The 143,695-nt window shown below is 45.2% G+C and overlaps 4 protein-coding genes across 5 annotated transcripts; 2 read left to right on the top strand and 2 right to left on the bottom strand.

The window, feature by feature from the left end:
• The first annotated feature begins 49,790 nt into the window (after positions 1-49,790).
• MEIOB (meiosis specific with OB-fold) lies at positions 49,791-77,058 on the top strand. The gene is made up of 13 exons (XM_035131666.2): positions 49,791-49,859; positions 55,473-55,530; positions 56,558-56,689; positions 57,153-57,225; positions 58,545-58,740; positions 63,495-63,595; positions 65,315-65,367; positions 65,478-65,573; positions 67,109-67,210; positions 67,955-68,108; positions 75,622-75,811; positions 76,307-76,393; positions 76,918-77,058. Exons 1-13 carry the CDS (start codon positions 49,791-49,793, stop codon positions 77,056-77,058), a joined length of 1,452 nt encoding a protein of 483 aa, XP_034987557.2.
• A 1,017-nt stretch (positions 77,059-78,075) lies between these two features.
• Positions 78,076-80,547, bottom strand: FAHD1 (fumarylacetoacetate hydrolase domain containing 1). Its single transcript, XM_035132334.2, has 2 exons — positions 80,353-80,547; positions 78,076-79,201 (listed from the first exon to the last, which is right to left on the bottom strand). The coding sequence occupies exon 2, from the start codon at positions 79,094-79,096 to the stop codon at positions 78,425-78,427; it is 672 nt and encodes a 223-aa protein (XP_034988225.1). The 5' UTR covers positions 79,097-79,201; positions 80,353-80,547; the 3' UTR covers positions 78,076-78,424.
• Positions 80,548-80,562: 15 nt separating this feature from the next.
• LOC118093306 (hydroxyacylglutathione hydrolase, mitochondrial) lies at positions 80,563-103,859 on the top strand. Of its 2 annotated transcripts, none has more exons than XM_035132330.2 (9): positions 80,563-80,711; positions 88,609-88,790; positions 90,527-90,591; positions 92,425-92,542; positions 94,497-94,605; positions 96,485-96,588; positions 98,122-98,223; positions 99,796-99,875; positions 101,402-103,859. In XM_035132330.2, the coding sequence occupies exons 1-9, from the start codon at positions 80,639-80,641 to the stop codon at positions 101,499-101,501; spliced, it is 933 nt and encodes a 310-aa protein (XP_034988221.1). In that variant the 5' UTR covers positions 80,563-80,638; the 3' UTR covers positions 101,502-103,859. The 2 variants fall into 2 exon arrangements, with proteins under 2 accessions (XP_034988221.1, XP_060138942.1); XM_060282959.1 differs by lacking the exon at positions 80,563-80,711 and adding an exon at positions 87,959-88,099.
• Positions 103,860-104,371: 512 nt separating this feature from the next.
• CIAO3 (cytosolic iron-sulfur assembly component 3) lies at positions 104,372-115,157 on the bottom strand. The gene is made up of 11 exons (XM_035131971.2): positions 115,068-115,157; positions 114,279-114,374; positions 113,548-113,691; positions 111,139-111,271; positions 110,270-110,404; positions 109,486-109,604; positions 108,683-108,812; positions 108,157-108,229; positions 107,850-107,990; positions 107,299-107,456; positions 104,372-106,157 (listed from the first exon to the last, which is right to left on the bottom strand). Exons 1-11 carry the CDS (start codon positions 115,140-115,142, stop codon positions 105,919-105,921), a joined length of 1,443 nt encoding a protein of 480 aa, XP_034987862.1. The 5' UTR covers positions 115,143-115,157; the 3' UTR covers positions 104,372-105,918.
• Positions 115,158-143,695: the final 28,538 nt, after the last annotated feature.

The raw sequence follows: 143,695 nt of genomic DNA, 5'->3' as shown, positions 1-143,695 counted from the left end.
TCATGCTCCTTTTAGACTAAGGCCACTTCCAGGCTCATTATTTTGTGATAATGATTCGGGAGAAAGATTTTTCTCCTGTCTATAACTTCCTCCGAATGCTATTTCCATATTTCTGCAGTCTTTTAATCTTCTGTCAACAAGATCCGTAGCTCACTTCCGACAGTTGCATTCCTCTCACCACTTAACATTTGTTTACAATCTGATAAACCTTAAGAATGCAGGGAGCTGCCATAAGAATGTCAGGAGAACCTGCTGGATCAGACCAATGGCCACCCTTTCCTCACACTGGCTGACCAGATGCCTGTGGGAAACCCGCAAGTAGAACCTGAGCAGAAGAGCCCTCTTCTCTCCTATGGCTTCCAGCAGCTGGTAGTCAGAAGCATTTCTGCCTCCAACTGCGGAGGTAGAGCAGGCATCCCCAAACTTCGGCCCTCCAGATGTTTTGGACTACTATTCCCACCATCCCTGACCATTGGTTCTGTTAGCTAGGGATCATGGGAGTTGTAGGCCAAAACATCTGGAGGGCCACAGTTTGGGGATGCCTGAGGTAGAGCATAGCCTTCACAGCCAGTAGCCATTGATAGCCTCCTCCTCCTCCTCCTCCTCCTCCTCCTCCTCCTCCTCCAAGAATTCGTCTAATCATATTTTAAAGACTTCTAGGTTGATTGCCTTCACTGCCTCCTGTGGGAGTGAGTTCCAGAGTTTAACTCAGTGCTGTGTGAAGAAGTACTTTCTTTTATCTTTCCAGAAGTGGTAGGTCAGCTGGCAGCGCATGAGATTCTTAATCTCCGGACTGTGGCTCCGAGACCCACATTACGCAAAAGATTTCTGAATTGCAGGAGCTTGGACTAGATGACCCTCGAGGTCCCTTCCAACTCTACGATTCTATGAAAAATCTTCCAACATTCAGCTTCTTTGGATGCCCATGAGTTTAGTGGCATGAGAGAGGGAGAAAACATTTCTCCATCTACTTTCTCCATGCTATGTATAATTTTATAAACATCTATCATGTCACCTTTATTCATAGGGGAGTTGCCCCCACACCCTTGATCATATTGCTTGCCCTTTTCTGAAACTTTTCCAATATCTTTTTTGAGGCAGCATGACCACAACTGTGCGCAGTGCTCCAAATGCAGTCACAACATAGATGTGCAACTGGTGATGTGCACTGGGAGGCATCTGGCTCTGACAACTCAAGGGAAGATGCCTGTGAGAGTTTGGGCTCTGGCACTACAGGCTCTGGTGGGAGGTTCCCCTGAGGACTCCTGCCCAATGGTCTCCCTGCCTTCGGTGGCCAGCTCTGAGCTCTGAACCTGTTCCCACTCCCCATCTGGTGCTTCTGCAGCCTCCCACTTGCTGTCCCCATTACTGCTAGATTCAGGGGTCATGAGAGCTAGGGCATCAGAGCACTTGAATCCGCTTCAATTGCACATGCCTGAGGTCCCAGTATGCGACTGAATCCCTCCTGCAAAATACAGATGGCCTGGAATCGTCCATAGCCATTCCATTTTCCTGCCTGATACAAAGAAGCTGGTTTAGTAAACACACACTCACTCACTCACCAAATTGGCAGCTGGATCTCCCACACAGGTGACAGGACAGCACCCCTCACTGCAGCTGAAGGCCATAGGCTAGCTCAGGGGGTTCAGAGCTTGGAAATCCAGGACACATAGCATTATCTTTCAAACACCTCGCTGCGACTCCCTCACCTTCCAGCACCTGCTGTTTGGGGAAAGCCCCTAGCTCAGTGGCAGGGCATTTTCCTTGCATGCAGCAGTTTCCAGGTTCAATATCCAGCAGCCCCAAGTTGGGCTGGGGAGGAACACCCCCCACCCTGGAGAGCCCCTGCCAGTCAGCATAGGCAATACTGATCTTGATAGTCCAATCGTCTGACTTAAGAGAAGGCAGCTTTCTAAGCTCCTACATAATGAGGCCTTACAAATAGCGGAGGAGAGGAGGCAAGCAAAATGCAAGGGAGATAGGGAAAGATACAGGAAACTGAATGCAGATTTCCAAAAAAACAGCAAGGAGAGACAAGAGGGTCTTCTTAAATGAGCAATGCAAAGAAATAGAGGAAAACAATAGAATGGGGAAAACCAGAGATCTGTTCAAGAAAATTGGAGATATGAAAGGAACATTTCGTACAAAGATTACCATAATCAAGGACAAAAGTGGTAAGGACCTAACAGAAGCAGAAGACATCAAGAAGAGGTGACAAGAATACACAGAGGAATTATACCAGAAAGATATGGAGGTCTCGTACACCCCAGGTAGTGTGGTTGCTGACCTTGAGCCAGACATTTTGGAGAGTGAAGTCAAATGGGCCTTAGAAAGCACTGCTAATAACAAGGCCAGTGGAAGTGATGATATTCCAGCTGAACTATTTAAAATTTTAAAAGATGATGCTGTTAAGGTGCTACACCCAATATGCCAGCAAGTTTGGAAAACTCAGCAATGGCCAGAGGATTGGAGAAGATCAGTCTACATCCCAATTCCAAAGAAGGGCAGTGCCAAAGAATGCTCCAACTACCGCACAATTGCACTCATTTCACACGCTAGCAAGGTTATGCTTAAAATTCTACAAGGCAGGCTTAGGCAGTATGTGGACCGAGAACTCCCAGAAGTGCAAGCTGGATTTCGAAAGGGCAGAGGAACCAGAGACCAAATAGCAAACATGCGCTGGATTATGGAGAAAGCTAGAGAGTTCCAGAAAAACGTCTACTTCTGCTTCATTGACTATGCAAAAGCCTTTGACTGTGTCGACCACAGCAAACTATGGCAAGTTCTTAAAGAAATGGGAGTGCCTGATCACCTCATCTGTCTCCTGAGAAATCTCTATGTGGGACAAGAAGCTACAGTTAGAACTGGATATGGAACAACTGATTGGTTCAAAATTGGGAAAGGAGTACGACAAGGTTGTATATTGTCTCCCTGCTTATTTAACTTATATGCAGAATTCATCATGCGGAAGGCTGGACTAGATGAATCCCAAGCCGGAATTAAGATTGCCGGAAGAAATATCAACAACCTCAGATATGCAGATGACACAACCTTGATGGCAGAAAGCGAGGAGGAATTAAATAACCTTTTAATGAGGGTGAAAGAGGAGAGCGCAAAATATGGTCTGAAGCTCAACATCAAAAAAACCAAGATCATGGCCACTGGTCCCATCACCTCCTGGCAAATAGAAGGGGAAGAAATGGAGGCAGTGAGAGATTTTACTTTCTTGGGCTCCTTGATCACTGCAGATGGTGACAGCAGTCACGAAATTAAAAGACGCCTGCTTCTTGGGAGAAAAGCAATGACAAACCTAGACAGCATCTTAAAAAGCAGAGACATCACCTTGCCGACAAAGGTCCGTGTAGTTAAAGCTATGGTTTTCCCAGTAGTGATGTATGGAAGTGAGAGCTGGACCATAAAGAAGGCTGATCGCCGAAGAATTGATGCTTTTGAATTATGGTGCTGGAGGAGACTCTTGAGAGTCCCATGGACTGCAAGAAGATCAAATCTATCCATTCTTAAGGAAATCAGCCCTGAGTGCTCCCTGGAAGGACAGATCGTGAAGCTGAGGCTCCAATACTTTGGCCACCTCATGAGAAGAGAAGAATCCTTGGAAAAGACCCTGATGTTGGGAAAGATTGAGGGCACTAGGAGAAGGGGACGACAGAGGACAAGATGGTTGGACAGTGTTCTCGAAGCTACGAACATGAGTTTGACCAAACTGCGGGAGGCAGTGCAAGACAGGAGTGCCTGGCGTGCTATGGTCCATGGGGTCACGAAGAGTTGGACACGACTAAACGACTAAACAACAACAACATAATATTGCCCTTATTGTGAACTATAAGGACTAGAATCTTACTTAATGTTTAGGGAAAGGGACATAGTAGTAGAGCTTTTGCCTTGTGTGAAGAAGGTCCTAGGTTCAGTCCCCAGCATCACCAACTGGGGCTGGGGGTGTCCCCTGCCAGAAACCCTAGAGAGCTGCTGCCAGTCAGTGTAGACAGTACTGAGCAAGTTGGATCAGTCATCTGACTCTGTACAAGTCAGCCTCCTAAGTTCCTATTACAATACTTGTGAATGTTTTCAGCTTGATCACCAGGAAGAAGCTGCAAATCACCCCTCTGTCTGCGGCAACACCCTCTGCTTGAGACTAAAAAAGGCACAGAGGCATTGTCAAGAAATAAACAATGAAGGAAGGAAGGGTCACTCACTCTCCATGGCTGCCCCAGCTTCTTTTCCCCAAAGCTCATGGAGTTTTCTGTTGGGATTCCCACTATTTAAACATTTGGGGCTAAAGTGTCAGCTATATTCACCCTTTCTGGCAGGGTCAGCAAGCGATCATGTGACCTTGTCACTCACCCATCGTTGATTCCATCTCGCAGGCTTTCTCGTCATGTGACCCTGTCAAGTGTTTGGACAGAGGGCAGCGTTCGCTGTCAAGAGAGATTAACTTGCACAGAGAAAGTTGCCCATATGGAGATGAGTGTTTGGAATATACGGTCGCTGGGCTTCTTGACTTCTGCTCAAGCCAGTTTCCTTCAGTGGCGACAGAGGTGGGTGGGAGAATTGCAAGGGAAATGCATTCATTTTCTTAGATGGGTAGCCTACCCTACACCCAAGACAGGAGGTGGGCAGCAATATTTAGATCTGGTTCCTCTCTTTATCTCTTAAACATAGAATGGTGTGGAAAGAAGCCTCCTTGCGGTTGTAGTGATTGCCAGTCCCTCAAGCAGCTACAGGAAGCATGGCCTTGATATTTTGGGCAAGGAAAGAGTGCCTAGCAGCAATCTACTGTATAGCCTTATCCTTCCTTCATTTGTCCAGTCCTCTCTTGAAACTTTATGAGGAATGGTTGAGGGAATTGGAGGTGTTTAACCTGGAGAAGACTGAGAGGTCATATGATAGCAATCTTCAAATATCTGAAGGGCTGTCACATGGAAAAGGGATCAAGCTTGTTTTAAGCTGCTTCAGAGGATATGACCTAAAGCAATGGATTCAAATGACAAGAATGGATATTCTGACCAAAACATTAGGAATAACTTTATGAGGGTAACAGCTGTTCAGCAGTGGAACAGACTTTTCTATAGAGACTTCCTGTAGAGGCGGTGGACTCTTCATCATTGGAAGTTCTTAAACTGAGTTTGGATGGCCATCTATCAGGGATTCTTTAGCTGTGATTCCTGCATTGCAGGGGGCTGGACTAGATGACCCTTTGAGTCCCTTACAACTCTACAATTCTATGATTCTAACTTGGTGGTCCTCATTATACCTTCAGGGAGCCCCTTTGACTCAGAGGACTCCATCACAGAAGCCTCTGAACATCTTAGTTCATCTGGGTCCTGGATATGCAGGCACATGGAGACCAAGATTAGTTTTCAGAACATCATTTGAGGAACATAAGTGTTTGGCTGCTGAATCACACCAGAGGCCCAACTAGCCAAGCATCCGTTTCCCAGTGTGGTCAACTATGGGAAGCCCACAAGCAGGATGTGAGCACAACAGCACTTCCTGCCCCAGTGATGATTCCCAGCAGCTTACCAAGCAATGCCATTTTCCGTTCAGTTAAACATGGATTTACTTTCCTGCTACTGTTCTGGTCCAAGTTGCTTCTCATCAGGGTTTGTTTCTTTATTGACACAGGGAGAATGGGCACATTCTTGTGTTCTTGTGATGATTATGTAATGAGGATTACACCTCATTAGAGCCCATTTTCCTTCTCTTGCCTACCTTCAACTCTGTAATCCCAACCCCGCACCTGAGACTGCTCACATTGAATCAATTCGACTTTATTCAAGCCAGTCCTCTCCAACCTGGTGCCCTCCAGATGTTTTGGATGGAAACAGCTGATCAGCCCCATTCAACACCCACCTGGGGTTGGTGGAGGTCATAATCCAACATTTATAGTGGGCATCAAGTTGGGGGAGGCTGATTTTGGCAATCGTGGCCTCCCCACTTTGCTGCAAATTTGAGTTTACTCTGACTCGCCTTTGTTGTTGTTGTTTAGTCATTTAGTCGTGTCCGACTCTTCGTGACCCCATGGACCATAGCACACGAGGCACTCCTGTCTTCCACTGCCTCCCGCAGTTATTCTGATTCTTCCTTGTATTCTTGGCTACTTGTCAAACCAGTCACCAATCTGCCCCCAGACATCCAGACTGGAAGGGCAATGTCCAGAAATGTTGTGATGTGTGGTCTAATGCAGCAGTGGGAAGAAGTTAGATTGAGATCACTTGGGAAACCTCCAACTGATTTGCAGTAGATCAGAAAGAGTTCTCACTCTCAATTGTTTAATGGCAACAAGGCCTTCTAAATTAGCCTGCTGGAATGAGGAAAGATTGGAGGAAGGGAATTAAGTGGGGGGTGGGGTGGGGTGGGGGGAGACAGTTATCTGGTGCTGGAAAAGATTCCAGACCCTCAATCCTTCATTTTAAGAGCATGCTGTGTCTGCTCCACTACTACAGGTATTTTGGTCCTGGTTCTAGTTAGTGGATTTTGGGATATGGGGGTTAAAAATAAATAAAGCAGACCGCCGCAAGCATAATAACTGCCCATCCATGGTCTAATGGGTCAACCATTGCTCAGGAAGCTACTATTCATTCATTCATTCATTCAATTTATACCCCACCCTTCATCTTTAAATAACACATTAACAACAACAACAACAACAACAAATCATTCAAGAAACAGTTGAAAACATTATCTTAATCAGTGATTTCACTGTTACCAGGGACAGTTTCTTTTAGCCATCACATGCCTGGGTAAGCAAGAATGTTTTCAAATTCCTCCTGAAAGTTCATATTGATGGAGGCAGACACACCTCACTAAGAAGGGCATTCCACATGTGGGGAACCACCATGGAAAAGGCCCTAGTAGTGACAAAGCCACTTTCCATATTCAGAGTAAGGCAGTGTTAGGGGAGTGAATCTTGGTTTAAGAGCAGACTTTTACCTGTTGCAATTGCACACAGATGCTTGTAGGTAAGACAATAATAACATTGTTTATTGTTTACACCAACCTGGTGCCTTCCGACTGTTTTGGACCAGAACAGCCATGCTCGAATTAGTTCCATCATCATTTGCCTGTGCTGTCTTGGACTGATGGGAATTGTAGTCCAAAACATCTAGAGGGTACCAGATTGGCAAAGGCTATGTCTCTATGGCCACGCTAGCTGGGGCAGTTGGGAGTTGTGGTCTAAAACATCTGGAGGGTACCATGTTGGTGAAGTCTGGGCCATACCTGCCAAGTTGCTGTCAGAGAAATAAGGGACCGGGCTGGAAGTAGTGCTGCCGCCATTTTGGAACTGGGCGGAGCATGCCCAGAAGTGACTTTTGATGCTGCTTTGCCCAGTTCCAAAATGGCCACGGGGCCAGAAGTCACACTGCAGCCATTTTGGAACTGGGCAGAGCAGCATCAAAAGTCGCTTCTGAGCATGCTCCACCCAGTTCCAAAATAGCCACCGCGCCAGAATAAACCGGGGGGAAACAAAAAAAATCTGTTTTTTCAGCTAGGAACAGCTGGAAAAACGGGGATTTCCCGGGGAAAACGGGAGACTTGGCAGCTATGGTCTGGGCTAGGCACATCCTTGGGTCTCAGATGAGCTGAGTGAGGGCTCTTGGAGTGCCTTTTTCATACCTGTTTATTAATGATTCAGGTAGAAGTTGGCATAATAAGAGTATACAATCTGTACATTCCCAAAAGGAGGAGGAGGAAAAATGGTTTCAATTTTGGCACTGGGGCTTCTTCCCATCCATCAAAAATATTCAAGGAATTTATGGCAGACCTCAAGCCGGAGAGAACCAGGATGGGGAGGGGACAGAAAGGGAGGAGAGAGAGAGAGAGAGAGAGAGAGAGAGAGAGAGAGAGAGAGAGAGAGGAGCAGTTACAAATCCGCCAAGTTCAGCAGCTTGTCTGCTGGTTTGAATTGCTGTGTAATCCTCTGACATAGAATAAACTCGTGCCATATTAAAAAAAAAAATGCCCAGGCCTCGGGAGAAGAGAGTAACTATAGCCACATGTCTGTGGGCTGTTTCCAAACCTTGTCAAGTTGAAATATGTGAAGTAAGTCCATTTAACCACTATCAAATGGTGCCATCTTAGATGAGTGTATAAAGAAGAGAACTGAACTGGAAAACGAAAACCAACTGCGCATTCTGGGGCTCAAATAAGTTCAGGCACTTTGCCTTAATGTCTGCCTAATTACTACACAAGCTGGTGTGTGTGTGTGTGTGTGTGTGTGTGTGTGTGTGTGTGTGTGTGTGTGATGGAAATCCAGCTTTCTAATGGAGCCAAGATCATGTTTTGGTAATTTGACTTCCTCCCCCCACCTCCTGCATTTCCATTCTCATTCTTCGAATGCATTGATGATTTGACATTATTTGCCCAGCAAAACAATGGTGGCTAATATATTCCTCTGTAGTCCACCCATAGACCATCTGCTCCAAAGATCTGAAATTTCACTGAGGCTGCGGGGGGCTTGGTGGGATGGGAAGGGCTCTGTCCTGGTCAGGCACACAGAGCTTGGCATTGTTCTGCTCCCTCTTTTCTGCTTGATGGGAAGTTCAAAGCTGCCTCCCTGAAAGCTTTGCCCCTTTCCTGTCATTATTACAGAAGGCCTGTCGTGTCTTTGTCAAAAATCTGTTTATCGACAATTTTTAAAAATTTTGTCTCTTCCTTGAAAGGCTCGAGGAACAACAGCAACAAAACAAAAAACCTTATAACATGAAGGAAATGTTTGAATGGGTGGGTGGGTGGCGAGTGGAGGGCCAGATGCATTTCTGCCTCTGCTGTTAAATGGTCACCTCACCTCAAAAAGGATGTTATAGAGCTGGGGGGGGGGAGGGAATCCCCCCTCTCATGGGCATCCTCAGGCGTGGTGCTAGGGCTTTTTTCGCCCTAAGCAAAACACCTTCTGGCGCCCCCCGGGCGCGCATGCGTCATGACACACGCACACACACCGCTGATGCCCCTGCGTCCCCTCCATTGGCGGGAGGAGCGCGGGCCAAGAGGGGAGCTCGGCGCCCTCCCGCCTGTGGAGGGGACGCTTTGAGCTCCTCAGCAGCGGCAGCTGTATCGAGCGAGCAGTGGCGGCAGCAGCAGCGCCCATAGCTGAAGGCTTCAGCTGCAGGCGCTGCCGCCGCTTGCTCACTACAGCCACTGGGGAGCTCACAGCGTCCCCTCCGTGGGCGGGAGGGCGCCGAGCTCCCCTCTTGGCCCGCGCTCCTCCCGCCTGTGGAGGGGACGCTGGGGGCTCCTTGGCGAGCAGGCGGGCGGGCGGGCGGGCGGCAGCGGCAGCACCCATAGCTGAAGGCTTCGGCTGCAGGCGCTTGCCGCCACTACCGCCGCCGCTCGCTGGCTGCGGCCGCTGCTGCTGGGGAGCTCTTGGCATCCCCTCCATAGGCGGGAGGAACACGAGCGCGCGCCTTGGGAGGGCAGCGGTTGCATGACGGGGGTTTTGCGGGGCAGGCTCGGCAACGCCCCCTCCATTTTCGTGCCCTAGGCAATGGCCTAGTCCGCCTAAATGGACGCACCGGGCCTGGGCATCCTATGAAGCTGAATGTTGGAAGGTTCAGGACAGATAAAAGAAAGGGCTTTACACATATCTTTTGAAGGTGACTTGAAAACTACAACTAATCCAGAATGCGGCAGCCAGATTGGTGACTGGGGAGTGGCCGCCGAGACCATATTACACCGGTTCTTAAAGACCTACATTGGCTCTCAGTACGTTTCCGAACACAATTCAAAGTGTTGGTGCTGATCTTTAAAGCCCTAAACAGCCTCGGCACAGTATACCTAAAGGAACCTCTCCAGCCCCATCGTTCTGCCTGGACACTGATGTCCAGCTCTGAGGGCCTTCTAGTGGTTCCCTCACTGTGAGAAGTGAGGTTGCAGTGAACCAGGCAAAGGGCCTTCTTGGTTGGAATGCACTCCCATCAGATGTCAAGGAAATAAACAACTATCTGACTCTTAGAAGAAATCTGAAGGCAGCCCTGTTTAGGGAAGTTTTTGGAAGCCACAGGAGGAGAGAGTGCTCTTGTACTCTACTCAGGTCCTGCTCGGAGGTTTCTCATTGGGACATCTGGTTGGCCACTGTGAAAACAGGAAGCTGAGCAAGATGGGCCACTGACCTGATCCAGCTACTGGGAATCACATGTTGCTGGGAATCACATGTGGGGAGATTAGCATTGCACAGCCAGCTCCTGCTTATGGTCTTCTGATTGGTTAGCTTATGTGCAAACAGAATGGCTCAGCAAGATGGCCTGATTCAACAACCAGGTTCTTATTGCGTTCTTATCTTTCCCAAAGGTATAATGTGTCTGAACCTTGAGGTTGCACATAACTACAGTGGTGCCTCGACTTACAAATTTAATCCATTCCGAAGGCACCTTCGTAAGTCGAAAAATTCGTAAGTCGAAAAACGCAATTGGAAGCACGATTTCCCATAGGAATGCACTGGAAACGGAAAAATTCCTAAGTCGAAGCAACCCTATCTAAAAAATCGTAAGTCGAAAAATCCCTATCTAAAACTGCTGCGTTCCCCCCCCCCCGATGTCGAGACATTCGTAAGCGTGTGGCCATGACCCCCATTCGTAAGTCAAAAAATTCGGCTGTCGAGTCATTCGTCAGTTGAGGTACCACTGTAAATGATACCTAAATAAAAAAATTCCTTCCAGTAGCACCTTAGAGACTAACTAAGTTTGTCATTGGTATGAGCTTTTGTGTGCATGCACACTTCTTCAGATACCTAGTTAATCAGTTGCTGGGAATCACAAATGGGAAGAGCACTGCTGCTGCTCTCAGGTCCTGCTTGGAGGCATCTGGTTGGCCACTGTGAGAACAGGAAACTGAGCTAGATGGCCTTCGATCTGATCCCACAGGGCTCTTCTTATGATGCTCCCAGCCCTACCTGGAGAGATGCCAGGGATAGTACTTGCAACCCTTGCTTGCATATCAGATGTTCTCTCATTGAACTGAAAGTAAAGGGAGCTTCCAGAAATGAAATGGAATTAAAGGTGAGAAAATGGAGAAGGGGAAGTATGACATGAGTTGGGAAACAATAAGAAAACTTTCACATGGTGCCTACTCAGGCAAATTCTATTTTCATGGACCTAACTCCTGCCATAACTGGCTGCCCACCATGGTCCAAGGTGGATCTGGAATGTAAAAAGCTGAAGACAACAAGCTCATCACCAAATGTGGCTTTATGTAAACCTAAAGAGCAGCCCATTCATCACACTTGGGAGGAAGGAACACAAAGCCAGCATCTTACTGTGTACAGTTGTCATGCTGCATGAACTGAGCATGTCTGTCCAATTAACAAAGCGGCCTTGGAATTCCTTCTTTGATTAGATACAGAGACATGTGGCTGAGCAGAACGTGCCAATTTATCTTGACTTTTTAAAAAGAAACAGGCCCCGTCTATCGAAAGAGTGTGATGGAAGAGACGCAAGCAGGGGCTTGAGTCCTCTTCCCGAAACACAGCTTTGTGCAAAAGGAGTTCAGCCTCTGTTCATTTTTCGCCTTGCAATCGCAGAACAAAAGGTTGAAACTGGATAGGGAGAACCTAAAACTCTTAACTTACATTTCCCACAGAGTAGAAAAGCAACCAGTAGCGGTTGGAAAAAAAATGTTTCCCCGTTTCCATCTCTTTAATTTTTCTAATTGCTGTGTTTTGCCTCAGTAATGTAAACACTTAGCCGAACCTGATTGGTTGCATAGCATGCTATCTTATTCACTGTGTGATCCCTGACTGGCTGGATCATCTGACCAGCTTTCTTGTTCCTGAATTAAAAGAGCAATAACCAAGGAGGGCAGGGCAGATTAGGGATGCCTGAGTGTCTGGATTACAAAGTGGATTTAGCTGATCCCTGCATCCATATGGATCAGGTTGTGGCCTGCGTTTCCATCAGCAGTATTGTCTAATTCTATGAGGTGGTCTGAGGGCTGACTTTGACACAGACACAGAGGTGGGCTCAGTTGCCCTCTATATATAACCATTCACACATGCTCTCATGTCAGGAAATGTGGGTCACTGAGCACAAGGCGTGTGCTCTGCCACTGAGCTGCAGCCCTTCATAGAAGCTGCCTTATAGACAGCAGCTCTCCAAGGTTTCAAATGGGGGACATTTCCAGTCCTACCTGGAGATGTCAAGGATTGAAGCTGGGACCTCCTGCATGCAAAGCAGATGCTCTACCAATGAATTATGGCCCTTCCCCAACCTCATTGCTGAACACTGAATCAATCTGTCAGTCAATAGTAGTTGGGGACAAGGTTCCATAGAAGACAGCTGAGGTTACATCACCCACTTGCTCTTCTAAGGTGCAGCTGCTGGACAGTGTTGCTGGACATTATTCTATGTGCATAGCATGGAGAGAGTGGACAGAGGAAAGTTTTTCTCCCTCTCTCCTAACATGAAAATGTCTGGACTTGAAGATTCAGGGCAGATAAAACGAATGCTTCACGCAGCACATAAATGACAGAACTTGCTCCCACTTGGCCACCCACTTGAAAGGTTTAGAAAGAGGACGAGACAAATTCATGGAGGAGAAGGCTATTAAAGGCTGCTAGCAAGGATGGCTATATTCTGTTTCCATGGTTGGAGGCAGCAATGCTTCTGAATTCCAGTTGCTGGAAACCACAGGAGGTGAGGCTGCTGTTGTGCTCAGCTCCTGCATGTGGGCTCTTCATTAGGGCATCTGGTTGGCCACTATGCAAACAGGATACTGAACTAGTGGGTCATTGTTCTGATCCATCAAGACTCTTCTGATGTTCTTGGAATCTGTCCTGAATTAACTCTCAGAGGAGGATAGGGAGGAAAGGAGACAAGCGGTGTCAGCAACTTGAACTTTGTGTGGATGGTTCAGATTTGAAACCCTCTTCCAGGAGTCGAGGAGTCCCACTCCTGCAACAGAGCCACTCCCTAAGACTTCTAAAGCCACCAGGCGCACACACATCGCCGTGGGAGAGATAGAGAGAGAACAGCCGGTGTGCTCTGCGAAGGAACTACGCTTGAAAATCAAGGAGGAGGAAACCATTTGTCTCACTCTTTTTCTGCCGTGAATGGAAAAAATTCTGGGACCACAAAACCTCAACAGTGCTGCCTTTTCTGTGCTTCCCGACATACTGGGGACAGATGCTGAGGAGGAAGAAAGGCCCAGGAACAAAGCAGAGGGATTTGCAATGATGTTCTGGTTAAGAGGGTGGAAATAAAAAAAAAGGATTGGGGGGGGGGGGAAGGAGGCCTCCAGAACAGGCGGCCTTTAATTAAGGACCTTGGAATCCATTCCCAGCTGGTTAACATTGCTGCCCCCATATTGCAATGGTTTAGGAGTAATGCTTTGCTGAAGTAATTCTTCTTCGCTTTCATCATGTGCTCTCTCCCCCCCCCCCCTCTCTCTCTCTCACACACACACCGATCTTTCTGCCCTGGGGTACCAGGGAGGCCTGCATCCAAGTTCCTCATGATATCTGGTTTATCTCCAGGTTGCAATAACACTTACAAATGGTGCTCTTCTGGGAATTCAGGTCAAGAGCTCTGCCACCCTTGCCGGGATAGTCAGAGGATGCTTCTTGAGCCAGACACTGCCCCTCATGTCTTAGCATATCAGGGTTTAGTGAACAACAGTAAAATGGCATTGGAAATAATACCAGCAGTAATTCAACGGACTGCATGAGTAATTTAAACAGATGCAAAGAGCTGCTGGCTTAATAAAGGCCTGGAAATCCATAGGGAGGATGTCTCTGCTGAGGCACTCAGTGCCTAAATCCTAATGGGGGCCAATAAGGCCTTTGTAACATGAGGGACAGTGTGGTGTAATGGTTAGAGAGTCAGACTAGGACCTGGGAGACCAGGATTCAAATCCCTATTCAGTCAGTCATTGCCTCTCAGCTTAACCTACCTCACAGGGTGGCTGTAGTGATTAAATGAGAAGGGACAGTACCATGTATGCCACCTCGAACCCCTTGGAGAAAAAGGTGGGATATAGATATAGATAAAACATGAGGGACAGCTAGCAGTTCTCTTCCGGCATATGTGTGTTTGTGTTTGATATATGGATATCTCTCTCTCTCTCTCTCTCTCTCTCACACACACACACACATTTTCTTATAGCTTACTCTAGACACAAAGGTTTTCAAAGTTGCTTGCAAAATAGTTGCATAATACTGTTCAAAAAATAATACTATTTAAAAACACTTTGTACAAATAATCACAACTAACCACATGACACCCAGTTTGTTTTGTTTCCCATTGATTCCTTCTCTCACGCCTTTGTAATTTGGTGAGCATATTGAGTGGGGTGGTTGAACAAACCATGGCTAAGGAAGGGTGATGGCTTTGTGTTACATAGTTAAAAGAAGCCAAGGTTCATCAGTCAATAACAAACTGTTACACTATGCCCCTGCTGGCCAGGGTGAGAACTTCAATACATAACACAAACCATGATTTCAGACAGTGGGCTCTTGATAGTAAAGAAACCCAAGTTAAGCTGCTGGGCCGGTTTCACACATAATGCTAAGCCATGGTTTAATGAATCATAGTTTAATGAGCCACAGTTTAGTGTTATGTGTGAACCAGGGCATTGAATTCAATGAACTCAACAGAGGAATAAAAACCCCAAAGACAGCGAACATGTAGAAGAATCATAACAGTCCTTGCAAGTGTTATATGTATTCTTCTCCAAAAAGTGGTCTCCACTATTAAAAGTGATTGGGTGATTTGCCATTGTTGAGGAATTGCCCCCTCCAAACTTGACTCTGTCTCCGTTCCCCCACCCCTTCCACTCTTACCCTTGAAGTACAAAGCCCAAATACTGCTTCTGGCCAAATATGCAACCCAGACCCAGATTGGAGAACAACTAGTGGATTTTACTAGATTAAAACCAACACGTTTTCTTAATTGCTACCAGGCGCTCAAAGGGCAACTTATTTGCTCTGCACTGGAAGCAAGGGAAGCTTCCTTTCTTCTTCATACAGAGGGAGCTGATGTGATTTGTTTATAGCTAATCGGCCATCTTGTAAGGATTTGCTACATTTGCTGTTAGGGGCAGGGAGCAGTATCAATGATACTACCGATAGGTCTGTAGCAAGGATTGGGGGTGAGGGAGGCTTCATGTTAGGGGGATAAAACTTCAGTTAGATCAGTGTTTCTCAACCAGTGTGCCTCCAGATGTTTTGGGACTACAACTCCCATCATTCCTGACCACTGGTCTTGCTAGCTAGGGATGATGGGAGTTGTAGTCCTAAAACATCTGGAGGCACACTGGTTGAGAAACACTGAGTTAGATGAGTATTTTTATTGATACAGTATATGATTTGGGGGGGGGGCAGCTGCCTCCCCCCGTCCCTCCTTGGCTACGCCCATGATACTACCCACCCCTTAACACCTTGAAACATGGCTAGGTCCCCTCTTACCAACCTGCAAGAAGGGAAGCTGAAAAGGGCTGAGAAATTGGACCAAGGCAAACCCAGGAGACAGCATCTCATTGGCAAGGAGTGAAACTACTAAATTCTTTGTTTGGTTCCAGTTTCTATTCAAGCTGTGACCAAGAATTGCTCTGGTTCAGCAAGGGTTCGGCAAGCAATGCAACACAGTCTGGAATTTTTTTGGTTTGGGTTCCCACCAGAGAGGAGCAATTAGAGTAGTAATTTGTTACAACAAAGCATCAAGCATAACCCCAAACGAATATGGTGAAGTATGCATGAAATAAAATGTAAAAATAATTGAAAAGCTGAAGAATGTGGAGACTTGGAAGCGGCAAGCTTGTTTTTGATTTGTGCTGTTTAATTAGCATTTGGTTGTACCCTCCACCCTTAAAGCAGCGAGTTCCCTGTGTGCTCGCTGATGCTTCCCATTTCCCGTGGCAGGGATGAGGAATGTCAGCGGCCCTCTAGCACTGGACTTATGGCTGCATCTGCAAAATCCCATACCCTCCAACATTTATCCGATGAAAATAGGGACGTCCCATTCCATAATGATGACTTTACTATTTATACCCCACACATCTTCCTGGGCAGCTTCCAACATATATAAAAACATAATAAAACATTAAACATTTTTTTAAAAAAACTTCCCTATACAGAATTGCCTTCAGATGGCTCAGGGGCTGGATAACTCCATACCCTCCAGCATTTCTCCAATGAAAATAAGAACATCCAAATGAAAAGTGGGACATTCTGGGATCAAATCAAAAACTGGGACGGCTTCTCTGAAAAATAGGGACACTTGGAGGGTCTGCTATCCATTTAAGGCATTATCATACAGTCGTGGCTTACCCAAAAAGAATCCTGGGGGCTGTAGTTTGTGTTGTGTATTGAGTCAAAGGATTTTATCTCTGTATTATTATTGTCTGTATTTGCATTAGGATAAAGTAACTGCCTTTTGGTTCCAGAGGGTACAGCTACTATTGGTTCATTTAAGCTGCTGTATTTGGATCCTCTGTCTTATTGGTTTCCTCCAAAAGGCAGCACTGTGATTGCCTGATATTGTTCCCTCCAAAATGTATCCCTTTCTAGCTAGTTCCCTGTCCCTATAAATGTAGCCTTCCTGCCCTCAGAGTCAGTCTTGTTCACTTTAATAAAGAACTGTTACTAGAGAACTGTCTCCAGCATGTTATGTCAAGAGAGCTGAAATCACAAACCCCACGTCACAACAGTTTGCTAAGGGTGCTGAGAGTACCCTATTCCCTTCTCTGAACTGCAATTCCCAGAGTGGTTTAACAATCAAGCCCAGGGAACGCTGCAAGTTGCAGTTCTCTGAGAGGAACAGGTGTCTCCTTATGGGGGCCAGCCCACCCGTGAGGCAAACTGAGGCAGATGCCTGAGGGGGCAGAATCCAAGGGGCGTCTCTGCAGGCACATCCCTCCTGCTGCCACCAGAGAGGTGAGGAAAGCAAGATAATGCAACAGCCCTGCGAGATCATGCAGAGGTCTCCAGGGGGCTCTGCACAATATTATTTGGGGGGGGGGGTCCCCCGTGAGATCTCACCAGAAGCCAGAAACCAGAGCCATGTGACCCTGGTAAGTGAGGATTCGGCAGCAGCAACGAGGGAGGCAGCAAGGGAGGCAAGTGGCACACAGCGCTTGTGCAGGGCAGTACCTTCCCATTTTGCCTCAGGTGGCGAAACAGGACAGGCCACTCCTCCTCTTAACCGCTATCTCAGCACCCATAACAAAGCACAGTTCCCAGAATTCTTGGGGGGGGGGGGAACCACGACTGTTTAAAATGGTATGATACTGGTTTAAATGTATAATGCAGACAGAACCCAAATTCCTGACTAGTGACTATCCTGGCCAGGGCCAATGGAAAAAGGAGTCTAACCCCTCCCTGCCTTATAAAGACTGATGAAGGAAACTGAAATATACTCGGAGTCGAGAGTGAATTTCATGCTCTTTATTCAGCTCATATTCATCAAGGAGAAGAAGAGAAGACGAATGGCTCTTTTCCCAAAACCATCTGCTTATATACATTATTTACACAATGGGCCTTGCGTGATTGGCTACTTCAGGGCTACACCTGTGGGCCAATTATATTGTGGATTGACTTCTGCCTGCAGCCTGATTGGCTGCTCCTACAGGCCAATCAGGTAGCAGATTCACTTCTGCCAGCCGCCTGATTGGCTGCTCCAGCAGGCCAATCAGGTTGCGGATTCACTTCCACCTGGAGTTGGATTGGGTAGCTCCCGCTGATTCTGAATCCTATTGTTCTAGGATTCAGCTCAGTACATAACACCCCTCCCCTCTACGTTCCAGTCCTGCCCGGGAAGTTGCATTCGTAGTCCCCAAGGTCTGCTGGCCGCCTCCATGTGCGTTGTGGCCTGGGGTGTTCCTTGGTCAGGGGTTCTGGTTCTGGCTCGTGTTCCGAGGCTGCTGGCTGTGCCGGGGCTGTCTGGTCTGGTGCCACTGAACCACTAGGTTGTGACTCTGGTTCCGGTGTCCTTCCAGCCTCGGGGCGCCCCTCTGTGCCTACTGCTTCTGCTTCCCCTGCCCACCCCTCTCGCTCTACAGGCCTCACTGCCCTGCTGTCCCCTTGGGACCCCTCTGTCCCGCTCTCCTCCCGGGTTCCTTCTGGGAATCGTCGCCGTAGCTGGTCGCAGTGGCGGCGCCAACATTGCCCCCCTTCCGTTAGTACCTCGCACGACACGGGACCGGTCACCTTGGTGACTGTGGCGGGTACCCATGCTGGGCCTGCCCCAAAATTCTTTGCATACACTGGGTCCTGGGCCACAAATGTCCGGGGGTTCCTGCCTTTCCCCACCACTACCTCATCCTGAGCTCTGTCGGGGTGAAGTCGGTCCAGTCTAGTTGCAAGGCGCCGGCCCATGAGTAGTTCAGCTGGGCTCCGGCCCGTCGTTGTGCTTGGGGTGCTGTGCTGTGCTAGAAGAAATGCGGCAAGGCGGTATTCCCAGTCCCCTTGTGTTATGCGGCGGAGGCTGTCCTTGGTGGTCCGCACCATGCGCTCCGCTTGGCCATTGGTGGCAGGGTGGAATGGTGCTGAGCGGATGTGGCGGATGGCGTTCTGCGCTGTGAAGGTCTGGAACTCCTCTGACGTGAATGCGGTTCCATTGTCCGAGACGAGGGTGTCAGGGAGCCCGTGGGTTGCAAACAGCTTACGTAGTACCCGGATGGCTGCCGCCGTAGAAGTGGACGGTACCAGTGCGACCTCCAGCCATTTGGTGTAGGAATCCACCACTATGAAGAATGTTTTTCCCTGGAAGGGGCCAGCGAAGTCCACGTGCAAGCGTGACCATGGATGTCGGGCGGACTCCCAGGGCTGGACTGGGGCCCTTGGGGGATCCGGGCGGGATTCTTGGCAGGTCTGGCAGTGTTGGACCCAGGCCTCTATTTCTCTGTCAATCCCCGGCCACCACACATAACTCCTGGCAAGGGCCTTCATCCTCACTACCCCTGGGTGTGTCTCGTGTAGGGCTGTGAGGACCCTTTTGCGGAGGGGCTGGGGAACAACAACCCTGCTTCCCCATAACAGGCACCCCTTGTGGGCCGACAGTTCATGTTTGCGGTTTGTGTAGCCAGCGAATTCTGGCCCGGGGCTGCTGCTGGGCCATCCTCGCCACACCCAGTCCAGGACCCGGGAGATGACCCTATCTTTTGTGGAATGGTGCGCAACTTCTTGTGCCTGAATGGGTCGGTCGGGAAGCAGCTCCAGGGTCATAACCTCTTGCGCAGGCGCTGGGTCGGGGCCTGTTTCTGGTAGTGGTAGCCTGCTGAGTGCGTCTGCGTGGCCCATCGCCTTCCCAGGGCGGTGGATTAGTGCATACTGGTAGCCGGCAAGGAAAATTGACCACCTGAGGACACGTGGAGACAACACTTGGGGGGTCTGCTTCTCGGGGGCAAACAGGCCAAGCAACGGCTTGTGGTCAGTCACTATGGTAAAGGGCCGCCCGTACAAGAAATCATGGAATTTTTTTACGCCCTTCACGATTGCCAGACCCTCCTTGTCAATCTGTGAGTAGTTTCGTTCGGCTGCAGCAAGCGTCTGGGAGAAGTATGCCACCGGCACCTCTCTTCCATCCGGGAGTTGGTGTCCCAGGACAGCGCCGATGCCATAGGGAGAGGCGTCGCATGCCAGCACCACTGGCAGCCTCTCGTCGAAGTGTGCCAAGACCGAGTTCGAGACGAGCAAGTCCTTGACTGCCTGGAATGCGGCCCTTTGTCGCTGGCCCCACACCCAAGGGGCCCTTTTATCTAGGAGTCTGTGTAGGGGCTCCGCTACCGCTGCCTTATGGGGAAGGAAGGCATGGTAAAAGTTCAATAGTCCCAAGAATGACTGAAGTTCGGGCTTGCTCTTGGGCGCTGGGGCCTCACAAATGGCCCGTACCTTGTCACCGGTTGGATGGACCCCTTCTGCGTCCACCTTAAATCCCAGAAAGTCCACCTGCGGCACTCCCAGTAAACACTTTTCCCGCTTCACCTTGAGGCCCGCCGTCTGGAAACGGTGCAGGACGGAGCGGAGGCGGTCCTCAAATTCCTCTGGTATGGGCCCGGCGATCAGTACATCATCGAAGAAGGGGGTGACGCCAGGAATCCCTTTAAGGAGAGAGTCCATTAGATTCTGGAATATGCCTGGTGCCACGCTAACGCCAAATTGCAGCCGCTTTACTCTGAATGCCCCTCTGTGCGTCACAATCGTCTGAGCCTCTGCTGTGGCTTCGTCCACAGGCAACTGTTGATACGCTTGGGCCAAGTCCAGTTTGCCAAAGATTTTTGACCCAGCCAGGGTGGCGAGGACATGGCTGACCACTGGCACTGGGTATGCATGGGCCGTGAGAGCCTTGTTTATGGTGCATTTGTAGTCTGCACAGATGCGGACCGAACCGTTAGGCTTGACGGGTGTGACAATTGGAGTTTCCCAGGGGGCGTTGGGCACCGGCTCCAGCACTCCTTGCTCCACGAGCCGGTCCAATTCCTCGTCTATGCGGGGTTTCAGGGCGAATGGGACCCGGCGGGCCTTGTGCCTGATGGGTCGTACAGCGGGGTCTAGCTGTAGGGCAATGGGGGGTCCTGTATATCGTCCCAATGCCCCATCGAAAACCCCTGGAAACTCTTTGCATATGGCGTCCACGTCCACTTGTAAGCTAGTGCGGTTCACCCCGGTAACGGCTAGCCCCAGAGGTCCAAACCATGCCAGTCCCAGTAAGCTAACGTAGGGGCCCTTAACTACCAGCAAGTCCAATTGTTGCTTTCGCCCTCGATATTGCACCCTGAAGGTCCCCACCCCCATTGTAGGGACCTTATGTTTCTGGAAGTCCCGGAGGGTGAATGGGGCCGGCCTTAGTTTGGGACCCCCATTAGGGCACAGTTCCCTTAATGTTCGGGCCGAGATTATGGATAGAGTTGAACCCGTGTCCAGCTCCATGCGGCATGGGGCTCCCTCTATCTGTACCTCTATATAAATTTTCTCTGTGCTGGGATGGGGCAACTGGAATACCTGGTAGTCCGTGATCTCCGTCGAGTTGCCTTGGTGCATGGTGCCGTGTGACCTGGGGCTCCTGGGTCGGTCATCTGATGCTTGTCGACGGGTGAGTCGAGCCCGACACACCCGGGCGATGTGTCCCAATTTTCTGCACTGCCTGCACTCTGCGTTGCGGAAACGACAGGTCCTCCTCTCGTGGTTCTCCCCGCAGCTTGCACAGTTCCCTCCTTCTCGTCGAGGCTGCTGTGGTGTGTGTGCTGCTTGAGTGCGCCGCTGTACTCGGTGTACTTCCTCCCTGTCAGATTCGGATTCGTCAGTGAGGTCTTCGTGGTAGACCCTCGGTTGGGATGGCGGGGCCGGTCGTGCCTCTTGCGTTGACCTCTCGGCGGCTTCGGTTGCCAGGGCTTCCTCCAGAGCAATCTGGAACGTGAGGTCTTTTTTGGCGTAGAGGCGTCGTTGCAACATCTCATCCCTCAGGCCACCGACGAGGCGGTCACGAAGCATGTTCTCCAACTCTGAGAAGTTGCATAACCGGGCGGCTTGGCGGAGGGAGGTCACAAACCCAGTTATGGTTTCCCCCGGGGCTTGCCGCTTTGCGTAGAAGGCATTTCGGCAAGCTACCACCGAGGGCTGTGGTGAAAAGTGCTCCTTCAGCCGTTCCATTATTGTTTTGTAAGAGACGGTAGCGACATCTCTAGGTGCAAGGAGAGCCCGGGCGATTTCAAACGTCTCCTCTCCACAGACGCTGAAGAATGTCGCCCTCTTCATGGCATCGTTGGTGACTTCTTTCGCTTGCAGGAGGAAGTTGAAACGGGCGGCGTACCCTTCCCAGTCTCCTGATGCTGGTTTGAATGGCAAGAAGCTGCTGTCGGTTGCCATTCTGGGTTCCTTGGGTCCTGGAGCTGAAGCCTGGATGCACGGTGCGATGCAGCGGTGCAGCAGGTGGCGGTGCTGCGGTGCAGTGCGTGGTGGCGGTCAGCTCAGCAGGATCCCACCTTCGTCGCCAGTGAAATATACTCGGAGTCGAGAGTGAATTTCATGCTCTTTATTCAGCTCATATTCATCAAGGAGAAGAAGAGAAGACGAATGGCTCTTTTCCCAAAACCATCTGCTTATATACATTATTTACACAATGGGCCTTGCGTGATTGGCTACTTCAGGGCTACACCTGTGGGCCAATTATATTGTGGATTGACTTCTGCCTGCAGCCTGATTGGCTGCTCCTACAGGCCAATCAGGTAGCAGATTCACTTCTGCCAGCCGCCTGATTGGCTGCTCCAGTAGGCCAATCAGGTTGCGGATTCACTTCCACCTGGAGTTGGATTGGGTAGCTCCCGCTGATTCTGAATCCTATTGTTCTAGGATTCAGCTCAGTACATAACAGAAACCTATCCCCCCCCCCCACAAAGGATGGTAGAGGCCTCCCAGACATCAGTCTGACATGTATTTGTATCACTACATCTGAGTGTCATTGCTTTTTAGTCAAATCTTCATTTCAAATTAGTAGTATGTATTTCCTTTATGGAGTTTTCTGAGGCTCCAATACTTTGGCCACCTCATGAGAAGAGAAGACTCCCTGGAAAAGACCCTGATGTTGGGAAAGATTGAGGGCACAAGGAGAAGGGGATGATAGAGGACGAGATGGTTGGACAGTGTTCTCGAAGCTACGAACATGAGTCTGACCAAACTGCGGGAGGCAGTGGAAGACAGGAGTGCCTGGCGTGCTCTGGTCCATGGGCTCACGAAGAGTCAGACACGACTAAACAACTAACCAACAACAACATTTTCTTTGTGGTTCTGTGCCAGTTCAGACTCAAGTTGCATTCCATTTAAAGTAGGGGGAGGATTGGGGTTGGGGCTTTTCCTTCACATATTAGATTTGACTCCCTATTTGTTACACCAAAGGTCACCAACCTTTTTGAAGCCAATGGGTGTTTTTGGAATTTGGTGTAAGTGCTGTTGGTGTCAGATACAAAATGGCTGCCATGGGGGGAGGTATGGCATGGCATGGCACAAAATGGCTGGCACATCTAGTTATCCATGATAATTAAATAAAACCTCCCCAGGTCCCATAGAGTACCTATTGCTCAGGGAAGGGCTATAGTCTTTGTTAAGTGGTGGATAAGCAGCAGGTGACACAGCGATTCTCCAAACAGCTCTTTATTTGAGTCAGGACAGAACTGAACTGAAGTGCTGAGCCAGCCTGCTTTTATAGAGGCTGGCTGAAACGATGTAACAAAACATCATTCAAAATTCCCTCCTAAAGTTTCCTCCTAAAACAACTGCCTCGGACCTGAGGGAAAACTATATACAGTGACTTCAATACATAACAGTCTTCATCTCCTGCATCTGCCTGGACATTATTGGAGATGCTGGATTAGTCAGATCTTGATCTGATCCAGTAAAAAAACGTTCTTCTCATTCCAACAACTGTGTAACTCTACAGCATGATGCCATAAATCCTCTTACTGCATTTTTCAAGTGTATGTTTGTGTCCCCCATTCATTTTCCTCATGAAATTGCAGAACTGGAAGGTAACCCTGTGGTCATCTAGTCTAATCCCTTGTGATGCAGGAATCACAGCTAAAGTATCCATGGTAGGAGGTCATTCAACCTCTGTTTAAAAACCTCCAAGGAAGGAAAGTCCAACCCTTGTTGAGAAGGTCCATTCCACTGTCGAATAGCTACTACTGTCAGAAACTTCTTTCTAATTGGAACTATGTAAGATGGCGGCTGCCAACAACGAAAAGACTGATTTAGTAGAAATACTGGCGAGTGAAGAGATACTGCAAATTTATGGAAGGGAATCGGATTGATATAAAATCCACACAGAAACATAGTAATGGCTTCAACTTGCTTGTGGAAACAACTCAGAGGCTGTGAAAGAATGAAGGAGAATAACAGAAGGAAACAGAGGAATATTGGAGAATCAGGAAACGCAGTGAAAATGAGAAGATCAGAGACCTCCAAACCTTGAACCATGGGGAGTCCCAAGAAAATATATATATATATAATTCGGCAGAATATTTGGATATGTATATGTATAATTTGGAGTATTTAATGTGATTGGATTGAATAGTTAATTTGGAAAATTTAATAAAAATTATTTATATAAAAAAAGAAACTTCTTTCTAACATTTACTCAGAATCCCTTTCTTGTAATTTGAATCTATTGGTTCGAGTCCTGCCCTCTGGAGCAAGAGAAAACAAGCTTGCTCTATCCTGCATGTGACAGCCCTTCAGATATTTGAATATGGCTCTCATATCACCTCTCAGTCTTCTCTTCTCCAGGCTAAACATACTCAGTTCCCTCAACTGTCCCGCATAAGGCTTGGTTTCCAGACCCTTGCTCATCTTTATGCTTGCTCCTTTCTCAGAAGAGGAAAAGAGAATTCATCACACAGACACACCCTGCCTTCATAGATTTTCATCTATCCGCCCATTGCAATGGCAGGGAACAGTAAATGGATGGTGAGGGTGTTGCTCTCAAGGAACTCAGAAAATGTGCTGAGCCACCAGAAGAAAACATCAAACATCAGCAAAAAATGGGCCACCACTTCCTGGCCGGCAAGGCAGAGAAAAGCAAATCCGCTGCTACTATATGGCCCACGCATCTCCTACCTGGCCAAGCCAAAATGTTAGCTCAATCCATCATGCAGGCCTAACGTGACAGCCTGCAAAGCCGTTGCTTGCTTTAAGGAGAGCAGAAAAGGAACAAGTGGGTTGGAGTGAGGATAAGAACATAAGGAGAGCCCAAGGGAAACCTTCAAACAGGACAGGAGCATAAGACCAATCCTCTCCTGCCTGTGGCTGCTTAAAGGAGATTCTGATTCCTCCTGGGGAAAGCGCCACACTCCCCTCAGAGCATAGCTGCCAAGTTATCCCTTTTTTAAAGGGATTTCCCCTTATGCTGAATAGGCTTCCTCGCGAGAAAAGGGAAAACTTGGCAGCTATGCCTCAGAGGTCCGCAGAAGGTGGGCTGTTAATCACTTTTAGTGCCCCATTTCTGATGAACATTATGAAGGCTGTAAAAACTTTATTACGTAAAGGCCACCTGAAAATGACCTGGGTCCTGAGGAGGGTTGTAAGAAACACACACACACACACACACACACACACACACACACACACACACATTTCCTTCACTATTGGAGCTTGTAAAAAGACCCGCTGTTTCTGCACAGGGCTCTGAGGTGGTTTCCTTGAAGGTTGGTTTTTTGTTTTTGTTTTTAAGGAAGTTGTGGGTGGATTCATAGGCATCCATGTGAGTGGTGAGCAAGGGGGCTGGTTGCCCTCTCCTTTTCACCAGATGAACCATAGTCCCCCGATTCCCAGCTTTCACGTTTTACAAATAGTAAATATAACATACAGCACCTGAAATATGAGTATTTGTTTCTCATTTCTTTAGTAAGAAATGTCCCTGTTCCCACCATTCGGTTTTGTTTGTTTGTTTGTAGTGTTTACTTGCCATCATCCCTCAAAATATCTGTGTATGGCCACGAATGGATTGCAGCAATCACCTGCAATTTTGTATGTTAACAAAATGGAGATCTACCTCACCCTTTCAACTGATAGGTCTTTTCTGATCTCATTTATAGCTCTGGTCACAGAGAGTTCCGCAGTCATAGAACCATAGGATTGTAGAGTTGGAAGGGACCCAGTCATAGAAGCATAGAATTGGACGGGTCCCGGAGGATCATCTAGTCCAACCCCCTGCAAGATGTCTCATACAGGGATCGAACCTGCAACCTTGGCATTATCAGCACCACACTCTAACCAACTGAGCCATCCAGAGGGTCTTCTGGAACAACCCAATACAATGCAGGAATCACAGTTAAGTCAACCACACTCTGTGAGGGTTGAGGCAATTAAATTATACTTTCCTTGAGGAAAAGACACATCCTTTTCTTTATAGCGTCCTGAAAAGTACTACATGCATTGCTAACTCTGTAAAACTTTCAGACAACATGCTTACAGAATCCACTCATGCAACAATAATACAGTAATAGAAATTGCAATGATGCGTGCCTTAACAAACACACTATAAACAGTAAACATGCTACATAGGGACCTAGGAAGCTGCCTTCAGCTGAGTTAGAGAATTGTTCCACCTAGCTCACTGTTGTCTACACTGACTGGCAGCAGCTATGAAAGGCTGCAGATAGTGGGCATTGCCAGCTCAACCTGGAGATGTCAGAGACTTGATCTGGAGTCTTCTGCAAGAAGGCAGGCAAGATTGAAAGATGGAAGATACACAAAAAAGCACAGTATCAAGGGAGACAAGAGCATTCTGGCAAGTAACTTCTGTACTCCTATGGAATACAAGTCGAAAAAAGAAAGCAGGAAGGAAGTTCCACATTTATGAGTAAACATGGACAGGGTCATATTCCAGCAAGTTGACACGGCTTAAAAGGCTTCATTAAATTTACAAGCAAAAAGCAGCCTGAATGATGGGCAGATAAAAGAGTCTGCTCGCTCGCTGCTTCCACTTGTGCTTAAACAGAATTGCAGGCACAAAGCAGAGAGGAGTTTCCAAAGAGACTCTTTCTAAGAACTAGAGCTCAAAAATCTAACTTTTTTGTGCTCCATGCTGTCCAGGGGCAGCTTGTGGGTCAAACAAGGCTACGTAATAGAAAGCCAGTGTTGTGCAGTGGCCGGAACGCTGGGCTAGGACCTGAGTGACCTGGGTTCAAACCCTCACTGAGGCATGAAGCTTATGGGGGTGACCTTAGGCAAATTGCAATCTCACCTTGACCTACCTTGCAGGGCTATTGTGAGGATAAAATGAGGATGGGATGAACCAGATTCCAGATCTCACCATGGCACAGACCATAACTTGCTGACTCTGCTGGAAACCTGGGTGCAGGGCAGCCTGTCTCACCCCAGCTAGGCTCAAGGCATTCAGTTGCTTCCCCCCAAGAGCCCTTGGGGAAGGGCCATAGCTCAGTGGCAAAGAATCTGCCTGCATGCAGAAGGCCCTAAGGTCAATCTCTGGCATCTCCAGGAAGGGCTGGGAAAAGAATCGCTGCCTGAAACCCTGGAGAGCCAATAAACTACTTTTTTATTTTCTCCCTTATAGGCATCTCTCTCTCTGCAGTTGCAACAAGTGTACACTTTCGAGACAAGATTTGCTAGCTAAACACTGCTTGCTCTTTATACAAAAGAGTCTCAACGGGTAATTGGCCCAGTTATCCCATTAGTGAGCACCTTGTATTCAGCCCAGAAATGACCCAGCAGCCAATGCAGCTGTTTTGAAACAGGGGTTTTATGAGTTCTAAAGGCAACCCCAGCCAATAATCTGACCTCTGCGTTTTGGACAAGTTGAGAACCGGCACAGTATAGTGGTTAGAGTTTTGGACTGGGACTGGGGAGACCTAGGTTCAAATCCTCACTCTGCCATGAAGCTCACTGGGTGACCTTGGGCCAACCATACTCTCTCAGCCTAACCTCCTCCGCAGGGTTGTTGTGAGGATAAAACGAGGAAGAGGAGAACTGTGTGTAATAATAATATTCCTGAGCCGTCTTCAACGGCAGCCCTATGTAGTGTTGCAATAAATATCACTTTATTATCTGTGGATCCTGCCCAATACCTAGCAGAGATATCTCTGCAATATGCTCGCTTTTTCTCCACTTGCACACAAACATCATAAAGACAGGAATTTCGCCAGCTGCTGAGAACAATACTTTGTTCTTTCATTTCAGACCTTCTCTGTGTTAACAACTGTATCTGTGTCAGGGGCAAATATAGCAAATGTAGCTCAGTTGTATGTATCCTTGATATAGGAACACACACACACACACACACACACACACGTGCGAGTGCAGGTACAGCTACAGCAAGAGGGGGAGAGAATCAATAACCTGATTTACTGAACGGTGTTTTAATCTTCCTGCCGACTGTCCTGCCCCCACACACAGAGACTGACACAGTGACATTTGGCACAAAGGCGAGCCACCTAATGCGAACATGACTTAGTAATGCCAAACAAGGGAGAGGGGCAGGAGGGGGGAAATCGATGGCCAGCGATAAGCACCGGTAATAAAATATTGATGAGCTGGCTGTTTGGAAATGGCAACGGGAGGCTGCGGCAGGAAGGTGCCTTTTTTCGTCATTTATTTATTTAGCGCAAATGAAAAAGATGGCATACGCTTCAACACAGAGCACACAAGGACGTAGTGCGAAGGAGGGATGAGTGAGCAGGGATTCAATTCACTTCGCATCTGAAGGTGAGACCAGTTAATTTGCACTCACCGAAACAATAAATGAAGGAAAATGCAGCCACCTTCTTAAATTTGCCCATCTCCGAATTTTGCACACAGCAGTTCTCTAGCTGAGTAATGTGTACAGAAATGCTTATACTATGGCAAAGTGTGCATGTCAGTGTGTATATTGGGTAAAAAAAAACACATTACATTAGAGGAAATTGCTTGGCAGAAATGTGCATATGAAAAAATTGCAGATAAATATGTGTATATGTGGAGAAATTCACACAAAAAAGTTGATGAATTTTCATGAAGTCCTTTTAAAAAAAATTATTTAAAAATTGCAAGCTGATGTGGAAACATGGAGAACTGAATCCTGGAAAAATAAGGAACAGAGAATCCAAAATTGGCTGATTCATGCATTCCTTAGAAGAGGCCTGCTGGATCAGGCCACAGAAAGCCCATCTAGTCAAAGAATCACAGAATGTTAGAGTTGTAAGGGACCCTGAGGGTCATCTAGTCCAACCCTCTGCAATGCAAGAATCTCAACTAATAAATCTATGACAGATGGCAATCCAACCTCTGCCTAAAAACCACTGATGAAGGAGAGTCCAGCATCCTGTTCTCACAGTGGCCAACCAGATGCTCCAATGGGAAGGACCTGAGTGCAGCACAATTATTCCCACCTGCAATTCCCAGCAACTGGTAAAGTAGGGAGCTATATACAACCTCAAGATTTAGAAGCAGTGTACCTTTCGGGAAGATGAGAGCATAAGAAGAGCCTGGCTGTTGATCCAGGCCCAAGACCCCTTCTAGTTCAGCATTCTGTTCTAACACTAGGTAACCAATCGGACAAGCAGAACCCAAGTGAAACTGAGAGCAACTGAAATTGATAGATTTGCCCATTCCTAGGGCTGTGCAATAACACTATACATTTCATATGGGGAGTGGGGGGAGAGGGTCTGCACAAAAGCAACTCCAGGCAGAAAGTGCTCCTCATATATGTGCCCCCCTCTCATTTTCTCTCTCCTCTCCGCATGCTGGCGTTTTTCAAGGAAATAAAACCAAATAGCCATTTGGTTAGCGGATGTTCACTTATTTGAAACATCCCTCCCCGGCGTACTGTGCCTTTTAAAGCATCCTGGCAGGATCCCTTTCTGCTTTGAAGATGCAAATTGTGAAATATCATTGTCATATCTGCTTCCCAACCCCTCCCCAAATGTGCTTCCTGTTTGAGATGGGATGGTTGTATTTATTTGTTTAAGAAGGGGAGGGGGACGGTGTTTAAAATTCTCCCGAGTTCCTTTTATTGTGAATTCATTTGTCCTCTTGCTTCTCTTCCCTTTCATTCTGGGTTCATTGATATATCTTTGACACAAGTCAATACATCTGTTTTCTCTGATGATGGCCCTTTGAATCGCTCCTTCAGTCTCCCTGTCCTCATGTGCTTTTTTTCCCAGCTACTAAGCAGTAACAAGGCCCTTTCAGATCTTTGCATCTTCCCGGCGAGTTTTACATATGGAAATGGCACCATATGCTCGAGGGGGAAATGTACCAACTTCACTGTGTATTTCTAAACGCAGAGCTTCTCTTAATCTCCTGACGCTACATGTTACCCTCATTGCTGTTGGTGCTGTTATTGCTTCTTGAGTTGGGTGTTGAAAAAAACCACAATGGGTTGCATCCAACTAAGTTCTACGAGTCACTCCATGGATGACTCCATGAATGAATGAACCCAAGTTAATCGTGGCCATTCATGTCAATGCAGTTCTTCATGCAGCTCATAGTTAAACTATGGAACTGGCTCTCACAGGAGGCAGTGGTGGCCACCAATTTGAATGGCTTTAAAAAAGGATTGGACACATTAATGGAGGAGAAGGCTATCAATGGATACTAGCCACAATGGCTATGCTGTGCCTCCATGGTCGGAGGCATATGGTGCTAAACACTACTTGCTATAAACCACAAGAGGGGAGAGTGCTGTTGTGCTCAGGTCCAGTTTATGGGTTTCCCACAGGCATTCGGTTGGCCACAGGATACTAGACTAAATGGGCCATTGACTTGGTTCAGCAGACTCACCTTATGTTCTTGTGGGTCTACTCTAAGTATGACTAATGGTGGCTACAGCACATTTCTCCCAGTTGGGTGGATGCTTCCCTGATTTTGTGTCTTGTGCAAATTGTTGCATTTGCTTTGGGTTATGCTTTGTGTGAAATCTACTGACCAGCCCCTTCCACAGAGGAGTGTCCCTCCCACTTCTCAAAGATGTTTCTCAGGTGCAACTTTCCCTAACCTGGTGCCCTCTGGGTGTGCTGGACTGCAACTCCCTTCAGCACCAGCCAGCACGGTGGTAGGATGTCAGTACCGATGGCATCTGTAGTCCAGAACCTCTGGAGGGCACCAGTTTAAGGGAGGCTGTATCGTGTCTTTCAGTGAAACCCCTCTGACACTACACTCCAAATTGGCTTTGAATTTAACTTTTGGTAAAATGTTGCAGGTGATACTGGCAGCTGTGAACTAGGGCAATGGGTTTCACGTTCTTAGCAAATGCCATTTTGGCAATGTATGGACCACCTTTTGCCCAGAACCACTCAGTGCCCATTATCCCTCAGCCCCTTCCCACCTGTGACAACAACCTTGCTGCAACCCAGCGCAAATCTCTTGGACTGCAAGAAGCATCAGCAAAGCTGGGGGAAGTGTTCTGCAGTCTTCTTTCTCCTTTGCTAACAAGATTTATGAGCACAATGAAACAAAGGAAAGTGCACCATGTATCAAAGTCACACGGACCTGCAGTCAAGCCCCATAAATAATGCTGGGAGTTCGTTACTACTATGTTTAACAAGTCACAAATTTTCTTGCCTTACACAGAGGCTGTCTTGCTCATGCAACTATCCGAAGACTGATGAAGGGTTACTACTAGCTCTGTCATGTTGTAGTAACCTTCTCTTCTAGCCACTGTAGACAGGCTCTGACCCACAGGACTTCAGAGGAGCTCAGATTTAAGCACAAAGCGTAGGTTGATAGATTAAGAGACTGAAGCATTAGGTATCTGATCAGGAGAGCCAGCATATAATCCTTTGTTTTGTTTGTGGGATGTGCATTGGCTGCCAATCTGATACCCAATCATATTCAGTGTGCTGATACCGGTACTAACATATATGTCCCTATACATTCCAGGACTAGGTGACTCGAAAGATTGCCTCATTTGTTAGACACCAATTAGATTACTGCTGACTGCGAGAGTTTCTCTTGCAAGGTTCAAAGATCTCAAAAGTCCACTCTGCAATTACTTGGAGCAGGGCTTTTAGTGTGGCTGCCCCTGTTCGGTGGAACAGCATTCCTATGAAGATGCGACAGGTACCCCACTCTCTGCAGTTTCTGGAAAGTTGAAGGCATTTTTGTTCCGACTGGCTTTCCCAGCTGGATAAATGGGAAAGTGATTATTTTCTATTGTTTTTATTTTATTTTATTTTGTGTGCTATTTCTTCTAGCTGTTTTTATTGTGTACAATATCTTGAGAAATGTGTGTGGAAGGTGAATAATAATAATAATAATAATAATAATAATAATAATAATAATAATGGTAGTAGTAGCAGATGGAGCTGAGACTGACTTTTTGCTTACTCTATTAAGCTTCTGTGGTTCTGGTGTGCTAGCATTTTCCCCACTTGCAATTCCCAGAAACTGGAATTCAGGGGCATACTGCCTCCAACAGTTAGAGTTAGAACACAGCCATTGGTACTAGTAGCCATTGATAGCCTTCTCCTCTCCTTGAATTTGCCTAATACTCTTTTAAAGCCATCCAAACTGGTGGCCCTCACTGTTTCCTGTAGGAGTGAGTCCCATAGTTTAACTATGCACTGTGTGAAGAGTGACTTACTCTTGTCTGTCTTGAATCTTCCAACATTCAGCTTCATTGGATGTCCCTGAATTCTAATGTTATTTTGAGAGGGAGAAAAACTTTTCTCTATTCACTTTTCTGCACTATGCATAATTTTATATGCCTCTATCATGTCCTCCCCATTACTCATCTTTTTTTCCTAAACTCAAAAGCCACAAATGTTGTAACCTTTCCTCATAAGGAACTTGCTCCAGACATGATTACCAGGCACCACCAAGCCTCAAGGTGAAGTCATGGCTGTAAGATCTTACATTTGAATGAGTCTTTTTTAAAAATGTGATTACAGGGAACATTAGCAAGCTGACAGTATAAAAGAAACTTTTAAACTCTGCCTCTCCTTTTATATAAGCCACATCTATAAAAAGTACATTAAAAATTGGCCCAATCACTGTAATATCACTTATACCACCTCCCATTTAAGTAAGACTGTTTCAAGTCCTTGGTTAAGAAACACCAGGCCTATATTTATATTTATAAACGCCCACTGCAATAATCCTCCTGGAAGAGATTGCCCAAGCCTGTGCAGTCATTAAAAAGAAAAATCCACCTCAGATGGGGGAAAATGACATCAGTGATGGGGGTTCCTGGCTCTCCTATCTTCTCCATGGAACAGCAGGCAAACCCAGCACTGATCATAGAATTGTGGAGTTGGAAGGGACCCTGAGGGTCATCTAGTCCAACTCATGGGTGAGTTCAACACATGGGCATAGCCAGGGGCAGGGGGGAAGCTACCCCCCCCCACAAAAGGAAATAAATAAAAATACTTAACTGACCAATTGTAACACAGATAACTCCCCCCCCCCAAAAAAACCCCATTAAGCCTCCCCCCCTAAAATAAACCCATGGTCCAACTCCCTGCAATGCAGGAATCATATCTAAAGAATTCCTGATAGGTGCCCATCCAGTCTCTGCTAAAAAAAAAAAAAAAAACCTCCAAGAAGGAGAGTCCATTGCTTTCCAAGGCAGCCGTTCCACTATCAAACAGCTCCTTGTGTCAGAAAGTTCTTCCTAATATTTAGTCGGAATATGGAATGGAAGAACGGAATATCCTTTCCTGCCTTCTGAATTCATTGGTTCGTACCCTCTGAAGCAACAGAAAACAAGCTTGGTAGGATAAACGTTACCAGACCAGACCAGACCTGAAGTCTCCAGGTTTGCCAAGTGGCAGATGAATCTCCAGATGGGTGAAAGTGTTTTTAATCATTGTCAGCAATAATAACAACAACAAGATTGTGCATGCAGCTTGCAAACTTCAGTACAGCAGATGCTGGCTGAAAATTGCGTGGACAGGCAGAGTCCCCCCCTCCAACCCCGGGCGACCCCTGAGCGGAATAATGACGCAAGACAATGTGCTATGGGATTAAAATTGGCCACGACTTTATTAAGTTTCAGATGTAGGGAGACCTTGGCTCAGCCATTGGATGTTTATCCTTCCCAGTCCCCAGCTGGGGATCTGGGAGACTTCAGGGTTATCCAGAATGTGTAGAGATTGGGCTGGCTCTGGAGAACATATGTTCAATCTGAGAGCCCGCCCCCCCCCCGTTTCGCCACCTTTGGAGGGGAGAGCAATGACAACCTCTCGGCGTATGGCCAATGCCTCCCCTCAAGACCCCATTAACGGGGTACCCTGGTATCACTGCCGCAAAGGGGGTGTGGGTCCCCGCTTTAGGCACACACACCCCAGGAAGATAGACTGAAGGATTCCGGCCAAGGCCTGAAACAACCAAAGTTGTGTCGTTTTGCTACGGGAAAGGCAAAACCTGCCAATGCAGGAAAATTCATTTCCGGCCCTTCAACAGTGACCTTGACGTAGCAGCACCTGTGTACCTGTGGAGAAGAGGTTAACCTGCAAAAGAAGACTTAACTGAGGGAGGGGAGGGTGGGAGCTGACTGCCGCTTCGCAGGTAAGATTCACCTGTTGTGTGAGCAGAACGGTCCCTCCCCTTACCTGTCCAATGCCCTGGCAACGTCTCCCCAGGCGGGATTGGACGATTGGCTGAGGTAGACGGAGACCTCCAGGTATCCAGCCTGGGGAGGATGAGGCCAGCCCGAACTACCAGGAGACGCATTGGGATCCAGGGGGCTGCGTGCGATCACGCAAAAGGTGCGCCCCCCCCCATTTGATGTGGGGAGCAGTCATTATAGCAGTGATATTCTGGGTGGTCTGATGCCCTCCACTTCCCTTTCCCAATTTATTTCCGTCTTCAGGGCGCTCTAGTAACATCATCCGGGATTGCTCCCAGGTCTCAGATTTGGGCCCTGAAATCTGAGGGTCTGGGATGCTCCTTACCTGACAGCCCTAAGTAGGAGACATTGGCCACATATTCAGAGACCATCCGGGCAGCATTTTTATTGTCCATTTGTTTATTTAAATGTTTATAAATCTTTATTTTCACATCAGATATTGCAAGGCAGTACACCACCTAAGAACCCAATACAACCCTTAGAAGAATAAGAACATCAGACATATCAATAAAAGCTGATTGGGGTGTTATTGTTTTGTTTGGATTATGTATTTTGTTGTTTTTAATCTTGTTGTTTGTTTGTTTTTTGAACTGCCCTGAGATCTATGGATGATGGGCAGTATACAATGTTTAATGATGATGATCTTTGCTAAACTATGCATTTAAATTATGTTTAATTGTATTTTTTAAAATTGATATTATTCTTGTTATGTCGCTTTTCTTTGTTTCTGAACCAGCAAGGTGTATCTTCCTAAAATGAAAGGCCGTATATGGAATCTTTTTAATAATTTCTCTGTGTGATAATGTACACGTCTAAGAGTTTTGGCTCAAATCTCCATATGCCTGTGTGCATTCAAAACGTTGGGTTACACCCAATGTTCATTCTACTCAGAGTAGACTCATTGAAATCAATGGACATGGCAAATTTTAGTTTACTGATTTCTGAGTAGCCCAAAATGCCATTATAGCTCCTAAAAAGCTGTCCTCCATTCAAACTCTTCTTCTTTCCTAGCTCTGCTTCTTTCAGAAACCTTTTGAGGAGAGGCAGAGAAACTGAACAAAAGCCAACCAAGTTACCCATGACAGCACTCGCTCCCCGCAAAACCATCTCAGGAAGTGGCCTTACTCCACCCAGCGCTATGCCCTAGTGGAGGGTATTTTGCTACGAATGATGAAATCCCCAACTTAGTTCAGACAGAAGATGTGTCTTCTCCCTCCTTCCTGCCTCCGCCCCACACCCCTCGCATGAAACGGTCCCCTGATCAAAGCTGCGGGAATGACTGGCACACAGTAATGAATACCCATCCATCCCGAGCTGAGAAAAAGGGGCCCGCATCGAAGGCAGGGCCTTTTCTTCGCAAGAAGTTTTCCCAGCTTGAAACTCCACTGTCTGTCAACTCCAATGATATGGCTGGCACTGGGGCTCTTTCCACTGTATATCATTCTTTTATGCTTGTAAGAGTGGGGGTCGGAGAAGAAATTCTGAAGAAAGAACTGAAATGAAACTTTTAATACTGTAACATTACAGAAGCCAGTGGAGGGCCCAGGGTGAGGGTGCAGCAGCATGAGAATAAAAGGGGGGAAGTGGGCTGGGGAGAAAAGAATGAGATTAATAATATGAAAACACACATGCACCAAACAGGAAAACTCTGTATTATAGTCAGAAACTTCTGGAGCATGGCAAGGAGAATCTTGCTCACAAGACCACATATTTAGAAGCTGCAGGCAGGCTGAAGATTACATTTTTCCCTCCAAGCTCTGTAGCAACAAGAGGAAAGACTGGGGGAAAATATTTGAGGAAGCTTTCCTCACTCTATCATTGTAACACAAAAAAATAAGAAGATTATGCAGAATGATGCCAGTGACCCATCTACTCCAGCATCCTGTTCTCACAGTGGCCAACCAGATGCCTGTGGGAATCCCGCAAGCAGGATCTGAGCTGAACAGCACTTTCCCTTCCTGAGGTTTCCAGCAACTGGTATTCAGAAGCAGCCATCATGGATAGAAGCCATTGATAACCTTCTCCTGCATGATTCTCTCTAATCTTTAAAACCAGTGCTTTTTTCTTCTTCAGGGATACTCAAGGGTACGCAGTACTGGCACCTCTCTTTTTTGGTTAAAAAGTGTGGCACTTACTGTAACAACTTCATGGTGAGTACTGGCACCTCTTTTTCTAGTAAAAAAAAGGCACTGTTTAAAACCATCCAATTTGGTGACCATAACTGCCTCCTGTTGGAGCAAGTTCCATACTTTAACTATGCGCTGCATAAATAACTTTATTTTTATTTTATCTGTCCTGATTCTTCCAACATTCAGCTTCACTGGATGTCCACAAGTTCTAATGTTATGGGGGGGGGGAGAGACTTTTTCCTATCCTCTTTCTCCATCCCATGCATAATTTTGTCAACTTCTATTATGTCACCACTTACTCAACATAGGAACAGAGGGAACTGAATTATAGCAAATCTGAACATTCGTCCATCTAGCTCAGTATACTCTATGCATTCCAGTGTTTTGGGCAAAGAACATTGCCAGCCCTAACTGGAGATGCCAGAAATTGAACCTCGGACCTTCTGCATGCAAAGCAGATACTTTCCCACTGAGCCACAGCCCTTTCCCAACAGCCCTCCACTCCTTTGTCACATTCCGGAACCTGGAGGTCACCATTTCATTCCGTTTGCTAGGACTTGCATCCCCTGTAGATCCAGCAGCCAGGACAAATATGCGATCCATCCAAAGGAAGGGCTGATGCCGGGACTAAGTGGATCTTTGTGCCAAATTCAGTGGGTCACTCCTTATGTTCTTAAGCAATGCAGGAACCACTCAGTAGAAATTTTAAATCCCTCTTTTTTTGTCTTTCAAAAAGAGAGGGGAGAGACAGGAGCTACGCAGGAGATAGTGTGAAATCCATCTGTTCTTTTTATCTCCTCCTCCTCCTTTTGAATGAGGCTTTCTTCTTCCTTAATTTGATCCGTGTTGCTATCAGCAAAAAGAGCACAGAAAAGCCATACACCGCATTCAGCCAAAAGCAGATAATGGGAAAAAACTCATAGCCGGAAGAATTTCATACGCCGGTGATCCGATCTATCCTTTTCTTTTTGAAATGGAGAGTGGCTACTTGAGAACAATGCAAAGAACCTGATTCTATAGACTCACCTGACTACAGGTGAACATTTGCCCTAACTGGAGGGCATTTTGCATGCCAGATAGCATCCTCTTCCGTTATTTAGAAAAACGAGGCTGTTTGTTTTTTTAAAAAATAAAATAAAAGGTATAGTATCTGATTGGCAGGCCAGCCTGAGAATAAATAAATTTGTCATTCTTACAGGGTGGGTGGTGGGGGGAAAGTAGATATGAAGTTGTAAATCAACATAGCAACACTAAATGATGGTTTATCATTACATGACTGAGCCTCAGGCTTGAATGATTTCTCCTCCCCTCTCCTCTGCTTCCACTTTAAACTAACCACAGCTCCCCATTTTGTCCAAGTATGGGAGAACACCATGGTTTACAACCCTGACTTGTTCAATAACCATAGTTCAGACTAACCATTTCCCAAGTTTGGACATTACAGGGAACGGGAACCATAGTTAGTTTAAAACTAGAAGTGGATGCTTCCAGTCTTCTCCTCTTGCAGCTGTGGCAAAGGAGGGCAGTGTGAACTGTGCATGTTACACACCTAGGGTTACTTTAGAGATGGCACGGGAGAAAGATCACCAAAGAGTTGTCATTCTGTATGCTCCAAAGGTAAGTGCTTAAGAACACTGACAACACAAGGGGCTTAAGTTTCAAGACCTGGTGTTCAGGTTCGGTTACCCACAATGGAACTTCAAGGGGGGAAAACTTAAGTTACTCCAAAAGAAGTGGCCCATCAGAAATTACAGACTAGCCTCCACTGCCTAAAATGGTTTGAAGGGGGGATATCAGTTTTGCATAATAATAATAATAATAATAATAATAATAATAATAATAATAATAATACTGCATCCCTTGGCTCTAAGGGTCTAGTCACTGAAAACAGGCACCCTAAGATGACAAGAGCATGGCTTCCAGTTTCAGTTTTGCATTACAGCTAGCTACCATGTTGCATACAGTTTGTCTCACTTGCTTGAGCTATCTAGTGCCATTTGTTCTATAAGCAGCACCCACACCTATATATCCTGGGGTATGCACAGTTTGGAGAGGTGGGTGGCCTTTGCCTTTCAGCCAGAAGACTGAACAGATGGTCTTCTTTGACTGCTCTTGCATTTATGGTGCTGAGTTGGGGAACCTCTAATTACCATAAATATTTTGCACAGTTTAAATCTGGTAGGGGGGGAGATAGGTCACAGAAGGATTTTCCTCCCTTTTTGGTGTGACCAAGATTGGACAAAAATAGATGTTCCCAGTTCACAGAAGAGCTCTCTCTGCTCTCCACCCAAACCAAAATGAGCTTGTCACCCCTTCGGCATGTCATTTGTCATCAAGCGGTGTATAATTATAATGGACTTTATTGACATTGTAACTATGAGTGCACAGGTGGTATTCATTTTCAGCACTTTAATTGAAGACAATGAAAGATCTTGTAATACGGAGCCGACATGGTGGATTAATCAGACTAGACCTCAGCTTTCAATAGCCATGACCTTCAGGTCATAAAATTACCGATCAGGAGTTAAAAAAAAATTTTTATGATACAGAAGTGGAATACTATTGATTTCTTTTATTTTTAAACATAGAGCAAATGGAAAAATGAACTGGCTTGCTTAGTTTTCATGAGGATCCAATATGGATACTAATAAGAGGTGCAAATATAAATTGTAATCCTGGTGTCAAATATTGCACACAGAAGCACACAGAAGCAAGATTTGCACAGGAATCTACCACTTAACCCAAACTGCCATACCCCAGCCTTGAAGAATGAACACACTCGCTTGGAATTCAACTCAATTTCAGTGAAGCTGATTTCATATAAACGGGTTTAGGTGTAGGGCAGGGACAGCCCAGAAGCTGAATAAGGCCCTTGCTATAGGCCAGGGGTCAGCAAACTTTTTCAGCAGGGGGCCGGTCCACCGTCCCTCAGACCTTGTGGGGGGCCGGACTATATTTTGGAGAAAAATATGAATGAATTCCTATGCCCCACAAATAACCCAGAGATGCACTTTAAATAAAAGGACACATTCTACTCATGTAATAACACCAGGCAGGCCCCACAAATAACCCAGAGATACATTTTAAATAAAAGGACACATTCTACTCATGTAAAAACATGCTGATTCCCGGACCATCCAAGGGCCAGATTGAGAAGGCGATTGGGCCGCATCCGGCCCCCGGGCCTTAGTTTGGGAACCCCTGCTATAGGCCATGATCTCTCCCTAGGCCACACCCCTTCTCTCTAAGCCACACCCTCACTAGCCCTGTTTTGCATCCTCCTTGACTGTCAGGACTCTGCTCTTGAATAAATCTATGTTGGCCATCATTATCTCCACCTTGGACCTGGCTCCTTAATATTAGCACTGGAATTGTCTCAAAGAACATGATTCTGTGATCATGGAACTGAGGGGAAATAATGGAGAATCACAAATCATACAACCTGCAATGCTGCTCATGGTGGCTTTATTATCCATTCATGCTTCTGTGTTCCTTGGGGGATCAAGAGGCAAGCCATCCAGTAAAGCTAAAAGTTGGAAGATTCAGGAGAGGGAACAAGAAGTCCTTCTTCACATAGCACATGGGATTTGCTACCACAAGTAGTATTGATGGCCACCAACTTGGATGGCTTTAAAAGAGGATTAGACAAATTCATGAGAGATAAGGCTATCAATGGCTGCTAACCACAGTGGCTGTGTTCTACCTCCACTGTCAGACGCAATTGGCCTCTGAACACCAGCCACTAGGAAGTGCAGGTTTGTGTGTTGTGGGGAGCAGCAGTGCTGTTCTGCTAATGCCCTACTTGTGGGCTTCCCAGAAGCATCCAGTTGAGCACTGTCATGGACGGACTTTGGGCTTTCAAATTTCAGAGGCAAGGTCAACATTTTGCGCCTCCCCCACTTCCTTTCTACTCAGTTCACAACATCATAGTTGTGGTGCCCTGCAGCACTCCCTAGGCCTGATGCCACTGCAACTGAACTGGTTGTACTGCCCTAAATAATCCTCTGTCACTGTGAGAACAGGATGCTGGACTGATGGGTCTTTGCTGTGATCCAGCTGCAGGGCTCTTCTTAACTGAATAGATTATGCCTGGACCAGTCAGCATCTCTTACCTAAGATCTAGAAAAGGCTGTGTGTCCTTGTCTCTAAAGGGGTTTACAGTTCTGCAGCAGTGTGGACAGAGATTTCATTGTCCTTGTCAAAGGCCCGTTTTTTGTCATCAGCTGCACTGAAGAGACAACAGACAGTCTGACTGCTGTTTTACTGGAAAACCAAGTGCCCTCTCTTACTGCGGCCCCTATCTCTCATCCATTGTCTTTGAATCTCCCTGCCTTTCTGAGGCACCCTGCCCCATTCAATTTACAACTCACAATGCTTTTATTCCTCTGGTTACATTCACTTCTTCGTCCTGTCTGCTTCCAACTGGAGAAATTAATCTGAATGACTGTGAAAAGGGACCTAAACTGTTGGTTCATGAAATAATTTCCGGAGTAGGGGCTGCTATGTCAGACCCCTTCTGGGATGTCTCTGTCCACCACGGTGAGAAGTCACTGCCAGTTCAGGAAGTGGGAGAAAAGTAAAGACAAGGCTGAAACAAATGTAAAAGAGGTAGCAACAGAGATAGTGGCCATGTGCTCTATTTTACAGATGACACTTTCTATTTGTAGCCCGTTCTAAAAATTAGAAGAGCCTGGCTGCTGGATCAGTCCAAAAGCCCAGCTCTCCAGCATCACCTTCCCACAGTGATCAACCAGATGCCCCAATGGGAAGTCCTCAAGCAGAATCCACTAAGGATGGGGCAGGTTTTAGTCCAGAAACACCTGGAGGATACCATATTGGCTACCCCTACTGAACCTCATTTCACAAAGAGAGCTAGGAAGGGAGGCAAACACATCAGGACTGCTCCAGTTGGATCCCTACCCCACTGCAACATCAAGTGCCATGTTAGCCCAGAAGGGCCAAACACCATGAGAACCTAAGAAGAGTCTGGTTGCCAACTTATGTCTTCCAACATCCTCTTTTCACAGTGGTCTGGAAAGCAGGGCATGAGTGCTTTGCCACTTGTGATTCCCAGCAACTGGTATTCAAAGACATAGGCTGTGTCCATATCATATCTTTAAAGCACATTCTACTCCCATGCAAAGAACCCTAGGAAGTGTCATATGTTAAGGGTGCTGGGAATTGCAGCTCTATGGTATGTACATAGCCATATTGCTTCTGATTCCCATAAGAACTATATGAAGGAAGAGCAAGGCCCATTAGCAGTTAGCACCAGGACAACAGACCCAGCAGGCCCACAGGTCTCTTGGTCACAAGTCCTCCCAGCTGTAGAGATATATAAATTCTTCTCAATTTTCGCCAATAAGTATGTAAACCAGCATATGCAAAAGTGAAGGACACCTGTGTTCTTTTTGTTCTTTTTTGGTGTGGCCTCCCTAGGAACAGGAGTAGGAAAATCCTCTTGATGCTCAGCAAGCAAGCATGCTTGACCCAGAAGGAAACTTTTATGGGAATCAGAAAGTACTGTATGACATGTTCCAGCCTATTATAAGGAAACATGACTGCTGGACAAGCAAGGGAGAGATTTCACAACAGTTTACAAAAAAGAAGCTGCTGCATCTCATTAGTAGAGCATTTGCTTTGCATGCAGAAAGTCCCAGCTTCAGTCCCCAGCAACTCCAAGTGGGACTGAGAAAGATCTGTATCTGAAATCCTGGAGAGCCACTGCCAATCAGAGTAGGCAATACTGAGCTAGATGGGCAAGGGACCTGATATGGTATAAGACAGCTTTCTATATTCCTAGAGAGAAAAAGAAAACATGACCAAACACAAACCACATGGAGGACAAAGCTATCAATGGCTACTAGCCACTGTGGCTATACTCTGCTTCCACAGAGGCTAAATGCTTCTGGAAACCAGTTGATGGAAACCACAGGGGGGAGTGCTATTGTACTCAGGTCCTATCTGAGGGCTTCCCATAGGCATCTGGTTAACCACTGTAAGAACAGAATACTGAACTAGATGGGCCATTGGCCTGATCCAGCAGGCACTTCTTATGTTCTTACAAAAAAGGAAGGGAAGCCTCAAAATGATACTGAAAAGTATATGAAATATTAGTCTGTTCTAGATGGGTTCCCAGTGCTCCCCCATACCCAAAAGACCTGTTTTGGCCTCTGGGTGTACTTATTGTCCCAGCCTGGTCATGATGCTGCAGAGATATAGTACCACACACTTTTATACTTATTATATGTACAATATACATATTTTTGCATATTTTTGCATGTAATTTTTAGTATGTTTTCGCATATTAGTCACACTTTTAAAAAAAATACAAGAGATCGCCTGTGAGCAAAGCTTGAGTGGGTCAAAACAGCTAAATTCTGCATTTAAATCCATTTGAAACAGATTCCCTCTCCATCCTTGCAACCAACTGTATTATCTGTATCTGCTGTTCAATAACCTCCAGATAACCTTAACACTCTTTACCTTTGTGGACAGGAGATCATCCATCCTGAATGTCGTGGCTTTTTGTTTCCAGGAGCTGCAGTGAGTTAAACATCTATTTAAAAAAATGTGCTACCTGTGTCAGAATATGGCTGCCATGTTGAGCCCTGAGCGTTTGACACCTGGCGTGTTTGGGGGAGGAGGCAGATGTTTTCTGATAGCGTTTCTGTTGCTGCTGCATCAAGAGCTACGCCAGCCGTGACCTCTGTGCACTCACCCTTGACTTCTTTATCAAGTCCAAGACACACACAATGTCTCGCCTCCATAGCTGTTCATATTCATCAGGGGCTGGTAGTTCTGACAAGTCAATGCTATTGTGGGGGAAGCTTTAAAAGAGAGAAGAGGAGGGGGATCACTTTCATGCCATTGTTGTCACATTTAAAGTGGGGGTGGGTGGGTGGGGGAAGCAGGCACAATTTTCTTCCTGCATCAGAGATGCTGTTTCCATGATGAGGAGGGCAAAGTCTCTCTGGCCATACAGCTGATCTGGGGAGCCAAGCATGGCGTGCGCTGAAACAAGAATGGGTTTTCTGGAAAAGCTGGTTATGACGACATGTCGAGAGCCAGACGGCCTTTTCATAACTGGCTTTCAACAGAAATTCATTTATTCAAATGAAAACCACACCAAGGCAGCAAGCAGCTGGCAAGTGTGTGTGCTCATTTCAATTCTAGGTGTTTGGCTTGTGCGGAAATAGGACTGGAAAAATGGCTGGGTACAAACATACATTTAGAGCACATTGTTTTCACCCAAAGAATCCTGAGAACTATAATTTGCTAAGGGTGCCGGGAATTATAGCTCGGGGGGGGGGGGTAAGCTATAGTTCCAAGGATTCTTTGGAAAGAAATAATGTGCTTTAAACATATGGTACGTATGGTACCATTTCTAGTTATGACTGAAAATATTTGGAGACCTGAGGCAGAAAATCCAAATAGCACACCACACTCCAATGGTGGTTTGATAATATATTAATAAACTGATAATTTGCTACCCCTTCCTGGTGCTGCCACCTCAAGTGGACTGCATCATCACGCCCAAGTGGGGTGAACCCTAAGCATTTCCGAGCTAACTGTAAAACAATGCTTATATTTTAGTTACATTTTTATAAACTGGGAAGGGCCATAAATCTGCTCTGCATGCGAAAGGTCCCAGGTTCAATCCTCAACATCTCCAGATGGGGCTGGGAGAGTCCCCTGTCTGAAACCCTGGCAGCACTGCTGCCACTCAGTGTAGACAATACTGAGCTAGATGAAACAATGGGCTGACTTAGTATAAGTTTGTTTGTTTGCTTTTAAAGGGTACATTTTGACTTTTATACCTCACCCTTCTTCCTTCTCTCAAAAGCCACCATCTGTTTAGGCCAGGCATAGGCAAACTCTGCCCTTCAGATGTTTTGGGACTACAAATCCCATGATCCCTAGCTAACAGGACCAGTGGTAAGGGATGATGGGAATTATAATCCCAAAACATCTGGAGGGCCAAGTTTGCCTATGCCTGGTTTAGGCCCTCCGGTGAATGAATGTGGAGGGAAAGGGTTGTCACCAATGTTAGTTCTACTCAGAGTAGACACACTAGCATTGACATGGCTAAGATAGGTCTGTTAACTTCAGTAGGTCTACTCTAAGTGAAAAGCATTCCACTTAGCAAAGATTCCAACTGAGAAAATCTCTTAAATTTGGAACTTCATTTACATCTGTCCTCCCACCACGCTTCAATTGGATATTATATTTGAAACAGTCATACAGTCAAAAACATGCATTGCCAGAGAGCAGAAATGTCTTGGATAAGCTTGAGGTTCAACTATTTAAGAACCACATAAACCCACACAAAACTCTACTCTGAGTAAAACTTAGTTGGATTTATCCCAAAGGGTGTACAAAACATGACAAATATTTGGCTCTGCACGCATTCAGCTTCAAAACTAGTTTTGTTAAATCACACTGCAGTATTTGTTTCCATTCATAGACCACCCTTCATCCATCAACAGCCCTAGGGCTGATCACAACAACAAACACATACCCAACAAATTAAAATTCAAAATCACAACAACCTAAATAAGAAGCCAAACCAAGTTTTATTATTGTTTATAACCCATGGCCATTACAATACAGACACAAAATACTTATGTGCAAAACACAGAAAAGGGTCATCAATCCAGTAACACAGGTATAAACTCTGAAAATAAGCGGGACATTCGTTTAGTTTAACCGTTAAAAGCTTCCTTCGATATTTAGTGTTGATCTAATTCAGAAAGAGTTTGTGCAGAGTAATCACTGAAAAACCTTATCTTCTAGTAGTCAATGGCAATGAAGTTTACAAGCACCCACCCACTCACACACCCTCTTGATCAAAGCAAAATCCAGTTCCCCATAACAATCCCCCAACCACGTGAGTGTCTCTCTCCCTTTGCCAGTCTGCTTCCTGCTACTGGCCCTTTAAGGAGCTGGCGCGAGGAACGGGAGACAATCACGAAATATTTGGCAGCTGGGCGCCTGCGCGCTGAGAGCTGATGCGTTTTCCCGCCCAAACTGTGGTGCCTGTTTTTGTGGGACGGGACAGGATTGCAGAGAGAGGAACTGCTGCAGGAAAGCGCCTCTTAACTTCGCATGAGGAAAAAGTGTTGTTTATTCAAAACATCCATATAAGCCCCATTGTCTGCCAAAAAGAAAGGAAAAAAGAACAAAACCCAGTGTATTATTTTTTTCATTTATGAATTGTTTCCTATAAAACATCCTGCAGCGATTTAACAATAAAACTGTACAAACTGAAACACATGAAAGGCTAATAAAAATAGCACATGCCCTGCCCCCCTAATGTAAACTTGTGAGGGAAACATACACTTTTTTCTCTCTCTCAAGAGGTGGGGGGTATGTACTTAGTTTCCCCCTTCGTGTGTGTGTGTGTGTGTGTGTGTGTGTGTGTGTGTGTGTGTGTGTGTGTGTGTGTGTGTTTTCAAACCTCTTGTGATTATTGTTACTTAATAGAATATTAAGACAAATACACAGCTGTAGTCAGTGCTAGTGCTACTAGAGTAGACCCATCAGAATTACTAAGGACCTCTTGGACTGGGGTTTTGTTGGGGGATTTTGTTGCTGCTATTGATATTAATTTTTCGTATATTTATTTTTAGATCTTATGATTTATGTGCACATTGTTCAATTTGGTTGTGTTCTTTTTGATGTGTTTTATTTATTGTTTATGACTAGTTTTATTGTATTTGTAATTATGTAAATCATTTCACTTTGTCAGCTGCCTTGAGTATGGCTTTAACAATGGAAAGGTGGCATACAAATAGTATCTTAACACCTTTATGTAAATTATGAGGCAGCAAATAAATGATGTAAATAAATAAATTCACAAATACATGGGGTATACAAATTTAGCCCCCACCCTTTTCATTTAATCTTAAATATATTCAAGGCCAAGCTGTGAATGGTGCTGTGACTCTTGACTGCCTCTCTTCACAGACGCTTGAAATGGCATCTGTGATTTAGAGAGTACCTCATAATTCTATTTCTGTGGAGGATTTACCTCAGGAGTCTCCATTTTGTCAGTCTTGGTACACAAAGATCAAGGTTCATTACTTAGACCTACCTGTGTTGGATAGGTAGCTGTTGTTCTCATATACCCTTTTTCATATACAATACTTTTCTTTTCTCAGCAAAAATGACAATTTTAATCCCTCATCGTAAACTCAGACATTTTTTTTCCCCTCAGACACAGTGACTTCTTGCTTGCTCTACCCTAGTTTTGGCCCTCATTTTGGCCCACTCCATATTTAATAATCTGGAATAATCCAGAGAATCTCTCTCCCCACTCAGTTTTTTTGCTCAAGGTACAAACAATTATAATGTAGTAGTAGAAGAAATAATAATAATAATAATAATAATAATAATAATAATAATAATAATAATATCCTGGTTTCCCCTGATTAGCATGCCTGGCTTCATCTAGCAATCACTGATGAGGTGAATAGCCCTTCAGCAGATCTCATTGTGTGAATATAATACAGGGTGAAAACAGTGTTAAGAAATGCCCAATCCACATTTTGGCTGAAAAATCCTATACCCACTCATTGGGAAGTAAGCCTCATTGAGTTAAATTACTTTCAAGTGGACTGTATGATTGTACTGTAAATTGTCTTTACAATGTAGCATCCCCATTTCCATCTTTTCTTAACTATACTGTACTCCCTATTTGGGAAGGGGGGGGGGGTTCCATTCCTTCTAGCGTTGCCATATGTCCTCTTTTTCCAGGACACATCCTCTTTTTCATGGGTATGTAAAATGAAAGTCGTTATTGTATAGTGATCCATAATTAAAAGTAGAAGTCAACAAATATGTCCTCTTTTTTGCTCTTCAGAATATGGCACCCTTCTTCTTCCTCCATTAAACTGGCCCTCACAAAATTGGCCAGCAAAGTAATGACTTCTTTAGTCCATCCCTTTTACACCCCCCCCTTTTGTCTTAGTGCTTATTGAAAAAGGATCTATGAATAGATTTCGTTTTTTCAGTTAAAAGCGGTTGCAACATACTGTACTCTACTGGCAGTTATTCCGCTCAATTAACTAGGGAGTATTGGGGTGCAGTTTTATGTCTAACCATATGTGTAACCATTCTTAATGCCCTCACAATTCCCAGAGTTCCTTGCAGGGCACAATGGCCGTTAACTGATTTAGGTTGGCAAGATAAGACAATATCCGTACTATCAATTTAAACTGGTTTAATTGTCACACTTTCATGCACAGTATCCTGGTAATTGCAGTTTTCTGAAGGCTAGTGAACTTCTAACTGAAAAACAGTTTTTGCAGTTGAGTAATACAGCATGCTTAGGGGAAATACTGAACCCCCCCCCTTAAGATATTCTCTAGAGTTCTTGTTGATTTTGGTGTCCCAATTTGCCTTATTATCTTGGCAGTGCTGGCAACAAGCAGCTTTATACCCACGACTCCTTTTAAATCTCATTACCTGTATCCAGCATGAGATGCGGAAAATGTTTAACCCTCCTTTAGTGATTCCACACTATTTAATATTACAATTCAAATGTATCCACCAGTAACACTTTACATATTTTAAAAACTTTGTCTTTTAAATGCCTCTTTGAGGTAATCTGATTCAGTCATTAAAAAAAAAAAGCCCACTAATCCATTTTCAATGGGCAATGAATTATTTAACACTGTATTTGAGGGAAGAATATACTATTGATAGTTGCCTAGGAGGCATAATTGGGCTGCATCTTGCTGCCTAAGACAGCTGGAAGTTTCTGTTTCTTTCCAAGTTAGAATTTTTAAATATGGAAATAGGGCACCTTAACTTTCGACGGATCTATAGGGAAAAATAACTAGAAGTTAAAAAGGAAGACTTTCAGAATATATTAGCTGGATACACTTTATCCATGTATTTTTTTAATTAAAAAAAATCAAGTTGTGAAATAACCACGGTTATGTTTGTTATGTATTATCTCCAGACAGCATTCATTTATTTTCACTTATCTAAGATATGCCAGAGATGGCCTGATGGATGAAAAGTAAAAAAGGAAGCCCAACAAAACACAACTCTGATATCTGTCAGTGAATATGAGTACAGTCAAAGGAAAACAGCTTTGAGAACTGACATTACAAAGGGCTTTTAGGCACACTGTCAGTGTATTGATTGTGACTCCTTTTTGATGCCAGTATGTGTGAGGCTTGGAAGTTTTGAACATCCCACAAAAAGTCATTTTTACTTTACAATCTGGGTTTTAAAATGAATGTTTAACAATATACCAGAAAGTCACTAAGGAACCACAATACTTTTTGGCTTCTTGGTGCTGCAGACTTATGGCAGACAATTTTTAGAATTCAGCTTTTGTTAACTCCTAAAAACCCTTTTACTGTTTTTATTGGTTTCTGCTGTTTATTTTTTTGAAAAAAATTATTGCTGCTGCCATCAGTAGTTCCTTAATCCTTTTTATCTTTTTAGAAGTAGTGGATGCCAGGAAAATAAACATAAAGGAATAGGCTGAGTGGGTGGTTCTAGTGATAGGGTGGGGGCAGACAAATGCCTTCCCCCAAAATTCCCTGTACAGTGTCTGCACACTGTCTGAATTAGAAATATAGAATGTCAACAGAATGTGAACTGCTTCAAAATGTCTAAGTTTGTAATAAATTCAAAGAGCTGCTGTAGGCTAGTCCAGAGGCTTGGGCTAGAGTGCATTTGGGGAGGGGAGCTTTTGAGTCTTTCTCTTTGAGAAACATAAATTCTTCAGGCACATGGAACCAATTGCAAAGTTCTTTGGATAGTGGGCACAGCTTCTTGCTGTGGTAATTTTAACTTTTATTGAGATGGAATTTGATTTTTTTCTTTAAAAAAAGAAGAAGCAGAAGCAGATAGTTTCTTTTAAAAATATATAATTTATAATTTTTTTGCCCCATCGTACCTCCTGGGAGTTCAGAACCGTGGACAGTGGGTGCCTTTATCTTGTTTTCATTTAACTTTTAAAAGTTGACTAGGTTGGTAAGAGACTGTGGTTTACTTACCGGTATTTAGCTTCATGGTATAACTGAAGATTTGACCCCAGACTTTTCTAATCTCAAGTCCAATAGTCCATGCACAACAGGAGCTGGATTGTTTTACACAAAATTGAACAATGGGGCAAGATGAGAGCTGATGGATAGAAAAATGACATAGGGGCCAAAGCTGATGCAATGCACTTCCCTCATGGAAGAGCATCCACCAAGAATATCCACAGATTAAAAGCATCAAAGTAGTCATGTGAAATCCATATAGGTTATTACTGTTCAATATTTACTACTTTTGCACATCTCAAAATCTGTTCAGAAAGTGCCACACACATATCATGTCTATCATGAGCCAATTTCAAGCTTGCAAAAGTGCCAACGTGATCTGAAAGTGTTACATTTTAAAAAGTGAAATTAAATTTAAGAATGTATTTTTTTTAATGATCTGACCCAATAAAAAACATAAGTGTTTTTAACAAGTTGAAACAGTTTTGTTATCTATGTTTGACCATTACAGCAAAGAAGTCATCCAGAAAGCAGGTGCTGTATATCAAATTAGCTTTTTAAAGAAAATGGCTTCTCTGCGGAATGCTCTAAGTGATTTGTTTTTATTTTGCTCTCTTTAAAAGCTCTAACATACTTTTCTGTAGTTTCAGATAAAAAGAATGGCCTACTCGGTTTCAACACAAAATTTTGTAGCCATTTCAGATGTGCATCCAAATCTTGCTCGTCCTGTAGGTCTTGGTGACATAAGTCTTTTTTGTTCTCCAGTGAAACAGTATATCACTATATTATATTACTGCAAAATTATGTAATTGGTTTGTCTTTATATACTCACAGCATTGGCATAATTATTAGGCACAAAGTATGTTAGCTTCTCTTTGTGTACCCTCAGAAAGTGAAAACTGATACTTCTGTTGACCACAGAGTGTGGATGCCACAACTATTGATGTTGACTGGACAGTTCATTGACTGAAGTATCAGAGACTTCTTTGTATTTTCTTTAAATAGATGTTGTGTTGATAATTTCTACAGAGTCTGCATTATAGTATCACAATACATTGGAAATGTATTCTTTTGGACTATGGACACCAGATTGGAAGCTGTGAGCGTTACTCACATGGGTAGTCCCATTCATGCACAGCTTCCCTTGACTAACCCTTGAGCATTTGGGGGGGAAATTTCCATCTCTGTCTGTTGTTTCTTAACTATTAAATGCATGTCAGTGTTCCAGAGAGAGCAAGGATTTGCAAGGATACTCCGTGTAGTCTGTACATAACAAACACACATTGCACCTTTCAATCATATCTTCTCAGAGTTGAGCCCCAAGGCATTTTGCCCCTATAACTTCCGCATTATGACTTCCTAGAACTCATTATGATCATTGACAGGTGAACCTGCTCCTAATCTGGATTCCATATTAAAAATGAAGGTTGAATATCCAAACTCCCTGTTACATCCAAAGATCTTCAGCCTGGTTCTATACTGCAACCATTAAAGCAGCTAAAGCTATGCTGCTTTCTCCTATTTGTGATTAATAAGCTGTAGTATTTCTTGTGCTGTGTGTGTACACTCACATGATGAAAGCTGTTACAGTACAAGAGTTGCCAATGGCCTTGCGTTCCACATCAATTCAAGTCCACACCCTCCTGCAAAGCCCCTTGGCATGGCACAGCTGCATCATGCAGGAGTTGCTGAGCACTGGTACATTCGTACCAACATCTCTAGCTGCCCAATTCACATGGCAGGATCAACTCACAGGACCAGATCAAAGGGATAAGGCAGGAATGGGGAACCTGTAGCCCTTCAGAAGTTGTTGGACTCCAGTTCCCATCAGCCCCAGACAGTGCAGGTAATGAACAGTGATGTTAGGAGCCATAGTATAACAATATTTGGAGTGCCACATGTTTCCCATTCCTGGGATAAGGTGCTATCTGCACCTGGTACAGTAATGACAATGGCACTGGATCCCATACTTCAATGTTAATGCATTGTGGAGGTTTAGCATGGGCTGTTGACAGGGGCGAACGAAGCATGAACGGTACCTGGGGTGGGGCAAACCGACCATACAGTGCATGCACGTTGCTGCTATGTACAGAGCATGGGTGCACTGTCTATACAGTGGCGGGATCGCTTGCTCGTGGCTGCAGACGCCGCCCGTACAGGCGGTTTGCTGACGCCGCTGCAAACATCTGCACGGCTCTACTCACTCCCTCTGCAGATCGCTCTCTCCGCCCACCCCACTCTGCCCAAGACAGCAGTGGTGATTCTGAGGCAGCAGCGGTTAGAGCAAGAGCAGACGCGGGCGGGGATGGTGTGCCTCGGGGAGGTGGTGGCCTTTGCCGCTGCTGCTGCTCCTCCTGCCGCCCCTCCGTCCTTCGTGTAGGGGTGAAGAGGCGGCAGCAGAGGGTGTGGCCACGAGCGGAGGATTCTTTGCACGCGGCTGCAGCAGCGCAATGGCACCCCCATGGGGTGCCCTCTTGTCACCCTGCCAGAGATGGTGCCGGGGGCGGTGCCCGCCCTCCGCCCCCCTACCTACGCCACCGGCTGTTGAAACACAAATTATAAGAACCAGGACTTAGAAAAACTTTAAAAATTGTTGCATACAGAATATGGGTGGCAACTATGTACAACACATTGAAAATGTATATATAGCTTTATTGTTTTATATTTATACTCTTCTCTCATTCATTTTTGATGTAGTAAAAAGAAGTGTTATTTTGCAGGTGGCTGTACTTGTGCAAGTCCTAAACCTCAGAATAAGACATTTAGTCTGCAGTTGTAAACATGCTAATCTGGGAGAAGTAACCCTCACTAAACTAAATGAGGCTTACTTCTGAGATGACATATTTAGGATTGTCCTGTTAGTCTCATTACATTCAATGTGGATTACTCTCTCAAGGAAATGTGCGTAGAATTGCAGCCTAAGGATTGTTAAGTATTTTAGGGACCAACAACAGAGAAATTTGGGGCTGAAACTCAGATGACTTAAAGTCCTGACAGGGGCAAGAGAAATATATTTGTATCTCCCAGTACTGTTCATCCTAACACAAATGACACACATACTATACCATAATTGTGAAACTCTGTTGATTTTAACATAAAATAAGAGTAGTAATTTCCTTCTATCAAAAGTTAAATAATGTATTACAAGGCCATAGATTTCTTCAAGGGATGTTTCTTTGGCACTGAATTGAAAGCACATGAAAGATTCTCTTGTGGGGTGGATGTATTTGGCCAAAAGATTTTATTTAGTGTACAGCATTGAGAGTATCGACATATGGACCAAGCAAGAATTTAATTGTAGTTTTACTTGATTAACAAATACTGCTTTCAATCTGAAAAAGAAATGTGGTTTATTTAATGTCAGACATTAAGTAATTCATATTGAGGGAAGCTAGTAGTAGATAGTGTGTGACTTTATGCATGTGTATCAGGAAGTTTTTAACATTTGATGTTTTATTATGTTTTTATATTTTTCTGAAAGCCACTCAGAGTAACTGGGGAAACCCAGCCAGATGGGTGGGGTATAAATAATAAAATTATTGTCATTATTATTATTATTTATAAAAGAACTAGCTCCAATAAAATCAATTCTACAACATTATTTCAGAAAATGTTATATATAACTGAAGCACTATATCACTGTTTTAAGTTATGTGAATGCCAAAGGTCAAAATGAAGTAAGAGGAAGAAATAGAGTAAAAATAACAAGTTTGGAAAGTGTCAGCACAAAATACTGGCAAATGAACACAGAAGTTTATTTTCTTCTTTTGATTAGTTAAATGGTATGACTAAAATATCTCAAAATTAAGGACATCTACAAGAGGTTTAGGAATATTTCTCAAGCTTTTAATTTGGAATTATGGAATTTCACTTTGTTAAAAGAGTGAAATAATGTTGTAAATATAAATTTTAAGACGACTTTGAAATAAATACTATTGTAAGCAGAGTCTTAGAACAAATTTGGGATTCCAAGAACCAGCTCTCTATTATCAGCAGAATTATACACAAGATATTCTGCCATTTAATTAAATTACTGTGAGTTAGGAAATGAAACATTTTGAATGTGAATTAATAGAATGCACTTAAGAAAGCTTTCAAAGACCCGAGGGAATTATATTTCATTGCAAACATACCCTGAGTGAACTTATCCAGACAAATGCTGGAATAGTTTTCTTGCCCCATCTAGTGACTGAAAGGCACATAGAAATCTGCAAGCCTATTTTTCAACAGGTGTTTTGTTCATTCTGTTTCCCTGAAACCAAATTCGAGAATGTAATGTGGTGGCAGTGGTGATTTGGGGGAGGGGGTTAAGCTAAGAGACCTAATGCGTGGAGTCCTTTTTGGAACTCTTTCCTCATAGATGACATGGAGGCCCAGCCCAACATTAAACAGAATAAGGCAGCTGTCTCAGGCATGTGATTCTGAATGTCATGAAAGGGCAGCAAATTGATATTTTAAAATGTATTATATTATTTATTTATTTATTTATTTATTATCTATTTATTATCTATTTATTACTCCCAGAGACAGGTACTTCTGGGATTTTCTCACTCAGATATCAAAATAACTTGATCACCTTTGGGTACTGTGCATTTTGTTTTGGAACTTTTCCTGTTCTATCTCAAGCAGCAAGTGTCTTGGGCAAGCCCTAATGACATGACATGGTTGCTGCATCTGCAGGCATTTACAAATGTGTGTTTTGCTGTTGGACAAGAAAATAGAATATACATAAAAATAATCACCCAGCATTCTGAAATGGAAGCGGGTGGGTTCTTCCTCTTTGTTTGGGATACTTATCTATGAAATAAGAAAATATTTCTTATATAAATACCTGCTTCTCATTTATAATATAAGGAGTACCAGTATATACTTCAGTTTTGAATATGCAAAAAAAGAGATTTATGAGACCTTGCACATTCATGGTTTGACTCCAAGAGTCCTGGGAGGAAAGGCCTCCTCCCATTTTAAAACTCATGGATGAGATGGCAAGTCATCTTCATCCTTTGGCACATTAGTTTTCCATCAAATTTTCATCACACTTCTCACCATGGGATTTCAATTTCATTTAATAAACAGACAATTCTGAATTTTGAAATAGGGATATGACCTCTTATCGTAGATCTTTGGGGTTTTTAAAACTAGGCCAGACAGTTCACTAAAGATCACAGTGTTATTGTTTCAACACTACTGATACAAATCTGCAAAAAAATCTTTTTTTGGTGGTTGTTGTTGCCTTTAAGCATAGGTATTTCCTCTAAAAGTCTAAATAAATGCATATTTTAAGGGCTTAATGCACAACTTAATGCACAAATTCATTTACTGCTTCCCTGCGCACCTACTTTTTAAAAAAGCATAGCAGATTCTGAGAAAGGGAAAATTCATGTGGAGAAGTGGTAGAAAGGGAAAGTTTATGGGACCCCTACCTTCCTTCTGTGTCACTGTTCACAACTGTCATCCTGGGGAGTTGATTTAGCTTAGTAAAAATGACTGTTGGGGTGTTGCATACATTTGTCTGTAACATGCAGCTACCCACCCTGCTGAAATCCTTGAGAGTTCATGATGGTATAGTAAAAAATAAGAGTTTCTTTAATGGTGAAGAAAAATAGAAATGCTCCTTTTATGCCACTGTGAAGGCATGGGAAATCACATGGCCTCCATCTGTCATGGATGCTTTAGTTGAGATTCCTGCATTGCAGGGGGTTGCACTAGATGACCCTTGGGGCCGCTTCCAACTCTATACAGTGGTACCTCAGGTTCAGAACTTAATTCGTTCCGGAGGTCCGTTCTTAAGCTGAAACTGTTCTTAACCTGAGGTACCACTTTAGCTAATGGGGCCTCCCGCTGCTGCCGCTGCCACGCAATTTCTGTTCTCACCCTTAAGCAAAGTTCTTAACCCAAGGTACTATTTCTGGGTTAGCAGAGTCTGTAACCTGAAGCGTCTGTAACCCGAGGTACCGCTGTAATTCTATGATTTAGATGACTCAGGAACTTGTACCCTAACTGTTTTGACTTTGACATGCCCTTAGCCTATTCTGCAGGGTGCATAAGCTGCTCACTGCCGGTGCAAGTGACAAAAAAGTATATGTTTTCAGGTAAACATTTTCCTTACAGAGACAGACAGATGTGGGGTCTTTATATTATTTCCCAGTCTTCATCTTTAATATATTGAGAAAACCACTTATGTTGTTAATTTATTGATGCTTCTGTAGAATAAGTGCATTAAAATAGAAACAGTTATATATGCTTTTTTTATTACTGAAGGACAAGAGAGTCTGTGAAATCAAATACATCCTGTACATCTGTATTTGATGTATATATTCTGTAATCTCTTTTTTTCCCAGAGTATAATTGGTATGGTGATTGGGAAAACAGATGCCAAAGGCTTTCCAGACAGAAAAAGTAAAGTTCTTTTAAGTCACAAATTCTCTTTTTTTCTGGCTCTATCTTCGATCAATGGTTTTTCTAACCAAAAAGCATGTGGGGATATTTTATGCAAAAGCTATGTTGAAATTAAAGTGTAGAATAACAAAGCTCTAAGAGAGAGTAACAACATGTTAATTGAAACAAGCATCTCATCAACTTTATCCCTTGCTGAAACCTGACTTAACATTTTTAAGGGCACCTGCATCTGCTAGGGTTAGTTAACATACCACTGAATCTCCCACTATTTTGTAAGCATCTGATGATATCTGATGATAATGGAATATTTCATTCCATGCAAAGTTTTTACCAAAACACTGAGGCACTTGCACTGCTGGTCTCTGCCTAAACTGCAATTGAACCAGCCATGGCACCATTTTTCTCCCATTCATGAAAATATAATGATTTAATTAAAAAAAGAGTGACCTCTAGTGGTAGTTAATGAGATTGTTCTACTTTGCTTTATACTAGTTGTGGGGAACTTTTGGCCCAACAGATGTTGCTAAACTACTGTACAACTCATTCCCAGTCACTGACCATGTTTGCTGGGGTAGATGAGAGTTGTAGTTCAGCAACATCTATACAGTATGGCCAAAAGCTCTCCACAGCTGCTTTATACCTGTTTCTCATTAAGTGTTCCTTTGTCCAAATCCAGCTTGTCAACCTTTTACAGCCACTCCTCTTCCTCTCTTATCATCATTTCTTTGTTCCTGCTGCTGTTGTTGGCACCCCAGCACTGACCTCTATATTTCTTTATCATATGCCATATGCACATCATAAAGGAACATGGTGGCTGATACTATGGTGATGACAGCCTCCACAACCAATAGGTGTCTGAGACAGATGACAGTTCCAAAGTCAATTTGATTGAGGTGGGCTGTTTTCTGCCATGACTTAACACTGAGGAGAATGTAACAATAAGTACACATAATATTTTCATGTGTCTTACATGGAATTAAAACTTTTAACTGGATTCTAAAACTGTCTCTGTCTCTTGTCGCTGCAGATATTGGATCAGAAAGGTACACTTTTGGCTTCACTGTCCGCGATTCACCATCTTACTTCATAAATGTACATTCTTGGGGAAGAGAGGACTATATTAAATCACTTTCAGAAAGCTTTAGAGTTGGTGACTGTGGTGAGCTGGAGTTTATTCTGAACATATTTCAATTTCAGTATGTTTCCCTCCTCTTTAAATCAATATAATGTGTTGTGGTCCTAGTGTGTTATCCTTCAAAGAGTTGTGGACTATTTAATTGGAACCAAATTTTTAGTTAGATTGAGTGAGAGGGGGGGGAAGTAAACTAAAAAAACCCAACAAGATTCAATCTAATAAAGCTGTCATCAAGAGACATGGACTGAAAAAGTAATCTCCCAGATTCCCTCTCAGATGCTAAGTTTTTACTGTTTCAGTCTTCTAAAAATGGTCCATAAATTTAATCATAATAATAATCCAGCCAGATTTAAGCAGTTAAGGCTGAAATTGTATGCAGGTACCCAGGAGTAAGGCTGACTGAAAACCATTAGAACTGGATTGCCAGTGTCTTGCTGAATGAACTTGTAAGCAGACATTTAAACCCATACTGTTTTCCCTTTTATAGTCATAATTGAAAATCCTTTAGTTCAGACAAAAGAGGCTGAAAAGGAAGAAAAATTCAACGCTACAACTCCTAGGTAACTGTAAAGTCAGAATCTTATATCCGAAATAAAACTAAAACATGTTTACAAGTGGCATATTCTGATTGTTGATACCAGATGACACAGATGTTACTCTTGAAAAAATTATATAGCTGTCTGGCAAGTGTCAGTGTCCTCCACTAGTGCTACAAAATGACCTGACAGCCAAGCAACACCAAACAGTTATCAATTAGACTTTGTGTCTGGATTTTCACTTTTTGAAATATGGCAACTCTAACATCTCTTAACTCTGAAACTATTGTAATACCTTGGCACTGCATCATAGAAATGAATCTTAAACTCAGGGCTCAACTTGTACCTTTTGCCCTGTGCTTTCTAGGAACAGGTCCACAATTTAAAGTGCTGTATCTGAGCCCCCATCCCCATCCCCGTCCCTGTCCCCGTCCCCTTTCCTTTTGGGGGGGGTCTTGGCACTTTCCCTGAGAAAACCTGCTCCTTAATGCTTAATCAAAACAAATGTCAGTTTGGGTCTCCATAGATTGCCATTTGATCTGATTCAGCAGTAAAGAGTGGGGTTTCACAGGGAAAGTGCAGGGCAAAAAAAGCATGCAGACACAGAGCTTTAAAGCATGGACACAGCACAAATGGAAGTCTGGAAGAGCCCTCAATCGACATATAGTGGCTCCATTCAATATATATTGGGTAGAAAACTTCAAAACCCCTGCATTTTTCAGTGCCTCACAAACTGATTTATTGATACATCAACCTGGGGCTCATAGTTAATACCCCAAAATCCAACTGTCTGAATCACTTCGAACTGGTGCCAAAGTTTGGCAGTGGCTTTGCAGCAGTTGTCCTCACACCAACCCTGTGAGACTGAGAGATAATGAGTGGCCTAAGGTTGGCCTTTGTATAGGGACTCTATCAATTACATCACACTGGTTCTCTACTTGCTGAATTGCAGCTTTTTCAAGTCTTGTTTTGAGCAACCTTAGGTGTTAACGGCTCTTAAAGTACCTTCAGTTACTCACAACAAATAGCTGAATTACAATGTCAAAAGTATTTTCTTATTGCAACACTAAAATATGCAGAACTATCTGCTTCCAGAGCTTAGAGTAGGTCAATCATCCATTCCCCCCCCCCTGAAGCAGTGCCACTGTCAACTCTGCCAGCCAATGACTTGACTTCTGTTTGTACAAAGAAACCACTATTCTCTGGTATCAATTGTAATGTGCTTTTCATAACACCAGTATAACATCAGTATTACAATAACCCATAACAATTCAGAGTTCATAATATAGGAAAAAGCCTTTAGTAGTGATGAGTAATGTATTGTTTCTGTTGTGATATGTCAGCTGCTACAAACTGCTCCTCAGTGAGAATCATTCCGTGGTTAAAATCTGCCCCCACTATGAAGTTGACACCAAACTACTGTCCCTGTTGAATCTACCTGTGAAGGAACCTCAAGATTTTTACACTCTGGCGGACATTGCAGCCAATGGACAGAGTCTGGAAGGAAGAATAATTAATATTCTTGCAGCAGTCAAGTCGGTAAGTCAGAAAAAACTGTAACATATTGGAGAGCTTCTACTGTAGCCTGATGGTCAAATTAATTTATGTATAGTTAAGGATTTATTGGACCATCTCTGATTGGAGTTGTCTCCTTTTGTCTTGGTCAGCAGCCAGTTGGCTTGATTTAATGCTAAGGAAGGTTTGCAAGTAATATTAATGAAAAATTTCATAAACAGCACATTTCACAAAGCCCTTATGTACCTAGGCTGGCACCCTGTAACGGCACAATATAAGGAAGTTTATTTAAAGTGTTTTGACATTCACACACAGATTAGTTTTTAACTATAAGATTAAGCATGAATGCTAAATTGGTTTATTGATTTAGCACATGTTTCACTGACCCTTCATCTTTGTCCTCTTAAGAACGTAAGAAGAGCCCTGCTGAATCAGCGCACAGGCCAATCTAGTCCAGCTTCCTGTTCTCATAGTAGCCAACCAAATACTTAAGGCATGGGTAGGCAAACTAAGGCCCGGGGGCTGGATCCAGCCCAATCGCCTTCTAAATCTGGCCCACGGATGGTCCGGGAATCAGTGTGTTTTTACATGAGTAGGATGTGTCCTTTTGTTTAAAATGCATCTCTGTGTTATTTGTGGGGCATAGGAATTCGTTCCTTTTTTCTTCTTCTTCAAAATATAGTATGGCACACCACAAGGTCTGAGGGACAGTAGATCAGCCCCCTGCTGAATAGGTTTGCTGACCCCTGACTTAAGGGAAGCCCACAAGCATGACATCAGTGCAACAGCACTTTTGCCACTGATATTCAGGACAGATCGTGAAGCTGAGGCTCCAATACTTTGGCCACCTCATGAGAAGAGAAGAATCCTTGGAAAAGACCCTGATGGGAAAGATTGAGGGCACTAGGAGAAGGGGACGACAGAGGACGAGATGGTTGGACAGTGTTCTCGAAGCTACGAACATAAGTTTGACCAAACTGCGGGAGGCAGTGGAAGACAGGAGTGCCTGGCGTGCTCTGGTCCATGGGGTCACAAAGAGTCGGACACGACTAAACGACTAAACAACAACATTCAGGAATATGCTGCCTCCAACAGTGGCAGTTAAACATTGCTGTCATATAGCATTAAGAACATGGAACACTTTGTTTTCTTTCTTACATACTCCATTCAACAAGGGCACAATCCATTAAGAAGTTCTCTTGCACAGGCCCCATTGCAATTAGCAGGACCTATACAATACCGTGCTAAATGCCATGGTGATTGCTGTGTGCAAATGCCATCCAAATCTATCAAACTGTTCTACTTACTTAGTATCACAAATCACACTTGTCTATACAAGTTTCTTGCATCTTCAGTTTTTTTTTTAAAAAAAAGCTGAGTCTACTAGTGATGAGAAATCATAGCTGCCAAGTTTTCCCTTTTCTCGCGAGGAAGCCTATTCAGCACAAGGGAAAATCCCTTTTAAAAAGGGATAACTTGGCAGCTATGATGAGAAATACCTCTCTTGGCCCAAAAACTTGAACATTAATTGCTACTCCAATACACAATACTGGACTATATGGTCCACAGGTCTCACCTGGGTTAGTATAAGGCAGCTTCACATGTTTACCAGAATGAGGGGTATCTGCAAGTCTCCAGCATTATGTTCGCCACCAGTTAGTCTCCTGCAAATATCTTTTTTTTCCCCCAGCTGTTTTTCAAGAATTCAGTTGGGCTTACTTTTTATTTTGGAGACCCAGTTGGAAGAGGGCAGGTGATAAGGAATGAATAACATTTATAGGGAATAATCAGCAAGCAAAGGGAGGCTTAAGTACCCCCTCTTATCTACTGTTATCTCCCCTATAAGTGCCTCAGACATTTGCATAAGAGGAAAACATTAGGTTTGGTAACCTATATTTCTCCTTAAAGTGTGCAGTTCTGCCCTTAGAAAGTTACTACAGTAAATGCTTTTCTACTCTACTGCAAGAGTACTCATGTAATGTAAAAATGCAATAAACTGGAGCAGAGCTGCTTCCTCTCCTTCAGCAATGCCCTACCATTTTGCAAGTCCTTCGTTGGATTCATTTTTCTGTGAAGAATGAGGTGCACATGCACACCAAGAGACTTTAATTGCAGCCAGCCCTGCTGAAGTGGTTGTAGTGTGGACCAGTGGTGGAAGCTACCCATTGTGACTGTTGGGGCAGAAGCCAGGGAAGCTAAGAGTAGGCAAAACCAGGGCCAGTGGCAGGCAAACCCAACACATTCTAGTTTTGTCCCCACCCTCCTCCTTACAAGAGCAATGCAGTAATGATACTCCTTTGGAGAATTGAAGATAAGAAGAGTTTGGATTTGATATCCCGCTTTATCACTACCCGAAGGAGTCTCAAAGCGGCTAACAATCTCCTTTCCCCCTCCTCCCCCACAACAGACACCCTGTGAGGTGGGTGGGGCTGAGAGACTTCAAAGAAGTGTGACTAGCCCAAGGTCACCCAGCAGCTGCATGTGGAGCAGGGGTGTCAAACTCAAATTCATCGGGGGCCGCATCAGCAGTTTGGTCACCCTCAAAGGGCCGGTTGTATCTGTAGGACTATGTGTCCACTCTTTATTATCATAAATTATTGTCACTGCATTCAATTATTACTGTTTTTTGTAATAATGTAAGTAATAACTAGCTCTGAAAGCAGAAACATAGTCAGAATAATGGCAAGTAGATATTCAAATGTACGATTATTGTACAATTTATTGAAAAATGATTTTTGGTAACTGCACTGGGTGGTGGAGGCTCGCTAGGGTTTCATGCAGGACCTTTGCAGAGCTACTAGTACCTGGAGATGCTGGGGTCCTTCTGCATGCAGGACAGATGTTCTGCCAGTGAGCCACCACCCTTCACCAAAGGGACTGGCTAAGGTTGACTCACTGGAGCTGCTCTCCTGGTTCCAGGGTTTAAGGGCCAGAAGTATAAAGCAGCATCCTATGTTTCTGAGGAGAGGGAGGGGAGGGGAGGGGAGGGGAGGGGAGGAAGGAAGGAAGGAAGGAAGGAAGGAAGGAAGGAAGGAAGGAAGGAAAGAGGGAGAGGGAGGGAGAGAGGAAGAAAGGAAAGAGGGGAGAGAAAGAAGTGTAGGAAATAAGGAAGGGAATAAAGAAGAAAAGAAAAAGAAAGAGGGAGAGAAGACGGAAAGGGAGAAAGAAGGAAGGAAGTAGAGGGAAAGAAAGAATAAGAATGAGGGAGAGGAAGAAAGATCGGAAGGAAGGAAGGAACGAAGGAAGGAAGGAAGGAAGGAAGAAAAGAGGGAGCAGGAGGGAGAGAGGAAGGAAAGAGGTGAGAGAAAGAAGAGTAGGAAAGAAGGAATAAAGAAGGAAAGAAAAAGAAAGAGGGAGAGAAGACAGAGATAAAGAAGGAAGGAAGGAGAGGGAAAGAAAGAATAAGAACGAGAGAGAGGAAGAAAGAAAGAAAGGGAGGGGGGGTCGCTGCCTTGATTCAGCGCCAGAAAAGAGCGCGAAGGGACCCAGGGGCAAAAAGCATTTCCCGTGCCGCGTGAGGCAGCGGGTGTCCGTTTTAGGAGAAGTGCGTAAAGCCTCAGAGTTGCACGTTCGTGAGGCTGAGCCGCTGCTGAGCTCACGTTCATGAGGCTGAGCCGCGGCAGGAGGAGGAGGAGGTGAGGCAAGAGGAGGCGGAGGCGGAGGCTTGCCGGGTCGGTGCCCGGCAGCGCCGTGCGGAGAGTCCCGAGCCTCTGGGACGCAGCAGTGCTCTGTAGCACTTTGAATCCTCCTCCTCCTCCACACGGCGCTGCTGGGTGCTTTGTCTGTGCTTCAGCAGCAGCCGTTTCCAGGCGCCGAGCCATGGCAGGAGGAGGAGGATTCAAAGTGCTACAGAGCACTGCTGCGTCGCAGAGGCTCGGGACTCTCCATGCGGCGCAGCGCTGCTCTGGCCGCCTTTCTACCCCCCCCCCCCGGCCCCAGCTGTTTGTCTGTGCTTTGTCGGCGTGGCGCTTCAGCAGCAAGGTCCCGCTGCTGGGTCCCGCTGGCTGGGGCGCTCGGCGGGCCACATGATGAGGTCTGGCGGGCCGGATTTGGCCCCCGGGCCTTGTGTTTGACACCCGTGATGTGGAGGAGCAGAGACACGAACCCGGCTTCCCAGATTACGAGTCTACTGCTCTTAACCACTACACCACACTGGCTCACCAAGATATGGTGGATACTGTTGTACCTTTAAGAAATATGGTTTATCAACAGCAAGGTCATTTCAAGAGGGGGCTGTTCCCCATAGCAGTTTAGCACTGGAGGCAAAAGTATTTCTCCTAGCCAACCTGCCCGAAATGCATCTCAGTCTTTTTTCTCCCTTCCTCTTCCCAGCACACCTTGCTAAAAACACTCTTTTCCTGTCACCCCACACCTAGCTACCCTGGCAATCTGTCTGCTCAGGCCAAAGTTTCCTCTTAGAATGGACCACCAACATCTTTGTCATGTTAATGTCTCTATCCCAGGTGAGGCACTGGCTTGGAAGTAAGCTTAGTCTTTACTTTTCCACTGGCCTCCAGTTCTTCCCTTCAATACTGCAAAACCCAAAATTCTACCATTTATTAATTTCTAGGGTTTGGGGCACCCCCCCCCCCAATCTATAACACCACAAAGGGAGTCAGGTGGCAGCTGGCTGAGGGCAGAGTGAGGCAGTCTAATAGAGCAGACTTCACTCGTGTGGATAGCAGAGACATAAATATGGGGATACACTATTGCTTTTGACAAGGTTGGTGTGTGCGCAAGTTGAAGATTGCAAATCATTTGTTGTTCACTTTACAAAGGTTGGAGAACCAAAGTACTTCACCACTTCAGACAGACGAAAGGGTCACAGATGTGAAGTAAGGCTGTATGATGAAACTGAGTCTTCCTTTGCGATGATATGGTAAGGTGTATTCTAACATCCAACTATACCAATTAATACAAAAATAAGAGGCTACACTGAACATAAGTACATATTGCTATCATTAATTGAAGCTTCTTATTAATTGTGTGGTGTCTCTGATGATACAGTGGCATTCATTTAATGGCAGCAATATTCATTAACTTCTATAACATACAAGGCTGTCCAATAGAATGGTCTTGAATATATTACCCATTTCTATGAGTTATTGACAATTTCTCCCCTAAGGAGAGGCAGAGTGAAACAAAGCTGCAAATCAATTACAAAAGGTCATGTGGAGATGAGGAAATAAAAGAAGCCATTTAGTCAGTCAGACCATTGATGATCATTCCTGTTCAAAGCAACATATTTTCAAGTAGCAACTATAGATTAACCTTTGCGTAAATGCTTATTATCAAGACTTTTATACATTAAAAATGCTTCAAAAATTTCTTAGAGAACATGTAGCAAATACTGTATTGAGATGTAAGAGGAGCCCTGGTTAAGATTTCTCTTTCAAGAGAAAACTAAATAAACACCACTGCTCTTTTAGAAAAAAAACAGATTACCTAGACAGGAAGGGAAGAATCTGGATAGAAAAAGAGCTTTTAATTTTTCCGTCCTTCTTTTGTCTGAGCCAAGTGATATTTCATGTTCTGAAGCCAAAAGGCACAATTTAGTAGTTGTGATGTGCAAGTACTGTACTGCTGCTGTTCCAATATGATAAAGCTCAATGAGCATAGAAGGTGCTCTCATCTTTATCAGCTAGTGAACATTCTGTGAACATATATTTTCATAAAGGAGAATGGAAAGCTTCTGCATGTGTGGGGATTTGAATTTGAATTTTAAAACAAGCTTTATTCTGGTTGCGCACACTCAGCACATAAATATAGGTTAACATTTCAAGAACTGAAATGTAAGTTAAGAATGTAAATTGGTTAGGTGCAGAGCAACTGCTGCTATGCATGAGACATCCTGCTGCTTGCAAGACTGACATTTGAATCCTCAAGTATTATAATTTTGCTCAGTTTCCCTTAGTCACGCAGCAACTTGGTCACAGCCATGATGCTTTTTGTATAGTTTTGACCTGTGCTCTCATGCTTATACAGTCTGGGTGCAGCATATGCCTCATAAACAAGGGATTCCCTGCTCCAGGTGTCGACCTCTTATAAATAGGACCTCCGCACTTGCTCTGCAGTTCACTTCCTGAGTGTTTGTGACTGCTTGTTTTCAGAGGCAGAGTAAGATGTATCTGTTTAGCAATTTGCTCAGCACCTACCGTATTCTGCCTTAAACCAAAGGAAAAGCAGTGCCCAATCTGGTGATTACAGAATGAACAATGCAAGTAGGGGACTGCAACCTAAGATGGGGAAAAGGTGGTGGTAAGGGAACACTGAGCTACTGTAAATGAATTCATATCTCCAGGGCCTGATGAGCTACTGCAATGTGCTCTACATGGGGCTACCTTTGAAGGTGACTCAGAAACTACAACTAATACAGAATGCAGCTAGGACTTGGACCAATGGATCCAAGTTACAAGAAAGGAGATCCTGATTAAATTCAGGAAGAATTCTATGACCTTTGTTACTTTTTATATTGTATCATTTCAATATGTGGAAGCTGCCCTGATACAAGGGTGTCAATATATTCTATCAACACAAATAGAAAATATTAACGTTTTAAACAAACTTTTGTATTAATTGAATGCTATTATTTTTCTAGCTGGGACAATGAATCTATCCAGCTTGCACAGAGCTGGATGCCACGAGAAACAGGTACCGGTACTTCTCAGTTCTTTATATATAGTATTTTTGCTGAGGTTATCACTAGTGTAAAGCTTTGCCTGTAATAACAAAATAATAATAAATGATATTTTTCTTCCCAGTAATATTTGCATCAGATGTAAGAATAAATTTTGACAAATTTAGAAATTGCATGGTTGCAACTGTACTCTCAAAATCCATCATTACTACTAATCCCGGTAAGACACAATTCTAAAACCTTGTTAAATTGTGATAGAATGCCTTATATTATCCTAATGCTTTTATTGAAAATTTATCTACTGTATTTATTTATTATACTGTATTTATATTTCATCTTTCTCCCAAGTTGGTATTCAGGGCAGCTTAGCACATTAAAATATGATGGCTTAGGACTTTAAACGCAGTTCTACTTGATTAAAACCTACAGAATAATTCCCTGCCCATTTGCAACATCGAGTTTCTTTATGGCAATAGTTTAATACCACTTGTTTTACTAACAGTGCCCAGCTCTATATCTATCAGTACTTTTTTTCTTCTTCTTTGTACATTTCAAAAGTTCCATCTGAACTTCTGTTTCCTCCTAAACCCTCACCTGTGTTCAGTCTATGGTCCTTATCTATTGACAATGGTACAATCCATCCTGTTGAACATATTTATTCCCCATATTTAGTCCATCCTATGTCATTACCACCCTCACACTACTCAGCCAAATGGAGATTTGCTCCTTCATTCATTCACTCACTCTTGGAGCTACCTCCTAAAAAAAAGAGGTGCCACTTTCCCCTTTTCCTTCAAAACCCATCTTTTATATAAAGCTTTTGGTAGAAAATGCCCTGCTGTAAACTAAGTACTTAATAGAAACATTTTCTGTTCCTGTTTACCCCTGCCTCCATTTCCCTCTTCTCCCAGTTGTCTCTCCCTGTGATGTATTATTGCAAGTATTCTGAGTAGTACACTGTCCTCTTGTCCTCTGTAAGGCGCCATACACATTGATGATGCTCTCTCTATATATAAATAAATATTTGTATACAAAATATGTGCCTTCATTACATATCTTTAGGTCCCAGGCAAAAACATTCCTCTTCTCCCAGGCCTTTGCCTCATTAAACATTCTATGGCCTTTTAAACTAGGACAGGGTATTACTCCTTTGTTATTATGTATATTTGTGTTTTTATACTGTAAACTGCACTGTGATCCTCAAATGAAGGGCAGTATACTTAACTTGCTTACTTAATAAATAAATTTCAGTCCCACGTGTCCTTATTAAAAAGGATATAATATATTATGACTGGAAAAGACCTCTGCCTATAACAATGGAGGGCTACTTCCAGAAAGATTAGACAATTCTAGGATAGATGGTATCTTAATGTATGATTTTAAGGCACATGAGGCCACCACCTTGCTGAAGCTAAGCAGGTCTGTGTCTGACCTTGGAGTCCATGACAGAAGAAAGGTGGAATATATGTGTAAGAAAATACATAAATGGATCAACCACCTGCTTTACTATACGGTGGTGTTAAAGGTTTCATCTCTATCAACACAATCCTATATGTGTTAATTCAGAAGTAAATCCTGTTGACATCAATGGACCCAACGCCTTGTGTGTAAAGAATTACAGCAATGTCTTTTCTGTAGCAGACATCAATCTAATACATGGAGCTAACAATTTAGCTAAAAAATCTCCCACAAACTATTTTGGCATTATGCAAGCTTACCTTTACTAATACTGCTTTAAAAAATATTTTTTCCAAGATACACCAGAAGCAATTATTCTACACAATTTTATAAAAGAAAGTACAGAAATGTTAGATTTGGATGATGAAATGGGAGAGCATTTCAGAGATTCCATAAATGGTGAGTGTTTACCAAGTAGTCCTTTAATCTGATAGAAATATATATATAAATATATAAAAAAATTGTCCAGTAGCACCTTAGAGATCAACTAAGTTTGTTCTTGGTATGAGCTTTTGTGTGCATGCACACTTCTTCAGATACCTTTTGTGAGGTTGATGGACTTCCATTTCATGCGGCTCAATGTGGTGCCTTCCATGGTTCTAGATTCAGGTATCTGAATAATATGATAGGCTGCTATATATTGCTTAAGGCCTCAATTCTGGATTTACCCTTCTAAATTCAAAAAGTTCTCAGAACGCAGGATAACTTTTTTGTTTATTGGTTGTTGTTTTTAAGGACAGCATGTATTCAGAGTTATTGCCACATTCTTCAGAGGCAAATGTATGTTAAAAGTTATCATGTATAATCCATTTGATGCTGCGTGCCATTCTGAGAACTATTAACTGGGAAGTATGCTATAAACAGGGAAGTGTTCAACTATCATGGCTCAGAGAATAAAGAGTGGACTTCAGTCTGGGAAATCATAAAAATTATAGTTTAACTGTTCTGGTTATAATACAAATGAATAGCAGTCTTTTCGGTCCAGTGGCATAATATTATGATTTTAAATGCTTTTTTCTTATGGTAAACTATATTTTATTGAAGTCCAAAGTCCACTAGTCAGTGGGAAGTTTTTTTCTGTCTTTAAACTTCAGATCAAGTCCCTTTTTAAAAAAACAATCTTCTTTTTCCTGTTCTCTTTAGTACAGGCAATAGTTGATGTTTATACAGTGGAGCAATTAAAGATTAAAGCTTTGCAAAATGAGGGAAAATCAGAACCTTTCTATGGCATTATTTTTGCCTACATTTCTACACTGAATATTGATGATGAGACAACTAAAATAATACGAAACAGATGGTAAGCACCTCATTAAGTGTCCTGGACATTTATCCTGCTCCTCACTCCCATTCCAAATCAGCTTGAAAAACTTCTGCCTCTCTATTCCGCAAATCACTTTTTCCTCCTAACTCAGCATCAAAGCCTTTTCTGAAGTACTCTAACCTTATCTAACTTGCATGTCCAAAGATTCTTTGCTCTTCATTCATCCTTCTTTATTGCCTTTGAGCCAAGATAGCATGTCTATTCTATATTATACATTCTATTATTGTACACTCATAATTAAACAAAAAACATATAATTTAATTATTATACTTCCTCATGCCAGAGTAGGGTTCTGGGTGGTTTTAGATAGTGTAAAAACCAGTTACACAAGCATTAAGATACAAATGATTATAATACCCAATAAAACAATCTTATTCCATTATAAAATAAAATATGTCATTGTTTTATTGGGAATCTTAATTATTGATTATTTATTATTGATATTAAAATTTAAACATCCATATTTAAAATAAACCCATTAAACCAATGTATCTATTAAAACAGGAGTCTAGAAATCAAGGGAGAGCATATAAAAAAATGATGGAATGTCAAAAATATGGGTCACCTCAAGCATTTGTCGCCATCGTTTCCTCCCATGGCAGTTAGATTGCTAGTCAGTGGTGTATTTCAATCGAATTACCAAGAGCTCAGTTGGTACAGCAAACCCTTAATCTCAGGGTCATGGGTTTGAGCCCCATGTTGGGTAAAAGATTCCTGCACTTATAGTGTTGGACTAGATAATCCTTGTAATGTACACCCTTCCAGCTCTACAGTTCTATGATTACCTCAAATTGCAATGGTCAGAGACACCAGGAGAACACCAATTTGAGGAACACATTGGATTCAAGACAATGGATGTGATCCTGATAAGCCGAGGAGCACACAGCTAGTAGTTGGTGGCACAGGACAGGTTGTTGCAGTGTTCTAACAATAACAACAACAATTGCAGAGGACTTTTGTTATTGGACATTACAGAATATATAAAGGGGGAAAACTAGTTGAAGCAAAAGTGATTTGATTCATTTGCATCTTGTAGAGAAAATTGGTAAAGCAAAGCATAGAATCATAGAATCATAGAGTTGGAAGAGACCACAAGGGCCATCCAGTCCAACCCCTTGCCAAGCAGGAAACACCATCAAAGCATTATTGACATATGCCTGTCAAGCCTCTGCTTAAAGACCTCCAAAGAAGGAGACTCCACCACACTCCTTGATAGAAAATTCCACTGCCAAACAGCTCTTACTGTCAGGAAGTTCTTCCTAATGTTTAGGTGGAATCTTCTTTCTTGTAGTTTGAATCCATTGCTCCGTGTCCGCTTCTCTGGAGCAGCAGAAAACAATCTTTCTCCCTCCTCTATATGAGATCCTTTTATATATTTGAACATAGCTATCATATCACCCCTTAACCTTCTCTTCTCCAGGCTAACCATACCCAGCTCCCTAAGCCGTTCCTCATAAGGCATCGTTTCCAGGCCTTTGACCATTTTGTTGCCTTCCTCTGGACACGTTCCAGCTTGTCAGTATCCTTCTTGAACTGTGGTGCCCAGAACTGGACACAGTACTCCGGGTGAGGTCTGCTGACCAGAGCATAATACAGTGGTACTATTACTTCCCTTGATCTAGAATGCTATACTCCTATTGATGCAGCCCAGAATTGCAGTGGCTTTTTTAGCTGCTGCATCACACTGTTGACTCATGTCAAGTTTGTGGTCTACCAAGACTCCTAGATCCTTTTCACATGTACTGCTCTCAAGCCAGGTGTCACCCATTCTGTATTTGTGCCTTTCATTTTTTTTGCCCAAGTGTAGTACTTTACATTTCTCCCTGTTAAAATTCATCTTGTTTGCTTTGGCCCAGTTGTCTAATCTGTTAAGGTCATTTTGAAGTGTGATCCTGTCCTCTGGGGTATTAGCCACCCCTCCCAATTTGGTGTTGTCTGCAAACTTGCTCAGGATGCCCTCAAGCCCATCATCCAAGTCATTGATAAAGATGTTGAATAAGACTGGGCCCAAGACAGAACCCTGTGGCAGCCCACTAGTCACTACTCTCCAGGATGTGTTAGGGTTAAAAGCAAAATCAGCAGAAACTGGTTGAGGAACTTACACATAGAGACCAAGGCTTAAACAAATGCTTGGTTTAATGGAGAAAGGAAAAATTACAAAAGTAAATTAAATTAGGCTTACACAAAATACCCACACAACCAAACCACCCACCAAGAGCACACTGGGAAAACGCCCAGCACAGAGGCAACACACAACACCCCTGATATACCCTGCATCATCAGCTTCACAGCAACACCTGTAGAGCTGCTCCACAGCTGCAGAGCCCCAGTCATTAAATCTTTCCTGACTCTTAAAGGTACAGTGAAACAATAATGACACTTTTACACAATCATTCAACATATCCCCTGCAGTTCATTATTGTGAAACAGAGACAAACTTTGTACATGTCTTTCATGCGCAGCTTTTGGAAGTGCTTTAGTAAAGATGTCTGCAACTTGTTTGTCACCTGGAACATATTCAAAAACAATTGTTTTGTCAGCAATCAAATTCTTTACAAATTGTAAACGTAATCTCAACACTCTAGTGCGCTGTGTGTTGGTTTCTGAGCACAGGATAGCAAGTCCACTCTGGGAATCGAGATAAACTTTTACTGGGAGTGATACTGGCATCTTTAAGTCTTCAAATATTTGTAAATACCACTCTATATCACGGATGGCCTGAGTACAGGCATATAACTCACTTTCAGTTGAAGAAAGACAATTAATCCTTTGATTCTGTGCTTTCCATTCAAAAGGACACCCATTATAAAAATAAACCATACCAGATGTACCTTTGTAATTATTTTGCTCTACAGCATGAGATGCATCACAATATATTTCAAAACCTTTGTCAATAGATGGTGTAAATTCCAATCTGTAACGTTTTGTGTGTTTGAGGTACATCACCACTCTCTTAAGAGCTTTGAAGCATTGGGTAGTGGGTTTTTCTACAAATTTTGCCAGAAAATGAAAAGCATGTTACATCTGGCCTTGAAACTCTTTGAATAAAATTGAGCTTGCCTATGGCAGAGCGATACAAAGTTTTGTCAGAGAACGTGTTATTGCCATCTGTAAAAGTAAAACCACATACCATAGGAGTTTCTTTCCCATTTGCATTCTTTAAACATAACATTTCAACAAGATCATCTATTTTTGCAGTTTGATGAATCAGATAAGAACCATTTTTGCCTTCTTCAATTTGCATGGATATATAGTTTTTAGCTTTGCCTAATTCTACCACATCAAATTTTTCTTGTAACAGTGACACTATCTGTGTATATTCATGTTTAGTTTTTGTAGAAATTAATATATCATCTACAAACACACATAATTTGGTCACAGAATTTCCATTTTCTTTTGTAAATACACAGTTATCTGCCTTGCCTTGTGTAAAGCCAAAATTCAGCAATTCCTTCACTAAAGTCTGATGCCAGTTTTTACCACTCTGATGCAAACCATAAAGAGATTTATTTAGTTTGCACACTACTCCTTTAGTGGCGATTACGCCATCAGGGACACGCATAAAAATTTGTTCTTCTAAATCTGCAAACAAATAGGCAGTTTTTATATCTACATGATAGACAGAATGTCCACGCTGGGATGCATCTTTTAACAAAAGCTTAACAGATTCATATTTTACGCTCGGTGAGTAACACAAATCATAGTCTTCACCTGGGATTTGCTGGAAACCTCTGGCTACTAACCTAGCCTTGTACCTTACAACTTCGTTTTTATCATTCATTTTCACTTTATAAACCCATTTTGAATCAATAACTCTCATGTCTGGGGTTTGTGGTACAAGAGACCAAGTGTTATGCTCTTTTAAAGAAGCTATTTCAGCATCCATAGCTTTGTACCAATTTACAGCTTCATGCAAAGGTAATTTTTGAACATCGTTGTAGCATTTTGGCTCAAAAACTACTTTATTGGCATACACAGTGTATAACTGCTCTTTTGAAAACCGTCTTGGTTCCTGTCTCTTTCTGTCTGAACGTCTTAGTCCTGAAGAAGAGCTAGGCCCTTCAGAATCAGTAGAACTATTTGGACTTCTAGCTTCAGACTGTAAATTGCTATCATCAGACTGATGAGACTCTTGTGGGCTTTTCTTACTTTCAGAAAACTCAGAAGAACTTAACCTTTCTTTAGGTGTCTGTGTCTTTAAATTTTCAAACAAATCACCAGACACAACAGGCTTTTCGTCTTCAGATTCACTAGTATCCCCTGCTCCAGCTTCTCCCTCTTCTACTTCTACTTCCTCCTCATCAGCATTATCTAAACCATCACTATCTTGAAAAATAGCAACTCTATTCCAATTTACAGTTTCAATCATGCTTCTGGTAATATGAAATTTGCCAGTTGCTGGTACATAAACTCTGTACGCCCCCTGCTGGTAGCCCATAAACTTTCCTTGAACACTACGCTCATCCAACTTGTGTCTAGCAGGGTAGTGAATAATAACGTCTGAACCCCAAATTCGTAGGTATTTCAAATTAGGGCGTTTTTTAAACAACATTTCATAGGGTGTAACATTTAAACTAGAATGATAGGATCTGTTTTTAACAAAAAGATAGGCATGAAGAGATTCCGCCCAATATTCTTTCCCCAAATTAGCATCATGCAAGTAAGTTTTAACACCTGCCTGCAAATCACGTTGCACTACTTCTACAATCCCATTCTGCCAAGGACTTCTAGGGCAGGACAACTCGTGAACAGTCCCCTGCGCTTCCAGGAAATGTGAAAATTCCTCAGAAACAAATTCTCCCCCCCTGTCAGAAAACAAATGCTTTATAGGTTTGTTAAAGTGGGTTTTTACCCAGTTGCAAAAAATCTTGTACTTCTCAAGTGCTTGTGACTTTTCAGCAATGGTGTAAACAAAACAATATCTGCTGTACTGATCAATAAGAGTAAGCCAATATTTTGAATTTCCTAAGGAAGGAGGGAGTGGCCCTACTAAATCACAATGCACGCGTTCAAATGGCTCTGTTACTTTCCTGCCTGAGCATTTACCCTTTCTTGCAACCTTAATCTTATTCTTACAGCAAGATACACATTGCATATAGTATTTACATGGCTTTAAGTTTAGTCCATCAACAATCTTCTCTGTCTTTATCACATCTGTGAAATTTAAATGTCCCAAAAGTCTATGCGCCTCATGAATACATCCGGAGTGAGGCTTTACATTTCTCAGCCCCTGACTTTTTCTCAACCCTTGACTTGGCTGGGTTACTCTACAGTTCACAGGTGGCTGTGAATGCTTTTTAAAATATAGTCTATATAAACCTTCAGACTCTCTGGCATACAATACACGTTTTCCCCCTTTGTAGAACTCACATAGTGATTTTGTGAAGCACACAGTTACTCCTTGGCGTGCAAAGCAACTTACTGATAATAAATTGTCCACTGATGGGCAGTAAGTGCAATTTGCTATTGTGATGTTTAAGGAGTCAAGTTTCACAGTACCTCTGCCAAGCGACTGTAGAACGTCGGAGTTGGCCAGATGAATGGTGCCAATTTCCTCTTCGAAAGAAACAAACAGACTTCAGTCGTTACAAAGATGAATTGACGCCCCGGAATCTACTACAAACGATTTCCACGTGTCATCTTTAATTACTTTACGACCTAATTCACGAACATGGAATGCTCGCGGCTCACGTCCATCTTTACGATGTGCTGCCGACTGCTGGGTTGCTGTCTGTGATTTACGAAATGGAACGGACCCTGAAGCATTTTGCTTTTTAAATCTGCAGTCCCTCGCAAGGTGCCCCTGCTTTTTACAAAACCAGCAATGCATGGAAGTTTTGAAAGCAGATGAATCACCACAGACTTGCATACAGCGTTCCTCATTATTTTTAGAAATAGGAGTGCTAATCCCACAAGCCTCCCTTCTGTCCAGCTCGCCCATCAAACTTGCTGTTACCCGTTCCACAGTTAATTGTGCTGGAGGTACAGCAGATATCTGGCTAGCTATGGCAGACGCTGACTCCTTTCTAACGTGCACTGCCGTAAGACTGTCCCACATTTCTTTGGCAGTCTTCTTATTTCTTATATACACAACTTGCTGATCACTAACAGACAAGTTAATTAATGCCCTTGCTTTAGCATCACCTTTCGACCAGGCTTCGGTCACAGGAGCAGCAGGAGGGTCCTCGGTCACGTACTTCCACACATCACAGGAAGTCAGAAGTGCTTCCATGCGAAAGGACCATAGACTGTAGTTCTCGGCCGTTAGTTGCGGGAATGTTAAAGCCTTCTCAGCCTCAGCAACACGGTCTGCCATGCTGGAACTTTTCAACCACCAGCCCACAAAACCGTTGCAGCAAAAAGAAGGAAAAAACCTTTCTAAACCTTTCTCCAAAAACTAACATGTGCAGTTCCACGCTCAACCACTGGGCCCATAACCAAGATGTTAGGGTTAAAAGCAAAATCAGCAGAAACTGGTTGAGGAACTTACACATAGAGACCAAGGCTTAAACAAATGCTTGGTTTAATGGAGAAAGGAAAAATTACAAAAGTAAATTAAATTAGGCTTACACAAAATACCCACACAACCAAACCACCCACCAAGAGCACACTGGGAAAACGCCCAGCACAGAGGCAACACACAACACCCCTGATATACCCTGCATCATCAGCTTCACAGCAACACCTGTAGAGCTGCTCCACAGCTGCAGAGCCCCAGTCATTAAATCTTTCCTGACTCTTAAAGGTACAGTGAAACAATAATGACACTTTTACACAATCATTCAACAGGATGAGGAGGAGCCATTGATGAGCACCCTTTGGGTTCGGTCAGTCAGCCAGTTACAAATCCACTGAATGGTAGTATTGTTTAGCCCACATTTTACCAGCTTCTTTACAAGAATATCATGGGGCACCTTGTCAAAGGCTTTGCTTGAAATCAAGATAGGCTACATCCACAGCGTTCCCTTCATCTACCAGGCTTGTAATTCTGTCAAAAAATGAGATCAGATTTGTCTGACATGACTTATTTTTCAGAAACCCATGCTGACTTTTAGCTGTATAAAGATGGAATGTAATATCTTTGTGAAATGCAACTTGTTCCTAGATAATTGGACAGGTAGTAGTTAAAAACAATTGGTTGGAGATAGAAAAGCCTATTAGTTTTTATGAAGGTAAGAAGGAAATTCCCAAGCGCATTCCCAAGGACTATGTTTGGAAAGACCAAAATTGTTAAACAAAATTATAGACCACTTAATAGTATAAAGCCACTGAAGTGGTGTACATGGTAAAAACACACAAAAAACACAGAAACACATGCTCTAAGGGGAATAAAATCAGTTCAGCGAACTCTAAAACAATAAACTCATCCACACACACTTTAAAAACAATGACACAATTTCATCAGATATAATTAATAGGTATGTTAGATGCGTAATAACTAAACACACATTAATTCATTTAAAATCTTGCCCTCTTTTCTTTTCTGCAGTAGCAAGTGCCACTATGTGGTCAATGAAAGAACAAACTCATGCTCCTTCTGTAGCAGCTTTGTCTCCTCCTCAGATGCCACACTACTATTTGCCAGCTTTGATGTACTAGTTGATCTGACAGACCACACAGGCACTCTCCATTCTTGCAATCTCTCAGACACAGTGGCTGAAGAAGCTTTAGGCTGCACGGTAAGAATGTATTAGAAATAGATCTCTTCTACTCAGGTTTATGGTTCAGGTTGTGTTTAGCACCTACCGTGTTTCTCCCAAAATAAGACACCATCTTATATTTATTTTTCCTCAAAAAAACACACAAGGTGGCTTATTTTCAGGGGATGTCTTATTTTTTTATTAAATATGGTACAGTTTAACCTACACTATGGCTTATTTTCGGGGTGTGGCTTATTTTCAGGGTATGGCTTATTTTCAGAGAAACACGGTATTGAGAGCCTGAGGTTTAATGCATTGCACCAGTACTGCATCTGATTAAATAGACTCTACCCCCCAAAAAGCTATGCTGCAATAAATTTACTGATCTTTCAAGGTCCTTCAAGGCTTGGTTGGTTTTGCTGTGAACCTATCGTATGTATGCACTTCTGAAAACACTCATCTTCCTTTTGACTCATGCTTCACTTCATGCTTATGTGCATTTCATACCAATTCAAGTTGTGGTCACTCCATTAGGTCCAGGAGTTCCAGACTCTGACAGAGGCTCAAAAAACAGCCCTAAAATGGCACCTTCTTCTAGAACGAAGCAAAATTTATTTTAAAGTAAGTACAGTATAGAAATAAGGAACTACACACCTGAATGAGCACCATTCTCCATGACAACCCTCATCCTATTAACATCTTCTGAGGAATCCATTATCAAAGTTTCTTTTAGTGAATCAAGAACTGAGATTTGAAAAAGGAAGGAATTTTCTATGATTGCCAATAGATCAGTTTATCCAGCAAGTTCTGAAGGAGGCAACACCAACCAACTTTTTTGGGGGGGGGGCAGGTGGGGGAATTGTCAGCTTGTACATTTTCTGGTAGATAACATTCCTGCATATAACTGCTCATTCAAGCAGATGAAATTGAAAGTAGCTGGTGTGTGTGCATGTGCAAAGATTTTCTGTGAGAAAACAAGGTCAGAAGGACTAATAGCCCTCTCCTGCCCATCTTACCCTTCTAACTGCCACTGCACAACATAGTATGTAGTTCTAACTTTATATAAAGTTGCATTATCTTCTTGCAAACTTTATTTTTTGGATAAGCAATTTAAAAAATAAAATAAATCTAATTTACTTCTATAGGTTATTCTTTCGGCCAGTTCACGAACCGGACTGAGAGTTAGCTTGCTTTCTTGTAAGCTAGCAGATCCTGTGGAGGCCAGTCGAAACCTGCCTGGAAAAGACCTACCTTTCCCAGCTTCAGAACAGCTGGAAGGAGTCTAAGTTGTTGTAATTGTAATAAGGTGAATTTACATCTTGGGTGTGTGTGTGTTGCATTCTCGTTGCAAAGATGCTAGAAAGTGTGCTTTATCATTCATGTTTAAAAACTGTGTATTATCATTTAAGGAAGAGTTTACCTTAGTCCATCCTTCACCAAATTGGTGTCCAGCTCCCATCAGTTGGAACTGATGAGATCTAGTCCAAAACATGGTGGATTTATAAGGCTGGCAAAGGCAACCTCAGTCTGACTCAAGAGACCTCGGTATACTTTCTACATTACTTTTAAAACAAAGTTTTCATTCCATGTATAACATATTTGAGGAAAAATATACTTATGAAATTAATTTTTTTCTGCAAGCCTATTTCTTTTAATTTTATATTATATGAAAAGCAGGAACTGTGTTCTGTGGGATTTCAGACAAAATACTGTAGATTAAGTACACTGAACACTGTAAATGCCAAGTTTTTTTATTTCACAGTCACATGATAGAGTGTATCTGAAATTTATTGATGCAAGTAGATAGAAGTTTTGTTTTATTTACACCTTAGTATACAATTGTATCAGACTTCATTACAAAATATATTCTAAATTTCACCATACAGTATTTCCATTTTGTATGTGTATATTTTAATATAATTTTCCCTGTTGAACTCTATATAGGAAGTCTAGTCTGGCAGAAAAGAATAATTCTTACATTCTTTGGCTGTGCTTTTCATAAAGGCCACATTTAGTTTATAAGAAAGGCCACACAATCATTTATGATGACAAGTATAAGCCAGTGAGTATAAGCTTGCATGTCCCCCCCTCTTCCTATGGCACATCCATCAATAATTTGGAAGCTTCCACTTTCAAACCATAGTTTAGTGTGTTGTCTGAACCACATGTTTATGTTAACTATTGTTTGTTTTAAAAATATCAACTTCATAACCTATGGTTTGGAGTTTGCTTTTTTCAACAAACCATAGTTAAGATTAACCACAGTTTTGGGGGGTCTGGATGACAGCAAGCTGCAGTTAATCTAAACTGAAAGTGAACTACTTGTTGCTGCACCAGACCCAAAGAGGAGAGCAAAGAGTGTACAAGCCTGAGGCTTGTTGTGACTTGTCCTTCTTATGCTAGGGCTTAGTGTGATGCCTGAACACTGTGAATATATTAAGTGCCCAACAAGATGGGCTCTCAGCCCTTCTCCCACTCTGTCTGTCAATGTGGAAGAAACTAGAACCTGAATGAGGGGAAAGCCAATTTTACTTGGTTGCTATATAAGGAGAATCTAAGCTCCCAACCTCTCTCCCACAGGAAAGGAATCGTGTAGTTTTCCTTTGCTCTACAGTTTGAATCTGCTCTTAAGGTAAAAGGAAACATCCCCTATCAAGGCCGGCATTTCTGCTGAGCTACTTGAAACCGCATGCTCAGCACCCCCTGGATCCCAGCTTCTATTTCATCATTCTCTTGCAGAGCAGAAACCCCTTTTGGGCTTCCTGTTAGGATGACATCCCCTTCTTCCAGCGTGACAATTCCACTGATGTAGCTGATGATGTAGGGGATAGAGAAGATCATTTCTGATGTATCTCCTTCTTGCCGCATCTCCCCATTTACCTTTAGCCAGATCTTCAACTGGTGTGGATCTGGGACTTTCTCTTTGGGCACAAAGTCACTGACTGGACAGGAGGTATTGAACCCTTTGGCCAATGTCCAAGGAAGCCCTTTCTTCTTGCATTCTTCTTGGGTATCCCTGGCTGTCATGTCCAAGCAGAGGGCATAGCCTCCCACATGTTCCATTGCTGTTTTCTGGGAAACTGCCTGGGCTCTCTTCCCGATCACCACCCCAAGTTCCACTTCATGGTGCAGCTTATTACAGTAGTAGGGCTGGATGATGGGAGAGCCTTCCCTGACATAGGCGGAGGATGGCTTGAGAAAAAAGAGTGGCTCAGTTGGGAGGGTGTTCTTCAACTCTTTGGCATGCTCTGCATAATTCCTCCCCACACAGATTATGTTCTTGCCCCACTCCCAGAACCTGGCCAAAGGCTTTGAAGAAGTCATTTCCCCCTCTCAACAATTATACTTCTGCAGGACAATGAGCTCTGAGTAGGGCAGTTAGAACTTTGTTGCAATTTCTTCACTTCGATCTGGCTGCTTGCTTCTCACCTTGGGGAGAAAAAACAGATCTGTGGGTAACATTTATACATTCCCTTCCCATTCAGCTTCTTTTGCTACCAGAAATTCTAAATACAGCTATCAAACCCATTCTTTGTACTTTCACAGTGCATTAGCCTCATTCACACATAATACTAAGCCAAACTATAGTTTAGCATGAATGAGCACGGATGCAGTCCACAGTGAAAATCCTGGCCACTTAGCTACTCCCCCAACATACTACCTAAGACATAGTATGGCTTAGCATGACATCCGAACCCAGGCTTGTGGTGTTTCCCTCAAACAATGCATGACCAATTAGCAAAAAACACATTAGTTACAGTTCATGGTTTGCTTGAAGCGAGACAAATCATCCCAAGTTCAAACATTACACAAAGTCATGGCACAACAGGAACAGGAGGAGCAAGGCAGGCACGATTTTCTCACTGCACCAGCGCACTTGCTCATTCACATCATAGCTTAGCAAACCAGACTGTAATAATCACTAGTAGATTGTAAGTGCAGGAACATGGGTGAAAGCTTGGGCCTCTCTGTTTTCTGGCAGCTCAGAGGCCTGTCACCTGGCATCAGTTTGTCAGTTACAGATCCTAAACATGGCAAGTAGTCAGAACTAGAACATCTCCAAATATAATAGCATGAGCGTAGCCATTATTTTTGTTAGGGGGGCAGGCCTTTTTTGGGCGTGCAGGACCACAGTTTGCTATGTATTTTAATTGATTTTTATTTATTGGGGGGCAGCTGCTCCTCCCTGTCCCCACTTCACCACGCCCATGTATGTCAAAATAAGAAATAAAAATTCTGTCCCTCGAGTCCCCCTGCCTACACAAATAGCAGCTGGCTAAGATTCTGTGCATTCTGCCCCTTCTCAAATGCACTTCCTAATTATTTTAAATGTTCCAGGTTGACTCCAGACCCTGAAATATCCTGGATGTTTGGGCAAGCCTTGTTTCATCACCTAAGAGATCTACTTCCCTAAACAGGGGCACTCTGAGTGTGCTCAAAGACTCGTTATTTCTGTTGTTACTGTATACCCTAGCAAGGCCTAGCTGAGCCGTTTACCCTTTGCCGCCTCCGCCGTCAGAAACGTCTGCAAGGGCGGTCTTATTTTCTAAGCAAGATTCGCCCGCTGCAATCCTGCTTACCTTTCACAGTCACACATCCCCACCAGGGTGGGCTGCATCCCTAAAGGAAAAGAGCCGCCACTCCACTGCACCCGTCTCGCCTTCTTTTTTGCAAGGACGCCAGCCTGTCCTCCAAACGTATAAAAGCCCCGCCTGGCTCAGAGTCCGAGGAAGCGATTGGTTGGCTGATGCGGGTCAGGGGCCAAAGGGAAAGGGGCTGGAAGGCATCTGCACCAAACAGATCGTCCGGCCAGTGCTTGTGTAAGGGGGCGCGGAGAGTGCCTGGTTGCAGCCTCCGCCTTGGACCATGGTCTGCGGGGGCGGAGGGAGGATCGGCGCCTCTGCCGCAGCCGCTGTGTTGTTCTTGGGGCTCCGATCGGGTAAGTGGAGCCGTAGCAGAAGGAAGCATTGCAGGATTTGGAGCGCCGTTATCTTGTTAAAAGTTATTATTGAAAAAGCGCCTTTTTCGGTGAGAATCCTCTTGCAGCTGCTCTTGGACGGACGTGTCCTTTGGAGGGGGAATCTTGCGCTCTGCGGACACCCCTAGCTCGCCAAGCCGCTCGTTTTCCTTGCGGTCGCCCGCAGAGCACGAATTGCAAACCGCATGAAATCTCTTGCATGACATTCGGCTTTTAAATGCTGAGTTAAAAAATAAGTTAGTCTTCACTGTAAGGCAGGAGACCTTCAAACCTCTTCAGAACCCCCCCCCCCGCCTTCCTATACCCAGTCTGGAATATAGACACACTTTCTCGGGACATATTTACAGTGCGCGCATACTGGTATCTATTTATAGCTATTCCTTTTCGCTGGGAATTGTCTTCTTCTGGGTGCGGAGGCTGCAGATTTCTAAGTGAGAATCTGTGCGACCTGGATGAAGCAGATCCCCCCCCCCCGTTGGAGGGTATCTATAACACTTCGACGAATATAGAACGTGTATAGCATACAGCAGACACCCCCAAACTTGGCCCTCCAGATGTTTTGGAACTACAATTCCCATCATCCCTGACCACAGGGCCGAGTTTGGGGATGCCTGGTTTACAGTGACACACGCGCTTTCTCTCTCGTTTCTTCCGCCTTCTCTTTCATTTTATTATACGTAGCAAAAGTGGTGTCGCTGGTGCAATGACCTTTGAGTGAGACTTACCCACGAGTTGCTAAATGTGTTGGCGGTGGGGGGCGGTCAGCAGCTGAAGGCCCCTGAGGCCATATTCCACTCCAAACTCGCGAGGGCTTCAATAAAGCCTCAATAAACAAAGGGTGGAAGCGAGTTGTTGACCAGGAATTAGCGCAGCCTTAGTTCTCAACCAGGTGTCCTCCAGTTGTTTTGGACTACAACTCCCATCAGCCCCATACGGCAAGCAAAGCACGTAGGATACCATGGCTGATAGGAACACAGCCATGCTTGGCTTGGGCTGATGGGAGTTGTAGTGTAAAACAGCTGAGGGGCAGCAGATTTGGGTTATACTGCAACAAGGCATCGCCAAGCCTGAGTGAAAATGAGCTGCAATGAAATTGGGTGGGCTTTCCTGTCTTGCCACTCAAAAAGTCTGAAATCGTGTTTTGACATTAAACAAAACTTAGTCTAGTGTCTCTTGATTGTATGGGCCTGCATGACATCTCATCAAGCCATCATCTGTGAAGTATTAAATGCCATTTCACATTATCTCTCAAATGCTATGATCACATGCCAGTTATCAAATATTCCTGGCCTCTACATACTATTGCATGCTTGCAATTGGACAGTGTCTATTGCATGTTAGCTTCTAAATGTTAAGTACCTTAGAGGTACTTAATATCTGGATAATATTCAACAGCAAATTTCATAAAAGAGTATTTTGAAAAGGAAACTAATTTCAGTTCTACTTCTGGAAGATATCTCTGGAAGATATTAAATATGGAGGAGAAGAGCAAAGTAGGTTTAAGGAGACAAGTGGATGCTTACAAAGTGCTTTGTAGAATAATGGAGCTATTTCTCAGGGTGGGGGCACATGCCTATATCCTGAAGGAAGGAATCATTTATCATCTTACAGTTTGATAAACAAAATCTGCTGTCCATTGTAAGATGGAAAGGTACCTCTAATATTTTCCTTTTTATTGAATTTGGGAATGTGGAGCTCACCGTGTGCTCTGTTCTTCTTTGGCAATCACTCGTAGCTGACTAAGATTGTCTTCCATGAATATGGTCTTAACAGTGTGTCCATAAGTGACTGTGGAGGCCAATTCTGGATCCACATGTCCTTTCCACAGTATGAACTTAGGTTTCCTGGTGGGAGTTGATCACAGTGAGGATTTTCCAAACATGCCTTTCTCTTAGCTCCTTTCTCCCTTTCGTCCTGAGTTTGTGCTTCTTCAAAGTCTATGATGTCTTTGGTAGAGGCTATTATCCAATTGGAGTGCTTACAGGCCAGTGTTTCAGGTGTGCTCTGTTAGTGTAACACTGACCAAATAATCATAGCTACCAAGTCTTCCACTGAAAAATGCGGGATCAGCAGCGGCGCGGCACCAGAAGTCGCTTCTACGCATGTCTGGACATGTGTAGAAGCAACTTCCGGTGCTGGCGCTGCCCGATTTCCAGTGCCCAGACATGGGCAGAGCGGCACCGGAAGTCGCTTCTACACATGTCCAGACATGTGTAGAAGCAACTTCCGGGGCCGCTCTGCCCGATTTCCGGTGCCCAGGCATGGGCAGAGCAGCAGCCGAAATGGAACCTCCCTGGCAGGTAGGAAATCTGGGGGGTTTCCAGGATTTTTTTCTGTTCGGGATAACAGCGGGAAACGGATTAAAATCCGGGGGTTTCCCGTGAAAAATGGGAGATTTGGCAGCTATGCACATAATACATGATACAACAAGGAGTCATGTGAACTTCCAGTAGCAAAATTGTGCCAGAGAAGAGGCAGACTTGGTTAAAATGAGGCAAAGTCTCTGTGTTCAAAAAGTCTTTTAAAAATATATTTATTTATTATTCATTAAATATTTTTTTAAATCCACTTGATTGTAAAAAGAACCCTTCAAAGTAATTTACAAAAAAATAAAACAAGAAATTTATCAACATGAAAAATTAACAATAACCATTTGAAACTCCCAAAAAGTTAAAATACAGATAAAAACTTGCATCAGCTTTCTAAACATCTGGGTAAGCATGTCTAAACAATAATTTTGGCAGGGGCCAAAAATAATACATTGAAGGTGCCAGCCTGATATCTTTAGGCAGGGAGGTCCAAAGTGTAGGTGCTGCCACACTAAAAAATCAAGTTCCCATGAATATTGAGTTCAAATGATGTTCATGTTAGTTTCAGCTTAACATCATCAAGCTGCTTGTGGTAGTTTTCCCTTTGAGACTGAAAAATACCACAATCCTGTAGTCTGGGATTAGGAAACTATAAGGGAAGGATCAGTTTCTTTTCCACCAGTTTGGGTACAAGTCGGTGGGGTTTTTTGAGGTGGTGATGGCGATGGCTGACAGGGTCAATCCAACTTGAAATGTGGATTGAACTTCCCCAGCCAATTTGTGGAGTTGTTCACAGAAGCAGCCAAAGCTATGAGCTATCTGACTTACATCAGACTTAATTGATGCATTTGATACTCTATCAATATCCCAATGCAGGCATCCCCAAACTGCGGCCCTCCAGATGTTTTGGCCTACAACTCCCATGATCCCTAGCTAACAGGACCAGTGGTCAGGGATGATGGGGATTGTAGTCCAAAACATCTGGAGGGCCGAAGTTTGGGGGTGCCTGTCCTAACTGCTGGCAGGGTATTACGATTAAAGCATCTAAAATAAGTTACAGGTAAAAAACATTTTTATAGCAGTTAAAAACATTCTTCCAACTGGTGATCTCAAGGTTGCTGGAAACTGCATTCTCAAGCTGCCAAATTCCCGGGTAAACGGGAATGTTTTCAAATCCCTCCTGAAAGTTAGTAATGATGGAGATGGGCACACCTTACTAGGAAGGGCATTCCACAACCAGGGAACCACCGCTAAAAAGGCTCTAGTGGCGATGACACCACCAAATTATTATAATTAATAAAGTAGTGGTGGTAGTAGTAGTATAGTATCAGAATTAGATTAGTACCCCACCCACCTGACTGGGTTGCCCCCATTATTTAGATGAGGCTGCTTCCCTTTTAACCCCAGTGTATTTCCAGTCAGTGCATTCCCAGTGCTAAAAGGATGTGCAAGGTGAATAGGGAAACACTGAGTTGCTATTAAGCTCCCTTCAACCTGCCACTGTAAAAAAAAAGGAACCTTGGCTTTAAAAATCCTAGCTCATTTAGCACTCCTGGTTATCCACCGCCCCGCCCCCATTGCTTTGTTTTTAAATAATCACTTCCGTTCATAGCTGCCAAGTTTTCCCTTTTCTCGCGAGGAAGCCTATTCAGCATAAGGGAATTTCCCTTAAAAAAAGGGAGAACTTGGCAGCTATGCTTCCGTTTCTTTTGTCCATATCGTCTTTCACTTTCACATTTGCTGGCCAGGCCCCATGAGTTTCTGCTCTTGTTTGCCAACCGTGTGATTGACCATCTCCCTGAGACTTTCATAAAGGCTTAACCACTCCACTCAGCTTCTCTAGAACAGATAACTAGGAGTGTGGGAGATACCCCAGGGAAATAGCTCCCACCCACCCACCCACACCCTACCCCTTGGTACATCTTTGTGGTAAGCCAGACTTGCTGACAACACAAACAGTGATAATCGCTGACAGCAGTTTTGGATGGGTGGAGCTCAGTCTAGCTGAGCCATCTGCACAGCTGGATTGTGGAGATTGTAGGTGTTGAAACAGCCGTCCTAGTGTCTTCTAGACTGAGCTTGTCTAGCTCTGTGATGGCTTGAAAACTCAGAGTCCTGCAGGTCATAGGAAGAAAGGAAGGATCCTTCATCATTACACTATACGCTGCTTGTGTGCACCTTTAAGGCAAGCTTGTAAATAATCCTTGTTCTATGGGAGCCTGTGGTAGAATTGTCTCCAAGTAATATAACTGTGTTATAGGAGCTGTAATTTTAAGGACCTGTGCTCGAGCTTGCTCTTTTCATCCTTCCTCCTCTTCTCTTCTTCCTTGTGTGTCATATCTTTTCATATTCTCAGTCTGATATCAGCGACCGTTGTAGTACTGATTTTTCTATGCTGGTTTGGGAGCCGGTTTTGGGGCTCAAAAGGGCAGGGTGTAAAAATGCCTTACATAATTAAAATAAATAAACTGCCAGGCAGGGGAAAACCTGCAATCTGGGTCACTGGTGACTGATGGAGTCCTGTAAAGATTTGTGTGGACCAGTAACTCTTGCTAACTTAAATGCTGCTTAAGTGAGGTTTGAGGCACCCATCTAGACTCAGGGAAATGTGTGGCAGAATCAGGAAACGTGCATTTATCTGGAGATCTGTGGCTCAGTAGGTAAGTCACTTGCTTTGCATGCAGAAGGTCCCAGGATCAATCCCTGGCAATTCCAAGTGAGGTTTGGAAAGACCCCTTGTCTGAATCCCATGAAGAACCACTTATAGTTAGTGTAAATCAGGGATAGACAGACGCCAGTGTTGTTACTGGGTCCCCCCCCCCCAAATAGGGTTGCCAGACTCAATAGAGGACAGGACTTCTGTGCCTTTAATTGCCCTGCTCTCTTTTGAGTCTGGAAACTTTAAAGTGAAACCAGCAGAATTTCCAAGCAAAGGGTCTGCTGGTTTCTCTTTAAGGTTTCCAGACTCAAAAGAGAGCGGGGTAATCAAAGGCACAGAAGTCCTGTCCTCTATTGAGTCTGGCAACCCAACCCCCAAAGCCAAATGGAAATAATGCTGTTGTACAGGGTTATTGTAAGGATATTAATAATGTGCGTGTAGCCATTTGAAAAGCTTCTCTGTTTGTATCTGTTTAATTTAATTACTTTTTTCCATTGGGCAAGGCAGTTTCTCTCGTGAATTAAAAAAAATACAACCGGAGAAGCAGGTCTCTTTGTGGGGAGACAAACGGGTTCTTCCGCTTACTGAGAGGCACTGCTGTACACTTTTGAAGGGACTTGGAGATGACTCAGCATAGCATGTAACTGGACCTCTTTGGAAAATGAGGTCACCTCATTTCTTTATTTTTAAAGAAATAAAGCCTCTTGGTGGCTGCTCAAATGCAGGTTGCATTTTTGTGGAGAAATGATATCGTCCATTAAGTTTGAAGCATTAGTACAGGGGTCCCCAGACTTTCTGCGCGGCGGGCCGGTGCCCGCCGCGCCGACCGCGCGGTGGGCCGGGGGGAAGGGGAGTGCGCGCGCAGCGGGCCGGAGGGCGGGGGAGTGCGCGCCCGTGCGCATGCGCACACGCACACGGGCGGGAAAAAATCGCCAAAAATCGCTTGTGCGCATGCGTATGGGCCTCCCCCGACCCGGAAGTGCACCAGAAATGACCTCTTCCGGGTCGGGAGAGGCCCATACGCATGCGCACAAAGGATTTTCGGCGATTTTTTGCCGATTTTTTAGATCGTCGCTGCGCCGCGCGCCGTGAGAGCGGGCGGCGGCAGCGGGCGGCGGGAGTCGTCGCGGGCCGGATTGGAAGGCCGATTGGGCCGCATCCGGCCCGGGGGCCGTAGTTTGGGGACCCCTGCATTAGTATGACAGAATGTAGGAAATGGCCTTAGCTGACAGGTTCAAGCAGGTTCAACCCTTGGTCCCATAGGCTCATCCCCAGTGCCCCCTACCCTATAAAAAGCGTTGTTCAAAATAGCCATTTGTACAGTTCACTAAGGAAGACAGTGAAGGTAAAAGGACCCCTGACCATTAGGTCCAGTCTCAGACGACTCCAGGGTTGCGGCGCTCATCTTGCTTTACTGGCCAAGGGAGTCGGCGTACAGCTTCCGGGTCATGTGGCCAGCATGACAAAGCCACTTCTGGTGAACCAGAGCAGCACACGGAAACGGCGTTTACCTTCCCGCTGTAGTGGTACCTATTTATCTACTTGCACTTTGACGTGCTTTCGAACTGCTAGGTTGGTAAGAGCTGGGACCAGGCAACGGGAGCTCACCCCGTCATGGGGATTCGAACTGCCGACCTTCTGATCGGCAAGCCCTAGGCTCTGTGGTTTAACCCACAGCTCCACCTGCATCCCAACAACACAATAAAATATGAAACAGTAACAGTTAACTGCCAATTTTTTTCAAAAAATACATATTGTATATGCAAAAATAAATATATGCTCTGACCTAATCTTGTAACTAAAAAAATAATATTCAGTAAAGAATATTTACTAATGAAAGTGTAAGGCTGAAGGAAGTTTATAGCATAAATTATTTATATTTAGCCACTTGCCACACATGTATAGACTTTCACCTACCACAGAGGTGTGGTAACTAAATTATAACGAAATCAATAGGTGTTACCAATAATTGGCTACCTTGTGACTTGTGAATCTCAGAATTGTAAATACAAACAATTGTGACCAAAGGAAATAGCTTTGAAAGCGGTAAGAGCAGTAAAACTTCTAATATGAAGCGAGGAAGGTGTTTCATTCTGGGCTCCAGCCTGGTCAGTTGTAAATACCATACTTTTCCATGAATAAGACTATGTTTTTTTCTTTCAAAATCATTTTTAAAAGTGTGGGGCGTCTTATACATGGGTAGCGCATAGGGTGGACATTTGTTTGGTTCTGCTGTGGCTGTCGGCGGGTATTGTTCATGTTATTTGTTGGCGCATCAGTGGATGTTGTTGATTGGCTGACGCTCTGGCAGTTGGGTGGGTTGATTTGCAACTTCTGCCGGCGATGGGACAGACGGAAGGCAGATCTTGCGACGTGTGCGGGTGAGCGATTTTTGGCAATCCCCCCTAAAAAAAGCTCAACAACTCTGGGCAATCCCCTGCAAAAGAAAAGCTCAACAACTCCCCCTGTTTTCTTAAATTTGAGACCCCATAAATAGGGGTAGAATTATACATGGAGGCGTCCTATAGACTGAAAAGTACAGTAAGTGATCAAGGCTCTTGGAGGGACCCCCTGCTGCCTCCTTGTCTCTTAGCACCACCCGAGGTAATCCCACCCCCAAGACCAGATGGACCAATGGCCAGACTTGGTGCAAAGCAGCTTCTTAAGGCCCTTGCTGCCTCTCTGTTGACCGTTTAACTGTCACCCTCCCCAAAATTCTCTCCCCCACTAGCTAAACTGCTCCTTCATTGGTGCATCGGAATATTTCACCAGTCTCTGCCCAGAGCATCATGGGGGCCACATACCCTCACACCCCCCCATACACACTGGCCTTCACTGCTAGACCCGCTGCCTCTGCTAAAAATTTGTCCTTCTTCTTAATCTCCTGAAGGTTTGCCGCAATTTCGCACCCACTTCCTCCACACCGAGTTTGAAAGCAGAGCATCCAAGGTTATCTCACAAGCCAGCATGAAGGTGGAGCTGCTCCCGGCCCTCACAGACAATTACATGTACCTGCTCATCGACGAGGACACCAAGGAGGCTGCCATAGTTGACCCTGTGCAGCCCCAGAAGGTACCTCTGCTCTTTCTGGGTTTAGAAGCTTTGGAGAACACAGTTTAGTCGATCAGATCCACACTTGCGGAGTTGATCAGTGTACACAGTGCTGACCTAGATGGATCCAACTCTGTATGAAGTAGCTACCTATGTTCCTAAAGGGAAGGGCTGTAGCTCATTGCTTAAGAACATCTGCTTTGTATGCAGAAGGTCCTTGTTATCTCCAGGGAAGGTTAGGAATGTCCCCTGGCAGAAACCCTGGAAAGCTGCTGCCAGTCAGTGTGGGGGTCTAGGTGGGGCTCCCTTCGTGCTTGATCTGGAAGCTGCAGTTATTGCAGAATACTGCAGCACGATTGCTGGCAGGAGTGAGGCCTTGTCAGCATATAACACCTGTGCTCAGAGATCTGCACTGGTTGCCGATTTGCTACCGAGAAAAGTTCAAGGTTTTTCTATTAGTCTATGAAGCCCTTAATAACTTGGGACCAGTTTAGCTATGAGATCACTTTATCCAATATGTGCCCACTTGACCACTACAGATGGCAGAATTGGCACTCTTGCAAGGACCACATAATAACTGTTTCACATTTGTAAGAACTCAGTTGTTTAGTGTGGCAGCACCTATACTTTGGAACTCCCTGTCTATTGATAACAAGCAGGCTCCATCACTGTATTCTTTTTAGCACCTGCTGAACACATTATTGTTTAAACAAGCCTACCCATATAGGGACGCATTAACTACAGACTCAAAAGAAGGAAATGTATTTACTTTTCTCCAATCTGTATAAGGAAACTGCTGATGTTCGTAGTATTTCCTTTTACTGTACAGGGACTCCTTATGTCCAAATAGGCATCTAAATGAGATTGACCATAATAAGCCATGGTTTAGAAGATAGGCTACATTCGCACCATCCATTTAAAGCACCAAGATACCACTTTCAACAGTCATTTGAAATAATTGTGGGAATTGTCATTTGCTAAGGGTTCTGATAGGGACCCAGGTGGCGCTGTGGTTAAACCACTGAGCCTAGGGCTTGCTGATCAGAAGGTTGGCGGTTCGAATCCCTGTGACGGGGTGAGCTCCCGTTGCTTGGTCCCAGCTCCTGCCAACCTAGCAGTTCGAAAGCACGTCAAAATGCAAGTAGATAAATAGGAACCGCTACAGCGGGAAGGTAAACGGTGTTTCCATGTGCTGCTCTGGTTTGCCAGAAGCGGCTTTGTCATGCTGGCCACATGACCTGGAAGCTATATGCCGGCTCCCTCGGCCAATAATGCAAGATGAGCGCGCAACCCCAGAGTCGGTCACGACTGGACCTAATGGTCAGGGGTCCCTTTACCTTTAAGGGTTCTGATAGGATTCTCCTCTCCCCCTCCCACAGCTGCAATTCCCATATTTCCCTGGGAAGAGGGGTTGATCGTTCAACCACTCTGTGAACTGTAGCTCTTTGAAGGGAGTTCCTAGCAATTCTTGGCACCCTTAATAAACTACAGCTCCCAGGATTATTTGGGGGAAGACATGACTGTAAACAACAGTGCTTTTAATGGATGGTGTGAATGTAGCCATAGAAAGTGTCGTGAAATCTTCAGGCCATTCAGCAAGGGATGGGGATGGGGGCATTTGTCCTTCCAGCCTTGCAGTCCATGTCTCTTAGCCTCCTTAAGGACTCACAGAATCCAATTAAGCCACAAAGCTGGTTGTGACTCAAATAGATTTTGTGAAAAGGTAAATATCTTTCCTCTTCCACCTGTGTCTGTAGGTTGTGGATGCAGTCAGGAAACATGGAGTGAAACTGACCACTGTCCTTACTACGCATCACCACTGGTAACCCTTTTGTGTTATATGATTTAAATAAAGGAAATGTCTTGTGCTTCGGTGATGTATGTGCTGTTCAGCTTCGTGCTGTGGGAGGCTGCCATGGTATACTTTAGTGGTTCCCAAACCTTTTCGGGCCACGGCCCCGTTGGTTCCAGAAACACATCCCCAGTGCTCCCTACGCTATAAAAAAATATTATTCAGAATAGCGGTTTGTACTACAGACTAAAGAAGATGGTAACACAATGAAATTCAAAATAGTATCCATTAACTACACATTCAGTCAGAATCTAGTTAGAACTATTTAGTTTAATGAATTCAACAAAATCCTGCAACCCAATTGCCTCTCAACACGCCCTTACACACACACGCACACACAGTAATCTCACTGCCCACTCCAAATTTCAACCAGTTTCTTTTCATTTCCAGTCAAGACACTTTTTAATTTCTCCCCCCCCCCATTTTTTTTAAACAACAACATTGACAAGTCAGTACTTCCCATGGCATTTCAACCAGCTTCAGTTTTGTTTGGAAATCAAATTTAAGGTCTATGATGGGGCATCATTTAATTTTAACACCACATTGGCCTTAATAATTGTATTTTGAAGTCAAGAAGGACTTCCTCCTCTCAATTGAATTGCCTTGACGAATCTCCCTTTATCTCTTCCCCTTAGCCTCTCTTCTTTGTGTGCCTCACAACTTTCTCTTGTGTGAAACAGGATGAGCTCCTTGCTGTAAAATCACTGTGGTGCTCGCTATCCAGGCCAGGCCAAGGCATTTTGCTGCCTGAGGTGAAACAGCAACACCCAACAACCTGCTTCCAAGAAGGTGTAGAATACCTCAAGTCTGACCAAGGCCACATTTATAACGTACAGTGGTGCCTCGACTTACGAATTTAATCCGTTCCGAAGGCACCTTCGTAGGTCGAAAAATCCGTAAGTCGAAAAGCGCCATTGGAAACGCGATTTCCCATAGGAATGCATTGGAAACGGAAAAATTCGTAAGTCGAAGCAACCCCATCTAAAAATTCGCAAGTCAAAAAAAACCCTATCTAAAACCGCTGCGGTTTCCGTTCAGGTGTCAAGAAATTCGTAAGCATGCGGCCATTTGCCCCATTCGTAAGTCGAAAAATTCGGTTGTCGAGTCGTTTGTAAGTCGAGGTACCGCTGTACATTTAAAGCGCTTATGATGCCACTTTGAACAGTCATGGCTCCCCCCAAAGAATTCTGGGAGTGGTAGTTTGCTAAGGGAAATTGTTAAGCCACTCTGGAAATGGTAGCCCGGTGAGGGGAATAGGGGCCCCCTAACAACTGTCAGCACCCTTAAAAATTCATTGGGCAAAGCCATGGCTTTTAAAAGTGGTGTCATGTTCCTTGAAATGTACAGAGTGAATGCGGCCCTAGTTATTTTGTCCAGAAAATTCCACAAGCACCTTTACCTGGGAATAAAAAATACAGTGATTGTTGTCTAACTAAGTTCTACTAAGAACAGACCCATTGCAATTAATGGACCTATATTGGGTATGTTGATTAATTTCAACCTAATGATAAATTAAAAAGTAAGAATTTCATGATACCTCAAATTGAAGGCCTCACAGCCCAGTGGTGGAGCCAGCCCCTACACACATTACAGTGTGCAGGCCCTTGGACCATTGCCCCACCCCAGACCACCCTTGGACTACAGGATGAGGCCATTAGTTCCATTTTTAAAAAAAGAAAAAAGAAAATGACCAATGTCTTAACTTTAAAGAAAAACAGGATTCAGGCCGTTTGCTTGATGCGCGTTGTAAGAGACTGCCTCTTGTGTGTTTTGCTCCAAAGTCTGACCATTTTGACCTTCTAGGGACCACGCTGGTGGCAATGAGAAACTTGTAAAGATGGAGCCGGGGTTACAAGTGTACGGGGGAGATAGCAGGGTTGGAGCCTTGACCCAGAAAGTCTCTCATCTTATGTCATTTCAGGTAAAAAGAACGGGGGAAATACGTTTGCCCAAAACACCCTCTGAAATCATGTGTTCCGTTTGAGCACGGAGGCACACGAAGGCCCTGGAGCATGGCAATTGCGCTCTTGTCACCGTTTCCTCCCCACACAAATGTCCTTTGCACATGGCAGCTCTCTGCTTGTGGAGAATGGGCTGAAATTCCTGCCTCTTTTTTTTGGTCTTTTTCGCTTAAGCACAGGAACACATAATGCACAGTTGCGGTGCTGGCTCAGAATGGCCCTTTTTGCCTGCCACAAGCATGGAACTATCACGAGGAAGGAGAGGTTTTGGGGGGGGGGGAAGCTTCCTCCTTGAGCAGGGTGACTCCCCGGCCGTTTTCCCTTTTTGAAGACGAGGGGCAAACACCCTGTGACACCAGGTGCCTCCCATGGGAGTTGTGTGATGCACCAGAAGTGCCACAGAGTTTCCACCCCTCCGATTTTGGCCCTGTTTTGCCCATAAAACAAGCAGATGTGCGCAGTGCAAATGAGAAGACACACAGTTTGTTGCCACATCAGCCTCTTGACAAAGACTTCGTGTCCACAAAGGCCTTCTCTAAACGCTAGTGTCACAGCAATCAAGCACAGCACAGCCTCCCAGCAGCTTTTTGCCCAGGAGGTGTTTTCAAGCAGTGGTTGACTGTTTAGGGCACCTGAGAGAAGCAATGAGCAGGTCCTGCACATTCCTGTCCTTCTTAAGAGGCTGCCATGTCAACTTCATCACAGGGGCGGCTAACCCATGGTCTTCCAGAGGTTGCTGGACTCTTCATCGTCCTGGACCATTGGCCATGCTAGCTAGGGCTGGTTAGAGCTGGAGTCCAACAACAGTATCTAGAGGGCCACAGGTTAGCCTCCCGTGCTTTACAGGGTAGGTAGAGTGATATCTTGAACTAGATCTACTTTTGCAATGATGTAGGTCAGGGATGGGAAATCTGCTGCCCTCCAGTCCTTGCTGGACTCCCAACGCCCATCACTTTCAGCCATGTGGGCTGCTGGTAGTGGGGGTCCAATGTCATGTTCCCCAGCCCAGATGCAGGCTTTGTCTTTATCATAGACCTCTCCAGTGGGGGAAATGGATGCATCTCACCGGCTCCAAATACTGGTTATACTTGTGCAAGCGTTTTTGGTAGCTGGGGGGCTTAGGGTTGTATCTGATGCTAGTCCTGCTCTGAGTAGACCCATTGAAGTTAATGTACATGAATAACATAGCTCCCTTAATCTCAATGGGTCTAGTCTGAGTAAAACTCAGCTAAAGACAATCCTGAAGATCAAACTAGATGTGATGTTAACCAGCTGATTGATCCTTGCCTACTTGCTTTCTTTTTAAAATTTACTAAGTAGCTGTGGAAGGAGGTGGATCGAAACAGCAGTGGAAGCCCAAGGGCAAGACCCTCCTCCACTGAACTGTTGTCTGGATTTACGCAAACCTTTGCAGAGGACCACTTGTGTGATTAATGTCACATCTAATGCAGCCTTTAATGGGTGATCTCATAGCCCGCCCACACAGGCGTTCATTGCCCCCTGTGGACAAAGCAAGCCTGATTTCCCCAGTCGCTGCACGTAGTGAGTTGCTGAAAATGTCAGACCCTGCTGGAATGACCAAGGCCGCACAGCTGTCACGGGTGCTTCTTTCAGCTGAGAATTAGTCAAGCTTCCCATCTTGCCTGACAAAGAGTTCTCTGCAACCAAGACGTGTGCGCACATCATGGCTACTCAAAACACACTATACTAGACCATAGCCATTGGCTTGCATCAGTTTTTAGGGTTCCTTTCCTCCTCATCCCCACCCCTCTGCTTCTCTTCACCCCTGTGGGTGTTACCAATCTGAGATTCGCCATGTTGGTGCGGAGCGGTCGTGCCCTTGGAGGGCAATTGTGGTTTATCTGCCCCGTTGCTTTTCCCCTCAGTGACTTGAGCTTTCCCACCTTTTCTTAGGTTGGATCTCTTAACGTGAAATGCCTGTCGACTCCCTGCCACACCTCTGGGCACATTTGCTATTTTGTGACCAAGCCAAACAGCTCTGAGCCGCCTGCTGTGTTCACAGGTGAGGGTTTGGGGGCACTTCTTTTGCCTTGGCCTCAGCAGCTTGAGCAACACGGGGGGGGGGTGCAACCTAACCCCCCCCCAAGAGAGTGCAGGGATTGCCTTTGTTAAAATATTACTAAAATGATATTGTAGCATTGGAAAATATTCAGATAAGTGCAGTCTAAATGATCAAGGGGATCATGTCATGTTCCTCCGCACTCACCTTTTCCTGATTATGTATGGCATAGAAGAAATTGATAGAGAAAACCTTTCCCATTTCTATAATAATTATTATTATTATTTCTTTATACCCCGCCCATCTGGCTAGGTTTCCCCAGCCTCTCTGGGTGGCTTCCAACAAAACATTAAAATACAATAATCTATTAAACATTAAAAGCTTCCCTAAACATGGCTGTCTTAAGATGTCTCCTGAATGTCTGGTGGTAGTTTTTCTTTTTTACATCTGGTGGGAGGGCGCTCCACAGGGCGGGTGCCACCACCGAGAAGGTCCTCTGCCTGGTTCCCTGTAACTTGGCTTCTCTCAGCGAGGGAACCGCCAGAAGGCCCTCGGCACTGGACCTCAGTGTCCGGGCAGAATGATGGGGGTGAAGACACTCCTTCATGATACTTGAATTTGTGGACTTGTGATGAATCTGAATGTTGGAAGATTCAGGAGAAATGAAAGAAAGTCCTTCACACAGCACAGTTAAGCTATGGAACGTGCTCCCACGGGAGGCAGTAGTGGCAGCCAACTTGGATGGCTTGGAAAGAGGATTGGGCAAATTCATGAAGGATGAAGCTATTAATGGCTCCTTGCCACAATGGCTGTGCTGTGCCTCCATGCCTGCAGGCAGTATGTCCCTGAATACCAGCTGCTGTGAATTGCAGGTGGACAGAGTACTATTGGACTTGAGTCCTGCTTGCAGGTTCCCCACAAGCATCTGGCTCAATGGGCCGCTGTTCTAATCGAGATGACTCTACCAATGCTCTTATGTAAAGATGCTCTCTCTGCCCTCCTGATGTCTTAATCTAGCTTCACCCAATGTGGTTGTCTGGTTGGGTGTTGGCCACCCCACTGCCTTCATCTGGGTGTAACCAAACACGTCCAGCTGGTTAGGTGTTGGTCAAAGCATGTGATCTGCCACTTTGCTTCCTGAATCCAAGAATTGCCTTCTGCATCTTGACACATTTTCTCACTTCTTAGCCCTTTTTCCAGTGTGAAAGTGTCACCCTGAACGGATCCGTGTCTCTCCCGATCTTCTAAATTTGGGTGCTCCATAGTGAGCGTTCCTTCATTTTGTTACCCCCACCCCACCTTCAGAGTTTTGCATTCAGATTAAGATCCCATTCTCCAGAAAGGTTGGTCTCATGGGTCCTCATATTTTGGGGCACATTTGGAAATCTAAGAAACTTACAGAGGCACCGTAAAAAAAATCCATTTTATTTTAATCTAGTAATATGCCATGAAAACTAAGGAGGAAATGGAACAGGAAGGCATAGCTGTCAACTTTTCCCTTTTCTCGTGAGGAATCCTATTCGGAATAAGGGAATTTCCCTTTAAAAAAGGAAAAAGTTGACAGCTATGCAGGGAGGGGATGAATGGTTGCAGGATGGAAGAATGGAGAGCAACCTCAGGAAGCAATGGAGGGCCACAATCAATAGCATTTAGAGGCTGCACAGAGTTCTGGGTCTGCTGGTCACTCAGCTGTGGCTCAAGTCATTATGCTGATTCTTTGTCACCCACTGCAAGCTTCTAGTCCCTAGTGTTGAAGTTTCTCACCTCTGCCTCAGCAGAATCTCCTTCCTTTTCCATCATGGTGCTCCCAGTTCCTGGTTCTCTAGTGAGATCATTAAAGTGTGTTCATTCTTCTCTCTCTCTCTCTCCCTCCCTTCTCTAGGTGACACGCTGTTTGTTGCAGGCTGTGGGAAGTTCTTTGAAGGAACCCCGGAGGAAATGTACAGAGCCCTTATTGAGATCTTGGGGCGACTCCCTCCAGAAACGGTACTACACAAAGGCTCCCTGTTTGGGTCTGGGGTGTTCGTTCCGTACTAAAGACAATTAACTTTGATAACTGTGTTCGCTCTTGGAGGACTCTTGCCAACCAGGCCAACCTACATCTCCCAAAACTTTTTGAGGGAAGCAACAACAGTTAAGCCAGGGGTGGCTAACCCCCCATTTGGTGGTCTGACCTACCTGGCAACCAACACATTTTCCTATTCCCCACCAAAAAAATATCCCACAGATTCTGGTGGTGTTGGCAAAAAGAAGGCACGCAGCTGAGGTTGGGAGCCCAGCACCCTGATGGGGAATACAAATGGTCATCAGATTGATGATTTGATGCACAGGGACAGAGGTGGTACCCCGGTTTATCAGCTGATCTGTGCAGGTCAGCTGGTGTGTGTGTGTGAAAGAGATTGTGCAAGAGAGTGTGTGGGGTGACCACACCCACCACTGGCATGTGCCACCCCACCCCAAGGGTTAGCCACCATGAATGCAGCCCTGAGGCCAAAAAAGGGGTTAGTTACGTCCAAATGAAACAGATATAAAAAACAGAGCATCTGGTAGCCCCATCCGGCTCTTGCATTGTCAAACCAGAAAGCAAAATAACCGTTTCGCAGGGAACAGTTAAAAGACAGGCCTGGCCCTCATGTCAGGCAAAGCAATGGAAAAGTATGAATTGTCTCCCCATTGGGGCACTGGGCTAGCCAGAGAGGTTTTAATCCCTCTGCCCACCTCAGAGCCATCAGGTATATATTGTTGTGAGATGGGGGAAGAGTGGGCTGCATGCCGAGACCCTTCTAATTCCTGGAATAGCCAGGCTAGCTTCCTGGTGAGCTGATAGCCTAGGTTACAGACCATCAAGGGAACAAAGGAAGTGGCTTGGCACCAGAGTAAAAATGGGTGGGCCTCCCTCCATCAACTGGCTGGCAAAGGGGTAGAGTTGAGAGTAAAGTTATGTGAGCATCAAGCTGGAAGCAAAGCAGCAAGGCGCCTGACCAGGATCATATACTGACTGCTTCTTCCTTAACTGTCCTTCAGCATGACAGTCTGCTGAAAACCTCAGAATTGGGCACAAAAAGCAGCTGTCTTGCAACTTAGGGGTGCCTTACACTGAGACAGCTGTCTTGCAACTTAGGGGTGCCTTACACTGAGACAGAACCTTTGGTCCATAGAGCTCAGTATGGTTGACACTGACTGGCAGCAGCCCTCCAGGATTTCAGGCAGGGGACATTCCCAACCCTACCTGGAGATGTCGGGGTTTGAGCCTGAGACCTCCTGCATGCAAAGCTCTACCCCTGAGCGATGTTCCTTTCCCTAAAAATACAGAAAAGTTCTAGTCCCCATGGCTCTGAACAAATGGCTGGTTTAAATAGGAAGCTGCCTTCTGCTGAGTCCTTATACTCTCCCATTCCTATTGAGGATTGAACTGGGGACCTTCTGCCTGCAGAGCAGATGCTCTATCACTGAGCTACTGCCCTTCCTCGAGGCCTTCAGTGACTTTTAACTCCCTTCCTCTTCTTCCTTCCTTTCTAGAAAGTCTACTGTGGTCACGAATACACCGTCAACAACTTAAAGTTTGCCCGGCATGTTGAGCCCAACAACAGCGCGATCCAGCGAAAACTCTCATGGGCAAAGGCAAGACAGGCTTCTCATTCCTGGAGAGGAGAGCAGTCAGTGGGCAGCCTCTGTTCCCTTCCGCACCCCATGCCATTGGGGCAGGCAGTGCCAGTTTGATTCCTTAACTCCAGCAGTGCTAGTCCAGGCCTGTAGCCAAAATGGGCAGGGGTGGGTTTTGCGGGGGTTGGGAGGGTGAGGGCTAATGACCCATTAAAGGTGGGTGGGCTTGGCAGGTAACTGAACATTGAGCAAACAGTGAAAGTTCTAATGTCAACAGAGCCTTCTTCAAACTTTGCTGTCATTGGCTAGGTCTCTGGAAGATGGGAGCTGTTTTTCCATTCCTTTCACCTCCCTTAGAAATAGGGTCAGGGGCTTGATGCTAATTTTCACCAGCTGCCTTGTACCCAACCTCGCTCAGGAATCCCAAGAAACCAAAAGATCATTTTGATGAAATCACTTGTTAAAGACAACACTTTTGAAAAATGCATTTCACCATCTTGATTCAAAATAGCATCCAGTTGTATCCAAATGTAGACAGAAACCTGCACATTGATCTCAGGAATCGTAATCAAAAACTTAGATAAAAACTAGTTTTAAAAGGTTCGAGTCTGTCATCTTGGTTCAAAATGACATTCGGTTGTATCCAAACTTGGAGGAATATTGAAAGGTGGTAGATGCTCCTTCACTGGAAGTTTTTTAAAAAGAGCTTAGTTAGCCATCTGTCAAGGATTCTTTAGCTGTGATTCCTGTTTTGCAGAGCGTTAACAATTCTATGATTCTATGAACACCTGCTCTTTGATCTCGGGCACAATCATGCAACATTTGGTTGGATATCTTAAATATCCAAATGCATAGTGAACAGACAGAGGAGTTCCCAAAATTTCTAGTAGATGAAAACTGAATGTTCAGTATCAGTGGATGAAGGCATATCCCAAAGCACTTTCGGAAGTCTCATTGCGGTGGGGTTGGACTCGATAAACCTTTGGATCCCTTCCAACTCGTGAGATCAGGGCAGCAAGGTCTGGGAGGGAGTAACGATCACAAATGGATTCCATGGCCTTAGACCAGCTGCTGCTGCCGGTAAGGGCTGTGAAGGCTTGTTTAGCTAGTAGGGAGTTTTGAATTTCTGCAAGGGATTTATAGTAGATAATTATCCTGGCATGGGCTTTTGCTACTATAGATGGTAGTCCCAATTCTAGTCTCAAATTGGGCGGCCATGGTCCCATTAGGGAGGCCCAATATCTTTCTTGCCAGGAGATTTTGCAGTCTCTGGTCGCTGGTTTCACGTGACGTAGCTATCTACATTCTACAGGCCCTTAAACTCAGGGCCGCTTTCTTGGCTAACTTGCCCAGCCCCAGTCCTATGTAAATTCCTGTTAAAGTTTTAGCCAACACTCCTTGCTTTCGCCTTTACCTAATCAGTCGCATTCACCTGGATTTTATATTTAATGTTCTAATTGTATTTGTTATATTTTATTGCTGTGCGACAGTTGCTTGCTTGTTTGTACATGTGCTATGGCCATATGGCTAATGCAATAAACTACTTTGCTTTGCTTTGCCTTCCAACTCTACAATTTATGATTCCCCTAGGCAAAATACGATAGTGGGGAGCCAACCATCCCGTCGACCATTGGTGAAGAATTCACCTACAACCCCTTCATGAGAGTCAGGTAATTTGTGTTTGAAGATGACACTTTGGGAAGGAGAAGGTGTGGGGAGGGTATCCTGCATTCTGAGGACCTGCGGCTGTGGGTCCATGGCTTGAGTGGAATTGGTTTTGTGAGATGGGAGTGGTCAGTCTCTCTGAAAGCAAGAATCTTAATTTGCTGATGTCCTGCATCTAAGAACTATATTTGTCTATTTTTTAAAACTATACATTATTTTAAGCAGGCACAGCTCTGGGATTATCATTACTTTGATCATTTAAGAAGCACAGAAGGGCAAGAAGCTCCTCCAGCTGTTGCAGAGGGTCTGTATGGGAGCATGTGGCCCTTGGGTGGTTAGCCAAAGGTCAATGCGGCCCCCAGGCCAAAAGAAAAGCTTGCCATACATACATGGGTTGAGTTGCTTCTTATGAGCCAGCTAAACAGGCAGTTTTTCACAGCCTGGTGGTAGCTGAGTCCATAAAGTCAGATTGAGTGTCCTGGACCTTCCACCTTCCTTCATTGTGTTTGTTGTCTGGTTGTGGCTTACAAAGTGTTGTGTATATGCAACACTGGGTGTGTCCATAATCACATGCAACAGTCTCTAGGTACTATTACCTAGTACGGCCTCGGTTCAGTATACCTGAAGGAGTGTCTCCACCCCCATCGTTCTGCCTGGACACTGAGGTTCAGTTCCGAGGGCCTTCTGGCAGTTCCCTCGCTGAGAAAAGGAAACCAGGCAGAGGACCTTCTCAGTAGTGGCACCCGCCCTGTGGAACACCCTCTCACCAGATGTCAAAGAAAACAACAACTACCAGACTTTTAGAAGACATCTGATGGCAGTCCTGTTTAGGGAAGCTTTTAATGTCTAATAGATTATTGTATTTTAATATCCTTCTGGAAGCCATCCAGAGTGGCTGGGGAAACCCAGCCAGATGGGCGGGGTATAAATAAAAAAATATATTATTATTATTATTATTATTATTATTATTATTACTACTACTACTATTAGTTTTCTAAAACTATATGGATACTCGGAGTAAAACCATTGAAATTAATGGACATGGCTAACTTAGGTCCATTTCTTTCAGTGGAAGAACTTTCTGAGTAGAACTTAGCTGGGTAATACCCATTGTATTTTTTACTCCCAGGTAGAGGTGCTTGTGGAATTCTCTGAACAAAATAACTTGGACCATATCCACACCATACATTTAAAGGGCCACTTTAAACAGTCATGGCTTCCCCTAAAGAATCCTGGGAGCAGGTGTTTGTTGAGCAGCATGGCTTGTCTGTCAGCCAGCACTCCTCTCCTCCAACTGAGCTGTGATTGGATTGGAAACTTGTTAGGAAACTCCTCACAGAGCTGCAGTTCCCAGCACCCTGAACAAACTACCATTCCCAGGATTCCTTAGGGGAAGCCATGACTGCTTAAAGTGGCATCACATTTCTTTAAATGAATGGAGCAGGTGGTGCCATAGATTTTCCATTTTCAACAAACCAAATAGCCTGTTGTCTCCTGCCACCTACATGCGCCATTTTCCTTCTTTTGGCAGGGAGCCGACAGTGCAGCAACATGCCAGGGAAGGAGACCCCATCCGGACAATGGGTGCCATCCGAAAAGAGAAGGACAACTTCAAAGTGCCAAAAGAGTGAAATCCCAGCCGCTTCCCTGCTTCCCACCCCCCCTTTCCCCCCTAAAGTTGATTTAGTTAAGGAAAATGAAATTTCTCATTGCTCTGTTGTGTTACAAATAATTCATGTCTAGGGATCTTTTTTGTTTTTGTCTTAAAAGGAGGTGTAAACAAAGCACTTTGCTCTTATAGGATATGTCCTATAAGCTATTTAAAAGATGTTTAAATTTTATTTTTTCTTGTATTCCTGGATTTGAACCACTGTGTAAAAGTAAGTTCGTTTTTATTTTTTTATTTTTTGAGGGGTGCATGGGACTTGGGGGAGGAGCGACCTGGTTGTTTCATAGGTTGTCAGGACAAAATTCAGATCAACTTTTTGCCCTTGCTTGTTTTGACTTCAGGGGAAATGTTTGCACCCTCTGCCTCAGATTGAAAAGTGGATCTGTGCTAATTGATTTTTTAAAAATCTTCTCCATGCATCAGTTGCTTGAAAACCCATTTTGGGAAAAATCCCCCTGGCTTTGTGAGGCTTGGAATGAACCTTCTTGATTTCAGTCACATTCACACCATCCATTTAAAGTGCCCTTATCCCTCATGGCTTCCCTCAAAGACTCCTAGGAACTGTAGTTGGTTAAGGCTGCCCAGGGTTATTAGGAGACCCCTCACAGCATCCTTAACTAACAAGAGTTCTCAAGATTATTTGGGGGAAGCCATGGCTGTTAAAGTGGAAAAGGTATGGTTTAAAAAGGTGGTGTGGATCCCCACATTGGCAGCATATTTCCCTTCCCCCATCATCCTGAGTTGTTGGCCCTGCTTGGAGTCCAGTAACATCTGGAGGGCCACCGGTTCCCCATCCTAAGCCATGTCAGCATGGGAACGAACAGCTTAGGGCACAACCGAAAATCTGGGCGGGGGAGAGGAATGTCGTGCTGGCTGCAGTTTTGTGGACTCTTCCATCTTGCAATGCCGCAGTTCTGCCACTTGGGGCCGAGGAGAGGGAGAAGGGATGCTGGATGAGCACGCTTGAGTATCCAGGGAGAAACCCCTGTGCGGACATGCCTCTAGCTAGCCAGCTGAGAGTACAGCAAGATTGTGCCCCTGCTTTTGAAACAGCCATAGTACATGCACATTGTCCATGCTGAAGATTAGCTGTGTGCTGAGTCACCAATGCAGACAGCGCAGCAGCAAAACATCGGCATGGCGCACAGCGGAAAATTGCCGTTGGGGCAAACAACTAATCTAAACACATCCGTTTGGCTGCATTGTTCTTTTGGATCCGGCATCCCTATCCAACTCTAATGAAAAGCAGGATCAACAGATTATGGAATCGAGAGAAGGTCTGACCACCCCACTCTCCCCCATCTCCCTTTTCTAAAAGAAAGCTGTGTTTTTTGACACTGGTATCATTTTCTTTTGAGTGTGTCTACACTGCACTTTAAACAGAAGTCCCTGGACCTTTTTAATGGGTGTGGCTCCCAACCAAGGAACTGTGGGAACTGGAAGTTAGTTTGAGGAAGCGGAGGACACTTCTACACAGTGTACTGCAGCTCCCAGAGTTCTTTGCAGGAGGAACCAGTGAGAGTTAAAATGCCTTTGACAGCACTGTATACCTTTTTACAGCTCACATTGGGGCCAAGAAACCCCTCCAGATGGACAACCCACTTGCCAGCCCCACTCAAAGCGCACCCTGTGTTCCTTGTTGATTCAGCTGACTCGTGTACATACCTACATATGTGTATATACAGAAAACTAATATATTGCTATAAAAGAGAGTTAAGAAGATCAAAGAAGTGTCACCAGTAACAAAGGCCAACTCATTTTAAAGCTGTTGCAGCTTCCGAGACCCCTCCCAGAACCCACGGAATTGGGGTCTCGTGAAGGCAGTGCAGTATTGAGATTCCAAGAAGCGAGGAATGTTGTAAAAAAAGTTGAAAAGAGAGTGTACCCCCCCCACCTGGAACTATGGAACTGGGGATAATTTAGAGGTGAAGGGGGTCTTGCCTGCCCCTTTCTAAAAGCCACTGTATAGTGGCTTCCCAATCTGGCGCCCTCCATGTTTTTGACTACAACTCCCATTGTGGTCCCAGGTGACAACTGATGGGAGTTGTGGTTCAAAACATCTGGAAGGCACCAAGCAGTCTGCTTTAGCTACTGCTGCGACTGTGTGCACCCACCAGCCATGAGTGGCTGATTGGGGCTGCCACAGCAAGAGAAACTACATAGCCATGTTGCTCTTCTTTGCCCAGGAAGCATTAAAAGAATGCTGCCATCTAGTGGTGTGGAGGTATGCAGCTGCCTCAGGTGTAAATTGTGTGGGAGCCTTTTATTTCAAATGTTGACAATGGTGTCCTGCTCTGCCAATAAACATCTCTTGCACTAAGCTGTGGTTCTGCCTCTAATTCTTGGAGCCGAGACGTTCGCCACCAGCAAAGACAGGCTGATTGCAAGTGTCGGGAAGCAAACACAATTTCCCCCTCTATCATAACACTAGAACTTGTGGACATCAAATGAAACAATGAAAGAAGTTCAGTGCCCTGAACCTTTCAGGACTGGATCTGGATGAGTGTTAATTTATCCCTGTGATTTTTGTTTTAAATGAGAAATTCCATGAGGGCCTAATCACGAAGTTTCTGCTTCCAATTTAACTGCACCCTTAAACTGCTTCTTCACAGTCTATCTCAATAGTTCCAAATTTTTTCAGGCCATCTCCACCGTTGGTCCCATAAGGTCAACTCCAATGCCCCCTTACCCTATAAAAAGTGTTACTCAGACTAGCAGCTTGCATGACCCACCAATGAAGATGATAACACAATAAAATTCAAAACAGTAATACTTAACTGCATTTATTCGAAATCCAATTAAAACTATTTAATTATATCAACAAAACTGGTGAACTTGATCGAGTGACACCAGCTTTTCAAAGTCTGAAAGTCATTTATACCTCCAGATCTCCCTTGCCTCTTAAAGAGTTTCCTTAGGTAATCCCACCGGTCCTGGAGAAAAAGTTATCACTTCTCCCCCACCCCCTATTGTACAGCTGTCGGAGGAAAGTGTGTGTTCTGGGGTGGTAAAGGTAAAGGCACCCCTGACCATTAGGTCATCGTGACCAACTCTGGGGTTGCGGCGCTCATCTCGCATTATTGGCCGAGGGAGCCGGCGTACAGCTTCCAGGTCATGTGGCCAGCATGACAAAGCCGCTTCTGGCGAACCAGAGCAGCACATGGAAACGGTGTTTACCTTCCCGCTGTAGCGGTACCTATTTATCTACTTGCACTTTGGCGTGCTTTCAAACTGCTAGGTTGGCAGGAGCTGGGACCGAGCAACCGGAGTTCTGATCGGCAAGCCCTAAACTCTGTGGTTTAACCCACAGCGCCACACCGCGTCTGGGGTGATATTTCGTGCTATTAAGAGACATTTGAGTGCAAAGATGCAGCTGCAAGGGATCTCTCCAGACACAAGCGTTAGTCAGCTTGTTGGGAGCAGGGCATCTTTGAACCAGGTGGACCCGGCTGGAAGCTGCTTCTCCGCTTTGTGGGTGCAGAGAATAAGGAAGTAACAAAGCAGGTCTGACACATTTCAAGTTTCTGGCTACAATTCTTTTAAATGCCGCACTTCAGTGTTGTAGGTGACATTTTGCTCCTGGTCCAGGATGGGGCATGAACTTCCAATCTGTCCTTGAAAATAGGTAGAGCAGAGGTTGATTTGGGACTCTTGAGAAGATGATGATGGAGTGTATAGACCACTGGCCTGATCCAGGAGGCTCTTCTGAAGTTCTTAACTTTTTATCCTGTAGATTTATAACAGCTGTTGTTTTTTGTTACTAAGAGAATTCATTGTAGGCAAGTGGCAGGAATGAGACCAAAAGCACAGAATGCTCTGGAAACACTGAGCTAAGACAGGTGTACATACTTTGAACCCAAAGAACGTGTTCCAGCCCCCTTTCAGGCAGACATTCAAGAGTCCCCAACCTGCAGCAAGCCACAAAACGGGCTGTTTCCAACTGAAACTCTGCAAGAGTCTGACTGTCTGGCCCCTGTGACAATCATCCAAGTAGCATCTGTTAGTATTGTGTTTTCCTTTGCATTGTGGGGTATGGGGAGAGATCTTGATCATTATAGGACAACTGTTTATGGTAGCAACATGTAACATATCCCCCCAGATATCATTGGACTCCAGATGCTGCCAGGACGGCCAACAGTCATGGGTGTCAGGAGCTGGAGGGAAGGCAAGGGTATATGGATGAACACAGCTCTCCTTAAAGCCAAACCCTCTGTCCGTAATTCTTTTTATTCTAGTCTTTGGTACTAAAGGTGGATTTGCTACATATCTTGCCACCTATGAACAGTTTCTGTCCTTCCAGCAACCACTTCGGAGAGGGAAAGGGAATCAAGAGGGCATGATTGCGACACCTTCTGTGCCAACAGCACTCCCAGCCATCTTCACCACTTGATGTTCAAGGTGGCGCTTGACTTCTCCACTGCGTGATACCCTGTGTGCAGGATGTCTCGAGTCTGTCCTGAAGAAGGGCCACCCAGCCACTCCTCGTAGAGTGTCTGCACGGCTCCATTCAGCTCTGGGTTTTCAGGCTGGACCGATTCGTACAGCCTCTCCACCCTCTGGAGAAGATCCTTGCTGGGCTCCCCTTCTGCTTTAATTTGGCCCCCTCCATTTAAGCAGCCTGGAAAGAAAAGAGGCGGTGGGAAGAAGGTGCATCCCAGCGGAAGAGGCAAGAAGAATATAGGTGAGTTTTGAAGCTAAACCTGCATTCCCCAAGCTGGCCCTCTCCAAATGCTTTGAACTAGAACTCCCATCAGCCCCAGGCACGCAAGGCCGCAAGTTCAAAATGATCTTTGCAGGCTGCTGCTGCTGCTGGGAGTTCAAATCTGGAGGGAAGCAGGTTGAAGTACCTGAGTTAGCTAAGCTAGAGCTTCGATATTATCATCACCAAATGTATTGCTTGCCTTTCACTAGCAAGACAGGCAGGCTACAACAATGAAAAAATAAAAATAGTTAAAAACGCATGACGGTCATAGGAAGAACAGCATAGTCCCTGGAAATGCACATCTCAAGTGTCAAAGGTTGGGGTAAAGAAGTGTGTCTTCAGTGAAGAAGCCAGGCACACCTCTGAAGGGGGGGGGGATTCCGCAGCCTAGGGACTGCCGCAGAGAAGGCCTTCTCACAGGTCACTCCCCTCTCAAATGTCTGAGGGAGATGGAGCAACCATGAGGGCCTCGTCTGTGAGTAAGGAGGTGGCATTTCAGATTGTTGCTTATTTATGCATTTCTATACCACCCTTTATCCAAGGACCACAGAGCTGTTTACAAAATAAAAACACAAAAATAAATAACTTTGTCACAAACAAAGCAGCAACCTGCTTCTTTTTAACTAAAGGAGAGTCTCCACCCCCATCATTCTCCACGCCCAGACACTGAGGTCGAGCTCCAAGGGCCTCCTGGAGGTTCCCTCACTGCGAGAAGTGAGGTTATAGGGAACCAGGCAGAGGGCCTTCTCGGTAGTGGCACCTGCCCTGTGGAACGCCCTCCCATCAGATGTTAAGGAAATAAACAACTATCTGACTTTTAGAAGGCATCTGAAGGCAGCCCTGTTCAGGGAAGTTTTTAATGTTTGATGTTTTATTGCGTTTTTAATATTTTGTTGGAAGCCGCCCAGAGTGGCTGGGGAAACCCAGCCAGACGGGCGGGATATAAATTATTATTAACTGGTAAGAGAATTCTTAGGATGTTGCCAGAGAGCTTCAAGCGACACATGCAGCCTTTTCTTATCCCCCCCTGCCGTTTCCAACCTGCAGGTGGCCTCACCTGAAGGACAAGCCATCACCTCGATGTAGTGATACGGCAGCTTCCCCCGCTTCAGTTTTTGCACCAAGTTCTGGATGTTCCGAAACCCGTACGCCAGGGCAAAATGCAAGAGGGTTTTGCCATCCTTCTCCAGCATCACTTCCTGAAAGTCCTTGTTTCTGGGAAAGGATCAAAAGGGGGCAGGGCGGAACCAGAGATTTGCTACTGCAAAACATGAACTCTTCAGACACGCTCCCAAGCCACATTCCAGTTGCTCAGAGCAGAAACTGGCAGCAACGGAACGTGGAGGAACAGTACAACTTTGGTGGGGAAGTCAGCCTGGTTGGAAAATGAATGCTTCCTCCCAGGCCATGGCTCTCTTGCACCTTCCACGGCTGCTTGCAATGGCTGCTAGCCAGTGAGGGAGGCTGGAGCAAGGGACAGGTAGGAGTAAAGCAGCAGCAGCAGCAGCACTACCAATATTTCCTTACTGGAAGAGAGCGCAGGCTGGGGAAGATGGGCTGGGCTAGGATCCTTTGTAAGAGCTCCAGGCGGTAATACAATATCCTTACTTCAGTGCCTTATAGTGAACTTCTTCCACTTGAATGCCAAAGAGCTCCCTTGCGGCATACTTATAGATGTGCTCCAGGTAGCCCCCAGAACCGCCTCCAGAGTGCCCAAGCAACTGCTCCTCTTCAGATACACCACTAAACCTATGCAAGGGAGAAAAGAAACAGCGTTGGGCACCTTGCAGAACTCAAAATGCCCAGCTGCATGCTGATAAAGGCCAAATCCTGATTAAAGTTCTGCAAGTCAAGCACATGTGAAAGAAGCAATCCGGGTGTAAGCGTAGCAAAGTTAAGCGACTTCGGATCTTACATGCTATCCAAAGGGGCAGGATTCACTTCTGATAGGGTTACCTTCTCCTGGTCCAGCAACTTCACAACTTCTCCTGAAACACAGAACAAATGCATTCTGGATGGAACAGAGGCAGGAAGCAGAGAGGAGTTACCAGGCAATGAATTAATCCTCTCTCCAGTTCAGGGATGGGGAGTCTCAAGCCTAGGGACTGAGTGTGGCCATCCAAGCTTCTCCATTCGGCCCCCAGGACACTCCCCAAACCAGCTCCAATCAGCTCCCCTACTCAAGAACTTTTGCTTGGCTGGATTATGTCCTTGAAATGGCATAATCCCCCTGGTTCGCCAGGATGGAGTGATGCAGGAGGTTGTATGTGCAGAAACCTCTGGCAGGATGAGGGCTGGGCTCCATTAACTCAAATGGGACAGGGTGGAGGTAGTGGCTAGTGAATGGGCAGTTGCACCTCGAGCCAGGGGAGCAGGCAAGGGAATCTTATGTGTGTTTCTAACTCAAACTGACTGCATCACAGTTCCTGGCTCCGCTTTACCTGTAGTAATCACACAGTCAACCTCCCGGGTCTGGTGCTCTTGGATGAAGAAGTCAGGCCTGGAAGCTTCTAACTTCTTGTCGTAACAAGGCATCACCGTCACGTGGTAGATCTGGTCAGGTGTCAAGTGCTATAAATGGGCAAGAGATTGGGATACCTGATCAGCAAAAAATTAGTCCCGATTTCATGTTTCTGACAATGAAATGAGTAGGGCACCAAAAGACACATAAGCAGAGAATGAAGGCAATAACCGCCTCCTGTTTGTTTGGTTTTTGGCCCTGGTAGGTGGCATCCAGAGGTGTAAAACCTCTGCCTAGCAACCATTAACTAGTAGCACCCTTTGCAAATTTGTCCAAACCAGCCTTTGCCAACCATTTAGTGCCCTCCAGGTGTTCAGGACTACAACTCCCATCAGCCACAATGGCACTGGCAGTGGATGGTGGGAGTTGCAGTCAAAAACATCTGGAGGACACCAGGATGTCGGCAATGGCTGGTCTAAACCCAGAGAAGCGAGGGTAGGTCATTCCATAGGGTAATAACAATTTTCTGGGTGGCTTGAGATGGTTGCCCTTAAGAAGAAAACAGCAGCGGTGGCGGCAGCAGCAGCGGCAGCCTAGCATGGAAAGGGAAGGGTCTGAGCTCCCCTTTCTGCAGAGGATTGTTTTGGTGAGAGGGTGACCCCTTTTCTGGCTCTCTGCAGAGGCGATCTGACGGGGAGGTCACAAACTGAAGCCCAGCTTCTGCTCCCAGACTTTCTAGGACACCGGTTCCCCTGCAAAAGGTGCCTGCCACGGAACACACACTTGCTGTTTGGCAAAGTGCCTCTTGACGAGAGAGCCCATCACTTGCTGGGGAGACTTGGCCGTGCTGACGTAAGGGACGATGAAACTCCCGTGGGTTTTTTCGGCATAACAGATCCAGCCTGAAAGAGGAGGAAGAACCAACATCCTTAAAAGTCGCAAATCTGCCTCCTGGCTCCAAAGGCAGCATTCGCCCCCCCATCCCACTCTCCCCTTCCTGGCTTATTGGAAGTAAGGTAGCTGTTACACCATCCAAGGCCAAGGGATTAAAAGGAAAAGCTGCTCAACAATGTTGCATTGCCAGGGATAGAGCTGGAGTAGAAAAAGGACTAGAAACTCAAAAGGGGAACGGAATTGCAACAGCATGCAAACAGCTGTAAAGAAATATTGGAATGTCCCATTCATAGTCCACAGCAGGAGCAGGGAGCCTCAGGCCCAGACGCCAAATGTGGCCCTCCGGACCTCTCTATTTGGCCCTTGGGATTCCCCCCAGGCTACCCTCCTCACCAGCTCAGCTTTTCACCTTCTGAAAGTTTCTGCCTGGATGGAATGTGCCCCTGTAATCTAATAGCGACTCTTGCTTGCCTGAAAAGGCTAGAGAAGGGTATGTGAGTGGGGGCTGGAGGGGGGGGGAGGAAGCCTACTGCTTAAAGGCAAAATTCACATTCATTGCTCAACCCCCTTTTCCTCCACCCACCGCTGTCTTACAATCTGAGGTTTCTGGATGATGGGTAGCACCAGTTACAGGGCCTGCAACCCCACTCTCTCCCCCCCACAACAGCCTTACCTGGGCAGGCAGCAGCCAACATAGGCAAAGCCTTCTTGTCTTCCTTTTGCCTCTGGAAGCGCTGCACAAACTCTCGCTGGCTCTCCAGCAGGCTGAAGTTCCTTGAGAAAGTCGTGTCAAAGACATAATGCACCCCTGAGACAGGGAAGGAAGAGAGGTTAGGTGTTAAGGAAACCACATTTGTGGAGTGGTGGGGGGCTTCCTGAAGCTTTCTATACAGGTGTCGTTGGACTAATGATCCGACTCTGTGCAAGGCAGCTTCCTTTGTCCCAAATGTCTTAAGCAAAGGGCTACAGCTCAATGGTAGAGGGCCTGCTTTGCATGCAGAAGGTCCCAGGTTCAATCCTCAGCATCTCTAGGTAGGGCTGAGAAAGAACCTTGTCTGAAACCTTGAAGAGCTGCTGCCAGTCAGTGTAGACAATACTGAGCTAGCTGGATTGGTGGGCTGTTCCTAAGCTGTGTCAACACCTTCAGCAACAAGGGTGAATAAAACCATCCAAGTACATCCATAGACATAGATGACTTCATTGGTTTGGTCAGTTTTCTTATCTTTCCCCTGCATTTTTTGAAAATATATATATATTTGTAAATGTAACAGAGGGGAAAGAAACGTCATCAGCCGACAAGAAGTCCCAATTTAATTAATATGGGCAGTCCGTTCAAACAGACATCTAAATGAGAATGACGTTTAAAAGCTTTTTGTTAAAAGGGAGAAAAAGCAGTAAGATCTTCAGCCCCTGAGTAGTTTTATCCTTCCAGCCTCGTGGCAGAAATTTGATGCTCAGGAACACAGGAATCCGTTTGATCCCAAGTGTTTTTAATTGATAAATCATCAAGCTACATACTTCAGAAGAGACACTGTTGCTCACCTAAACTTTTAAAGAAAGACACCAGTTTCTTGGCTGCGTCTAAAGGAGTCAGCGAAAACTTTGCCGCCAGCGAAGCTCGGGACTGGGGAGATATGGACACCACCACCAGCTTCTGGGAAGCAGAGTCTGACGTCTTAAAAAAACAAACAAACATCAACATGAAATTTGCATATGCCGAAGTATTTACCTTTTCTATCTTGAGGTGCCCTGAGCCTTTCTGTAGTTAGCGTGAAATGTTTGGCTTCTTTTTTAAAATATATATGTTGAGAATCTAGTCCCTAATGCAATGAGAAGTGGAGGACAAACACAAAACTACCAGCAGCTTTATAAAAGGTCTAGATCAGTGGTTCCCAACAAGTGGTCCGCGGACCCCCAGGGGTCCGCGAGCTATGCCAGAGGGGTCCGCAAGATCACCTCCCCAAGATGCGCGTACCGAGCGGCGCGCGCGCAGCGGGAGCGCCACGAACTGCTGCCGCGGCGTGGCACCCCTAGCAATCCGCTCCGCCGACTCGGGAGTCTCCTTGGGTCTCCTCAGAGGAGGAGGCGCCACGCCGAAAGCCCCAGAGCTCGCTTGCCTCCTTCCCGCCCTCTCCCTGCCTGTGGCCAGCAGCTCCAGACGCTGTTCTGTGGAGTTTTTGGCGTGGCTCCGCCTCCTCCGAGGAGACCCAATGAGACTCCCGAGTTGGCGGAGGGCGGCGGACTCGCTGCTGGGCGCCCCTGCTCCCTCAATTCAGGACCCGGTGGGAGGCTTTGAAGCGGGCGCAAGGTCGCCTCTTCACCTCGGCAGCTGCGCCTTCCCTTCCCCCACCCCATTCCACCGCCCACCCCCACAGAGAGAGGGGGCCACTGTTTTTTGGGGTGGTGGTCTTACCCCCTCTGTCAGTGAGGGAGCAGTGCGGGCGCCTTACAAATCAGCCCCCTTTGCACAGAGGGGTGACTGGGTGGGAGAAGCCCATGGAATGCAGGCGCTCTAGCCCCGAAGAGGCTGTCACCTTGCTTGCAAAAGCAACAGCCTCTCCCGGGCTGAGCCGCCTGCCTTCTGTTGGCTCTCCTTAAAGCAAGCGAAGTAATTGCTTTAGAGGAGCCCACGGAAGGCAGGCGCTCTAGCCCCGAAGAGGCTGTAGCTCTGCTTGCAAAAGCAACAGCCTCTCCTGGGCTGAGCCGCCTGCCTTCCCTGCCTGCCTTCCGTTGGAACGCAGGCACGGAAGGCAGGAGGAGCACTTTTGGGATGCCCCATTCCCCCCTGCTGCCAGTTACCAAGCCTGCTCCGCTTGCTTTGCTGCGAGCTGGGAGGGGTGGTGGTGGACGGGAGCTCCTGTCAGTCCGTCCCTTCTCCCAGCTCGCTGTACCAGCAAGAAAAGCAAGAGCCGCTTGGGCGCTGTGCGAGGCTCTCCCTCTCTCCCTCCCTCTCTCCCTCTCTCCCTCTCTTTCTTTCTCTGACTCCTCCCTCCCTCCCTCCCTCCCTCCCTCCCTCCCTCTCTCTTTCACCCCTTCTTTCCTTAGCATTTGCTAATTTCCACCCGCTGCTTCTTGTCAGCTTCTTCTCTGGGGAACCTTTCCTAAAAATGGTCAACAACTTTGGGGGTCCCCCGCCTAAAAAAGGTTGTCAATTCTTGGGAATTTTTTTGGGGGGGCCGCTGGAGGGATCTTCGCACCACGGCGCTGGATATGTTTCACTCAGCCAAAATTGTTTAATAAAAAGGTGCTAATGGAGCCAAAAGTTATTTTTTGCTGACTAGTAGGCAGGTAGAGATTTGCAGTCAGATTTCAGAGTGAAAGTTTCAAGTTTGGAACCTAGTATTTCAGAAATAATGAACTCAAAGGACAGATTTAACTCATCTCATTAAGAACTGAAAATTAAAACTAACTGTATACTGATGGAGTACTCTGTTGTAACTGTAAAAAACGTATAAAAAAGACTCTTAATTTGGCTCTCACTTTTTAATTTTAGGATTAGGAATTAATGGGGGTCCTTGTCACAATAGCGGCTCGATGAGGGGTCCTCGAGAAAATTTTGTTGGGAACCCCTGGTATAGATAATTTGCTCTGAAGCCAACCAGAATGCAAACAGCTTGCTAACATTGCTCCTGGCAGTGGATGAAAATTCCAGCCTACTCAGTGGGAAAGGGCTGTAACTCAAGGGCAGAGCAACTGCCTTGCATGCAGAAGGTCCCAACCAGCATCTCCAGGTAAGGCTTAGAAATTCCCGTGCTGGAAACACTGGAGAGCCACTGTCAGTCAGTGTAGATGGACCAATGGTCTGGCTTTCTGTATAAAGCAGCTTCCTACCTTTATGTCCCTAGATCGGACCCCTATAGCTGCCTTCTCCTGCACAAGTGGACAAGAAAGAGCTCATCTTCCAGGTCTTCAGGCTCTATGACTCACACGCTGACAGCATCAACAACTTACTTTATTGGTATTTAAGACCCTGAGGAGTTCCTCGTGGCTCTGCTGTGTGATTAAGACACTCTCCGCGGACGTGATGCAGCCGCTACATGCCAAGCAGTCATTGAGGGTGATTTTGGCCTTCTCAAGCTTTTGTGACCCTCCATCCTGAAAGGAGATGGAGACCAGGTTCTAAGCGTTCCTGAAAAGTACTTCCAGCTTTCACTAGCAGTCATTCAGGGGTCACCTCCCCACCATCTGACGACGATGTTGGAGATTTTATAAATAAAAGCTTCACAGAGGGGCCCAAGGACTGTAACAAGTTTTGGCTCCAGACTGTAGGGCCAAACATGAGAGATTTGCAGTCCAAAGAGCAGAAGGGAGTAATTGCTCTTTTGTGAGCATTCATTAACCAGGACAATTTTCTTGACTACAACTGAAAAGGTATTCCTTCATGGAGGGCTACTACCCAACTCCACCACTAACTCCCTTTCCAAGAGGCTTCTGAACTCCTAGCTGGGGCTGCAGAGCTGTAACCGCTGATCCCCAAACCTATTTTGTATCTCTTATGACAGGGATTTAGCTTACTGTATAAGAGGCACAGCAATGGCATCACCCGCTTTCACCTCTGGCCCTGCCCACCACTACCACGTGGCCCCCAGAAGCTTGATGGTGGAATGCAAAAACACACAGCTTTAAAAAAGCTTCCCCACCCCATCTTATGATGTGATCAAACTGAGGAGGGAAAACTTTACCTTGTCAACTTGAATGTAAGTCCCATCATCTTCAATGCGGATCTTTGCTGCTGCTTTCCCAAGCTTCTTCTCAACTTTGATGGGTTTTACGCACTCCTGAAAGGAAAGCGAACTACTGAAAATAAACACCAAAACACACAAACACACACACTACAATCCGTACTTCAGTAAGAAGAAGCAGTGTTTCCTCCTAGACTCCCACTGGACAGTTCAGAAACTCCTGCATCAGGCATTGATCTGGTTGGTAATGACATGTTTATTCCCCACCCCGTGTCACACACACACACACACACTCACACTCACACACACACACACACACACACCATGGTTAGGATAAAACAACTTACCCCTTACAGGATCGCTGTGAGGTTTGCCAGGAGAAAGAGTGGGTGCACTTTACTTTGAACACTATACATTTTTCATTACATTTAAAACCAGTCCCATCTTCAATTTGCTGAGGCCAGAACCTTTGATTCCTTCCTTCCTTCCCATGACAACCCTAACCAGACCAAGGCCACCCAATGAGTCTCCAATGGCTGAGAAGGTATTTGAACCCAGCGTCCCCTAACCTGACCCTCTAATCATTACACCACCCTGGCCCCGCATATTGGGGCCGCTCCCTCTGAGCCTCAGCAATGGGCGCGCATGCGTGCGCTGCTACTGCTGGCCTACCTCACATGGTTGTTGTAAGGTTGCAAAGAATACGACACTGGACCGGCCCCAAATGCCTGTATCGTTCTCATTCTCCTGCCTCCACTTTCTCTCTTCCTCCTCCCCCGCCCCACTTACTTGCGAGGGCCCGATATAGTCGTCCAGGTCCGTCAACTGCAGGACTCCGCTGAAGGGCGACACAGCCGTAGCCATCTTCGCATCTCCCTTCCCGCCACACTGCCGTAAAGCTCCGACGAGGAAGTATATGCTCGTACAACACTGTCTGATAAGCAATTTCCGCCACACTGCCGCAAAACGGCCGAGAGAGAGAGAGAGAGAGAGAGAGAGAGAGAGAGAGAGAGAGAGAGAGAGAGAGAGAGAGAGAGAGAGAGAGAGAGAGAGAATGTAGAGTAGCCCCCTCACCTCCTTAATGAGGGCTCCCGATGTTACTTTGGCGTCCGTGTTTTCTAGGTTTTCTGCCCGCAGAAATAGACGGAGAAGCCAACCGATTTAATCTAGACGTGGTTTTCAGCAACCTGCCTATTGATTTCTATGGCCATTTCATTCACTCGGGGAGGGAGGTGGAGAGAAACCCGGGAGTTGTGCCCTATATATCAATCTAGACTAAGTCTATAAAGGAAGAAAAGAGAACTTCCAAAGAGTTAGAGGTAGAGTGCTCAAAGTAACCATCAGGTTCCCGATGGCAGCCCCGTCCACGTGCGGGGCAAAAGCCAGTGAAATAATCCACTTGAAAACTTAAACAAGATTAGGCGCGAAGAAGAGGGGATGAGCCTGTTGTGCAGAGGTTAGTTGGAGTGAAGAACCTGGACGGCCAGGGTTCAGATCCCCACCCAGCCACAATGAACCTCAGGAGGGTGACCTTGGTCCTCCAGTCCATCACTATCTCTCAGCCTAACCTACGTCACAGGGTTGTGTTGAGGATAAAATAAGGAGGAGAACTTCATAGGATGCCATCTCGAGCTCCTTGGAGGAAAGGTGGAATATAACTGAAATAATAATCCTTCTGAGTTCTGGATGGTGGTTGCTGGAAACCACAAGAGGGGAAAGTGCTCTTGAACTCAGGCCCTGCTTGCAAATTCCCCACTGGACATCTGGATGGCCATTGCGGATACTGGACTAGATGGACCCTGCTGACTTGATGCATAAGGCTCTGGGTGTCACAAGCAAATAACTAACATACATCCTATCCTTTCTTCCTCATTTCAGGGCTCCCTTATTGACTTTTGGGATAAAACCGAGCTTTTAAAAGAAAAACATCTGTTATCACGTGCATTGAAAATTGGGTTATGTCTGCTTCGGTTACCCAGTGCATAAGAAGCTCCTAAGCTCTCTGCCTTCTTTTTTGTTTTTTTGTTTTGGAGAGGGGGCTGCCTGCGAACCAGCTCTGGGATCCTCACGCAAGATTTTGCAGAACCATCTGGGCATCTCAGAGCTCGTGCTCCAAACAGGCCTTGAGAATCTTCACTCCTGGCTTAGATGATGAGCCCCTTGGGGGCAGATATTTGCATTTGGACAAACTGCTTCAAGTCATAACTCATAAATTGAAATAATAATAATAATACCTACTCGAAGCCTACAGGACTTGGAATCTTGGAAAGTGCATGTTTGGGTCTAAAAGGAATCCCAGTGTTTGGGCAGCTCTAATAGCAGCTCTAAACTTAAGAAGAGTGCAGAAAATGCAATAAAATTACTCTGGAGGATGCCGAATCCAGCTAAAATACCCTTTTCATTAAATAGGCTGCAGCCAATAGGAACATGATGTACAGGTGCCACATTGTGTTTTCAAAACCTCCGCCTTGTCCCTCGAATATGTTTCTGAGCATATTCAAAGTGCTTTTCCCTGAGCATAACACAAATGGTTTCTGTTAGTGCCTAAAGCAAGGTTGGGGAACATCTGTGACCCTCCAGAAGTTGCTGGACTACAACTCCCATCGTCCCTGGCCATTGGCTGTGCTGGCTGCTCATATTATGATTCAATTTTGGGGCGGAACTAGATAGCGAACTTTAAACGACAGCTTTGCTGTGTGTGTCAAACTGATCAGGCTCGAGACACACAGGCAGCTCCAAGTCTTTTCTTTGCAATGGGAATAGCAGGATAAACAACCAGGCCATAAACTGAGGTATTCCTTTGCAAGGGAATAAAAAAATAACCAGAACAAAAATTAAAATTAAAAGCTTTATTTCCTTTTTTAAAAAAAGTGTTACACAGCGTAAGATGCTATTTTCCTTGTGGAGTTTGGGGACTCATCCACACTTTCCTTTGCTGTGTGTTACTAGGTGCAGTCTGGGATTTCTAGGTCCACGTCTGAGCACTTTTCTTTCCCTCTCGCTGATTTCTCCATGAAAACCTGCTCTTTACCGCTGAATTGGAGGAAATGGCAATCCAGGGAAAACCCAAATTGCCATTTGTTCCGATTCAGTGTTAAAGAGTAGGTTTTTCCTGGGTGATGTGGCGGGGGGGGGGGTGAGCTCTGGGGCACTGACTGGGAAAGTGCAGAGCTGAGCCTAGAAAGTGCAAGGCAAAAGGTGTGTGTGGCTGAGCCCTGTCTCTGGGGGAAAGGGAAACAGAGGTTGGAGTGAGGATATTAACCTGCTTAGCACACTACCTCTGAATTCATGAACATTGAATATATCAGACCCTCCAAGCGTCCCTATTTTCCAGAGACAGTCCCTGTTTTACAGAAGCCTTCCTGGTTTCTGATTTGATCCTAGAATGTCCCACTTTTCCTTAGGGCATCCCTATTTTCATTGGAGGAATGTTGGGGGGTATGGAGTTATGCAACCCCCGAGCCCCCTGATAGGGAAGTTTTTGTAATGTTTAATGTTTTATTATGATTTGATATACTGTATGTTGGAAGCCTCTGAGAGTGGCTGGGGCAACCCAGTCGGATGGGCAGGGTATAAATAAATTTAATCCCCCCCCCATTTTATCATGATGATGATGGAATAGGATGTTCCTGTTTTCATCAGAGAAATGTTGGAGGGTATGATAAATTCACGCACAAGTATACCAAGGATCCAATCTAAGAATCATTTAGAGAATCATTTAGAGCAGCGTTTCTCAACCGCTGTTCCGCGGCACACTAGTGTGCCGCGAGACGCTGACTGGTGTGCCGCGACGTGCGGCGACGAGAAGGGCGATTTGCATTGTCACGTGCCTGGCGGCCGCCAATAACCAACACTGACCCGCCGGAAAGCAATATTTCTCCTCCTCTTTCCCAAAGCTCAGTGCAAACGAGCCTGGCGGCCGCCAGTGCACAACACTGACCCACCGGACGGCTTGTGAAGCCTTATTACAGGAGATTGCATCCAACACAGCAATTGGCAAGTGTTTCTTACAGTCATAATTATAGTCAATATAGGGCGGCACAGAGTTAAATTTTTTAACTTTTTTAATGGTGGTGTGCCGCGTGATTTTTTTCACGGAACAAGTGTGCCGTGGCCCAAAAAAGGTTGAGAAACACTGATTTAGAGAATGAAAGGTGAGTGCATTCCCCAAGACACCAGCAAGTGAGAGTGCCGAAAATCCTTCATTAGATAACCACCTAATTGTGGGAGGAACTTGTGGAAGGAACATGGCAGAAGGTCTGAAGTTCAATCTTTGGTATTTCCTGGGAAGAGTAGGAGAGACTCCCTGCCTGAAGCTCTGGAGAGCTGCTGTCAATCAGCGCTGGCAGTACTAAGCTAGCTCACCAATGCTCCGACTCAGTATAAGGCAGCTTCCTATGTTTCACATCAATTGTGTCTACATACCTAATAAGGTTCTGCAATTGGCCATTGAATCATAGCTGTCAAGTTCTCCCTTTTTTAAGTGAAATTCCCTTATGCTGAATAGGCTTCCTCGTGAGAAAGGGGAAAACTTGACAGCTATGCATTGAATATCCACATTAAATTACCATGTATTGATCTCAAAAGCACAAAGGACCCAGCTTTTTATTACCTGCACAAAGTTTGCGAGGGGACTGAACTCTTTAAGGGGTGGAAGCGGACTTTGGAGGGTGGAAAACCACAATGGTTGGTGAGGCACCAAGAAACATCCAGCTGCTTTTCCAAACTCAGATGTACAGAAATAAGGAATGTTTACTAAGAAATATTAAATATTTTACAAAACATTGTGGAAAGCAAGGTTGGATTATAGGAAAACAGTTGTAAGAAAGCAAGGGAGGACAAGGGAGGTGGAAAACAGGATTGGATGGGTCCATGCATATGAAGGGGCAGCTCCATAGATGTCCCCTGTGATGTTTCCAAGGATGTGAGTTGCAGCACCACCAGTGTGGTTACCCGTTGCAGAACCACCATTGCTGCTGCCTGTTGTGCCCCCAGGGATGTCAGTTGCAGAACCAGCAGAAATGTAGCCCATTGCTGCTCTTGGGGTGTGAGTTACAGAACCACCTGTGAGACCACCTGTTGCACCACCAGGAACATCAAATTCAGAGACAGGAGGAATTTTGCCTGTTGCACTACCAAGAATGTGAGTTGCTGCATCCCCAGGAATATGAGTCAAATCACCACCAGAGACATCCTCTGTTGCGCTACCAGGGATTTGGGTTACATCCCCACCATTGATGTTTGGAGTTGTACCACCAGGGAGGTCAATTGCAGAGCCATTGGGGGTGTTGCCTGTAGTGCCACTAGGGATGTCAGATGCAGCAGCACCATGCATGTTGCCCGTTGCTGTAGCAGGGATCTGAGTTGCATCACCACCCCTGATGGGGCCTGTTGTGTGATGAGGAATTTGAGTTGCGGAACTACCAGGGATGTTGCTTGTGGCACCACCACTGATGTCGGTTGCGGAACCACCAGTGATGTTGCCTGTTGCTCCACCAAAGATAGATGGAGCACCAGGAGGGATGTTGCTTGTTGCTGGACCATGGATGTTGCCTGTTGCATCACTCGTGATGCCATGTGCAGAAGCACCAGCAGTGTTTCCTGTTACGCCATGAGGTATCTCTGTTGCAAAACCATCATCAGTGTTGCCTCCCATGTCTACAGAGTTGTGATTTGCAGAACCTCCGGAGATATTGCCTGTTGCACCACTGGGGATGTCAGTTGCAAAACCACCAGTGAAGTTGCCTCCTGTTTCTCCAGGGATATGTGTTGTAGGACCACCAGGAATGTTGCCTGTTGCACCACCAGCGGTGCCAATTGCAGAACCACCAACAGTGTTGCTCCTTCTTGTTGTGCCTACAGAGATGTAAGTTTCAGAACCACCAGTGATGCTGTCTGTTCCCTCTGCAAGAATGTCAGTTGCAGAACCACCAGGAATGTTGCCTGTTGCACCAACAGTAATGCCACTTGCAGAACTATCAAGGGTATTGTTCGTTGTGCCACCAGGGATGAATGTTGGAGCAGCATGTGGTATGTTGCCTGTTGCTGTGATTCCAGTGTCCATTGCAGCACCATCAGCACCTGTAGCACCAACAGTCATGTCAGTTGCAGAACCACCATCAATGTTGCCTGCTGTGCCTACAGAGTTGTAAACTGAACCCCCAGAGACAATTTCTGTTGAACCACCAGCAGTATTGCTTCTTGTGCCTATAGACACGGGAGTTAAAGAACCATCAGTGCTGCCGCCTGTTGCCTCTCCAAGGATGCCAGTTGTGAATCCACCAGGAATGTTTCTTGTTGCACCACTAATAATATCAGCTGCAGAACCATCAGCACTGTTGCCTGTTGTGCCTACAAAGATGTCAGTTACAGAACCATCAGTGAAATTGTCTCCAGGGACACGTGTTGTAGGACCATTAGGAATGTTGCCTGTTGCTGCACCAGCAATGTCAGCTGTAGCAGCTTCACGGATGTTGCCTGTTGCTGCACCATGCATGTCAGTTGCAAACCAGCCAGCAATGTTGTCTCTTGTGCCTAAAGAGATGTGAGTTGCAGCACTACCAAACATGTTGCCTGTGATGACATGAAGGATGTCGGTTGCAGCAGCATCAGGAATGTTGTCTGTTGCTGCACCAGCAGTGTCAGCTTCAGAACCACCAGCAATGCTGCCTGTTGCCTCTCCAAGGATGTCAGTTGTAGAACCATCAGAGCTGTTCCCTGTTGCTCCACCAAAGATGTCTGTTACAGCACCATCAGGAATGTTGCCCATTGCTGTACTAGCAATGTCATTTGCAGAACCAACATCATTTTTGCCTGCTGTGCTTACAGAGTTGTGAGTTGCAGAACCTTCAGATACATTTCCTGTTGCACTACCAGGGATGTCAGTTGCAGAACCACCAGCAGTGTTGCTCCTTATGTCTATAGATACATGAGTTGCAGAACCAAGGGTGTTGTTTGTGGTACCACCAGGAATGTTAGTTGCAGCAGCATTTGAGATGTTGCCTGTTGCACCATCAGGGGTGTCAGTTGCAGAACCACCAGAGATGTTGGCTGTTGCTGCACCAGCGATGCCAGTTGCAGAGCCACTATAAAGATTGCCTCCTGTTTGGTCAGGGATATGTACTGTCAAACCACCAGGCATGTTACCAGTTGTGCTTACAGAGATTTGAGTAGGGAATCCACCAGTTATGCCGCCTGTTGCACCTACAGGTTTGTCAGTTACAGCACCATCAGGAATGTTGCCTGTTCCACCATGGGTTATCTGAGTTGCAGAACCACCATCAATGTTGCCTGCAGTGGCTACAGAGTTGTGAGTTACAGAACCTCCAGGGAAATTGCTTGTTGTACCACCAGGGATGCCAGTTTCAGAACCACCAGCCAAGTTGCCTCCTGTTTCACCAGGGATGTGCGCTGTAGGACCACCAAGAATGTTGCCTGTTGCATCACCTGTGATCTCAGTTGCAGAACCACCAGCTGCATTGACTCTTGTGCCTACAGAGATGTGAGTTGCAGAACCACCAGTAATGTTTTTTGTTGTGTCACCAGGGATCTGAGTTACAGAACCTGAAGTTATGTTGCCTGTTGCCTTACCTGGGTTGTCAGTTGCAAAACCACCAGTGAGGTTGCCTCCTGTTTCTCCAGGGATGTGCCTTGTAGCACTACCTGGAATGTGGCCTGTTGCACTTCCAGGGATGGGAGGCTCTGTAACACCAAGGATCCTGCCTATGGCATCTCCAGCAATGTCAGTTGCAGTACCGTCATAGATGTTGCCTGTTGCCCCAACAGGAATGTGAGTTGCAGTGCCACCAACACTATTGCCTGGGACATTAATTACAGCACCCCCAAGAACGTTGCCAGTTGCTGCTCCAGGAATGTGAATTGCACCACCACCAAGGATGTTTCTTGTGATGCCTCCACTTCCAAGGATGAGAGTGGTGGTCTGTCTCGAGGTGTAGGATGCAGTCCCTCCTGACACCCCTCCTGTGCTTCCTGCAGGGTGGAGAGTTGCTGCATTGCCAGTAGTGCCTCCTTTCTGCCTCCCAGGGATGAAGGTCGCAGCACTCTGGGTGTCCCCTGAGGCAACTGCAGGGACATCCGTTGCAACAGTGGTGGCACCTCCAGGACCATGAATGGCAGCTTCTTCGAAAGTGTCCCCTTTGGTTGTTTCAGAGGAATTGGCTATAACACTTGTAACATTTTGAGTTTCAGCAGATCCAAGGTTATTGCCTGGGGAGCCTCCGGGGATGTCATCTGGTTCAGGGATTTGCGTTGCTGAAAATGAACATGAAAAAAGAGAGAGAGAGAGAGAGAGAGAGAATAATCAGTTTGGAAACTTCTGAGCTAAGTGGACCAACAATCCAACTTGGTGCAAGGCTGCTTCCTGTGTCCCTATGTTCTGCTCACTTTTCTTCTTCTTCTTAAGAACTTCATTCTATTATTCATACCTACCTTGCATCACTTCTTTATTTACCTTCCCTGAAAACCAGCCTTTCTTTGGCCCTTCCTTTTGATCTGGGTGCATTTTTCCTGCTAGAGGTCCATAACTCTCCTCCCTCCCTCCTCTAATGTATCATCGTAAACATCTGGCTCTCCAAACCTCTTTACGTGGCCCTCAGGACTCTCCTACACAACAACCTCTTCCCAGACACAACCACTCTCTTCAGGCTACACCCATCACTGCCCCTGCTTCACATCCAGGTAGGGTTAGGAGAGACTCCCTGCCTGAAACCCTAGAGAACCTCTGCCAGTCAGTGGAGACAACACTGAGTTAGATGGACCAGTGATCTGACTTGGTAAAACTATGTGCCACTATGCCTAATAATAGCCTAACATTAACTCGCTATGTGGGCTGAACTCTTTTAGGGGTCAGGGGAGAGGAACAGAATGATGGGGGAGGCACCCAGCAATGTCCAGCTGCTTTTCCAAACTGAGATGTTCAGAAATAAGGAATGTTCAGCAAAAAATATTAACTATTAGATGATAGAGCTTCCACCATACCCTTCTTTCTACTCCTACCAAGGAAAATAAGATTTATGAAGAAAAGAAGGGGAAATGCTTTCTACAGAAGCCACACATGGTCCTCTTTTCACATAACAACCTACATCTTTCTTTGGGGTTGCCATAAGGCCAGAATTTCCCGGACATGCACGGAATATTGCAGCACTGTCCAGACGAAAATCGGGGAAATGTCCGGGAAAATCCAGGTGTATGGCAGCCCACCTCGGCAGTGTCATTTGTGCCGATTTTCCATAAGAGTTTGCCAAAAAAAAAAGCTCAACCACTTTTCTGTCCAGATCTTCACTGTTTGAAATATGGCACCCCCGTTTTGTACAAATTTCTCGGTAATGTGAAGCTAGAAGGATACCAGAATACTTTGATGTGCACCATTGGCTGGACGGATGATTTATTGCATGATAAATATATTCTGTGTAATCAAACACAATAAATTCAAGATTCCAGAGTAGCAGGATGCTAGAAAACTGCTATCAGTTATCTGGAAAGATCTGATACACAACACTGTAGTCTGATTCCAAAGAGTGTCTCTTATTTAGGCACATTTGCAGGTGGGTTGTGAAACAGAGGTGCACTATGGGGAAATGGTTACAATAAAGCAAGGGAGGAGAAAAAGCAGGTGAAAAATAGGACTGGGCAAGTCCATGCATATGCAGGGGCACCTCCAGAGACATTTCCAGGGATGTGAGTTGTATTGCCACCAGCAACAGAAGTTGCTCCAGCACCCGGGATACCATGACTGTATGCTGTATCCCTTCCAGGAACGGGAGCTGTAGTTCTTCCAGGAATGTTGCTGTTGGAGCTTCCATGAATTGAAGTTTCAGTAGCTCCCGGGATGTGAGTTGCAGAACCACCAGGGATGTTGCTTGTTGCTTCACCAGGGAGGTCAATTGCAGCACCACCAGTGCTGTTGCCTGATGCTCCTACAGAGATGTGAGTTGCAGCGGCATCAGATATTTTGCTTGTTGCTCCACCACGGATGTTGGCTGCAGAACTACCAGGGATGTTGCTTGTTGCTCCACCAGGGACTTGAGTTGAGGCTGCTCTAGGAACGTTGCTGGTTGTGCCTCCAGGGATGTGAGTTGTACCACCACCAGGGATGATGCCTGTAGAATTTCCAGGGATGTGGCCAGTGGCACTCTCAGGGCTGTGTGTTGTAGGAGCAGCAGGGACGCTGCTTGTGGTGCCTCTTGTGATGCCAGGGGTACTGCCTATGGCACTTCCAAGGGTGGGAGTGGTCGTCTGCCGTGAAGTGCAAGATGCAGAGCCTCCAGTTGTCCATCCTGGGTTGCCTCCTGGGTGGAGAGTTCGGGCACTGCCAGATATGCCTCCAGTCTCTCTCCCAGGGAAGAGGGTTGATGCACCTCCCTGGATGCCCCCTGTGGCAGCTGCAGGGACCTCAGTTGGAAGAGTGGTGGCATCTTCAGGACTGCGGGATGCAGATTGTCCAGGGGCGTCACCTGTGACATTTGCAACGTTTTGAGTTTTGGCACCTCCAGGGGGGTGATCTGCAGTTCTTTCAGGGATTTGTGTTGCTGCTGCAAATGGAAAGAGAGGAAGTATCAGTTTGGGAACATGTCAGCTAAGAGGATCAACAATCTAACTTGGTGTCAGGCTGCTTCCTATGTTCTGCTCACTTTTCTTCTTTGTTTTGGTTGCTAAGAAGGGAATGCCACCCTCAGGCTGAAGGAATACCCTCCCCCTAAGTAATGAAAGATTACCTGTGGGTTTGGGTTGATGATCACCCAGGAGGCAAAGGCTTTTGACCTCTACAAGTTCTTCCTGCCGTTTAGTAAGGCTGGGGTGAAGTGCGACGATCTCCTTCATTCTGGGGTTAAAAAATAAGTTTTGAAGCATCAGTGAGGTATTTTTTAGAGCGGGACATTTTGAGCAAAATAAGATTCTAGGAGGCTCTGTTCAGAAATTTATCTATACCCCCTCATTCCCTCCCCCCTCTCCCCCCCCTATCATTTTCAACAAAATTCAAGGTGATATGATGTAGGGGTGAATGAATCTGTCAATGTTGGTTCCTCTCAGTTTCTCATTTTTTTCCAGTCTTAAGTTCCGCCCCATCAGTTTGCAATATTTGTTTATTTGTTTTTAAAAGGTCTCGTGAAAATTGATAAGTGTTTTAGTGCATATATATCCCAGTTTTTGTACTCAGTCTTGCCCAATATGCACATTTTTACAAGCCATCCTGCATCCTATCATTTTCAGTGATAGATGCTTCTTCTTCTTTTTGCACACTTCCCCCCCATCCACCCATAATTATGCCACCTCTGACTTACGTGGAATGGAAGAGTTCACAAGTTGCCTTGGAGGATGATTGGAAGTGGCGGGGTGTCCCAAGAGCCGGTAGGAAGTTGGAGAGCAAAAGGTGGTAGACATCGTTCCACTGAGAGGAGTCCATTGAACCTCCTCCTTTCTTGAGGAAGAGGAATACATTGTCCAAAAGCTCTTGCTGGCTTTCAGGGGTGAGAGCAGCCAGTGGGGATGGTCCTTCACACATAGACAAGATTTCTCTGGGCTTGTAGCTCTGCATGGAAGACACAGGGATGAAAGAATTGGGCTTCACAACAGTCCAGAGAAAGAAAGAGCTTTCAGGATTTCTGTAGGGCAGGCATGGCCAAGCTTGGCCCTCCAGATATTTTGGGACTACAATTCCCATCACCCCTGACCATTGGTCCTGTTAGCTAGGGATGGTGGGAGTTGTGGTCCCAAAACATCTGGAGGGCTAAGTTTGGCCATGCCTGCTATAGGGTGTGCCAGTGGTATGCTCAACAGACTTGTTCACAAAACATATCAAGAGATATGAATGCAGGGAAGGAGCTGGATTTCACAAGCCCATTCCACTAGATTATACGTTGATGGAAAGCACAAAATAGAGCCTATCAGCAGATCCACAACATACATTTAAAGTTCATTGGACACACATTGAAGAACAGCTTACTGGATCAGGCCAATGACCCATCTAGTCTAGTATGCTGTTCTCACAGTGACAAACCAGATGCCCGTTGGAAACCCACAACAGGATCTGAGCACAAGAGCACTCTCCCCTCCTGTGGCTACATCTAAGGTACATCATCCCCCCCCAAAGAATCCTGGGAACTATAGTCCCACCTCACAGAGCTACAATTCCCAGGACCCTACCAACTACAGTTCCCAGGATTATTTGGGGAAAGACACATGCTTTAAATATGCATTAAAGATGTTTCAATGCACGGTGTGGATCTGCCCTGAGTTTGGCTATGAGATGCTCTTCATTGGCATGCACCAGCAAATTGTGTAAAAGTCATCCATAACAGGCACAAAATGAGACACTGTCTTATCAAGGAGAGGTATCAGAAAGTTGAAACAGGTAGATCAAGTGAGACTGTGGCCAAGGAAATAGATTTTAGCACATCACAAAATGGCATGGAACCCCCCGACATTACCTTGCAGAGAGGGCCTTTGAGCCTGGACAGATATTCATGGAGCGAGCCATAGTTTTCAAAGTTCTTCACCACCCCAAGAGCCAGGCTGGCCAGGGTGGAGTTGTGCAATATCTGCGCAATGACAGTTAAGCCGGCTGCTTGGGCTGGGCTGAGGGCAGAAGGGTTCTCCATCTGCGGATTAATTGTAAGGAATTACTGAAGGAGGACTGGAAGCTTTGGAACTAGACTGGTTTGCTTGGGACCACTTTTGGCAAGACCGATTTCATTTCCAGAGGAGGTCTGGCTACCTCTGATACTTCAGCTTCCTATCTGGACTTCATCCAAAGTGGATGTGCACCCCTAGACTGCACCATTTCCTATGCAATCCATTTTCACTTGGGTCCATTCACCCGGTCAAATGCCATTTATCAAGTTTTGTGCCAGGCTTTGCCTTGTCTTACCTGAAGGCTTCCACTATTCCCAGTGGTGATGGTGCCCTGGAACACACCAGGCATGGGATATGGGTGCAGGTCATTTCAGATAATTATTATATAAGTAATGAGAGTGTGTGTTTGCATCAAATTCCAGGTTACATACAAAGCTGCCTTATATTAACTCAGGTCAATGGTCCATTTGGCTCAGTACAATCTACACTGACTAGCAAAGGCTCTCAGGATTTTAAATAGGACTCTTTCGCAGCGCTACCTGGAGATGCTGGTGATCTAACCTGGGCCCTTTGGTATGCAAAGCAGGTGCTCTGCAACTGAGCTATGCTCCTCTCCTGTCAGGGAGCCTCCTGATTTCCCTTACATGAGCAAAGACAAAAATCCTGAGCAGGAGGGAGAAATAGAGGCAGAGAGAGAAGATGCAAACGCAGAAGAGAAAGAGGGGGAGAGAAACTCTGTCAGCGAAAACAAGCAGGCAGAGGGAAGGCAAGAGTTAAGTTCAAACTCCAGCACTGATGCTGTGTATGAATCTCCCAGTGCATGGCGTTTAGGGAAAATAAGGGAACAACACGAAGCTAGATGTAAAGCAAGGAGTGTTTATGCTGGGGTCGTAAAAAGAGATTAATCATGCCAACTCACAACCCCGATGAGGGTTGGTTACGAGCGTAGGGAGTTTTCTTTTGTAAATAGCAATAAAACTAAGATTATTAAACTGTTGAAGTGTTCAGCCTTCTGTGTGAAGAGAGCTGCTCGTTCATCTCTGACATCTCCCTACTGCCTGATGTCATGGACTGGTTGGATGCAGAGGAATTGTGGGGGGAACCAGCTGAGGCTCAGAACCCAGGGGTTGCTGGTGAGACGACAATGAGTGGACACAGAGAGAAGAAGAAGACTGGAAGGAGGAGGTGTTGAAAGCTGAAGAGGTAACAGGGCTTAGTAAGTCTGTGGCAGAGAGAAGTCCAGAATCAGAGGCAGAAGTGGAGGCTGGAGAGGAGGGAGGCCAAGAGGCAGAGAAGAGTCTGGCATGTATGTCTCCCCCTCCTGCTGCAGTGAGCTCCCCTGCCCCTTGGTCTCCCAGAACAAGAAGAAGCATTAAAAGGACGGTGAGAAGTTAGCTTCATGCAGGTGCAATCTCCAATTGCTTGGGGGAAACCCTGGAGAGGAAGGGACTTAAGCAGCTGTGGGGAGGTGGGGACCTTCAGACTCAGTGACTGCTTCATGGGAGCAAGACCTACTGGAGATGAGCTGCTGTGCTCATTAGGCCTGACAATCCTGTGCAGATGCTGTTTTTGCTAATAAAGAGTTACTCCAACTTGCTCAGTGTGATTTTTTGCTGGCTCACTCCTGTCACCCGCACACATCAGACCTTTTCCTAGTAATCAGGCTGTCCTTGAGTGTGTACAAAAGTTCAGATTCTTAGCTAGTGGCTTCGTTCTATAAAAACGCCCCACTTTCAGGGGGTCTTGGACTAAACAATCAGATGTCAAGGAAAATCTGGAAGCACGCTAACCATTTTTGGTATCCCATCAGTGACAGCCTTTATAGACAGTTTAAAAATTCACTCAAGGTCATGCTACCAGAGTCATGTGCCAGCTTCCAAGTTTTGGATAGGCCAGTATGTTTCTGAGCATAATTCAAAGTGTTGGTGCTGACCTTTAAAGCCCTAAACGGCCTCGGTCCAGTATACCCGAAGGAGCGTCTCCACCCCCTCCATCCAGCTCTGAGGGCCTTCTGGCAGTTCCCTCACTGCAAGAAGTAAAGCTACAGGGAACCAGGCAGGAGGCCTTATCTGCAGTGGCATCTGCCCTGTGGAACACCCTCCCATCAGATGTCAAGGAAATAAACAACTATCTGACTTTGAGAAGACATATGAAGGCAGCCCTGTTTAGGGATGTTTTTAATGTTTGATGTTTTATTGTGCTTTTAATTCTGTTGGGAGCCGCCCAGAGTGGCTGGGGGAAACCCAGCCAGATGGGCGGGGTAAAAATACATTATTATTATTATTATTATTATTATTATTATTATTATTATTATCGCCGAAGAATTGATGCTTTTGAATTATGGTGCTGGAGGAGACTCTTGAGAGTCCCATGGACTGCAAGAAGATCAAACCTATCCATTCTGAAGGAAATCAGCCCTGAGTGCTCACTGGAAGGACAGATCGTGAAGCTGAGGCTCCAATACTTTGGCCACCTCATGAGAAGAGAATACTCCCTGGAAAAGACCCTGATGTTGGGAAAGATTGAGGGCACTAGGAGAAGGGGACAACAGAGGACGAGATGGTTGGACAGTGTTCTCGAAGCTACGAACATGAGTTTGACCAAACTGCGGGAGGCAGTGCAAGACAGGAGTGCCTGGCGTGCTCTGGTCCATGGGGTCACGAAGAGTCGGACACGACTAAACGACTAAACAACAAATTATTATTATTATTATTATTATTATTATTATTATTATTATTATTATCATTATTATTGGCCTGGACCTCTGTTGTTTTTGCATGAAGACCCTTGCTTCCTTTCCCCCTTAACTCTGAGAGGATGTTCCTGCCTTGGTCCCAGTTTACAGATAGGCAATTGAGACTGAGAAGCAGCAAAGCTTGCCTACACTTTTCCTCCAACTGAGCTGTGATTTGATATGAGAGTTGTTAGGAGACCCCTCTCATAGAGCTACACTTCTCAGCACCCTGGGAAAACTATAGTTCCCAGGATTCTTTGCAGGAAGCCATGACTGTTAAAGTGATGTAATTAGTGCTTTAAAAGTGTGGCGTGGATGTGACCAGAGCAGGTCACTCTTCTTTCTGCACTTGGCCACTGCTCCAGGTCTGAAATTAGGTGTGGCTTCCCTAGGTACTATTGGTCACAATTCAGCACAGAAATAAATGAACTTCATCACACCTCCATGTTTGGATTGCAGCCTAATATTGTTAACAGAGCAAATTCTGTGCAGGTCTACTCAGAAATAAACCCCACTGAGCTAAGTGGAGCATACTCCCAGGTTGCAGCCTAAGAGAAATAGAGTTGCATCTACCATCAGAATAGACCCATTGAAAGTAATGGAGATGCTGAGCCTGAATCCATTAATTCCAATGGGGTCGAATCCGGAGGGAAGGTAAACGGCGTTTCCGTGCGCTGCTCTGGTTTTGCCAGAAGCGGCTTAGTCATGCTGGCCACATGACCTGGGAAAACTGTCTGCGGACAAATGTCGGCTCCCTCGGCCAGTAAAGTGAGATAAGCGCCGCAACCCCAGAGTCGTTCGCGACTGGACTTAACTGTCAGGGGTCCCTTTACCTTTAAATCCATTTATTCATTCCTGCTGCAGATACTGGCCACCCCACTCCCCCCCCCTGCAAGACTGTGGCTGATGGGAGTTGTAGTCCAAAAGAGGCTGGAGGGCCACAGGTTGGCAAAAGATGCTTTTAAGTTTAGTTCAATCAGTAGCAATCAGTTGGTTGAAACACTCAGTATCCCATGTAGGGCTGGCCTAATCAGTTTCAGTTGTTCTCTGTTTCTCATTTTTCCAAATCATTTTGTGTGTGTTTTAAATTTTGGTTAAGCCTTCATTAAATTCAGAAGCATTTTAGTGCATATTTCTCCTAACATACACATTTTTTATGCAGTTTTCCTTGATGGGCACATTTGTGCAAAGCAATTCCCCCTAGCATAATGTGTTTTTGCATGCTATCCTTTACTCCTACAGTATATGCATTTTTAGGCCTGCGTTGCTCCATCTTTCGTATATATTGCTTGGGTGGAGCACTGCATTGCAAAATCTGGAGCGGTGCAAAGTTCAAAGGATACTACTGGGTTTCTGTTAATGTATTGTTGCAGAAACTGCAAGTGAAGTGTGAATTGGACTGAATTTCTACTCCATCCCATGTCTGATCCCACCTTTCGGGGGCATGGGTGTGGGGTTAAAAAGGACCACATTGCGTGTCTGTGTGTGTGTGTCTGTTCTTAAAGAAAACACCACCATGAAACATAGCAATTCAACTGTTTTCAACATTATTATTATTTTATTAATTGAACTGATCAACACAACCACAGAATAAAAAGCGGGTAGAGAGACGAGGCTCTGGATATCAGCAACCATTTCCAAAACACAGAAAAATCATTTTTGATTTAGAACAGTTGTTACATTGTTAAATACAGTGTTCTTTTTAAAATATGTAAGGAACATACCCACCCAAAAAAAACCTTTCTTGCATAAATGTTGACAAAATTCATGGGTGATTTTCCATGTCCATACTGTTCTTGAAAACATTATACTGCCTGTGTTAAAAATCTGTGTTTGCTTTAGAAGAAAACGCATGGCTTCATTTTGCTGCTTCTCAGCTTATTGATGATACTCGAGCATCGAAAACAGAACCATTACAGGAGAAATTTGTTCCCCCGATTGCTACTGATTAAACTAAACACCGACCTTAGAGAAAGACAATTTGGTTGCCAATCAGGTTGATTTCTGAAGTATTTACTTTCTAAAGCAAGCAGTAGTTTGAAAACTCAAGAAGAGAAGAAAGAGTGGAATATAGAGAGACTGGCAGAGAACATCAATCCTTTCCCTTAAAGACATGTCAGCTCCCTTTTGTCGCTTTTAGGCTGGATGAAGATACTTTCATCGTTGCACAGGGCTGCTACTGTTCCCTGCAGGGGGGAAAGGTGGGGCAGCCCCCACTGGAGCACAGTGCCGAGAAAAACTTACTCCATCAAGTTCTGGGTAAAAAGCTTGAAGTTCGCTCAGCTTAGCCACTGCGCAAAACTCCCCCAAATTCTTTGTCAGCCAGTCTCGGATTCCTGTAGTCCCACCATCGCACGCTGACCCTGTGGAGGCAAGAGAATGTGTCAAGCGAAGACGAACTAAAATCCATAGTTGGGTTCCTTACAAGTGATGAATTTGTGCAAAAATAATGTTGGAAGTCTATTACACCCCCTCCTCCTTTTTCCCTGCCCTTCTTCTAACCAACAGAACAGTTTGCCCCAAGCACCGAAGAGATAAACTTCAAAGCAGATAAACTGTTCATAAACACTCAGCAACTGAAGTAGTGGTTGAGGTTGGGGGAAGGCTCAATAATTAGGTCCACCAGGCTTCCCATTTGGCCCAGACCCCCACCACCACCCTGCCTAACACCTGACATCACACATCAGCCGGTCATCAAGAGGGCTTTGCAAGTGCTGCCAATGAGCTGGTTGTTGCGGCTTTCACAGCACAGCACTTTGGCCCATGTGACTGAAGTTCAAGCCATGGTGACAAAAATGGGTCACCTGTGGCATCAAGTGATGGGCAGGTGAGCCACCATGCTCCCCTGTCAAGCTTGGCCCACAGGGGGCAGGGAAGATAAGGATTTGGTTTGCCAGCTTGATCCACTCCTGCATCAAGGTGAAATTCCGACGACCTGCCCCTTTGGTTCCTTACCTGAATCAGCAAACTGAGCAGCTAAATAAGCCTTCTGGAAGCCATACACATCTTGCCTCTTCCTGGCTGATAATGTTGAGTAGAGACCATCCATCGCTTTCACACTGAGGAAGAAACACAAGCAATTCCACACATTGGCTTGAGTCGCACTTGTTTTTCACCTATTCACCATATTCATTTACCAGCATCCAACCTGCCCTTTCTCCAGCATAGGCCTCATCAATGACTTTAAACCATAGAAATGAAATGGAGCACACATATTCAGAGGCACCGTACCTCAGAGCACAAGGTACAGAGAACAAACAATAGTTTGGGAGGGCTATCGCTTTCTCACCCTGCTTGCAACTGGCTCTGGAGTCTTTTTTGGAAATAGAGGGTTGTGTTCCACTAAGTTTGACTCAGAATAGACCCACTGAGATGAATGAACCTAAGATAGTCATGGCCATCAATTTCAATGGGTCTGCTCTGAGTAGGACTATCATTGCATGCAACCCAGATGAAACCAGCCTTTGTGTCCTTAACTGGGTGTAGCTGTTATTTTGGGGTGGGGTGGGGATTAAGAATACTGTATAAGAACATAAGAGGAGCTCTGCTGGATCAGGCCAGTGGCCCATCTAGTCTAGCAGCCTGTTCTCAAAGTGACCACCCAAATGCCTGTGGGAAACCTACAAGCAGGATCTGACCACAAGAGCACTCGGCTGTCCTGTGCTAGCAACTGGCATTCAAATTAAAGTTACTCAAATGAAGCTGAGTGGGAGATCTTGCACAATAAACCCGCTTCCCCAAGTTATAGTAAAATTATAGTAAAATGCACTGGAAAGTGTTGGAATAACACTTGCTCGAGGCAGCGGAATCTGGTCTCAACAACAAATCAGGATGGATGCTCAAGGCTCACATTGTCTGGTAGCCACTAATGTTTACAAGAGGTAACCTCTGTCTGTTACCCAACTATGTGAAGGGACCTAGAAACTACTGAGGTAAATGTATGCCAGCTACTTACATGGTTTGGTAATATGGGCAGGGCATACCCAGGGGTAGCAGCTCAAGAATTGTTCCATTGACACCCGGGAGGAGGAGGTTGAGTTTCTGGAACCAAGTGTTTGTGTCTTCCGGGGAACTGGTGGCAATCTGTGGGAAAACAATCTCCGCCGATAGCATCAGCATAGTGTCCCGCACTTTGGGATTGCTCAACAAGCCACGGTTCTGGAGGAAGAAGCAATAGAAAAAAACAGGGAATAAGTGTGACTTCTTTGAAGATCAGGTTATAGGTGGAAGCAGAAGTGTTGAAGACATGTTACTATTTCTGCAGCAGGGTCCCTGTCTTCAGCATCCTAGAGCTACCCAACCAGGGGAACTTTGAAGCCATTGAGAATAAATCTTTTCACCCTTAGTGCTGATTGTAGTCAATCAGAATGAAAGGAGGTGAGTGAGCCACTGAAGATGGGCTCCTAGGGTCACTCTGGAGAAGGCACACAGGAAGAAGACCAATGAGTTGTCCCATATACTCCAAAGCTGAGCATTTAGGAACACTGACAACACTAGGTGCTCCAGCTTCAAGAGAATGGTGTGTACATTCTGTTACGTACAATGGAACTCCAAGGAAAACACAATCTAAGTCACTCCAAACGGAGATATTGGAGAACTCTGAACCATTTGCCCAAGTAAGTGCACAAAAAAATAGTAAATGTAGCTGAAGGGCAACCCATGGAGATCTGCTTTGATTGTTATAATGCAACTCTAATTGTTAAATATTATAAGATTGTTGTGCAATCTTAGAAGGGGGTGGGACTGTGGTTATCATGAAGGGGCTTCTGATTTTGCAACTACACCCAAAAGGATAGATGAAATCAGTTGACAACGTTTCACACAATGGAGAACAATGGGCTAGTAATGAGAACCCTTGGCAATTACACCAGTTTTGAAAGTCTGTAGAAAATTGGAAAGGGTGATCTGGAGTCCCAAACATCAGGCGGACCCCATCCTGATGAAGGTTGTGCTACATAGGTTGAAATCTACTGCTCTGGAGTAATTTCCAGTTGCCCCAAAGGTCACAAATCATGCATTCCCATTGGAGTTGACCTCCAGTGCTCCAGTTACGCTGCAGAAAATCACAGTCTGTCTCCAGCCCTGGAGAAGTCTGTAAACAAGCTTCTTGTTTACCTTCAGCACCAGGGTGTTGAACTCATCCAGGTATGTGCTGAGGAATTGCTCTGGCTCCTTCTTTCTCTGGATGGCTTGGAAGACGAGCACCATGGCTGAGCTGCTGTAAATGGTGTGACCTTCAGTGGACAACTGAGCCAAGGTAGTGGCGGAGAAGAGGTCCAAGGAATCCACCTGCATTTGGAAACACAGAGCTGGCGTTGGATGGAAACCAGGCTCAAGCTCAGAATCCAGAACTCTTCAGACACCCCAAGCTTCCAGGAATCACTGAGTCAGTAAGGTGCAGATTAAACCACAGTTTACTAAGGTTTAGGTGACACTGGAAACTGCAGTTTTTTTATTTAAAAAAAAGGAGGTGAAAGCTTCCAAACTCTTCCTTGAGTGAGCTTATTAAAGCTAAACTATTGTTTAGTGTAGGGGCTGCCAACCATGTTTAGCGCATGGATACATTTGGATTTTGGGGTGACTGCCATGGGCACTACTTCCTCAAGCCACTACTCTCTTTGGATCAGCACCCCTGCCCTGCATCTTGAGAAGGACAGGAAAAGAGAAAACACACACACACAATGTTTTTCTCAGTTAAAGTCAGCCCCAGCAGAATTAATCTGAGCCTTGAAAAACACAAAGAGCTGGGAGAGGAAGTGGGAAAAAACGCCATTCTTCCAACTTCCTCTTTTAGCTCTATGTACTTTTCCAGAGAGAGAAAGTTAAGCATGCTCACCATCTCATGCCCAAGGGGAGCATTGATGGGGGAGGGGCCCGTAGAGGCTTTGTGGGCACCAAGGAAAGGCCTCAAGGGCAATATATTGGTGACCCATGAATTAGTGTTATGCCTGAACCAGCCCAGAGTCAAGAACACTACAAATGTTAAATCCCAAAGTCTGCGCTGCTCTCACCCCACGGAAGTCGCTTTTCAATGCAGTGAAATCTGAGTAGGAGCCATAGGCAGAAAAGGGTCCAAAGAACTTGCTCAGCCACTCTTGGTCTGTGGAGGCACCCTGAGTGCAGGCAGAACCTGTGGAAAAATCATAAAGAGAGAGAAAGAGAATTAGCAATGCATACGCCCATTTCTGAGGTTTAGCATTCTGGAGAGAGTCTTCATCAAGGGTGGGTAGAAGGTAAAGTGTGCCATGGGGTGGGGAGATGTGCTTCTTTTGTTTACCTGAATTTTCTTCTTGGAATTCAAGAATCCTCTTTATGAAGGAGAATATATCATTTGGATTTTCAAATGTGCTGTTGGCATGGTGATCATTTAAACCCTCCACTCTGCAAGATTAGAAAGGAGGGTGTAATCGAAGTAATAATACTCAGTTTGGAGATTCAAAAGAAGGGAGGAGTGAAGTTAGGGGGAGGCATTTTGGATCAACAAAGCATCTTCCATTGACAACTGGGGAGGAGGCCCATCGCCCAGTGACTGGGCACCTGCTCTGCATGCAGAAGGTCCCAATTTCAATCTGCAACATCTCCAGGTAGTGCTTGGAAAGGCTCTCTGTCTGAAATACTGGAGAGCTGCTTCCAACCTTTGTTGGCAATACTGAGCTAGATGAACCAATGGTCTGACTCAGTATAAGGCAGTTTCCTATGATAATGGGCAGAACTCAGTAGGCAGAACATCTGCTTTGCATGCAGAAGGTGCCAAGTTCAATCTCCAGGTAGGGCTAGGGGAGATTCCCACCTGAAACCCTGGGGAACAGCTGCCAGTCAGTGTAGACAATACTGAGTTCGATGGACCAACCGCCTGACTCGGAGCAATGCAGTTTTTGAGGTTCTGTGGTTGTTTTCCTCACCCTTTGCTGGGCCACGCCAAATGACCCCCACCATCACCCCCACCTTGGGATAGGCATGGAGTTGGTACCTACATGGCTGCCAGAGAATCACAGGACATGTCACTGGGCAGGAAGCCGAGTTTCTGGGCATCAAGACTGCTCAAGAAGAGAGGGAGCCTTTGCCCAAACCACATAGCATAGTCCTCTGCGGTGAAGAGCTTCAGCACACCACTCAAGTGGCAGAAGATCTCGCCAAGGATGAACCGTTTGGTCTCCAAGTTGGGCAGCTGAGCGAGCTGGTGCTTTAAGAAGAAAGCAAAAAGCACAGAAGGTACAGCGTTAGGAGGACAGGTGTGCCTAGCTAACTAACATCCTAATGTCAAAGTGTATAATTTACTGGGTGCCCTCTAGATGTTGTGGACCTCAGCTCCCATCATCAGTCAATGGGAGCTGTAGTCCAAAATATCTGAAGGTGACCATATTAGATACCCTTGGGGTAGATGATCAGCAATAAACACAGCTAAGGAAAAAGCCCACAGATGAAATGGCACAGCATAAAACAAATCTGCAAATAAATCAGTAGACAACAGCTAAAGGCAGGCCAATAGTCACTGCTGTAAGAGGTTAATTCAACAAGATAGGCTAACCAAAGGCAGCGCCAAGCAAATGGGCTTGGGGAGGAAGTTCTTGAGCTGAGGTGCCAATGCAGAGAAGACCCTCTGTTTAGTAGCAACCTGCTTAGCCTGTATAATGGTCTTCCCCAACCTGGTACTCTCCGGAAGTTTGGGACTGCAAGTCCTATCAGCCCTGGCTGGCATGATCTATAGCTGCCATTGGGAAACTGTTGTCCTCCAGTGCTGGCTGGGGTTGATTGGAGTTGAAGTCGGAAACATCTGAAGGGCACCAGGTTGGGGAGGTTGACGTAAGGCTGTTGGGCAATACCCCATCACTCTAATGGAGCAAGCTTCAATAGGGAGATGTGTTAGCAAAGTCACTTCATTAATGTAGACAGAGTCCAGAGATAAAAGTCATGATAACACTTTACTGAGCAAAGTGAACCCAAACTGTGTATAATTTGAAAAGAAACGACAGAGAGCATTTGTCTTTCAGTTGAGGCCTTGTACAGGGCAGTGAGACATTCAACCAAACATAAAGAGGGGGGGAAACTCCCCCAGAACTACACAGGCAATCAGATCACATGCTGTCTCACCTGAATATCATACTATTCTACCTGGTTGCTAAGTAATACCTCTCACATTCTCTGTTGGCTGGTTGACGTTAACACTAGTAGAATTAAGTAACAAACTGAATGAGCCTTGCTGCTGCACTTTGAACAAGGCAGAGGTGAGGAAGAGGGGAGTCTTGCAAACCTGTTGGGCAGCCGCATTGAAAGCATCCATGAATTCTCCAATGTTGTGTGAATCGAGGGAGCCAAAGACCTTCCCGGCTTTGTCACTGTCGCGCAGGGTGTCACTCGCCAGTGTGTACTCAGCCAGTTGAGATGGCGTGAGTCTTGCAACTGCATCCATCTAAAGAATGAGCAAAGCTGGTTCTTAGCAAAGGAAACTGCCAGCTAAGTAAGGACAGAGGGATCTGTCAATTTTGTCCAACTTTCGCCCAACAGACAGTTTTGATGAATGTGCATGTTTGCCAAGCAATTTCCCCTAACAAGATGTATTTTTGTATGTTGTTTTCTCTAATATATTCATTTAATTGTGCAATATATTCATGCACAATTCCCCCTTAAATATGAATTCTGGTAAACGCTGGTTAGTTGGAAGAGTGTTTTCAGAACCACTGGTTGGTTGGAAGAGAGCATTGCAAAATTCGGAGGGTTCAAATTTCAAAAGGTGGCTACATTTTGGTTTTTTTATTGTTTGGGGAAACGGGCAAATTAACTAGGCTCACCTTTAAATGTGGAATTAATCCACACACACACACCCCACACACATACTTTTGGCCAAGTCATGAATAAGCCTCTGCCCATAGCTGCCGTTATCCCTTTTTTACAGGGATTTTCCCTTATGCTGAATAGGCTTCCTCGCGAGAAAAGCGAAAACTTGGCAGCTATGCCCCTGCCCCTGGTCCAGCAAGGTCACTTACCGGGTAGAAATCTCCATTCATGGCAACCAAGTCTTTATAACTGGCTAATGAGCTGAAGGACCCCAAGTTGGCTGTTAACCAACCCAAGCTGCCCCGAGTATTCTCAGTACAGGGATCTCCTGGAATGAAAAGAAAAAGAAAAAAACCACTCTTAGAGAATAATTGTGTGTATCCATGAAATGCAAATATTCCATTTGCACTGGGGGCATGATACAGCTGCTATGAGTGGCAAAGGAGCAGAGGAAACAGCCTTATACTGAACTGTACCAATGGTCCAACTTTTTTTCCAGTAACAACATCACCCTCTCCCATCTGGGAAGCAAGCATAGCAATTCCACCCACCTAGCAAACACCTTCTGGTTTTGACACCTACCTCCTTGAGACGTCTTGGTCATCAGGTAGCCTTTGGCAAAGTTGTAGACATCTTGGCGACTGTCTGATGACATATGTTGAAAGCTGCCATCCAAGCCAGCCATTCTGGGTGGGAGAGGAAGGAACAGGAGGGGAAACGTATTGAAGTCTTTATAACAGTTAACCTCTTGTTTGCTAATGATGGTGGTGAAGATTTAAACTTAATAGATTTCTTTTTTCTTAGAAAAGTAACTTACGATAACAACACATACATTCAACCAGCGTTGAACAAAACAGAAAAATCTAAAACTCATTCTTATTTTTAAAAGGCAGGATTAAAACAGCCCCACCCATTCAAGAAGGCCACAGATGATTAAAAGCCGAAGGCCTGGCAGAAAACAAATGCTTTTGCCTGGCGCCTAAAGATATGCAACAATGATGCCAGGTGAGCCTTCCACAAGCAGGGAGCCACCACTGAGAAGGCCTGTTCTCAAATTGCCACCTTCTGAATCTCTCTTGGAGGGGGCACATGAAGATGGCGATCATGGGGTCTGGGATGGTTCATATGTGGAGAGGCTATCTTTGAGGTATTGGGGTCCTGAACCACACAAGGCTTTATCAGTCAAAATCAGCACTTTAAATTGGGCCTGGAAACTTCTTCCTTTGCCCCCTCCTGGCAAACCTGCAGATGGTTGAAGACTCACATGGCTTTGAAAGTGCTGCAGGGAATACTCTTTGGAACGGCTGCCAGGGCTGTGGCGTTGATGCTGGGAAGCATGAGGGTCAATGTTTTCTGGAACCAGTCTTTGTACTGGGAGGTGCCGGCTGTCGTTAGCAGGCTCTGTAATTTGCTGAAGATGACGTCAAATATCTTGTCCCTCACCTCTGTGTTTGCCAGGAATGTCACGCCGCTCTGCCAACCAGAAACACAGAAAGAACAGGTCATGGCCCCAGCCTTCAAAATGGCCAGAGTAGCACAGAGGAATGTGATTGTGCTGGAGAGAAGAATGGCAGAGAGACAGAGTTTCATGGCCGAGTGGGGGTTTGAACCCCTGTCTCCCAGGTCCTAGTCCGACACTCTTACCACCACACCACACTGGGCCTCAGGTGTCCCCAAATAGAACCAGCGAAGGATGCAGCACCAGGAGAGCTCCAGAAAGAAAAGAGATCTTATCGAATGGATATAAACCAAAGCTAACAAAAGACAACTCACCTGAGCAGCCAAGGCTGCAAACTCTGTCATAAAAGCAAGAGTGTCCTCAACAGGCTTGTTCTCCAAAGGTTCCAGAACGGCGCTGACTTTATCAGGATCATCCAGGGCGCCAGAGGCAAAAAAGACATGAGCTAGTTGGGTGGCAGTGAGGTTGTCCCGGACATCAAACTGTAAAAACACACATTCGAGGACATACTTAGAGACTTCTTCAACCCTCCCCCAGTCTGGTGCCCTCCAGATGTTTTGGACTACAACTCCCATCCGCCCCAGTGCTTGCTGGGGCTGATGGGAATTGTAGTCCAAGACACCTGGAAGGTACCCAATTGGGGAAAGCCGCTTTAGAATATTTGGGGAGGGAGAAAGGAAGGCAGCTCCTTCCCTCTCCCAAGTGTGGGATGAAGCTCCTCAATTGGGCTATTGTGCAGAATATTCACTTCCACACACCCCTGAAATGAATTATTATTATTATGATTTTGCAAGTGTGGAATGTGGGAAAACTCACAGAACTGACCTCTCCCTGACCCAGCTCACTCAGGATTGTCTATACCAGGCATCCCCAAACTGCGGCCCTCCAGATGTTTTGGCCTACAACTCCCATGATCCCTAGCTAACAGGACCAGTGGTTGGGGAAGATGGGAACTGTAGTCCAAAACATCTGGAGAGCCGAAGTTTGGGGATGCCTGGTCTACACTGACTGGCAGCAGCACTCCAGGGTTTCTCTGGCAGGAGTCTCACCCAGCCCTCTTTGAAGGCGCTAGGGATTGAACCAAGGACCTTCTGCATGCAAAGCAACTGCTCTGCCCTCTTCCCCTTTTCAGGAGGAGTCTAATGCGAAATAGACTTCATGGGGCCCTAATCATTTGGCGGGGGTGGGGTTCTGGAGCAAAGGGTGGGCATTATGTATCAACACAGAGCAACCTCTGCAACATACCCCATTGAACGTGGCCACCAGCGTGGTGAAATCGCCGTAAGGAGCTTGGGCTGTGAAGGCCCCCAGGTTATCTTGCAGCCATGCCTCGGAATCCCCGGTGTTGGAGGTACATGCCGATCCTGCAGTGCCGGTAAACAAACAAGCCTTTCTGAACAGAGCTCCATGTGGGATTCATTGGCATAGTTGCAGGTGGCAACTCATTCGGCCAAGAATTCAAAACTGGGTGGGTTTGATCTCTCTATTCCTACTCAAGAGGAATGAATACTCCCCTAGGTGCCCACCTCCCTGCTGGATCCCTCTCAGGCCCCATTCCCAGGGACTCGTGCCTCTACCTCTGTTCCCCACCAGCTCTCTAAAGTGCCTAAACACCACCATCCTGGCATCACACATTGCCCACGGCTAGGGATGGAGGAATCTGTCAATTTCAGTCTCCCTCAGTTTTTCATTTTCCCAATCTTTAGTTCAGTTCTCCACATTTCCATTTCAGTTTGTAATTTTTAAAAACAAAACAAAACACCCAATATATGGGAGAATAGTTCCCCCCAATATACACAGGCTTGTATGTAGTTCTGCCTAATATACACATTTTTTTTTGCAAAGCAATGTTCCCAAATATAATGCATTTTTGCCTGCTATTTTCCACGAATACGTGCATTTTTATACATACTTTACGCTGGCATCCACATTTTTTTCTACATGATTTGACTGGAGCACTGTGTTGCAAAATTCAGAGAAGTGTAATGCTCAAAGGACTGCAGTATTTTCATTCTCATATTGTTTCAGAAAGTGTGAATTATTATTATTAATATTTAAATTTCTATACCACCCTTCATCTGAATATCATAAGGTGGTTTACAATATATTCACCCAAAGGCCTGTTGAAGAGGAACATTTTTGTCTGGTTCCTAAATATATGTAATGAGGGCACCAAATTAGGTAGATATGCCTTTAAACAGAAACTGGATCAACTTTCTCCCCCCTTCTAATCCATGGCCTTGTACTGCAAACTTAAAATGGTGCCACCGAGTTACCTGTGGTCTTGTGCTGGTTGTCAAGGTAGGAGAACAAGGTCTTGTAGATGCCTAGTTGGTTGGTTGGTAGTATTGCAGAGTAAACTTGGCTCAGCGAGGACACCCTGAACGAAAAAGGTTGTGTCAAAAATGTCTGCCTAAGAGCAGAAGAACAACCTTCTGGATCAGGCCAGTGGCTCATCTAGTCCAGAATCCTGTTCTCAAAATGGCTGACCAGATGCCCCAATGGGAAACCAGCAAGCAAAGACCTTACTGTAACAGCACCTCTCCCTTTTTGCCGTTTCCAGCAACTGGTATTCAAAAGCATATTGCCTGCAATAGTGGAGATAAAGCATAGCCATCATGGCTCATAGCCACTGACAGCTTCATCCTCCATGAATTTGTTCAATTCAATTTTAAGGCCATCCATATTGGTGGCCATCACTGCCTCCTGCGGCAGCAAGTTCTAGACTTTAACTATGCACTGCTTGAAGAATTATTTCCTTGTATCTATCCTGAATCTTCCAGTATTCGGTTTTGTTGGATGTCCATGAGTCTTTAAAGACCAATCTGGTACTCTCTAGAAGTTTTGGGACTATAAATCCCACAAGCAAAGACTCAGCGATGGCTGTCATAACATTTTCTGGGTATATTGCAATGCAACAATGGTACCTTTAGGCTGCTTCACACCTGTGTGCCCATCACCTAATGAGTGAAACACCAAGTGATGACTTCCTGCAGTGCTCATACATAGTTAATATGTCCCCCACCAGCCGCAATGTATCTATCACAACATCTTCAACACACATAAAAACTATGGTCCAGCTTTCCCCAACCTTGTAGTCCAAAGAATCTGGAAAGCACAACTCCCATCAGCATCACCAGCGCTCAGTGGTCAAGGATGACCATGGCTGTGCTGATTCAGGCTGGTAGGAGTTGCAGTCCAAACCATCTGAAGGGCACCAGGTCGGGGGAGGCTGAACCATAAGTTGCTTTTTTCTCTCCAGACATGGATCCCAGACATGAATCTCCTTCCTGCTCTTTTAATTCAGTTTCCCACTCCATTGGATATAAGCTTCCAGTAATGAATTTGGCCTGTGCACCAGAAAGGAGACCATATGGCAGTGTGGACTGTTCCATGTTTTTATAACCCAGCCATGCCCTCCTCCACAATACTCCATTTCAGTCCCCCTGGTTTGCAGGGGTTTCCCCCACCGCACACTCAAGAGTCAGACAGAATCCCACTGAGCGTGCTCAACAGTGGTGGCTGGTGCTGATGAGGACTGCTGGGATGGAAGGCAGGGAGCCCAACAGTAGGTGGCAACAGAGCCAAGGACAGGCAGAGACAGACCATTCTAGTTCTGTCCCCATCCTCTTCTCTACCGAGTTCTCTACAAGGGCAACACTGAGACTAAGGAGGAGGAAGTTAATAGGCAGTGTTGCCCTCCTGAACTGGTTGTAAGTAAGAAGATGGGGGCTGGCTGAGGGCAGATTGTGGTTGGTGAGGCGGACCAACTTTGCTGATTCTTCATTGGGCTGCTTGTGTGTGTGTGTGTGTGTCCCCCTCCCTCCACAACCTATATGTTGTTGTACTTCCATGAAT

Source organism: Zootoca vivipara, chromosome 14, assembly GCF_963506605.1.
Source record: "Zootoca vivipara chromosome 14, rZooViv1.1, whole genome shotgun sequence".
NCBI lineage: Eukaryota > Metazoa > Chordata > Lepidosauria > Squamata > Lacertidae > Zootoca > Zootoca vivipara.
This window is presented reverse-complemented; position numbering and strand designations above follow the sequence as displayed.

Bases quoted from the DNA above. Each gene is read 5' to 3' on its own strand.
- MEIOB (XM_035131666.2), top strand. From the start codon at position 49,791: ATGGCCTACTCGGTTTCAACACAAAATTTTGTAGCCATTTCAGATGTG. The intron at 49,860-55,472 runs GTAGGTCTTGGT...TTTTTTTCCCAG, and splicing joins ATCCAAATCTTGCTCGTCCT to AGTATAATTGGTATGGTGAT. The intron at 58,741-63,494 runs GTAAGTCAGAAA...CACTTTACAAAG, and splicing joins TTCTTGCAGCAGTCAAGTCG to GTTGGAGAACCAAAGTACTT.
- FAHD1 (XM_035132334.2), bottom strand. From the start codon at position 79,096: ATGACTTCTTCAAAGCCTTTGGCCAGGTTCTGGGAGTGGGGCAAGAAC.
- LOC118093306 (XM_060282959.1), top strand. From the start codon at position 87,976: ATGTTATTTGTTGGCGCATCAGTGGATGTTGTTGATTGGCTGACGCTC. The intron at 88,100-88,608 runs GTGAGCGATTTT...AATCTCCTGAAG, and splicing joins AGATCTTGCGACGTGTGCGG to GTTTGCCGCAATTTCGCACC. The intron at 99,876-101,401 runs GTAATTTGTGTT...TTCTTTTGGCAG, and splicing joins AACCCCTTCATGAGAGTCAG to GGAGCCGACAGTGCAGCAAC.
- CIAO3 (XM_035131971.2), bottom strand. From the start codon at position 115,142: ATGGCTACGGCTGTGTCGCCCTTCAGCGGAGTCCTGCAGTTGACGGAC. The intron at 113,692-114,278 runs GTAAAGTTTTCC...ATCTCCTTTCAG, and splicing joins CTTACATTCAAGTTGACAAG to GATGGAGGGTCACAAAAGCT. The intron at 108,230-108,682 runs GTAAAGCGGAGC...TCTGTGTTTCAG, and splicing joins TGACTGTGTGATTACTACAG to GAGAAGTTGTGAAGTTGCTG.